General features: G+C 35.4%; 1 protein-coding gene and 1 non-coding gene across 3 annotated transcripts; one reads left to right on the plus strand and one right to left on the minus strand.

The window, feature by feature from the left end:
- Positions 1–335: 335 nt before the first annotated feature.
- Positions 336–407, minus strand: TRNAN-AUU (transfer RNA asparagine (anticodon AUU)). The gene has a single exon. It is a non-coding gene; the product is annotated as a tRNA-Asn (tRNA).
- A 13,720-nt stretch (positions 408–14,127) lies between these two features.
- On the plus strand, positions 14,128–115,593 carry Usp10 (ubiquitin specific protease 10). Of its 2 annotated transcripts, XM_069831953.1 has the most exons (12): positions 14,128–14,261; positions 26,084–26,246; positions 47,190–47,291; positions 67,095–69,101; positions 74,967–75,165; positions 77,790–78,036; positions 82,949–83,059; positions 86,297–86,461; positions 92,642–92,870; positions 100,051–100,113; positions 107,106–112,311; positions 114,039–115,593. In XM_069831953.1, exons 1-11 carry the CDS (start codon positions 14,244–14,246, stop codon positions 107,330–107,332), a joined length of 3,531 nt encoding a protein of 1,176 aa, XP_069688054.1. In that variant the 5' UTR covers positions 14,128–14,243; the 3' UTR covers positions 107,333–112,311; positions 114,039–115,593. The 2 variants fall into 2 exon arrangements, with proteins under 2 accessions (XP_069688054.1, XP_069688055.1); XM_069831954.1 differs by lacking the exon at positions 47,190–47,291.
- Positions 115,594–144,179: the final 28,586 nt, after the last annotated feature.

Genomic DNA, 144,179 nt, shown 5'->3' on the forward strand with positions numbered 1-144,179 from the left:
TTTGTGTTGTTTGTGTGTTCAGATGTCTTTGTAGTGTGTTTTCTGTTCTGTATGCTATGTTGTATTTCTGCTTTCTGAATGAAGATGCGATCTTATGTCTGCTTTTGTTTTCATATGTTAATGTGATGTATTTCTTGTGTTCTTGTGTTTGTGTTGTGTTTTGCGTGTTTGTAGAGTTATTTATTAGTGTTGTGATGAGTAGTATTAACACTGAACGAATGAGGTAATTAGGGGATAATGTTATTTTTGTATTTACTGTGTTTTTTATTTGTTTTTATCGCGTGTGTTTTTTTATGTATTACATTTATATTTGAATAATTTCGAGGGAAAAATTGTTCCGGAGCCGGGTATCGAACCCGGGACCTTTGGTTTAATGTACCAACGCTCTACCACTGAGCTACTCGGGAACTCTAACCGACACCGATCCAATTTTTCCCTCTATATCCACAGACCTCAAAGTGGGCTGACAACCGTCAAGCAACCAACTTCGAGTGCACACTAACTCCGTGTAGCTTAGATTGTGGTTTTCTGTTAACAAACAGTGACGTGTATTATGCAAATCAAGATTTCAGGTATAACTCCCTGTAAAGTTGATTTGAATAATTTCGAGGGAAAAATTGTTCCGGAGCCGGGTATCGAACCCGGGACCTTTGGTTTAACGTACCAACGCTCTACCAACTCAGCTACCCGGGAACTCTACCCGACACAGATCCAATTTTTCCCTCTATATCCACAGACCTCAAAGTGGGCTGACAACCGTCAAGCAACCAACTTCGATACCCGGCTCCGGAACAATTTTTCCCTCGAAATTATTCAAATCAACTTTACAGGGAGTTATACCTGAAATCTTGATTTGTACATTTATATTTATTACTAACCGTACCCGTGCGCTCCGCTGCACCCGTTAGAAATAAATATAAAGTAATTACATAATTAAAATAGAACATTTGATCCAGTGAACATTCGTGTTTGATAGAAGGACAAATCGTTTAATATGTTACTTAATTTAAATTGCATCCAAATAATTAAAATGCGATCATTTTGGTCCAGAGACATTCATTTGGTGCAATGACAATTCCTTTAACATGTTTCTTAATTTTTATTACATGCAACCATAGTTTAATGAACATTGACATCATTTAGATTTAATGTGTATACTTTATTTTACTTGTTATATGTTTCCATTTAATTATGATAATAACTTAATTTTAACCCTTGTTTTCTACGTATTCAGTAAATGGCGCTTGGCTCACTATGGTACTGAACCCTTCAAATAACTTAAATTATATTATATAATATTACATTACATTATAAATTATATTATATTATATTATATTATATTATATTATATTATATTATATTATATTATATTATATTATATTATATTATATTATATTATATCAGAAGTTACTGTAATAACATCATAGCATTATGTCCATCTAGAGAAACTACATTTTCCAATGGTGAAATAATAATTAATTATACAAATCAGTTAATTTAGCTTCCGATATTACTTCATACAAACACAGAAACATTCTCTGTAGGCTATCTTTCATAGCTTTCGATTGTTGCTGTTCAAGGCCCCTTATAGACGAAGTCATTTGTTTTTTAAATAATTATACGGCCTTAGATGGCAGTTATTTTAATTTTAAAACTCATTTATCTCATTAAATATCAGCCCTATCAACATTTTTCAAGGAATAAACCTTATCGCAAATTATTTTTAAAGAAAGTTTTGTTATGTAACATTTTTTACAAAAATCAATAATAAGCGAGATATTTCGATTTATTTAATTCAGGCCCCCTTATAACCCCCCTTTTAAATAATGTATTTTGAATGCCATATAGCCTATAATCTAAGTTACAACGAACTTAATTTATATTCCAATTTTCATCGAAATCCGTTCAGCCATTATCGCGTGAAAAGGTAACAAACATACAGACAGACAGACAGACAGACAAAAATTTCAAGAAACCGATTTTCGGTTTCAAGGTGGTTAATTATATATGTTAGGACCAATTATTTTTGGAAAATCGAAAATTACCAGAAAAATTTCGGCTACAGATTTATTATTAGTATAGATTTCGATTATTTGTTGCAGTTTCAATAAGGAATTAAATTGAATTGTATATATATATATATATATATATATATATATATATATATATATATATATATATATATATATATAAACACTCCTTAGGATCGGCCCACCTAACGAGTGAGGTCTACTTAGCCAAGCCCTGACAATCAGGAGACCCTTGCCCTTACGGGATCTAGCAAGCTAGATTTATTATTATTTATTATATATATGTTTAGTAGTATTATTTTTGTTTTCTTTGAAGTTTCAAACTGTGCATAGTTACAGCACGAATGACCGCACGGGCTCATGCGAAGGATCTTGTGTACATGAGTTTGTATAATTTATTGTGTATCAGTAAATGCACTTCATTCATCATTCATATACGGAAATAGTTTGTCAAATCAGTCGAAGGTGGCGAATAAACTAAAAATACATTTAGAACTGCCTCTTTCAACGTCATTCTTGTGTGAATCAGCATTTTCTACCTTACAAATAGTGAAATCTAAACAAAGGAGTCCACACCTGTGGAGTAACGGCTGCGTCTGGCTGCGAAACCAGGTGGCCCGGGTTCGAATCCCGGTCGGGGCAAGTTACCTGGTTGAGGTTTTTTCCGAGGTTTTCCCTCAACCCAATACGAGCAATTGCTGGGTAACTTTCGGTGCTGGACCCCGGACTCATTTCACCGGCATTATCACCTTCATTTCATTCAGACGCTAAATAACCTAGATGTTGATACAGCGTCGTAAAATAACCCAATAAAATAAACAAAGGAACAGACTGCTGCATCTTGAAGATCGTTTACGTGTTGGCCTGTCAACCATAAAGTCACGTATAGAGAAACTCTATGCAATCCACAAAGCGCAGACTTCTTATTAATTCAAATAGGCCTAGGTGAGTTTTCAAAAACGATAATAAAAATCTTTTATCGGACTTCCAGCATATATAGGTTGGGATTTTTGACACATACCTTTGGTTTTTTCTAATGCCAATAAGTTGCTGCTGTTTTCTTCTTCTTCTTTTTTTTTTAGATTGCATGTTAACATCGACCTATCTGCAACACTGGATGTCCAACACTATATAGAAGTTATCAGTGCCTTTTTTCTCGCGCTATAACGGCATTCCGGCACTTTTTGTTGCATTCTTCTTAATGGAACCGAAATATGTGTCAATATCTACATTTTTAATAACGGTATATTTGTTCTTCGAATTCCGCTTAGACTTTGAAAGTCTTAGTTGGACGAAAAGGAGGATAAAAGCGACAAAATTCCCGTGCAGTGAACAGCAATCATCTCCCCGTCCGCTATAAAATATTCTACACAGAGTTCCACTGTATTTGTCTCCAAAAGAAAAGCACTCGTTGTTATTATTATATTATTATTATTGATTATTATTATTTTTGATTTAGAGTTTATGGTCAAAAGATTAAACAAATTTTATGAATCCTGGGATATTTCTATAAATTAAAAGAATAAGTAATTGATTAATTAGCGGACTTACTCGTGTTAATTATGTAAGTCTGTGCGGCTTACAGCTGCTTCGGTGCTTCATCACACCATCCTCAGAGCCTACTAGACTTCGGCGTCATCTCGTACTTCTCTGCCTGTTGTGTGGGTGCGTTTGATTGTTGAAAAGTGAAGTCAAATAGTGTGTGTGTCTCAACACACAGATCAATTTCAGTACACACACACTATTTGACTCCACTTTTCAACACTTTTCAACAATCAAACGCACCCACACAACAGGCAGAGAAGTACGAGATGACGCCGAGATCTAGTAGGCTCTGAGTATGGTGTGAAGAAGCACCGAAACAGCTGTAAGCCGCACAGACTTACATAATTAACACGAGTAAGTCCGCTAGTTAATCAATTACTTATATTCAAGTGTTAAAAGTAGTGTACGCAAGATTCAAAATGGATTATAAGAAGAGAGGATATTTGGCCATTAATACTAAAAGTAGTGATAATATTGTTATAGATGATGAAATTGAAATTAAACAAGTTAACTAGGCAAAATATCTAGGTACAATTATAACTAAAGCAGAAGGTATTGGCGAAGAGGAAATAAAAAACCGAATTGAACAAAGTAAAAAAATTATAACATATTTAAATTATATATGATGGGATTTTTTATAGTAGGTTATTTTACGACGCTTTATCAACATCTAAGGTTATTTAGCGTCTGAATGTGATGAAGGTGATAATGCCGGTGAAATGAGTCCGGGGTCCAGCACCGAAAGTTATCCAGCATTTGCTCATATTGGGTTGAGGGAAAACCCCGGAAAAAACCTCAACCAGGTAACTTGTCCCGACCGCGAATCGAACCCGGGGTACCTGGTTTCGCGGTCAGACGTGCTGACCGTTACTCCACAGGTGTGGACCTATATGATGGGATAAACATCTTTGGAAAGATACCAAAAAAATATATTGGCAAAATGTTAGTTGAATCTGTATTAAACTAGGGAAGTGAAATGTGGGTAACGAATGCATATTATAGGAAAGGAATTTTGGCCGTACAAATGGATTATTTGAGACGAAGTGCTAGAGTCTCCCGCTTGGACCACATTAAAAATGAAGAAATTAGGCATCGAATGGATGCTGAAGAGACGGTGTTAAATAGAATAGAAAATAAGAGTTTGAAGTGGTTTGGTCATCTGATGAGAATGGGTGAAGATAGATGGCCTAAACAAATTTACCAGTGGAAACCTCCAGGAAGAAGAGGAAGAGGTAGACCAAAAAGAACTTGGGACAAGGAAGTAATGGAGGTCATGCATAAGAGGGGGTTGAGGACTGAAGACGCACAAGATGGAAGGCTTTGGGGGATTGTCACAAGGAAGACGGCAATAGCTGTAGAATCCTAAATATATATACATATATATATATATATATATATATATATATAAAATTATTATTATTATTATTATTATTATTATTATTATTATTATTATTATTATTATTATTTTATATACGAGTACGTTGGCTTTCTTAACTCTTAATAATAACTCTTTAATAATAATTTTTAATCACATACCTTAATGTTCGTCCTCAGCACAAGACATTGCAACCTCGGGTTTAGTCTACGTGGATTAGACAAGTAAGTGTCATTTAATAATAATTGAAGCAGCTTATTGGTTGCATTATTGAAATTGAGGTGAGTGATTGGAGCGGCGACACAAGAAATTGAAAACAATAATACGATTAAATTTCAAAGACCTGCCGAACGCATGAGGCCGCTCAAAGACCTGCCGAATGTTAACCATGAGAGCGCGGCGATAATGCCATCCCTGTTTAATTTTCCAAGCTATTTGCAAAAGGTACGATATAATATTATCTCTGTTGTTACAATATCAATATCATTAAAAATCAATCAGTAGTTTACGACAATAAAGAATACTTAATTGTTAGTACAGGTATATCAGACTGTAGAGAAATCCCACTGAGTGAATTATTTAGACTTATACATCAGATGTTAAAACATTAGTGGAAAGATAACTTTTTGTTTTTATTATGTAAATGAATTTATCTGCAAGATAATAAACTTTCATTCAAGATCCATATATGGATAAATAAATATACAGATAATAAATAAATAAATAGCTATAATAGCTAAGCCTCCTTTGTGAATTTATGATTCATAGTTCACCTATAAATAACTCTTTTACATTTTGCCGGATATATTTTATTAACAAAAGCAAGGAATGGCATCTTATTGATATTGCATATGTGCATAAAAATTATGTACCATCACTCCGCAAGCAATGATAATATATCTATTTTATCTATTTAAAATAAAAATACAATATGTAAAAAATCCAACATTATAAAGTATGTGTTTTTTTTATCTTGCATAAAGTAATTGTTTAGTTTTTAGGTCTTCACGTTACTATTGTTTGCAATGTATTAGGTACCGATACTTTTTATAATTGTTAGCATTCCCTTTATTAATTGAAGAATGAATTCAATGTAATTTGGCTACCTTCGCATATTATATTTTGCCAGATTACCTATGTCCTGTGGTCTAAAAGTACCGGTAATATAATTTATTTTTGATTCTCTAAAACTTAACAACAAGTCTATACTGATTATCGCATATTTATTTCACTTAGGAATTTGATTATAATAAGAACTTGTGTAATCAAGGTGCATATATTTATGTCTTGTGATCTAAGAGTTAATATGTTAATATAATTTTAGATTCTCTGAAACCTAACAATTTGCTGATTATCGTAAAATTATACAATCTATAATGTGTATTGTGTAGGCCTATTTATGGATGTATCAGTATGTTTTCTATAAATTGCTGCATACGTATTTTCTTTTCTTTAATGTTCTAACACATATCAATGAAACTTTGAATATGTTTATTTCGTCCTAATTTTACGTTAAACGTCGAAAATGGCCATAATATGTCAATTTTAGATCATCACAGCGTTAAATTGCGTGATTTACGCACTGCTATTATTGTCTGCTCTCCAACAATATGGCGGCAAGCGCAGCATTCAATTTGCCCCGGTTTGCTCGTTTCGCGCAGCCGAGACTGTAGGGGCTTGGTCTGTACTGTCACTTTTCATCTTTAACCTCAATGATGTGAACATCGACCATGTCTTTCTTCAGTATCCAGAAGACGTTGGTGAGCTTATGCGCATGCGCGTCTTGCGTACTCTTCCGTACATGCCTCAATCCACGGACTATTTTTGACCGTTCCGAACCCGTGTCAAAAGCTTGTTGGAACGCCCGACTGCAATACATGTTTCCGGTTCAGGACTGGTTCGGATTGTGTTGGAACGTTTTTTTTTTTTGTACTGCGCATGCTCACGATGGTTACGGACGGTTCCTGACTGCTGTTGGAACGAACCTATGAAAAACTAATCGCAAGATCTGTGTTAAAATCCTTAGGCCCGATTGTATAAACCATTTAATCTTAGATCAGAGGTTAAATTGATCCTTGTTTCAGCTGAACTTGGAATTTTGTGTTGTATAATGTCTAATCTGAGATTAATTTGTCTCAAACTAAAGTCAACTTTGACTGAAGAAATTTCTCCGATTAAGTTAGATGATCCAAGTTCAGTTATTTCTTTTCTGTTTGAAATATACGAGTGACAGATTGTGCAAATAAAATATCCATTATTATTAATATTAATAGATATGATAGGTACATTTATATATATTTCTTTCAATTTCTTGCCTTAATACACAAACAATCTTATATTTTATAAGGCTCTATCGTGTTCAGCAGTATCAAATAACATAACCTATAATTATATTATGTTTATAACAACCATTAATTATTAACGGATATGATAGGTACATTCATAAATTTTCAATTAACCGTATTACTAAACGAAAATTGTCGTTTTATAAAGCTTTATTATGTTTAGCAGTATCAAACACCATAACATGATAACAACTCGGAGAACAGTAACCTTCTTCTTATTGTCCGCCATTATTTACATTGCACAAAAAACCAGTGTCTCCAACAGAGTTTACGGAAAGTCGTCAAATAGTAGTTGTAAAGTCGCTAGATTTCTCATTATCGACAAAGAAAGATTAAATTTTGTCAGTATGGGGTGCTAAAAAGGTCGCTAAATTCCTATTTAAGCAATATAAAAGTTAAAAGAAATTGTTGTTGAAAAAGAGTTGAAGTCGCTAGATTGGCAACACTGAACAAACCTGTCCGCGCATCACGTTTTTCACCTGTTTATGCGATGTTGCCAAATCCTTTTCACGTGAACTTAGATTTCATTTGAACCAAGGTAATTTGATCGCAGGAAAGTTTTATACAATAGAAGAAGTGTCTGAACTCGGTTCACTTTTCGATCTTCGATCAAAGTTGATATTTAGTCAGGGAGATTTATACAATTGGGCCTTAAGCAGTTAAAACATGAAGAAGTAGGAGTGGAAGACAGCGAATATTTTTATATCAAGATGAAACATACACGACAAGCCTCCTTCTGCAGAGCGAACATCGGCGAATATTGAACTCGTCATAAGTAGAGCTAGGATTCGTATGTAGTAAAAGCTAATATTTTTAGTCGGTATAGTTTATAAACATGCAAGCCATGCCCCCCACTCCTTATACTTGCCATTCTTGTCATTCAGTGCTTCCATTAGTTAGCGCTAAGAGTCTTTAATCCTCTTGACCACCACTTACAAAACAGCGGGGGGTTTAAAAGTTGCATTGTCTAGTCCTTGTGACTTTTCTTGCATTTCGAGTCTTGTCAACCAGGTTTAAAATCTTCTTAACCGGCATCACATCAACGCAACTATACTCGGCGTCATTCTTAACTCTTACTACATATAAATCCTAGCTCTTGTCGTAAGGTTCGTACATATTTAACGAACGAACGAACGACAAACGAATGCATTCGCTGACTGAAATCGGAACGTGTGTACGTCGCAGCAAAGGCAAACCGATCGTTTGGTTTGCCTTCGGAAGTGATCCGTCGCTTGTCGGTACATCAAAGGAAGCTGGTATTCGTTGTGGACGGGATTTATCATTGGTTTGTAGTTTGTAGCAGAGCGCAGCGCTTAGTTCAATTTCACCAACAGGATTTCGAAAGTGGGGTGGACGGAAGGCGCTGTTAACTTATAAATCTTATTAATACATATAGGGAGCAGGAAACTTTATGGAATCCCAAGCATCCTACTTACCACAATAAAGTAAGAAAACATGATGTATGTATGTATGTATCTATGTATGTATGTATGTATGTATGTATGTATGTATGTATGTATGTATGTATGTATTTATTTACACTGCAATGGGTATATACCCGGTGGCAGTGGTAACTAATTACACTCAATAATGACAATAATAAACTTATTAATTAAACATACAATTAATAATAATACTAATAATTAATACTAACAATAATTAATAATAATAATAATAATAATAACAACAACAACAACAGGGAATATACTAAATTAAATGAAACGATCACTTAAAATAACATTTGAAATATTCTAATTTGTATCTTAAAACTAAGATCGAACTGAAACCCACGAGTATGATATGTTCATAACTGCACAAGTACCTTTCAACATTACACTCATTTCGCTGTCAACTCACTCACTGCACTAGAACTACGACACATTTCACTGATTCTATCCTGATTTCACTAACACTTCAAAAACATTTCACTGTTCAAATACTTTGCACTGCCACTATAAACTATAAAGCTTCACTGACAGGAACACGTTTCACTTACACAGCACACTTCACTCACATGACATACTTCTTCACTGATACAACACACTTCACTGACACAACATAATTCTTCACTGATACAACACTTCAATAACAACATATCATTTACACCCTTTAAATACTGTGTATAATTACCGTCTATTAGTAAGGTCCTTAAGCCTATTTTTAAATGCATTTTTGGTTGTTGGTAAAGCCTTTAGTAAGTCTGCAGGTAAAGCATTCTAGTCCCTGATAGTACGATTGAGAAAAGAAAACTTTCCAGTGTCCGTCCTCTGCCTTCTTTCCCTCAATTTATATGAGTGGTCGTTCCTTGAAGAGTACTTTGGCGGCTGCAACCTATTTTTTATTTCTCTCCAGGCAGGCTCACCTCTGTATGTTTTGAACAGTGCGCATAATCGAATTCGCGTTCTCCTGTCCTTGAGTGTGTCCCATTTTAATGGTGAATTTTTCCGACAACACTTAAGAGCCCGTTTTTTAATCTCTTCCAGTGTCTTAATATGTTCTAATCGGTAAGAATCCCAACATGCAGCACCATATTCCATTACTGGACGTACTAGTGATTTATATGCAATCTCTTTGGATTTATCAGAACCTTTTCTTAGTACCCTCATCACAAAGTGTAACGCTCTCCATGCTTTTCCCGCTGTGTCTGTAACGTGTTTCCCCCAGCCGAGATCGCTGCTAAATGTTATTCCGAGGTATTTACATTTGTTAACTTCCGGAATGGTTTCACTCCCTAACGTATACGATGCGACTATTTTATTTCTTTTCCTTGTAAAGCTGATGGCTTTGCTCTTTAGAGAATTTATTTTCATTTTGTTGGCTATTGCCCAATCGTTTATTCTATTGAGGTCATTCTGGAGAAGAGCAGTATCTTCATGACTTTTTATTTCCCTGTATACCATACAATCATCCGTGAATAAGCGAACCCTAGACAAGATATTAACTGGCAGATCATTTACAAAAGCCAAGAATAGAAGAGGCCCCAAGACACTCCCCTGCGGGACCCCGGAAGTAATTTCAATTGGGTTCGATAATTCCTCCCCTACCCGTACTCTCTGAGTGCGACAAGTTAAAAATTCCTTGATCCACTGGAGCACTCTGAAGTCAAACCCCGTTGATTGTAGTTTAACCAATAATATATCGTGTGGGACTACATCGATTGCGCGTGAAAAGTCAATAATCACTGCATCTACTTGGCTATTGGAATCTATTCCGTCTTCTAAATCCTGACATACCGTTACTAATTGACTCTCACATGAATAGCCCCCCTGAAATCCATGCTGACAGTTATGTAACCAATTTGAGTCATCCCAATGCTGCCTTAGATAAGCTGAAATCAAGATAAGCTGATGTTTGGGAAGCTATTGGAAAGATGTTCAGCTGCAAGGTAGGCGAGTCAAACACATACAAAATTTGAAAATTATCTTTGTTTATTTATTTTCAGTGGATACATAGACTATTTGTTGTTTATTGTAGGGAGCAGAAGTCAGAAAGAAAATTAAGTCCCTACTGACATCATTCCGGAGGGAAAAGCAGAAGTCCATAAAAAGATCTGAAATGGGGAGTGATGAAGTGTACGTTGCTCATTGTGCACCATGGGCGGTGATCTACATCGCAAGTGTGATGATTATGATGATTAATGGAGAAATAGTAGAATGCCGGTATGAGAAACGAGTGTACCCCGCAGAAAAACTACCACCTAATACCGTCTTTAACAACCACAAATTCCACATGGACTCACTGGGATTCGAACCCGAATTATCAACATGGAAAGCCACGCTCTAGTCGTTAGGCTAACGGTACGGCAGGGCGTCAGTGTAGTATACCTTATTTTATTTCAAGGAGTGCAGTTCGGTGTTCAAATAAGCCACCGAACTGCACTCCTTGAAATAAAATAAGGTATAGACAGAATTTATTGTTCCATAAAATCAACCCAAGCAAAACAATGAGACCCAATTGTATAAAACTCCCTGACTAAAGATCAACTTTGATCGAAGATAGAAAAGTGAACCGAGTTCAGACACTTATTCCATTGTATAAAACTTTTCTGCGATCAAATTACCTTGGTTCAAATGCAATCTAAGTTCACGTGAAAAGGATTTGGCAACATCGCTTAAACAGGTGAAATACGTGATGCGCGGACCATGTTATACAGGTTTGTTCAGTGTTGCCAATCTAGCGACTTTAACTCTTTTTCAACAACAATTTCTTTTAACTTTTATATTGCTTAAATAGGGATTTAGTGACCTTTTTAGCACCCCATAGTGACAAAATGTAAGCTTTCTTTGTTGATAATGAGAAATATAGCGACTTTACAACTACTTTTTGGCGACTTTCCGTACACTCTGTTGCAGACACTGTTTTTTTTTTGCAATGTAAATAATGGCGGACAATAAGAAGAAGGCTGACTGTTCTCCAAGTTGTTATCATGTTATGGTGTTTGATACTGCTAAACATAATAAAGCTTTATAAAACGACAATTTTCGTTTAGTAATATAGTTAATTGAACATTTATGAATGTACCTATTATATCCATTAATAATTAATGGTTGTTATAAACATAATATTAATATAATATTATGGCCCAATTGTATGAAACTCCCTGACTAAAGATCAACTTTGATCGAAGATCGAAAAGTGAACCGAGTTCAGACACTTCTTCTATTGTATAAAACTTTTCTGCGATCAAATTACCTTGGTTCAAATGCAATCTAAGTTCACGTGAAAAGGATTTGGCAATATCGCATAAACAGGTGAAATACGTGATGCGCGGACCATGTTACACAGGTTTGTTCAGTGTTGCCAATCTAGTGACTAACTCTTTTTCAACAACAATTTCTTTTAACTTTTATATTGCTTAAATAGGGATTTAGGGACCTTTTTAGCATCCCATAGTGACAAAATTGAATCTTTTTTTGTTGATAATGAGAAATCTAGCGACTTTACAACTACTTTTTGGCGACTTTCCGTATTACATTCTGTTGGAGACACTGGTTTTTTGTGCTATGTAAATAATGGCGGACAATAAGAAGAAGGTTGATTGTTCTCCAAGTTGTTATCATGTTATGGTGTTTGATACTGCTAAACATAATAAAGCTTTATAAAACGACAATTTTCGTTTAGTAATACAGTAAATTGAAAATTTATGAATGTACCTATCATAACCATTAATAATTAATGGTTGTTATAAACATAATATAATTATAGGTTATGTTATTTGATACTGCTGAACACGATAGAGCCTTATAAAATATAAGAATGTTTGTGTATTAAGGCAAGAAATTGAAAGAAATATATATAAATGTACCTAATATATCTATTAAAATTAATAATAATGGACATTTTATTTGCACAATCTGTCACTCGTATATTTCAAACAGAAAAGAAATAACTGAACTTGGATCATCTAACTTAATCGGAGAAATTTCTTCAGTCAAAGTTGACTTTAGTTTGAGACAAATTAATCTCAGATTAGACTTTATACAACACAAAATTCCAAGTTCAGCTGAAACACGAATTTAACCTCTGATCTAAGATTAAATGGTTTATACAATCGGGCCTGAAAGTGCCAGAATATCTGAAGGATTAGATTGCCGCATATGAATGAGTTTTACTTTTCTTCTTGAGGAGGAACTCTTTATGATACCACACCATGGATTACCGCTTTATTTCTTTTTCATTATAGTGTCCCCAGGATTCATCACTTGTGACTGTGACAAAAAAATCCCTTTGTTCGTCATTGCGCTATAGATGTTCCTCACAGTGTCTTCTGCTAGCCTTGTGATCTTCGGAAGGCAGGCAAATTTTATTCTAGCCGAAATCGGCAATAATCTCCTCAACAACGCGATTCAATTCATCCTGTGTGATTCGTCGATTCTCGCGTATCAAAATTAATCATCAACTCTGTTATTTCTGGCTGTTATTTACTCAATTGCATGGCGACCATTTTAAAAACTAATGCTACAAAGCCATCTGGTGTCTTATTGCTGAAAATGTTTTGAAAATGGCGGAAACTTCAGATTATAGGCTACTTGCCTTCGTGACTTTCATAGCATTGTTGTATATCATTAGTGAGAAAAAAATGGAGTCCAAATTTTTGGGTGACGTAGTAGTTCAATGAAATATTGTAATAAAATATAAAGTTCTTGCATCTTGCACCGGTAATGTGGATGAGTTTAAATTATGGAGAAAAGGTGAAAAGACATACATTTATTTTATTACAAAATGATGTGAAGATGAATGGGATTATAACAAGAAATCATGCTTTAATAATATCTTCGCTCATTTCATTTCTCATAATTTTACTCATAAAATTTAAAACTGAGTTTTCGAAGTGAAAATCCCATACCTAGTTACTGGTACGAACTAGTCTTCTGTCTATAATAAATTATTACAGTGTATGTTAATTTCGTGTATATGCTTCCGGTGTAAATTGAAGTAGAATAACTAGAATGTGATTAACATATATTAACATATTCTCATTATGATTAATAAATTATCCTTGAGAAATGTAGTATAGAAATTAAGTTGTTAATAATAATGAGTCGTCTATTGATTTTGTTTCAATAAATTTTACTGCAGCTTCAAATTATGGGAAGTATAGATTACATACTTTTTTATAAACCTTGCAGTTTTCGTATTACGAAGTCACTATTTACTTCGATAATCTTGAAATAATTTGTTTTCTGTAGTTTATGCAACTTCTTCATCGCTTGAGTGAGGCGGGTTATTAGGAAGGCCCCTGCAATGCCGGCGAACACGATGAAATCAAGCTTGTATTGGATCATATGATTGGTTGGAGAATAGCTGGACTCTGTACTTCCACCAACCAGTCTTCTGCTTATTGAGTTGATTGGCACGCATGCGTAGAGAAGCCGCAGGAAGTTTCTCTTCACGGTGAAAAACATGTCTTCAACAGTGTAGTTATGACTTAACTTAAAAATAAAGACCATGGATTATCCAGTTCAGGTAATATTGTACAAAATATACCTCGATAATGCCCTTAAGCGTCGTTTTGTATTATTTTTAATTTCTATTGAGGAAATATGTGTATTTAGTTGTATTTTAGACGAATCTAGAAGATGATTCGTCACCATGCATTCTTCAAAATGTCGCAGGGCATAATATGTCGGCGCACGTGGTGGCAATATATTTGTTACTTTATATGTGTAGTATGGCATTTCATGATATTCGAGAATGTGTGTATGACGTACAGATTTGCTGGAATTAGTACATCGCACAACAAGTGTTGCTTTATTTGTACAAATTCACGAACCTTTTAACCATGCTCGAAGTGCAAGGTCGCCGGAAAATTTTAGTAGGCCTAGTTTAATTGGTGAATATATAATAATTATATAAATCTATATGAGATTAAGTTATGTCGTTTAAATGCATAGTAATTTGGGCATACAAATTGAGTGTTTCTAACCTTTTGGTTGCAGTTCTGCGGAACAGTCAGTTTTAATCAAATCCATAGTTCATGGACGTGAAAGTTTTATTTTCATATTAATGAAGATGTAGTACAGAAATAAAACATAGATATAGGTTTAATCTTGCAGTAATGGACATAAAGTATTTTCCTATTGATTCAAATTATACCTCCGAGAGAGAAAATAATTGCGATGCTGTAAGTTACTAGGCTCTGATTTTTTTGAACATCGTGGTCATTCATACTTTAGGTCCAAACATGTGTGATTTAGACATAGGCTATATTCAGAAAAATCGAGAAAAGTGTTGGGCCATATGTATAAATAAATTCGCGTAACATACTAACTTGACCTTTCAAAATTCAGTGATTGGGATCAATGAAAAGCTAAATGTGTATAATACATTATGACCACGAGTGTAAACAATGTTGTGTACTTTTACGTCATTCGTATTTCTAGTCAGCCCCAAAGATGTGAGAAAATTCGAGGAAAGTATTATGTAAAAATGGGTTCGTGTAACATACTAACTTGACCTTTCAAAATCCAGTTATCACGATTGATGATAAGCGAAATGTAGAGAAAAATATATGACCACGAGTGTAAACAATGTTGTGTACTTCTCCGTCAGTATATAAAAGCTGCATATGACTATTAAAAAAAACATTTTTGAAATTATCGCAATGAGCAGTAGTTGCAACTCGAGTTTAAATGTTTGGTATCTATTTATGCTTCTAGAAAGTTGAACTAAGCTGTACAGTAAGTAAAGCGTAAACTTGCTAAAACTCAGTATCTGTTGCTGCTATTATAGCCATTAACTAGTAATGCTCATTCGAAACCTCGTAAAAGCAGCAGACACTAAGTTTTTAGCCTTAGATTATGTAGGATATAAATATACAGTGGATAACAGTTATATTTGTACAGCTGTATTTAATATTTAAAACAACGTTTTTTCTGCAGAAATAAATATTGTATTCTTCTGTTTTATGTTGCATTATAAATTATTTACATACTTAACAATAATAACATTATAAAAATAATTTTTCAAATACTTTAACATAACAACTTCCTCTGTTTAAACAAAAACACAGCCGTTTCCCTGCAACATTCTTATTTGTACAGTTACAAAAATAAATTATAAATGTTTCTTTGTTTTTACATTTATGGCACAGACGGGAAGTTCTAATACTTTGTTGAATAGCCCCTAGCCTTCAATACAGCTCTGCACCTTCTTTGCATTGACTGTACAAGCCTAAGACAAGTGGCAGGTTTAATTTCTTCCCACGTCTTCAAAATAACTACCTTTAGATCTTCTTTAGATGTTACTTTACATTTACGAACTCTTCTCTTGAGAATTGGCCATGGATGCTCAATCGGATTAAGGTCCGCGGATTGGGCAGGTGTTCTAAGCTGTTTAGGAACATTCCAGATGAGCCACAGTTTGTTAATTTCTGCTGTATGCTTGGGGTCGTTATCTTGCTGAAACATGTAAGAAGCTGATAGTCCCATTTTTTCCACACTTTGTTTGACATTATTTTTTAAAATGTTCAAATAACCCCATTTGTTTAAGTTGTCATCAATGAAATGAATCGTACCCACTCCTTTTGATGACATACACCCCCACAATTTAATTGATCCACCTCCGTGCTTGACTGTTGGTAAAGTATTCTCCACATTATCGGCCGTATTGGCTTTCCTCCATACTGTCTGTATTCCATCAGATCCAAATAGATTTATTTTAGTCTCATCAGACCAAATCACAGTATTCCAGAAGGTTTGAGGTTTGTCCTGGTGCTCTTTAGCAAATGCCAGTTTTGCTGCACGATTCTTTTTACTTACACATGGCCTTTTTCTTGAGATTCTGCCGCGATACCCATGCTGCCATAGTACTCGTCGAACGGTCTGACTGGATACCTTCTTACCCGATGCCTGTTGCAACATCTGCACAATTTCTGGTGCAGTTACACGTGGGTTCACTTTAACTTTGTTAACAATGAAACGTTTTTCTCTCTCATTCAGGAACGATTCTCTACTTCTTCTCGGAATATTCTTAATGAAACCATTATATTTGAACTTATTTACTATATAACTTACTTTTGAGTGAGGTTTTTTCACAATATTACCAATTTTCTTGAGTGAATAGCCCCTCAAAGCAAGACTGATTATCGTATGTTAAAGTTCTGTGCTTAGCTCCTTCCCTTTCTTCATGTTGGACACGACTGATATAATACATAACAGACAACATCGCTACTCCCCCACCCCAATAGGTACGGAAACGCAGTTAACCATCTATGCACACAGTAAATGTAAAGCAACTTTGTAAAGTGTATAAATAAGAGTGTTGCATGATACGTTGCCTTATTGTGATGCATTTACTTCCTACTGTTTATAAATAACACTGTCATCATTTTGTTACATTGTACCTGTTTAGTATAAGGATTTTAATAATATATTAAAGTATTTTAAAGTTTAAATCCATTTATAAGACAAACCAAGTTATTTCTTTACAAAATTTCAGCTTGTACAAATATAACTGTTATCCACTGTATCTACCTCGATGGGATGCTAAATAAGAATGAATAATTTTTCTTACTGTACTTCCCCGCCTTGCTATGAATTGTTAATTTATTTGTAGCTAAGGACTTACAGCTTGAGCTATTCTTATTATAGGCTTATGCTTTGGCCATGTTAATTTTCAATTTTGTGTAATCAAGTGCAAGATTTTGATAGAGGAAGCTGTATCATCTTCGTAAACTGTCGGACTGGATACAAACTGATATTGATCAGATTAACTTAGATTAAAGTGATGTTGGTATTTCACTTACTGTTAGTGAAGTGTGCTTTAAGTATGTTTTCATATAATCTACATTTATTTTTATACATTATATACTGACTGAACCAAACTTACTGACACTAGACTGTGTAATAGAATCTGAGTCAATGGGGGGTGACTGTTCCTTCACTTGAGAAATTTTAGTTTTAACTTTAAATAAGGACACACAGAGTAACTTTCTTGGGGGAAAATTTCAGTACCGGTATACGGATTACTCACTGACAATTATATCTTAAAATACTAAAAAGAACAGATTTGTAGATTTGTCTGCGTTTATCAAATGCTCATTATCATGCTTACGAAAAGGCACTTTTCAGTGCCAATAATTTATTTCGTGTGCACAAGGTTGGAATTTTGAAGTAAGGGGCAAAGGAAGGAATCCGTGTTGTGAAAGTTACCCATACCTGTACTCTATTCATTGTAAAAATAGATTACCAACATTGATTTAAACCAGAAAGTTGGTGTGTTTTATATTAAAATGCATTCTTTGCCGATAAACTAGTTCATAAGCTTAAAATGTTTTGTTAAGCTTCTCCTTCGAAATCTTGAACTCTTCTATTCCTTCATACCTGTCGTCTCGCTTCACTTACCTTTCTTCCCACCACAATCTGAACACATGCTCTCGCCATGAAACAATACTAACAATACCATCCCATAGCACCTCCTCATACTTATCCTCTTTCACAATAGCCCTGCCAAGACTCTGGAATTCGCTACCTGCTAGCATCAGGGACTGTCGAAATAAAATTGAATTCAAACGCAAACTTACTAGGCACTTTGTCAGTAATTGAGACTCGTTCAGACATGGTTTCTTGTAAATAGTTCTCTTAATATATCACAAAATATTTCAATATCCGGTAATTTCATCACTATAGAATTTTGTTATTGTAGGTTTAATTTGTAATTCAGTAAATACAAAAATATTCTTTGTTCTTAACTTCTATGATAAAATGTCTAGCTTTCATTAATCGGGTATTCTTGTCGTACTTTAATTTTTATTGTAATTGTAATTGTAAATTTAATATTAATTGTAATTTTATTGTTCATGTTATAGTTGTAATCCCCTGGTAGAGGGGCAGAGAAGGCCTGACGGCCTTATCTCTACCAGGGTAAATAAATAAATACTAAATACTAATACTAATATGGAATTTGTAAGCTTATATAATGTGCAATGTTTTCTAGTAAGCTACAGTGAGTCTCAGCGAACATTTCTGATATTTGAATAATTTCGAGGGAAAAATTGTTCCAGGTTCGATACCTGGCCCCGGAACAATTTTTCTCTCGAAATTATTCAAATCAACTTCACAGGGACCTGAAAGCTTGACTTGCATTTCTGATATTTGTCTCTGCCATCCAGTGGTAGGTTCCTTCTGATACTGCTGCTGCTGCTGCTTTCACCTGGGAACTCATGACGCTTCGCCGGATTAAAACTGATGTATTATCCCTGATTACTGATTACATATTTATAACAGATTGACCATCCCTATGTTAAAAATGGTAACATATGGAAGAGAACAACCACCAGGATTGCCACTGTCGATTGGTAACGACTGCTAGATGGAAATACAGTTGCTCCATGCAATTCAAATGAGAGTTATAACGTGACTTCTGTAGTCACTTGGCAGCATAGTCTTTTTTTTTGTGTATACTGTATATCTGTGTGCGTGTGTGTTTTTTTGAGCATTTATTTAAATCATGTTCCATTACAATTAAAGTAATAGTACAAGACTACAAAAATTTATGCATACAATTATTTTATATAACATAACTTCCTCTATATCCATAAGAGATTTGACATATTATAATAAATAGGCATATGCTAACTTATCTTATTCTACATTATTTCTTACTTTATACCAGTTCTATTCCTAATATTGTTCTAGTTTGTTATATTTATATTACATATATAGTCTATCTCCTAATTACTACATATATAAAAAGGTAAAGGTATCCCCGTAACATGCCATGAAGGCACTTGGGGGGGGGGGGCATGGAGGTAGAGCCCCATGCTTTACATGACCTCGGCACAGAATGAGGTGGTGTGGTCGGCACCACGCTATGACCGCCTTTTACCCCCGAGAAAGACCCGGTACTCAATTTTATAGGAGGCTGAGTGAACCTTGGGGCCATTCTGAAAGTTTTGGCAACGAGAAAAAAATCCTGTCACCATCTGGGATCGAACCCCGGACCATCCAGTCCGTAGCCAGCTGCTCTACCAACTGAGCTACCCGGCCGCCATTATTACATATATATTTGTTACAATTTTTACAATGATTAAAAGTCTATTGAATTTACAAATTGCATGAATTCTTTACTGTACAATTTTACTGGCTATTTCCCTTTCTTGAAATTTTGTTCCTCAATATGGCTCGTTGCGAGTTCAGTTTAGGACAGTCATATATTACATGTTCAATTATCTGTTCATTTAGGTTGCAGGGACACATTGGTGATTCCATAATTTTGAAGCGTTGAAAATAGGCTCTTAGATTACCGTGTTCTGTTACAAATGTGGTGAAATTGGGTGCTTGCAGTCTCGATTTTACTGTTGGAAAGAACGATTTTGTAATTTGCCCTTTCGACGGTGGGGGTGGGGTTTGTGTGTGTGCGTGCACGCGTCACTTTATTTTTCTTTATCTAGCCTACTCTTTCAAACTGTACACCAGTGACTGTGTGTTCATGTCGGCAGTGTTAGTTAGCAATGCAAACACTTGGAAAATTATTTTGTTGAATATTATTTTAGCTGAAATAAGTTATATTTTACAGTTACTTACTTACTGGCTTTTAAGGAACCCGGAGGTTCATTGCCGCCCTCACATAAGCCCGCCATTGGTCCCTATCCTGAGCAAGATTAATCCATTCTCTATCATATCCCAACTCCCTCAAATCCATTTTAACATTATCTTCCCATCTATGTTTCGGCCTCCCTAAAGGTCTTTTTCCCTCCAGCCTCCCAACTAACACTCTATATGCATTTCTGGACTCGCCCATATGTGCTACATGCCCTGCCAATCTCAATCGTCTCGATTTAATGTTCCTAATTATGTCAGGTGAAGAATACAATGCTTGCAGTTCTGTGTTTAACTTTCTCCATTCTCCTGTAACTTCATCCCTCTTAGCCCCAAATATTTTCCTAAGCACCTTATTCTCAAACACCCTTAATCTCTGTTCTTCTCTCAAAGTGAGAGTCCAAGTTTTATAACCATACAGAACAACTGGTAATATAACTGTTTTATAAATTCAACTTTCAGATTTTTTGACAGCAGACTGGATGATAAAAGCTTCTCAACTGAATAACAACACGCATTTCCCATATTTATTCTGTGTTTAATTTCCTCCCGAGTATCATTTATATTTGTTACTGTTGCTCCAAGATATTTGAACTTCACCATCTCTTCAAAAGATAAATTTTCAATTTTTATATTTCCATTTCGTATAATATTCTGGTCACGAGACATAACCATATACTTTGTCTTTTCGGGGTTTACTTCCAAACCTATCTCTTTACTTGCTTCCAGTAAAATTTCCGTGTTTTCCCTAATCGTTTGTGAATTTTCTCCTAACATATTCACGTCATCCGCATAGACAAGCAGCTGATGTAACTCATTCAATTCCAACCGTCTCTGTTATCCTGGACTTTCCTAATGGCATACTCTAGAGCAAAGTTAAAAAGTAAAGGTGATAGTGCATCTCCTTGCTTTAGCCCGCAGTGAATTGGAAAGTCATCTGACAGAAACAGATTTTACAATTACTTATGCATGTTAATTAAAATATAAACATTTTTTGGTCAGGCCGGAAGATATTCATTACAGTGATTGGTTTTTGTTATATATGAATAGTCCTTGTTAGTGATCTCTCTTACACTACTGCTGGACAAGCACATGCGCTTGGGGACACGTGCTCCCTCTCTGCTCTTCCCTTGACCATGAGGGAGAAGTGATTTTGGGAACACTTAGTGAGAATAAAAGTGGCATTTTTAATATAGTGAAATCGAAATGAGTGACTATGATTGTGTCATAGAACAGTTATTAAAACAATCATTTGGCAGTAGAAAAATTACAATTAAAAAAAAAGATATACAGTGAAACCTCTCATTTACGGACATCGAAGGGACGTAACAATCTGTCCGCATCTGGGAGCTGTCCTTTATTGGGAGGGAGGCTCCCCAATCTAACAGTAAATTTATAATATGCATCTCTTCACACTTTAAATGAAATGTATTACTGTAGTTTAATTCTAAATACAATCTACTGTACTACAGTAAATTCTTTTCAACTTTGAACTACAGTAGATAAGACCGATAAAGGAAAATACAGTACTGCGCCATGCAATTTTATTCTACATAGGTTGGATAAAAAGTAATGGCAACACTGCTGTCACGTGACGATGGTGCGTTCGAGAGTTGCCAGGTGTATGGACATGAACAAGGACTGTTAGATGAGTTAGTGCAGCCAGCGGCGACAGTACTCTGTCAATCTACTGCAGTGTGTAGAACGTTGACTTTCATAGGGATAGTCCGAGCGCCCTAAGACCATGTTTACAAAATTAGAGCAACATTCCTGGATCAAAATTGAAGTGGCACGAGGTCGTAGTGCACAAGAATGTTTTCAGGGACTGCGTGAAGCATGTGGCGATGCAGCATTGCCATATCGCACAGTGGCACGATGGGTTAAAGCGTTTCGGGAAGGCCTTGTTGGAAGTGCTGTGAAGGTGATGTTCATTGTGGCGTATGACATTGATGGGGTAATACTGCACCACGCTGTACCTCCAAGGCAGATGGTAAATGCAGACTACTACTGCAGGTTCCTGCAGCACCACCTTCATCCAGCCCTCAGGAGAAAACGACGACACTTGGGGGTACAGAACCCCATCATTCTTCATGATAATGCAAGGAGTCACACCGCTACTGCTGTCAAGGACCTCTTGCGCCGCTGGCAATGGGAGATTCTGGAACATCCTCCGTACTCACCCGATATGAGTCCATGCGATTATGATCTCTTCGCCAAAGTGAAAGAACCACTGCGAGGGACCCGGTACAATACCAGAGATGAACTTACCCGTGCTATAGGGCGGTATCAACAAAGATGGACGTGCTGATGGTGTACGACACCTTCCAAACATTTGGCAAAAGGTGATAAGTAAGTGGGGGGTGACTATATTTAAGATACGTAAATGTTGTACCCTTGTGAATAAAGCCATGTCAGAAATATCGAACTGTTTCCATTACTTTTTATCCAACCCATGTAGGTCTATAGTTATGCAGTACTGTAATTTACAGTTTTCAACTTAACCTTTACATTCAGGTGCCATGTCTCTTGAAACAGAACAACTGATTGAAGTGAAGAGAATAATCCTACTAACCCTATCATGTGTCGAATGCAATTTCATGATTGTGGGAACCTTGGACCTATGAGACAGGTCAAATTGTATGACTCTGTTTATCCACCCGCTTCCAGCTAACAAGGGATAGCCGGGTGAGCCTACGAGACCCGTATTGTCTTCTTTCATGTTAAGGAATTTCTGTACAGTTCTCAAAACTAAATTTTCCATTTTTGTAACACATTAGGTCCTGGAAACCAAGTTCTGTCAGCAGTCAGGAGGTAAAGCAAGCTTTAGGACTGTGAAACAGCTGTCCGTGTTTGAGAGTGTCCGTAAACGAGAGTTAAATTTATCATTATTTCTATATTATTTCAGTTGGGACATAAAAATCTGTCCGTATTTGAGGAGTGTCCGTATCTTGGGGGTGTCCGTAAGGAGAGGTTTCACTGTAATTGAAACAGAAAGACCACTTCACCTCTAAACAATTTCAATGCAGAACGATATTCAAGAGATTAACGTAGACTAAATTCATTTAACATTCTGATACTGATAACAGTCTTGGTTAGCCAGAGATAATGTGACTGCTAATACTTTTTCTACATTCACTCACCACTACCGCTGTAGGCTACACTTTTACACACTGAATAATATGTAACCATTGCAAAACACAACACAACATGATAAACCGCACATATTCTTAGCTGAGTCACTGCATTTATTGCCACCTCGTCGCTCGAGTTCTTAATGGTTCTAAGTCCAATTTTTTAAAAAATTGAGTTATTGTATCCGTGCAAGACTTGTGGAGATAAAGAATATAAATTTTTCATAAAAGCATGAAAATGTAGTAAAAAAAAAGTTTAAATTTACAGTTCGTTTTAGTTCTAACTCCCAAAGTAAGAGTAATTTGAATTCTTAATGGGTATATCTCCAAACGCCAATCATAGTACAGTATACAGTCATGTGATTACGTAAACAAAATGACTGCAGTGGAGTTGAACAAGAGTGTAACGCTGGAAGAACTTGTATTATTTTGAAGTTAACGATGAGTTACTGAGTGTGTGTAAAGAATATATCCTAAGTACCCTTATATTAGCCAGAAAAGGCTTTATCATAGTTTTGATAATGTAATAAATGCAGAAACTGGTGTACTCGTTCCCCCATCAAAGAAAAACACACTACAGAGGTATTCCTCAAGAACAATGAAGTTCGATAGCATATAAAGTCATTTCTAGTAATTGATTCTCATTACTGTCGAGCCTCATCAAGTCGTCATTATCTGGATTCAAATTTGAATATATCACGCATGTATTCATTTTACAAAGAGTATTCAAGCCAACCTGTTAAAGAGAATATTTATAGAAAGGTTTTTGTACAAAGTTTAACCTCAGTTTCTTCAAGCCTAAAAAAGATAGGAGTGATCATTGTGAGGCATTTAAATGTGATGTAAAACCTACTGATGATGACGCAAAATGTAACACATAAGTTAGCATGTTTTTAGAAAAAATGAAGGGAAGCAAGAAAAAAATAGGAATAAAGAGGATGTTACGACAGAAGAACAAACGACAGCATTAGTTTGTTATGACCTAGAAAATTCTTTTGCATTACCTAAAGCAAACGTATCAATTTTTTTCTATAAAAGAAAACTAAACTGTTATATTTTAACAGCTTTTTGTTTTGTGGAAAGAAAAACATACTGCCCAATTTGGAATGAATTTCAGTCCAGGAGAGCCGGGAATGATATTGCTAGTGCTCTGGTTTCAATTCTCAATAAAATCTGTGTATTTAATCCCAAGGTTACAAAATTTAAACTTTGGTCAGACTCATGTGTTCCGCAAAATAGAAACAGTATCATGTCAATAGCCCTCTTGCACTTTTTTAAGTACCAGTCACGTGAGTATTCCTTCTACAAAAGTGAAAGATCTTATGTCAGTGTGTCCCTATATGCCGACAACTGATGTACAATTTTACAAAAATGTGTTTAAAACATGTTAACAAGTAGACATTAGTAATGTTTTGGACATACACCATCTGGTAGTTAAAGGATTTTGACATTTATATTGTCATAGGTTCTATCGCCAATACATTTGTTTACAATACAGCCATTATGTACCAGTGAAAATACTTTTTTAAGTGCTCAATAAATATTTCGTAACTAATATCAAATTGTTGTGTATTTGAATTTTCTGTAACTCCACTATAAAAATTTTTATAGCATTCATTAACATACAATCGCTGTTTTCTCAGAATCAAGTTTTGTGGAGTTAGAACAGTTAAGAACTCGAGCAACGACCTGTTAAGGACAGACTTCAGACTGACACGGCTAATTTCGGATGATGGGGATTCATCAGAAACGCAGATACGAGATGAATTCATGTGAATAGTCGAATTTGGCGTCTTTAAGTGTTAGTTATAAAAGGATATTCAATTATGTAAGCTTGTTAAGTTTATTAATATAACATATGAAAGAATTTCTACCATTTAGTCTAAAAAAGAATCTTATTCAGATGCTTGTAATGCCCCATTTTGATTATTGCGATTCCTTGCTAACTAATGTAAGCTCACTCTTAGCTGAGAGACTACAACGTGTTCATAAAGTGTGCATACGATTCATCTGCAATACTCGTAAATTTGATCATGTAACACCTTCCCTCCAGTTACTTTCATGGGTGCGTCTGAAGGAACGAAGAACAATACATTCACTGTCTCTTCTATTTAGAATCATGCATACTTCTACTCCAAATTATCTGTTATCGCGCTTTCAATTTCTGACAACTCTTCGAAACCGGCATAGCTCAGTGGTTAGAGCACTCAGTATGTAGAATTAAGGATCCGGGTTCAATCCCCAGCGCCAGAACGAATTTTTCTCCTCTAATAATCATTGGTACCATAACGGATATATTCTGTAGGACCAAAAATTAATCTTTACTTAGACAAACTAAATAGTTTTGTCTTATAATGAATCCTGATTAGTTTTCAAAAGTATGTGAAAAAAAATACAGGTTTTTAACATATGTCATATCTCTTTACTCCCAAAGCTTTCTTTTCTCTATTGAAAACAGTGTTTTTTTAACAGAAGGTAGTAAATGTTGAAAATCTTATTTCATATCTTCGTTTTACAGTTTGATGATTACTTAAAAATTTACGGTTTGTGAACTCTAAAAGAAAACTATTAGCAGTAGTTAATTTATAAAAATCTATTGTCTTTTTATTTCATGTAGGACCTTCAATTCCTTGACCTGACGGATGCAGATGAAGAAGAACGTGATTTTCTCCATACTACACTTTTTAGAAGGAATCCAACTTTAAAATACCCAAAATTACCATGGGAGACACATTCAGATTTTCCATGCCCACCTGCGGAGTGGAGACCTGCACCTTACGGTAATTCTTTTGTACTTCTTTCTTCACTAAAGTACTTGAAATGTTCTCTAGGTTCATGACTTGTATTTGCATATACTTTGTTTCTAGTGCTGTGTTCTTGCTTTATTCAAATTATTACTGCTCCTTACAGCATGATCGTACACTTCAGTTATCATATAATTAATAGAAATGAAGCCCAACATATATACTACAATCTAATCCATTCACAATGTCTTTAGAGTGAGTCTGGAAAAATACCAACCAGCTGCAAATACCAGACTTTTTCTATTAGGTGACATCATTAGAATGCAGTATGTACAGCTCGATTCAACGTTATTGGTCCCTGTCCTTGCGTGTTTGGCTAGTGAGCGAGCTGTGTATTGTGTCTTAAGAAAGGAATTTAATCACAAATGTGCATAGGAGGGGAAGAGGGAAGAGAAAAAATGAAAATGTCTATGCTCGTAGCTGAGGGACACTACAAGTCATCGTGACATTGTTAATCAACATACGGGCTATTCCATATGAAATCGATCAGTAAAAAACCTCGCATTTTTTAATACCCTAATTTTTTCCCTATTTATACAAGGTGCTGAGGAGAGTGCATTTGCAAAAATATACTATCGAAAGTCAAACGGTTTTCGTATTGTTGAGCGACAAATTTAGCGTATTTTAGAAAAACAAGCCTCTTTCAGCACTCAGAACTCTGGAACCATTTACTGCAGAACATTGAACGAGAGCTCATTTTGAAGCTGACATTTGGTAGGTTATGTTAAGAAGTAATCCTTATTTTTATTGTATACAGAGAGACAGATAATCTGATTTTACTTACTTTTAGGCTTTCTGCCTATTTGTAAAAATGTAAAAAAGTATTGAGAAAAAACCTTGCATCATTATTAAGAGGGATTCGGCATTGTTTGCTTAGTGTCACGGCAATAAGTTTCGAGGGTATTAAATAAATTATATTCACACGCCTAGACTTGAACGGCTCAGTACCGCACGCACTGGCCGAGAGATGAAGATAAGCGAGCATTGGGCGTCATTTTACTCCTGTGTTTATGAAAACCTGTGATAAAGCTAGCCCAGCTATGCTCTACTAGACGAAACATCACGTCTTTATGTCTCCTGGCCTTGCTTGCCTAGGCTAGCTCCCACCTCACAGTCAGCTGGTTAGCTCACGAGCGTACTATTTATTTTCTTTATTTGATATTTTCAATACTTTCTTATCAACGGTGCACCAGTAAAAAATATATGTTTATTTGTACTTTCAATGCGGATTTTTACCATATATTTTTAAAATATTTTTTCGTGGTCAAAGGCGTCGTAGTGAGGAAAAATCTAAATTTCTCCATTTCCATAAAAAGTAAGAAAAACTGTTTACATATCAATATAAACTTTAATTTCTCAGAATCAAAATAAACCATGATTTTGATCATTGGGTGAAAGGGTTTCGGAGCCATAACAGTTTAAAGTTACAAATGTTATGAAAATACGATAAATTTAAATATTTTTAATTTGAACATTATGAAGTTCTGATGCCTCAAACTTTGCACAAAGCATTGTATCACAGTTGTCAACGGACAGAAAAAGTTTCATTGTATTTAAAAATTGCAAGGTTAATTTTCTCTATATTTCGGTCGATTTGAGATGGAATAGCCCTTACGTAGTGGTTAGTAATGGGACATGTGGAGGAATATTCTGTTTTAAGACAGTGTCCCTTACTGCAACATGATAAGAACTAAGTGTTCGATGTTATGATTACGACCCAGCCCACCAGTAGTCATGAGTAACTTGCTCTTAGTCTGTCTACTTACTTTTTGCAAGGGCCAAAATTCCTGAATTAAGCTGTATAGCGTGATTTTTTGCACAGTAGAGATGGGAAAAATGATCTACAACAGCTCTACTCCTTTTGTGCCAAAGAGCAGTTTCGAAAAATAGAGCCTGAACTGTCAATACTATGTCGTCTGAGATTAATGTTCTAGGAGAGTATAACATCAAGCAACTGGTTGTTTGATAGTATTTCAAATTCCATTTGAAATGGAAAACAGTTGTAGCTACAGTTTTGTTATAACCTAAGATGTAGAAATCTTTCCTTACTACAAAGTGGCAACTTGACTGCTCGGTGATGCGCTCCCATGTGCAGGTACACAGTATTACTGGTGCTTTGACAGTTGAAATGATTGAAACCTTATTTATGCACCCAAATAAGCAAGGAGATGCTAAAACTGTCCTCTTATTTAGGACATCTGCTTAGAGAATTTACACATCACTTACTGCACTCTTGAGAAATTAAGGCATTGTTTTCCTGAATGATGATTTTCAGTTCTTTCAGGGTGTGTGGCTTATTTTAATACACTTTGGACCAGTTTCATCAACACATGTTAGAAATGCACTAACACGTCATCCAAATGGCACCGTTTACACAGAACAGTGACACTTCAAACACAACTGATCATATCTGGAGCCAGTTATTCTGATGTTTTGTTACCAACATAGTTGGTAAATGTGTTATAGCAATGATATTGTACGGGTTCATTAAAAAAAGAAGAAACAGAATTCAGTGAATTCACCTATTAAATAAAAAAGAGAAGAGTTTGGGGTATTTTATGTACCAGTACTTTTTGTGGAATTGAGAATATGAAACAAGTTTTCAGTTGTAGGAAAACTTGTTTCCAAGCATTTTTCGTTTCATTTTTGTCTTTGTACATAACACTTCTTTTGTACCAAAATACTAGCCTCACTTCAATTAAAGTAGTAAGGATATGCCGAAAATGCCTTGCTGCCTGCGGTCAATACCTGAATGTCACCTTCATGTAACACATACAGGTTTAACTGAAACAGCACACGTCGAAAATTCTCGCGACAGTTCACCCTCGTGGTTTACATGGAAATCAGCACAATTACAAGGAAGTTAGTTTTCATCGCTGTAAAAAGAAAGGCATCGCTTTCTCATGATTGGTTTGTTTACGTCGCATCTCCCGCCATTCTACTGCATTCTTCATTATACTATCAAGACAATCTGTGAGCAGGAGCAGTGTGTGATTGTTTGCTTCTATTTCACTACCGAGATTTATAATAACAGTTTTACTTTGTTCCTGAAACTGTGAAAGACGAATTAAATATTTAGTGTTTAATATTGTACTGCCAAGAAATGGATTCGGAACACCTCAAAATCTGTGCTTCAGTGGCTGGTCATGATGATATCTTTGAAAAATATTGGAGTGCAAGAGGTCAAATGACTTTATTGTCAAACGCCTGGCATTAGAAAACAACAACATATTCTACTGCCATGGCATTGTCGTGGTCTAAGACATCCTGCTAGGGCTCGTGTTACGTAATGCGCGGTGGTTGGAGTCCTCATGGGGGAAGAAATTTTCTCATGAAATTTCGGCCAGTGTATGGGACCGGTGCCCACCCAGCATTGTGATGCACTTGGGGAGCTACGATGGGTAGCAAAAATCCGGTTTCGCAAATTAGCTATAATGGCTGGCGAGATCATCATGCTAACCACACGATACCTCCATTCTGGTTGGATGATCGTCCACCTCTGCTTCGGCATGTGAACGTGAGGCCAGCAGTGGCTGGTCGGTTTTGGCCCTTAAGGGCTGTAGTGCCATTGATTTACTTTACTTTTTACTCCACCTGTATGGGATAAAAGACATAAACAGCACCGCAACCGACATGTTTGGCTAAGGAATGGAAGAAAATAGCAACAAAATTAGAAGCAACAGGTATGTTTTGTAATCAAATTTTCTACATAATACCTTATTGAAGTAATAAATTTTATGCAGAAATGATAATGAAATTGACATATTGTATTATAGGAAAGAGAGAGGGAGGGAGAGAGAGTGTGTGTTTTTTTTATATAAATCTGATGATGTAGATTGTTTCATATGAATAAGTTGCAATGTTTCCCAAAAAACTGTACATACTTGCTTCATAACTTTTCCAACTGTAGAGCTTCTCATTCGAAATGAAAAGGCCAAGGTTTTGAAACTGTATTGAGTTGCGAAATATCTGTAAAAATTAAAGTATATTGAATTTCATCATAAAGACTTATGAAATTATTGAAAAGAAATTTAAAATTTAATTTTCAGAAACTGAGGTACGACAGTGTTGGAAGAATCTTAGGCAGGAGTTCGGTAAAGCTTTGTTCACACTTTTCAAATAACTTGAAGTCACGTGATTTAAAGTAACCTGAATTCAAGTCGCAGTTCAGACATATTCAAGCTATTTTGTTTTCAAGTAGGATAAAATGGCGTCGATGGATGTTGTGCAATTAGGAATTTCTGTAGTAGCAAGCCTCCATTCCAGGGAAATGATAAATATATTGTAGAAATGGAAGACGCGTTGTTCAGTATGGGTTAGGAATTAGATTAGTAAGAGAAATACACGACCATTGACTATTACAAATAGAATAAGTGAATAATTTCTAGGGAAAAATTGTTCTGGGGCCGGGAAGAGTTGAGACGGTGTCGGGTGGAGTTCCCGGGTAGCTCAGTTGGGAGAGCGCTGGTACGTTCAACCAGAGGTCCTGGGATCGATCCCCGGAACAATTTTTCCCTAGAAATTATTCAAATCTGCTTTACAGGGAGCTTCACCTGAAAGACTAGATTTCCATAATATATATATGTCACTGTGTACGTTAACAGAAAACCACAATTCCAAGTCACACACAGTTTGTGTGCACTCGATGTGGGTCTCTGGCATTTCGTCAGCCCACGCAAGTTATGTGGATATAAAGGGAAGAGTTGAGATGGTGTCGGGTGGAGTTCCCGGGTAGCTCAGTTGGTAGAGCGCTGGTACGTTGAACCAGAGGTCCTGGGATCGATACCCGGCCCCGGAACAATTTTTTCCTAGAAATTATTAAAATCTGCTTTACAGGGAGCTTCACCTGAAAGACTAGATTTGCATAATATATACGTCACTGTGTACGTTAACAGAAAACTACAATTCCAAGTCACACAGAGTTTGTGTGCACTCGATGTGGGTCTCTGGCATTTCGTCAGCCCACGTGAGTTGTGTGGATATAAAGGGAAGAGTTGAGACGATGTTGGGTGGAGTTCCTGGTTAGCTCAGTTGGGAGAGTGCTGGTACGTTCAACCAGAGGTCCCGGGATCGATACCCGGCCCGGAACAATTTTTCCCTAGAAATTATTCAAATCTGCTTTACAGGGAGCTTCACCTGAAAGACTAGATTTCCATAATATATACGTCACTGTGTACGTTGACAGAAAACCACAATTCCAAGTCACACAGAGTTTGTGTGCACTCGATGTGGGTCTCTGGCATTTCGTCAGCCCACGCGAGTTGTGTGGATATAAAGGGAAGAGTTGAGATGGTGTCGGGTGGAGTTCCCGGGTAGCTCAGTTGGTAGAGCGCTGGTACGTTGAACCAGAGGTCCTGGGATCGATACCCGGCCCCGGAACAATTTTTCCCTAGAAATTATTCAAATCTGCTTTACAGGGAGCTTCATCTCAAAGACTAGATTTGCATAATATATACATCACTGTGTACGTTAACAGAAAACCACAATTCCAAGTCACACACAGTTTGTGTGCACTCGATGTGGGTCTCTGGCATTTCGTCAGCCCACGCAAGTTATGTGGATATAAAGGGAAGAGTTGAGACGATGTCGGGTGGAGTTCCCGGGTAGCTCAGTTGGGAGAGCGCTGGTACGTTCAACCAGAGGTCCCGGGATCGATACCCAGCCCCGGAACAATTTTTCCCTTGAAATTATTCAAATCTGCTGTACAGGGAGCTTCACCTGAAAGACTAGATTTGCATAATATATACGTCACTGTGTACGTTAACAGAAAACCACAATTCCAAGTCACACAGAGTTTGTGTGCACTCGATGTGGGTCTCTGGCATTTTGTCAGCCCACGCAAGTTTTGTGGATATAAAGGGAAGAGTTGAGACGGTGTCGGGTGGAGTTCCCGGGTAGCTCAGTTGGTAGAGCGCTGGTACGTTGAACCAGAGGTCCCGGGATCGATACCCGGCCCCGGAACAATTTTTTCCCTAGAAATTATTCAAATCTGCTTTACAGGGAGCTTCACCTGAAAGACTAGATTTGCAGAATAAGTGAAGTCTTCAAGCAGATTTAATAATTCTTATCGCAAATGTAATAAAATATAAGCGAGTCTGATTTACCATAATTGAAAATGATTATCTTGAAGCTGTTAAAGTTCCCAAAAAAAAATCTATCAACCACATTGAACCATGCCAGTTTCGGCGATAAATGTCATCCCTTCAGGCAGCGCTCTTCTCTTCTCTTCTTAATCCCTCTTATCTTCCTCACTTCTTCTCTATCTACAGTTTAATGGTTTTAATTCTTTTTCATAGGCTATCTCATCTGTGTCTTCGTTAAAATCCCTGCTGTTCAGTGCTTCAATGAACTTTTCCTTCCTTGGCAGCTTCCTTTACATTTCTCTTACGAAACTTTGCAGTTTCTATAATCCACAGGCCTTCGTGAATTTTATACAACTTCAGAAACTCAAATATTTGGTCATTATTTCACTTACTGCTGTTTCCTATTATTTTTACGTTCCCAGTAGAATCAGCTGTTAATTTAACGCTCTTAAAACAGCTGTTAATTTAAATTCCCGCTCTTTTCTCCTTGAATTCAAGTTATCAAGTGACTTTCACACTTTTCAAGTGTCCTTTCAAGTCAAGTAAAAAGTAGGAAGGGATCTAACTTCACTTGAAACTTGAATTCAAGCCGTTAATTGATTTCAAGTCAACTTGAAACATAGTTCACATTTTTCAAGTTCGTCTTTCAAGTTACTTGAAAAGTGTGAACGAGGCTTAAGCAACTGAAAAAGAATGAGACTTGATGAGGAGATGCTGTACCCTAGGAGAGTGTTAGTTAGTGGCCCTATTTTCAAAAGTTGTTCTTTCTTCTGGATCAGTTCACCCCCGTGAATCGTCTAGTAATTTGACAGAGTTATACGATGAGACGTCATCTTTTTCAGAAGTTATCGCTGCTGACGGCGACTCAGAAAATTATACCCATTGTGATGACGAAAATTCAACACAAGACTTGACAAGCCCTTCTCATGATCTCGATCGTGCTGCAATACCAATGGATCCACCATCTTCATCACCATCATCATTCCATACTGCTTCAGGTTCGGGATATACTGTGACAGAAAGAAGCTATAAAAGACAATTAACTCCTCAAGTCCAGATTGGTACACAACTACTTGATTTGGGAAAAAAGAGGCTTGCACTGAAAAAAAATTCAATATCTCGCAACCGCAACGACGAGGATGTAGGATTCTTTAATTCCCTTCTCCCTCACGTGAAGAAATTATCACCAAAAGACAAATTTATTTTTCGAATGAAAATGCAACAAACACTCTTTGAACTTGTCTTTCATGAACAGCAATCATCTCAGCACAGGACCTCACCCACTACACTTCAACCAAATAGGAATGACTGTTATCCTGGATCATCCCATCATCATGAACCCCCAATGTTTGATTGGCACTAGTATACTAGTTTATAACAAACAGTATCTTGAAGCAAACTACCCGTAAAAGTGCAGTTCATAATTATGTTTTCTTAAATGTTTTCTTCCTGCAACTAGACCTACTATTAGAAACATGAATCTCATACTTTAAACATAGAGGCTACATTATTGCAGTATTAATATTCAACACAAAACATGAATTACAATAATCTCATTCTGAGGAACGTATTACAAACTTACTGAAACTGTATTTCCTTAGTCTGTGTTAAAACAACATTGTAAAAAAAACTGTACATTTATAGAATTATGTTCTGGTTTACAACATTATGTTTAATTGTTGGTGTTGTTGTTGCCAATGCTTGTGTTTAAATGTAATTACCAGGGAAAGGGATTTGGAGTATTATAAAGAATGGTGAAACGTAGTATAGATATTCGTAGCTCATTGACTGTCAAGCGAGCTGCGTCACAGAGCATGCACGAGTACAGTCCACTTCATACAAACTTACACGCAACGTGCTATAAACGTATTTCAGAATAAACAATTGTTATAGTTTAATGACATATAGTGGCCTACATACATAATCTGCATTTCATTTTGAACGACATGTGTTTTTCTTGGCAATGCACAAGACATCAGTAAACAACATTACAAATATACATCATTAAATATCAATCTCTGCATCCTCGCGTGTCAGTGGAAATATTGATGGTTGATAGACAGTTGTCTTCTGTATGGAACTCGCCTCTGAATATGTACAGTATGTTTTTCTGTCAGGAGTGTGTTAAATTAAAACCTTTATTTACAATATTATGAAATATGATAATATGTATATAACGTATACTACAGTATTTACAATATATACAATATTTACAACATAGCCTATTACAGTATCATTAAATGTTGATCAAAATGTAGAACCAAACGAAATGGCATTTTTAATTAATGCTGTGTTTTGTTGATGAAACAATTATTCCTGCTGTGCCTTGTTATAATAAATTGTAAATATAATTTCCAAATTTTCACAATACAACTTTGCTCTGTTGCAAGGAAGGAAATTTTTTAACATGGAAAAACTCCGCTCTACATCTACAGAGACAATTGGAGAGAACTTGAAACAAGATACGTCAATTAAATTTACATGTTGAATGACGTCATTGGGACACGTCTTTGTTAGTACATCTGAAATCCGACTAAGAATACTATACCTATCATTTTAATCAAACTATGTTCATTTTTTCACCAACATGTTTTCCTACTTCACATTCTACTGGACTCAGTTTATTTACAATAGTCCTCATAATATTTATTTGCTCAACTAGTTCTACTCCTGACTTTTCTAACCAAATAATGGCATCCGGTAAATATAAAAAAATTGACTTAATATCCATGACTTCTTTTTAGATTGTTCTATCATTTAGCAGTTCCTGGCGTATTTGAATCGCAGCCACGTCATCGGGAATTGTTTCCTGAATTTTGATACTCGATCTGGAGCTTTTACAAATATAGTCTTTCAATTTTGTATTGTTAATTGGTTTCACTTTCGGCATTGTACCTGCACTTCATTACTCTGAACTGCAAACCTGCATTTGACGTTCTTATGCGACAACTGTCCCGTTCACCTGTTGTTGACGTGCAGAGATCTGCGAGTATGTCATGGAGGGGAGGACTTGGTATAAAAGGTTGTAAACAAATGGCTGTGTAGATGCCAATACTAGCTTTTACTACTCCAAATTCCGTTCCCTAGTAATTACATATGTTTGCATTTTATGCAAGTTTTGTACCTTATGGTCACGACTAGTCTTTCTTCAGCTAGAATTGGTAGTTGTACTAATTTTTGATTCTACAAGATCATAAATATGCTTACTGGAATTTATCAAGAGACATTCTCATGTATGCATGGAATCTGCTTGTGTTTCAGTTCCTTAAATAACTTATGGTATTCTCCCAAATCCTGCCTTCCTTCATCTATAGGGTGAACAATCCACTGGTGGTTTGAACTACACGCCTCAACAAAAGTTTGGAATAACATAGATTTGACTATATTGACTTCTTATAGTCACCCTTTTGATGTTTTTACAATAGCTATTTGGCAAAATAATAGTTATTTATGATACTTGTGAGGTAAGTGCATCTTTATTGCGGGAGTGGAAAGATTTAAGCATGAGACGTCAGCCTCGTGCTTAAATTACACGAGCGCAATAAAGATCACGCTCACAAGTACCATATGTAATTTTATCCATGACCATAACGAAAAATTCTGTTTTATAAAAGAAAATATGTTGAAAATAAGTCCTCATATAATCACATATCATGGCATGGATTTTAAAATCGATACGTGTACTAGATAGGTCATGATGTAGGAGGCCATGATTAGTGAAGAATGGTATCTAAGGCATTGGATAAATAACAAATTATATCATTTTAATATATATTTTTTTCATTTTAAATGTGTATTTTCGTCTTTTTGAAGTTTTATGGATTATTTAGAAGTGTTCACGGGAATGTGATTAAAATAATTTCTCATTTTACTTCTGTAAACTTAAGAGGGATATTAAAGCATAATTTATCATCGTGTCTGTTTAGCTCAGTTGGCTAACGCGTGTTGTTTTAAAATCCTATAAACCCAACTTCGCAGGTTCAAGTCTCCACACATCCCAAAAGGTAAATAATTGCAAAATTAAAAAAAAAAATACATATTAGATATGGATGCAATGCACAAATTACGACGTAGTAGATAGAGAAAAGAGAAGGAGATTGAGTGTATGTATATTTAAGAAATGGTAATAAAGAAGTAGAGGTAGTGACATCTAGTGACTAATATATTAACTTCTTGAATGGAAAAGTATACGTGTGTGACCGGGTACTAGGAAAATACTAATGAACTGTGAGATAAAGTTCAAACTGTGAGGTAAAGTCTTTATCTCACTAGTGGAATAAAGTAATGTTGAATAAAAGCCTACTTTACAAACGCAAAAGTATTTAGTAAAGGCATGTTTTTCGTTATGGTCATGGATAAATGTAATTGACTCTGAAACAATTGAACATTTTGATTAATTACACACACAAATAAAACAAAACTTGCTCTCTTCTCAGCCTACATCTTAACAGAAAAATTTTGAAAATTCCTGTCTGATTATTATTACTCTTTAGTAATGAGTAGTCTTTCCTGCACATGGATGAGTTGTTCCATCCTGTGAGGTATGCTCTGAATGACGTCATCAAGTTCTTGGGGTAAACAATCCCACTCCTCTGTGACAGCTTGGTGAGGTCTTGCATTGTCATCTGCTAGGATGAAGTGGTTGCCTGTGTCAAGTCTATAGGGTCGCAAATGTTTGTAGAATCTCTTGAATGTATTGGTCGCCAGTCGAAATGACATGGATGGGATTTCGAGGGATCCACCATTACATTATTCCCACCAAGAACATGACAATTCCTCCATCAAACAGATGATCTTCCTGAACATGTCTGTATTTTTGGTTTCGTCCGGAGTTTCTCCATACCTAGTAATTGAGTCAGCTCTCAAACCAATCCTGGTCTCATCAGCAGACATCACATTACTCCATTTTGCAATGATCCAGTGTTGTCTTCGACAAACTCAGTTCTGTTGTATTAAATTATAGTTGTGTAGTTTGTCTACATCTTATCGACTTATTGATCTATATTGATAAAGAATTAATTTTCTGTTTTATTACATTGCAAAGTTATATTTCCACAAATATTTTCGACTTATTTAAAAGTCATCTTCAGGTGGAGAGACAGAAAATGGTGCCCTCCTGGAAATTGTCGCCCTAGGCAACTGCTTAGGCTGTCTAGGCCTAAATCCGGCACTGGCCAGTAGTAAACACTCCCTAATATATGGGCCCTGAGAGCACAAAGAATAAAGTGCCTAGGTAAATGAGGCATGTAATAATGTCAAAATACAGTTTATGACAAACTTTTGTTGAGGTGTATATTTGAAAGTGCATAAACACATGAAATCACTGTCTTCATTATCACTAGACTACGCTAAACTGGAGAATTAGCATGGTACGGCACTGTTATGACCAAATTTAACTAAATACACAATGTTGCCAACATAAGAACATGATTTTGGTCTGTGGTGTTGTTAGAAGGAGAAATTTGTTACTTTTTCTCTCTGCCTCCTTCGTTCTGAACATTACTGAGAGATAGCACCACTGTTACTCTCATCTATTGCAATGATTTTTCCCTGGACCACAAATTTGCTTGGACGACATTTCTACATAGAAGATTAAGACAGATCTTACAAGCGATCTCCAGTTACTAACAGTATGGTCATCAAAATTGTATGTCCATTTTATCTCGAACTAAAATTTCTCTCGCATTTTCTTTTGTTTCATCACGGCCAAATGGATTTATCTCTTCGGTATCGATGTTTCTAGTCGGTCATGGCCTTTATGACAGTTTTTGTTTCGTAATATTGATAGATGGTAATATAATTAAAGCGGTGAATAATTTCATGGCCCCCAAAGCTTTTTTTTTTTTCTTTTTCTTTTTCTTTTTTTTCGTAAAAGGCTAGGTATTTTGTCTAGGCCACAAATAAAACTGCAACAAGGTCATAATTATGTACTTAATGTTTTGGTGAACATTAACCGGAAATTTACTTTCCGTTATTTAAATGATATTCCGTGAACCACACCTTTTTCCCCTTTATTTCGTTGTCATAACCTACTTTAAGATCTTACTACATATGCATTTTCTTTTAGTGCATTCAAAACATCGTCGTTGTACGGCATAAATCTTGCACTTGACTAATAGAATGATTTATTTAAGAATATAGTCGCGAATTTTACTACCACCATTTCGATTGTCTTCTGTTTGACACGGCTTGGTACGGCCCAGTAACTAGTGGCCAGCGAGTAACATCGACTATCAATATTGGTCTGCCGTGGGTATTATCCAGTTAAATAGTAACTATAATCATACAAGAGTTACACAAAAAAAAAATAAGTAAAGTTGATAGATGATCCAGAAAAATACCTGAGCCCACTGAGAGTCAGCGCAGAATACTGAAAGGATAAATCTCTCCGATATGTTCATCAGTCATCAACTTTAGATTGAGACGTCAAACTCTACTTTGATATAAACTGCGACTGTGAGCAGCGAGGCATCTTCGGCATATCCGTATCCTAAGATTATCACATTTACACTTGCCATATTGGGTGATATAAATACGAGGGGGATCCAGGTAATAACGACCGTTCGCGTATACCTGCCACGCAGCTGACTTCCCTTCCTTGTTTGAAGGTCAGCTGGCTTCCTTAACATGTGTTCTCATAATGTTGTGAGTACTGGTTGCAACAAGTCGCCATTGTGCATTTTGTGTTACTTCAAAATGAACGACGTGATTGATAATCCCACCGACTGTGAGGTGAGGAGTGTGATTCGATTTTTGAATGCCCGACATTGGAAACCTGCAGAAATTTACCGGCAATTGAAAGAAGTGTATGGTGATACTGTAATGAATGAAAGAAATGTGAGAAAATGGTGCGAAATGTTCAACAATGGGCGAACAAATGTCCACGATGAAACTCGACCCAGATGCCCATCACTCATCAAAGAAGACCTGAAGACTAAAGTGAACGACAGAATGTTGCAAGACAGGCGCACATCACTCGACGAATTGCATATTGCCTTTCCTGACATTTCTCGTTCTTTGCTTGGTGAAATTGTGTCGCAACATCTTGGCTACCACAAAATCTGTGCACGATGGGTTCCATGGCAACTGAGTGACCAACACAAAACTCGGGGAATGGCCTCAGCATTGACATTCTTGATGCGATATCACACAGATGGAGACGCCTTTCTTAATCAAATTGTGCCTGGTGATGAGACCTGGGTGTCTCACAACACCCCAGAGACCAAGCGCCAATCACGTCAGTGGCATCATCCCTCATTACCCAAGAAACCGAGAAAATTCAAACAGACTCTCTCAACACAAAAAGTCATGGCTACTGTCTTTTGGGATCGCAAAGGTGTTCTTTTGCTGGATTTCATGCCAAAAGGCACTACGATCAATGCAAATTGTTATTGTGAGACTTTACGAAAACTACGGCAAGCCATCCAAAACAAGAGGCGAGGAACGCTTTCGAGAGGAGTTGTGCTTCTTCACGACAACGCCCGCCCGCACACTGCTGCTTCAACTCGAGAATTGCTGGATCAATTCGGTTGGGAAATCTTTGATCATCCGCCCTGTAGTCCAGACCTTGCTCCTAGCGATTTTCACCTTTTCACTAAGCTGAAAGACTTTCTGGGTGGTACGCGTTTTGGAAGTGATGAAGAGTTGAAGAAGACAATGAACACCTGGCTTAATGAACTGGCGGCAGAGGAGTGTAACACGGGAATTCTAAAGCTAGTGAACAGATACGACAAATGTTTAAATGTAAGTGGTGATTATGTAGAGAAGTAAAGGAAGCTTCAGTTATGTAACAGACTTTGTTTTTTCAAATAAATATATTTTTTTAATTATTACAACAAAACAGTCGTTATTTCCTGGATCCCCCTCGTATGAATAGGGAACACGATTCTTACCTCAGGGAAACTAATGGCTGTTTTTTGTCAATTTTCATAGGAAGGAAGTGAATATGTTCTTTAAATTACCCCATTAGGTTACAGTAAAACCCTGAATATCTGTTACCCTATTAACAGATTGTTGGATTATCTGACTTTTTCTAGCTCCTATTTTCTTTTTTGCTGCTGAAGTCCTGTACCTTATGTTTCTACATAATTTTTCTACAGAAAGTTATTACAAGTCTTCACTCTTAGAACAAACTATGTAGCAGAAATGCTTCCCTGTCAGCAGCAGAAATAGTACAGACGTGGACAAATTATTAACAAAATTGACGATTTTTATGCTAAGTCTGTTTACAAAATTTGACTTTTCAATTTAGACTACAGTTGACAATTTTGGATATTTCCATCATTACAGTAGACAGAAATATGCAAAAATGTCAACTGTAGTTTAAATTGAAGAGTCAAGTTTTGTAAAAATATATAATAAAAATCTTCAATTTTGCTAATAATTTGTAAATTAGCAAACATGTCAACTGCATTGAAGAGTCAAATTTTGTAAAAATATAAAACAAAAATCTTCAGTTTTGCTAATAATTTGGAAATATCCAAAATGTCAACTGTAGTCCAAATTGAAGAATCGAATTTTGTAAAAATATATAATAAAAACCTTCAGGTTTACTAATAATTTGTAAATATGCAAAAAAATCAAATGTAGTCCACATTGAGGAGTTAAATTTTGAAAAGTATACAATAAAAATTTTCAATTTTGCTAATAATTTGGAAATATACAAAAATGTCAACTGTAGTCTAAATTGAAGAAACATTTTGTAAAAATATATAATAAAATCTTCAATTTTGCTAATAATTTGTCCACGTCTGTAACTTGTAAAATAATAATCCTACTTGCTTCAAAAGAAATTACTCCAAGAATTTCCACAAACTGTGTACAATTCAGTCCTTATCCTTACTATTCCAGTGGCCATACTGTATTCTATGCAGATTAATATTAGAGAAGAAAAATTCGCTCCGGCACCAGGGATCAAACCAGGTCCTTGGTTCTACGTACCAAACACTCTCACCATTGAGCTATGCCGAAGTCCAATCCACAGCACGGGATCGAACTCCCCTCCTCCAGTGTTTTTCCCTTTGTGGCCTGACCTCAAGTTGGGCATGTATGTTGGCATTTTATTAAGTCAACTGCCATTATACAAGGAATGCACTCTGTTGAGTGACTTGATGGCTGGGATTCCACAGTAATGTGTACAGAAATATGCACTGTTGCTAGAAGAATTTACTAAAGATTATTATTTTTTTGGTCCTACAGAATATATCTGTTATGGTAACAATTCTCATCTAATATTAATTGTTACCATAACAGATACATTCTGTAGGACCAAAAAAATAATAACCTTTAGTAAATTCTATGCAGATTGTTTTCCACTTACTTACTTACTGGCTTTTAAGGAACCCGAAGGTTCATTGCCGCCCTCACATAAGCCCGCCATTGCTCCCTATCCTGAGCAAGATTAATCCAGTCTCTACATGATATCCCACCTCTCTCAAATCCATTTTAATATTATTTTCCCACCTACGTTTCGGGTCCACACCTGTGGAGTAACGGTTAGCGCGTCTGGCTACGAAACCAGGTGGCCCGGGTTCGATTCCCGGTCGAGGCAAGTTACTGGTTGAGGTTTTTTCTGGAGTTTTCCCTCAACCCAATATGAGCAAATGCTGGGTAACTTTCGATGCTGGACCCCGGACTCATTTCGCTGGCATTATCACCTTCATCTCATTCAGACGCTAAATAACTTTAGATGTTGATAAAGTGTCGTAAAATAACCTACTAAAATAAAAAAAAATTAATCTACGTCTCGGCCTCCTCAAAGGTTCTTTTCCCTCCAGCCTCCCAACTAACACTCTTTATGCATTTCTGGATTCGCCCATACGTGCTACATGCCCTGTCCATCTCAAACGTCTGGATTTAATGTTCCTAATTATGTCAGGTGAAGAATACAATGCGTGCAGTTCTGTGTTGTGTAACTTTCTCCATTCTCCTGTAACTTCATCCCTCTTAGCCCCAAATATTTTCCTAAGCACCTTATTCTCAAACACCTTTAACCTCTGTTCCTCTCTCAAAGTGAGAATCCAAGTTTCACAACCATAGAGAACAACCGGTAATAACAACCGGTAATATAACTGTTTTATAAATTCTAACTTTCAGATTTTCCGACAGCAGACTGGATGATTAAAGCTTCTGAACCGATTAATAATAGGCAGTTGTGTTAATTATCGAAAAATATTATAAGTAATTGAGAGGTTTGGGAAAGAAGAAACTGTGGTTAATGCTTCAGAGTAGGATATTGGCGTTACAACTGTGTGTGATTTAACAAAAAATACAACTGTGTGTGATTTAACAAAAAATGAAGGAAAAAAAACAAGGATGAAGTGTTTGTAAATCTACAACATGAGACTTAAAGTATTTCTATCTTTCCGCACACAATCATCAACCCTTGGTCCTTAAGAAACCATCGTTGACAACCAAACTTTTAATGAACTCCCAGTTCATAGCACATTAAATACAAGACTACAAAGGAAAATACGAAATTGTGTATTATGCACTTAATTTATAAACATTTTATGGTATGGATTATCCGATTTTTTCGATTAACCGTTCAGTCCATCCCCTTCATTATCACATATAATAGAGGTTCTGCTGTATTTATATTCGATTCCTGGTTATGGTAAAATTAATATCATGTACAGTAAATACTAAGACTTTGCTATTTACATTTTGTAGAATGAATATTAAAAATCGTGATAACTTACAGAGTTTAAATTATGTATTACATTTAATAATGTTTGTATGTGGTGGGTTCTCCAATCCCTAAACGTATTTTGTGTGTGTCATGTTCAAGACAGGTAGAACCTTACTACCGAATGTCCCTTGCCTGGGATGGGAACATCAGACCAGAAGAATTGTTTTGTATTGGAAAGAAGTATTAACTTAAAATATAAATAAACTAATGTTATTGCCTCTTTTAAAATATTTTTCTGGATGAAACTTTCGTTAAGACATTTGATTTGATGAATTAGTCTAGTTTTATTGTTTTTTTGAAGCAAGATTCAGGGGCGAATGCTAGTCACGAAAGTTAGGCTTGCTCTTTTATTCATATGGGAAGATGAGAGGATATAATAATTCATAATTAATAAAAATAATCAGACCCACATAAATAATTTATTTTATAATTATGAAATCATTATGAGTCATGGATCATATTCGCTTATCAGATGTAGAAGTTCGATATAATATAACAAACATGGCCAACAAAACAGTTTATTTAGTTTTTTCGACCCTGCCAACCAATGCACATTGTTGTATTGACCTGCACTGAACAAGCGCACATATTCTCTATAATGTCTGTCTTCTCTTGAATAGTCCTTCGGGAAAATGGATTTAATAATGTTCCAATGACACACAATTCCGAACTCATTGCAATACTTCAAATTAATGTTTAAGAATTAATAATACATGCAGCAGCTAACACACGCATTCCGCTCATACAATTACATTGCACTCGCAAATCACAGCACATTCCCGCTGTCAATACTGGTCTGTGTAACGTTAAATAGTCGTTAGTGTAGCTCTCGGACCAGAGCTTCAAACAACACATAACAGAAGCATGTGCGTCTAGGACGGACGAAGGAGGAAGGCACTCGCGCGCATCATATTCTCGTTGTTTCTACGTCTTTCCTATAGCTCCGAGAAACAAGCAAGCGTTGCGATACTTGCGGTGTGCAACCTGCGGATGGTATTATGCCTTTACAGTATTCCAAAAATCAAAATAAATTTTAATGTATGTAACGCCATTTTGAGAAATACACATTCTACGAAAATATTGGACTTGCGCAGCAAGCATAGCATGCCCTGAGAAATCGCCCCTGGCTTATTTATTGTTAGTCAGTACAGTGATTATATTTCTGTGTTCAGAATTGCATAGTTTTATTTTATTTTTCTTGGATATCTTATGAATTAAGCCGGACAGGAAAAATTGAAAGGCATTTTCGGAATCAGCACATGAATTTCCATAAGAATCATCTATTTACACTCTGGAGGTATGACAAGAAAATTTTTTTGTTCCTTAGTTCACTGAATATAATGCACAATGTTGGTAGATAAATTGAGAAACCGGGTAATAGACATGGCATGTATGAAGGAAGCCATTCAACTATTTCCCTCCACTACCACATGTTGTGCTGTTAAGAGGATGGCTGTCGCCAAATTTGTAGTGGTAGGCACAGCGACATCATGGTGATTATACACTTATTTAAAACGGTTTAATTATGAATTATTACAGTTGTATTAGGTATTTATTTTACCGCTCTGCAAGCTTACGAATACATAGAAGCACCATTCACCATTGCTGATTCAGTTTATGGTTCTACTTTCTTTATTGCAACAGGCTTCCACGGATTACTGCATGTGAAAGCTTTCGTATAATCTTCATCCTTTAACCGTGTAAATGGTGCCATTTGGACAGTCGCTATATATGTGTGGAATGGGCCTAAATCTGTTACGTTAATTGTCTGCAAGTAATTAGGAATTATTCTGGTTCAACTTGTGTTTCTTCATAATGCAAAAGAAATTCCAGCAATTTTTTTCTAATGCTATTACAGGGAAGTGAAATTCTTTACATACCGTAGCTTAATATTTTTCGGTCTGTGTTAACAGCAACAAAGTGCATTTCATAAAATGTACTTCGTAAAAACATAACTCCTTGGAAGAACAGGCCTATCTTACTTTGGGATGAATTGTTTCCATTTTAAAATTTTCCTTTCCTTCCATGGTTTTATTTCAATAGCAACACATCTCTGTGTAAGCTCTGTTATGAATAATTAATTATTTATGTGATATGTAATGAGTGATTAAATGAGAACAGCTAGGAAAAGTTTTTGAACAGTAAAAGTAGAATCTTAAATTAAATTAATGAAGATGGAGAATAGCTGATAATATGAAGAATTGAGATTTCAAGTTAATGGCATGTTCAGACAAAGATTTATTAGTGGACATGAAATGCTAACATGAATTGATGTGGTACATTTATAATATTAATAAATCATATTGTACGATTTGAATGTAATACTGTAACTTCTGAAATGATGTATCTGTGTAGAATTGGATGGAACATAATTTTGTAGTCTTATGTCTATTTGTTTTGAGTGATGGCAGAGCTGGATTGGATAACCATTTCATTTTAATATACATTACGATAATTCCTGATTTTTCTTAATGCTTTTCTATGAAGTTACAAACTTGATACAAGATCAGTAAAGCAGTTCAAGCTGATTTTAAATTGAACATTTCATATACATTTAGGATAATAAATTTCATCTTGTTTCTTTGCATAGGTTATGTTGAATGCTGGCACGTAATTGTCTTCAGTTTTCATTTTTATTGTGGGGATTCAGCTGTGCAATTAACTTATTTATCACCATTTGCAAAAAAAAATTGTTCGAAACTAGATAAATAATATGAACTGTTTGCAATACAGTGAAACCTGTTCAAATCGGAATCTGAATAATCCGGAATCTTGTCTATTTCGGAACAATTTATTGGTCCCAGCGAAATTGATATGTATTATGTGTTATGTGTAATTTTTCCTGAATAAAACTGACACTGTCCAACGTGGAAACGGAAACTGTCCAACGCGGAAACGGAAACTGTCTGCTACTGTTCAAAACAGAAATAATATTTTAGACACACTACTTTAATGTAAACTGTATTTTGAAACAGTATGTGCTTTCAAGGAATGTAGGAAATACTAGTAGGTCACTAAAATAAAAACATGTTTTCTTTGTAACATTTTTTAGGGTGCGAGGGTGTGTTGGCCTGATGGTCATAACTTTTATAACCCTATTGACTAGGCAGACGAGTCCCTTCAAAGATGTTCAATGCTTCACTCCTGTATGCTGTCGTAGCTGGGTAGAACGCAAGTGTATTAGTGATTTCGTGATAAAAAAAAAGTTGCGTAAAAATGTTGCACTATCATTAATTGATGAAGTAAAAGTTATCGAGGAAAATGAGAAACGAAGAGTATGGAAAATAATGTTAAAATTTATGAATGGAAAACTCAGATGTAACTTTACACTTTAAAAAATAAAGGCCGTATCATGAGTGAGTGGCTTGTGGTCAATAATGGTGATATAGAAGGAAAGAGAAAACAACTGGTTACATAGAAATAAATGAACTGTTGTGGGAGTGGATTGTTCTTGCCCTTTCATAGATCATGCAAATTTCTGGACCTATTCTGCAAAGAAAACCATTGAACTGGCAAAGAAATTAAATAATCCAGAATTCAAGTCTTCTAGGCTCCTAGTCAAATTAAATAATGTGCTGTGATATATAGTACAGTATTATATGTAGTATTAGATATTAAATTTAGTGTAATTAATAAACTTTACAGTGTTTAATGAGTGAGTTACGATACAATTTATACAGGAAATGAGATTTTCATCAAGATCATTCACCAATTAAATAAGTGTCAGGAAGCTGATTTAATGTCAGTAGTGTTAAGTGGAATATTTTGTAATTCCTACAATTTGTGCTATGCCATTTTGTTTTTAATTTATGCAAATGATAAAATATTCCATTTTAACTTCACACCTGAATAACACGGAAACCTGTCCACAACGGAAAAAAAAAATTAGGATCATGTCACTTCCGTCTTGAACAGGATTCACTGTATTATCCTCATAATTATGCAGTCTTATAAATGTGCATAAGTTTTTCAATATAAAATTGCAATTACTGCTGCAGTATGCAAAGAAATGTTACAACTAACATCCAGAGAATATCTTGAGTAATGACAAGTATGAGTGTGCTCTTATCACATATTAGAAATTTTGTAAAACGAGTATTCATTGAACAGATCTCTGAGCAGAGGGTTTTTCTTGATTCTCACTAGCTGTGGCCCCCATCCCCCACCCCACTCTGAGGGGTGTCTTCCTCCCCCCACCAATGTACGCCCCAGCACCTCCAGCTCTGGGGCTTGTGCCTACAGTTGCAGGTAAAGACACACTATTGTGATTTAAATGTAACATTGTAGTGTTGAGTGTATCAGTTGTAGGCAGACTATTACAGGAGGAGGTTCACATCTCGGGAATTTGACAAAGTTGTATTTGTGTATTATACAAACTACATTAGTTTTATTTGTATGACTTCGATAATTAACTTTTCAAATTGCGTAAAATCTTAATTTCATTCATTTTGTGTGACATAGGAATTAAATGAACTCTGATTAATGATATCCAATATTTGTCCTGTACAAGTCATGTTATTTTGTTTGATAATATATTAGGCAGCACTCCACAATATTAAACCTATTTTATATATTTGGGGTAACTTTATACCACTTCTATCATATTTTTATATTTACCTAAAATAATATGTATTGAAATTGATGTTAAAAAGTAAATTATTTAAGAAAACTACTTATTTTATGAGTTGAGACATAATAAACATAAAAAATCAATTTAAATAGGTGAAATTTGACATTTAATGATGGTACAAAGTTACACGGCTGATTGAGTAAACTTTGTACCACATACATGTTTTCCTATTAAATTCAAAGTAACTGTTGACTATACAGTAAAACCTCGATAAGACCCGCCCGCATATTACGCTATTCCGTGTATTACGCTTTTTTTTTTTTGCCTGGTCCCTGCACATTTCATATATAACGCATTTATAAAATACCCCGTTTGTTGTGCTCAAGTCCCGCATAATACGCTGTTTTTGTGGAATATTTTCGATGTAATTTTCAGCAATGTACTGTAAACAGCAATGAAACATCTTGGTCATTGAACTCACTGGTGCCATTAACCTGAAAGTATTGGTATTCGACCCTTTACCTGCGCATTTAAACCTTCATACTTCATACCTTAGTATACCCCACCCTCTTGTTACACTCTCTTATTCGACTCCTTATCTGCGTGGTTAAAGCCTACCTACAGTTACAATACCTCACCCTCTTGCTAACCCTCTCTCTCAAACAGCATTCCTCACTCGGCCGTAATAAAATTCTGGAAATTTTTGCTGGGCAGTTTGTTGTCCTTTTGTGTATTGAAGTGTCTGTGAATGTGATTACAATGAGTGTTAAACGAAAAACCGGGAAAATTGGAAATCTTATGAAAGTACGATGAGTACAGTACTCTTACTCAGAAACAACTCTCTGACGCATTAGGAATCCCATCATCGACATTAAGGACGATAATAAAAAAATCGCGACTCAATCACTACAGCTGCGACATCGGGAGGATGTAATCGCAGAAACTGAAGTGTGGTAAACATGAGGACTTGGAGGGCATGCACACAGCAAACAACTATGAATGGCTTTTTTTTTTTTCCGAAAGAATTAAGTACAGTACATATTGTAAATGTCTTTGACGTACAGTACAGTAATTACATAATGGAGTAATACTGTATTACCTTTCATGAATCATGTATTTCAATAAAGAAAAATGCTAATAGATACTGTATATAAGTCAAAATTACAGACGTGGACAAATTATTAGACTAAAACGTTTTCTTGGAAACATAATATAATTCGTCATATCAACTATCAGTATAATTCTCAGAGTCTGTATTGTTGTAAATATGATTGTTTACATCTTCTGGTATATTTTTCCAATGATTAAGTACATTTTTTCTGGCTATGTTGGTACTACTGGCAGTTTTAATTATATACTGCAGAAGATATTCTCCCATGGCCTGCAAGAAGACCGGACATGAACGAAATTGAAAATCTGTGATCTATACTGAAGAAAAAAGTGAACAAAAAGAGGCTTACAACAAAACATGGACTCATTTAAGCACTGTCTGATATCTGGCTACATGATGCTGATATTCAAAGAAAGTGTCAAACTTTGGTTTCCAGCATCCCTGACAAAATCAGCGTGTTAATAAAGAATAAGAGAATGTTCACAAAATATTAGTAACCTAAAGACTCAATTTTCTGTTCATTATTTCTGTACAAAATACATTTTTGTCCATCATTTCTACCGATAAATACAGCTTCGTTGCACATATAATTAACTTAGTCTAATAATTTGTCCACGTCTGTAGTATACCCGCCTAATACGCGGTCCCGGTTAATATGCATTTTACACCCGGTCCCTTGAACAGTGTCTTATCGGCGTTTTACTGTATATGAAGTTTTATATCATATGAAGTCACAGTAAAAAGTTTATTGAAAACTTAGAACATTGACTATAACAATAAAATATACTAGCACTACAAAAGAAAATATAAACACAAATTTTACTTGTTTATTACTTACATACACGTTTGTTATAAGTTATTTTTAATTTATTAAACAAATTCTTCACAGTCTTAACATAATCAGTTCATACGTGCCTCTTTTATTTACCAACTTATTAACTTTCTTTATTACTTAAAACTGTTGTGACCACATCCAATGCATTCCTTTCTTGACCTTACAACTGCTTCTGCACTAAACTGAAAAAAAGAAGAAATACCAATCTATATCACAGACACACTCATTGCTAAAACTCCAGCTATGAACGAAATTCCTCCATAGAAATGGGTGATTCCAGAACATAGCATACAAATTCCAGGAAATCATTCCAAAAATGATCCTCCGTATATTCTTAAGTTAGATTCCATGGAACTACTCTGCAGTACATATAAGGATCACCTTCAAATTTATACAGATGGATCTCTAAATCCTAATAATGGGACATGAGGAGCAGGGTATTATATTCCAAAATATCAAGAAAGTTATTTCATACCATGTTCATCCTCCTCCAGTCTTGACACTGAATTGCTAGCTATTGATGCTGCTCTTCAGTGTGTTACTCAAATTTCTGAAAAATCTATTTGCATACGTACCAACACCAAGGGGGCTATATTTAATATAATTAAATATGTACCAAACCTATACGCACATAGAATTATTCCACTTCAGAAACAACTAAGTAAACTAAAAGAACTCCAAAAGGAAATAACATTTCAATGGATACCTAGTCATTGTGGTATACCTGGAAACGAGAAAGTCGATAATACTGCAAAACAGGCAACATATTTGCAACCAAGACCTCTTGAAGTGATATCTCTATCCAGTGCTTTTGCTTCAGTAAAGTCTCATTTTACAAACCTATGGATCAACAATTGGCTCTCTTCTGACAAAGGAAAAATTTTACAGCCTGTACAAAAGAAACCAAATGACCTGGAAATGTACAAAAACTTGCCCAGACACGTTCAAACATTTTTAACAAGAGCCAGAACAGGTCACATTGTCACTCAATTGTACCTATACTGATTTCACCTTTCTGATAATCCTACTTGTCTGTGGTGTAATAATCATGATGAAGATCTGGAACACATTCTTCTATACTGTCCATCCATAAACCACAAAAGAAGTAAATTAAAATCATCAGTACAGTTGCAGAAGACACAGCCCTGCAGTATATATTGACTACACCCCACCTCTGGCTACTAGCAACAGGCATCTATAATGAACACTGATCAAAATACCCCTCATTTATCGTGAAAAACAACAACTGAATAGACTACAGTGGACTATAGTGGACTTTATGTTGCCAGCAAACAGCTGGATACATTAAGGAGATTGATTGACCTTACAACTGACTTTGTATCTGAAGATGGGACCATGCAATTCAGTGCTGTTGACTGTAGGCCTACCAGGGAACAGTAATCCTTTATATGAGACTTATTACAAAGTCGTCAAAGCATAGAGCGCCAACATTCTCGGTGAAAACATATTTGGCGTCTCAAAATTATTTCTGTATCTCTTTTTTCAATTTATTCACTAGTGTTTGCCTTGGGTTGGAAAATACAAACGTGCAGTTTCTCGTTGACCAAGTTTTGCAGTGTTTATATCATCTAGTGGCTGCTGTAGTGTTTCACTGGGATACCTTGCCCTTATTGCGTACCAGTGCTGTCTTCTGGAGAATCCTTCCGACCTCTTTCCATCTAAAAATTTCAATGCATTATGGAAATCAAAGACAAGTGTAACAATTAGAATTAGATAGAATAAACAAGGTCAAAGAAATTTCATTAATAGGGCTAGGATTTTGATGACCTATAAATCATGAAAAAATGTCCTAAAAACAATGCATTTATGAACTAAAAATCTTTCAAAAATGCCCTTAAATATGCCCTAAAATTGATCTTGCATAATTGGCTTAGTAGGAATATTAATATTTAGACTAGTAATTAAATTAAATTCTAGTACAAACATTCAAATTTATTTAATTTTACATAATTTTTCTAAGAAGTACACTTTAATTAATTATTTTACTTGATGTAGTTTACATGTAGTCCATCACAAGGCCACTCTTATCCAGAACTAGCAGGTATAGAGGAGTCTATATTGAAGGGGTGGTTGGACTGATCCATTACAGGGGGGGTGCTACGTTAAAATGATAATATTTGTGCAGAAAAACGATTAAAATAATATACAAAATAATGGGTATTAATTGAAAAAATATGTAGAGAAAATATCAAAGGAAATAAATAATATTTTACATTAATAATGGGGATTTACAATGAAAATACTCCAAAAATGACCAAATAAAACAAAAAATGCTCTTATGAGTTGCAAGAAGTAAAAAATGCAAAAAAAAAATGCCCTAACAAATATATTTTAAAACGCTCAGTTTATCACATAACATAAAAATACTAAAGCAGCAATGTTTCTGGCTTACTAGAAAAAAGATGCAATTTCATCAGAATCCTAGTCCTATTTATTAATAAACCAACTATGCGGGACTTGGTAAAAAAATAATTCAATATAAACTTAAATTGTGTCGTAGTAGATCTAGTAGTTACATTTTATATTAATTTTATGTAATAAACAAATTAATTATGTTCATTTATAATCAAATCTTGAATCAATCTTATCATGCAAACTTTATAGCGATACAGAGTAACCCTGAATCGGATTAATTTTATAATTTACAAGACATAAGATTATATATGCTACGAGGTTATTACTGTATTCTAAAGAAGAGAGGATAAGTATTAACATTTAGCTACAATAATTGTAATGCTCAGATAAAATTATATACATACTTACAATATGAAGTTGAAAACCGTTCATAAACCAGCTACTATAAACAGAATTCAATATTTAACCACGTGGAGTCTTAAATGTTGTTCAGGGACTGGACATAATAGATAGAAAGCGGTCAGCGCATCTGGTTGCGAAACCAGGTGGCCCGGGTTCGATTCCCGGTCGGGGCAAGTTACCTGGTTGAGGTTTTTTCCGGGGTTTTCCCTCAACACAATACGAGCAAATGCTGGGTAACTTTCGGTGCTGGACCCCGGACTCATTTCACCGGCATTATCACCATATCATTCAGACGCTAAATAACCTAGATGTTGATACAGCGTCGTAAAATAACCCAATTAAAAATAATAGATAGAAAGCAAAACATATTGTAAATCACACTTAGGAAATGTGAAATTAAATCTTCTAGTGAAATTGGGAACTGGTACAAAGTTACCCCAAATGATTGTAAACAGGATAATACGAACAACTTTCAAGCATATACATGAAGTACACAGTTTTGAACTCGAAATCTGGTCTTGCACTATAATTGCATTTTATGCTACTGTACAAGTTCTAGCCACATCAGAGAAGTTTCTTAAGGAATCATTATCAACAAAGGTATATTGCTAAGAAACTTCTAACGTAGGAAAAATGTAGGGTCAAAAGTTACATTACAATAAATCTTTTCGAGTTTCTATCATCATATTCCACAAAAATATTATGGCTGAAATATGCAAGTTTGTACTTTGTTTCTTGTAAGCAGTTTGCCTACTGCTGATATATTTCAGTGCATGAAAAACAGCTGTCTTGGTACACAGCTTGAATGTTTTCACTATTAAAGCTAATCCTGTAAAACAGTTTATTATTCATAGCTTCTATTTTGACTTTGTATAGTATTTCTTTCTCTCAATATTTATAAAAGTAAATAGATCCCCAGTTATTGTGATTCAAGCACGCAAATAACTCGTAGACTATATGAGTTCAGTAGATAAGCTTACTATCTACCAGTTTAGAGTTAGAACTTGGCAGTAAATTTTAGTGAATGTACATTCCTTATTCATATTGTATACAGGGTTAGTTAAAAGTCCCGCACCACCTAAATAACTTTTGAAGCATGTGGTTCAATGTCATGAAACTTGGTACGTGAGGATAACCATATAGGCTACTAAGAACTCAAAAAAAGGTATTACCGACTTTTCTACTTCAGGTTTAACTGGAAGTAACTCCAACTCTCTTATTTTAAATGGAACACCCAATATATTTTTTTTATTTTTGAATAAAGCTCATTAAGAGCTTTTCAAAAAGTACCCACACTTGATACTTCTGTACAAATTCAGTGTTGCTAAATAAAAATGGAAGTGGTGCAAGATATTCCCAAAGCCTGGTTAAATTATTCCTTAAATGGTTTCTATGATCGAGTGACACATTGTACAGCAGCTGAGGGCTACCAATTTGGACACACAATTTATAAGGTGAGCTAGCTTTGTTTTGTTTTTGTTAAGGAAGGAGTATTTAATTATTTTAATATTGGATACACTTTTCTGTTTTCTTGACTTAGCAACATTGAATTTGTACAGAATTATCAAGTGTGGGTACTTTTTGAAAAGCTCTTAATGAGCACTATTCAAAAATAAAACAAATATATTGGGTTTCTTAGTATATGGTTATTCTCACCATACCAAGTTTCATATCACTGAAGTTATTTAGGTGGTGTGTTTATTATTTTAATATTCGATACACTTTTCTATTTCGTTGACTTAGTAACACTGAATTTGTACAGACATATCAAGTGTGGATAATTTTTGAAAAACTCTTAATGAGTACTATTCAAAAATAAAATAATATATTGGGTGTTCCATTTAAAATAAGAGAGTTGGAGTTACTTCCGGTTAAATCGGAAGTAGAAAAAACTCGGTAATACCATTATTGAGTTCTTAGTATAAGGTTATAAGGTTATCCTTACATACAAAGTTTCATGTCATTGAACCATATGCTTCAAAAGTTATTTAAATGGTGCGGGATTTTTAACTAACCCTCTATACTCTTCACACAGTCAAGTTTAATGGATTTTATCCACACACCAATATGCTGTCATTTGATCAATCTTTGGTCATGCATGGAATAAAAAAAAATACGAGTGTCAAACTTAAAAAAAAAAAAGTTTTAAGTCAGACATTTGTGTCCTCTTTCATGTTACCAACTAAACCTTGCATTGCCATCTGAATTTGGACACAACGAATCAAGAATCCAATTTTACTACATACATATTAAAAACTGTCCTGGATTCCCTTGGAAGAGAACGAGGTATCGCTATTAAAGCTAATCCTGTAATACAGTTTATTATTCATAGCTTCTATTTTGACTTTGCATAGTATTTCTTTCTCTGAACATTTATAAAAGTAAATAGATCCCCAGTTATTGTGATTCAAGCACACAAATAACTCATAGACTACCGTATTGGCCCGAGTGTAAGCCGCACCCGAGTATAAGCCGCACCCTTAATTTTAGGGGGAAAGGAGAAAAAAAAAGAAAAATTGAGTGCAGAATGAGAAAAAAAGGAAAATTGAGTGCAGTGAAATTTACCTGTCACATTATCCAGTTACAAAACTGTTTACACTATTTAAACACTTTTTCTTCAATTACGGCATTACGTGGGTAAATCACCAAAAATACCGGTACAACTAATCACCGTCTTCTCCAATGTCACTGCTGACTTCACTACTACCGGTACCGGTATTTGTTTCATCACTGTCACTTTGTTCATCACTCTCCGCTCAAAGTACGTCGTCCTCACTGCCATCCAGCGCACATTAGACTCATCCACACTAAACTTTTTGCCGGCTTCTCTATTAGACGTACTCCTAGCATGACGAATAACTGCAAGTTTGAAACTAGCGTCATAACTGCGCCGAATTCCCAAGCTTGTTGAAGCTTTTCTTTCTACGTTTCCGCTCATGGCTGAACCCGTAGCTACGTACAAACTGTTTTAATCTGTCCTATCATACAAAAGAGTACGATCACTGTAATATGAAGACTGGTACATTGTTGCGTCATATAACATACGACTGCTGACAATTTCAAACACGAGCGCGTGGCATTGTTGCTCCATTTCAAAATGATAAAATTACCGGTAGCAACATGCGCCACATTTCAAGTTTAAATTTATCGGCCGCGCAAATAAGCCGCACCCCAACTTTTCGAGTTTGAAATTTGAATAAAAAGTGCGGCTTATATTCGGACCAATACGGTATATGAGTTCAGTAGATAAGCTTACTATCTACCAGTTTAGTGTTAGACACCTTGACAGTAAATTTTAGTGAATATACATTCCTTATTCATATTGTATATATTCTTTACACAGTCAAGTTTAATGGATTTTATCCACACACCAATATGTTGTCAATTGATCAATCTTTGGTCATGCATGGAAGAAAAAAAATACCAGTGTCAAACTTAACAAAAAAAAAAGTTTTGAGTAAGACATTTATGTCCTCTTTCATGTTGTCAGACCGTCGGATCTGTGCCCTCGTAAGATATGCGAACTGAACCCTAATTCCTTCTCAGCCTCGGTAATTCATTTCTCTCCTTGCATTCATATCTCTCTCTTTTCTATCTCTCTCCCTTTCTCTCCCACCACTATTCACAATTTTTAACCTTCTTGTGGGACAGTTTATTTGCACTTGCAGTCCAGTGTTGTCAACTCAACATGAATACTGTAGCACGGAGTGGCGAAAAAAATATTATTAAGCAAGTAATAGCATTTTGCGATTAAGAGAAACAAACAGTCAGTATCTCTTAACTATAAATAAGGCAACGATAAAAGCAGCTGCGATCACTGGTGAGACATTTTATTTCATTTGATTACGTGTTAAAATTACTTACTTAACAAATACTAATACAATATGTTATGTAATTTATATAGACAGGTCATAGTGCCCTAATAAAGAAAATCAGGAGAGAGGGAGTCTGTGCAGGAGATGAAAAGTTAGAATCACCAGGGAAGAACAGACCAAGGGAACCTTTAATTCTTGTAGATCATATGAACCGATATATATTTTAAGAAAAAAAATACAAGAATTTTATACCTTGCAGAAAGAAGTTTCGACATTGAAGAAATTACTGAAGGTTGCGAGAGAAGCAATAATTTCCAAGGTTGGAGAGAAACACTACGGAAAGTGATTCGAGACATGGGATTTAGGTTTAAAAATGGTAGAAATACAAGATTTATTTTGATTGAAAGAAATGATACTGTAGCATGGAGGATCAGTTATTTATGACGTTTGATGGAAGTTTGGCATCATCCCTATTCGGCAAGGTTCATGGCCTGCTGTTTGACGTGGTGGGAGGAAAGTGGGTGGAATGGAGTGAGTACAGGCTTTAACTTTTTCAAGAACAACGACAGCGCTGAAGGGGCACAGATCCGATGGTCCGACAATACCAACTAAACCATGCATTGCCATCTGAATTCGGACACAATGAATCAAGAATTCAATTTTACTACATATTAAAAACTGTCCTGGATTCCCTTGGAAAAGAACGAGGTAGTTGTTATTGCAATTAAAGGAGATGCTCCAGCTAGCATAAATGTATTTAATTTGAAGCATTGACTTTGAAAAGGAGTTAGGTGACAAAAACTAAATTTTACAGGCGGAGCAAAAAACGATTGGGAGTCATTAAAAAAAACTGCTGAAACCATGCTATTCAGTCTATAATCGTTGGCCTCTTCTCGTAGATTCATTTCGATGTAAAAACGAATTTTTCGATTTTTTGTCACATATTGTCGGACCCTCACTTTGAGAGAGGAACAGAGATTAAGGGTGTTTGAGAATAAGGTTCTTAGGAAAATATTTGGGGCTAAGAGGGATGAAGTTACAGGAGAATGGAGAAAGTTACACAACGCAGAGTTGCACGCATTGTATACTTCACCTGACATAATTAGGAACATAAAATCCATACGTTTGAGATGGGCAGGACATGTAGCATGTATGGGCGAATCCAGAAATGCATATAGAGTGTTAGTTGGGAGGCCGGAGTGAAAAAGACCTTTGGGGAGGCCGAGATGTAGATGGGAAGATAATATTAAAATGGATTTGAGGGAGGTAGGATATGATGGTAGAGACTGGATTAATCTTGCTCAGGATATGGACCAATGGCGGGCTTATGTGAGGGCAGCAATGAACCTACGGGTTCCTTAAAAGCCAGTAAGTAAGTATTGTCGGACCATTGGAACTGTGCCCCTTCAGCGCTGTCGTCGTTCTTAGAAAAGTTAATGCCTGTACTCACTCCATTCCATCTGCTTTCCTCCCACCACTTCAAACAGCAGGCCACAAACTTTGCCGAATAGGGATGTTGCCAAACTTCCGTCAAACAGTGTCATAGATAACTGGTCCTCGATGCTACAGTATCATTTCTTTCAATCAAAATACATCTTGTATTTCTACATTTTTTAAAGCTAAATCCCACGTCTCGAATCACTTTCCATAGCTTTTCTCTCCAACCTTGGAAATTATTGCTTCTCTTGGAACCTTCAGTAATTTCTTCAATGTTGGGACATTTTTCTGCACGGTATAAAATTCTTGTATCTTTCTTCTTAAAATAGATTGGTTCATATGATCTACAAGAATTAAAAGTTCCCTTGGTCTGTTCTTCCCTGGTGATTCTAGCTTTTCATTACCTGCACAGACTCCCTCTCTCCTGATTTTCTTTATTAGGAGCTCTGACCTGCCTATATAAATTACATGAAAATGTTGTATTATTAGTATTAGTTAAGTAATCTTAATACGTAGTCATTTGAAACAAAATAATCCTCACCTGTGATCGCAGCCTCTTTTCGTTGCCTGATTTATAGGAAACAGATATTGATCTGTTTCTCTTCATCGCAAAATGCTTATTACGTACTTGCTTAATAATATTTCTTTTGCCACTCCTTGCTACAGTATTCATGTTGAGTTGACAACACTGGACTGCAAGTGCAAATAAACTGTCCCGCAAGAATGCTAAAATTGTGAGTAGTGGGGAAGAGAAAGGGAGAGAGATAGGAATGCAAGGAGAGAAATAAATTACCGAGGCTGACAAGGAATTAGGGTTCAGTTCGCATATCTTACAGGGGCACAGATCCGACGGCCCGACAATAACTCCTTTTCAATGTCAGCGCCTCAAACTTTCTAAAGCTGACTACAGTGAATGTACAGAAGAGAACATACGGAACAATCTTATGTGACTTACATACAAATTAACATAAATTGTTGCCTATAAATTTGAATACGAAATTTGTCACCTTGCTTTCATTGCCAATAGCAATGAAAAATGTAGGGAATCAAGTTTTCTTTCTATCACGTAATCTTAATCAGTAATTCTTTGGCCTAAATCTGGCAAATCAGACTTGTTATTAATTACAATCAGTCCAGCACATCTGTGTGACTTTTGTGTAGATTTACAGGCTATCTAATACCCAACAGGATTCTCATAAGAATCACCTTCCATTGGATACTCATATTGAAATTTGTTTGAATCTTCCAAAAGTTCTTCTGTCCCAGAGAACTTCTTCACAGAATAATGGTCCTCACAATTAATTAATTTCTATGTCCGACTTCACGTGGAAAAAGCAAAAATATTATCTTTTCCAACATTTTAGTTATTTGTCTTTTTAAGTCCTTAGCCATGACGAAATTCTAAAAATAGTCATATATCGTCAGCTTAGAGTATAAACCTGCTAACTGCCAAAAAGAAAATTTTACAAGCAAAGCAAAAAAAAAAAAACTAAGTTTAAATTAACTCTGAACCTTCAGGACCCAATCCAAAGTATAGGTGGCATTTGTACTGTACTTTGGATTTGATCCTAAAATTTCAGAGTTTTTTGCTTCCCTTGTAAAAGTTTTTTGCACTTTAAGCCGACAATATTCTTTAATGCAATACTTATCTTCGAATGCAGAAACTGCTTATAAAACTTGGACAAATATAGTTCTCAAAATATATTCTTTATTATTTTATTATGTTCTAAAATCACACATTTAAATTTACTGCTATACCTGAAAGTTATAGTAAGTTTATGGTGAATTGTAGTTCTTCCTGTAACACTATGTTATTCTTTGACATCTGTGGCAAGGTTTGCAATATGTTCAACATCAGAGTCCTATCAACTCCACGCCGATTGTATCAATACACCACATTAACAAAAATGCAAATAAAACTTTTTACATTATTCAAAATCATTTTCTGGCAATGGATTTCGAAACGAAAAAGTAGTTCATCTCTGTGAAATGTGATTTTAACAATTTAATTTCAAAACCCATTTTCCTAGAGTGTTTCGAAATGTTATACCTATTTGTGTGCTTCTTTCACCATTTTGTTGAACTATGAGGCACGTCCATAAAGTAACTTTCCCACTCATCCCACAGCTAGTAAACCATATGTTGCGCAAAGCGACTGCGTGTATGTGATAGGGTAATGTCCTGCTCAGTGTTGCCATACCTACTGATTAAGCAGGAGATTTCCTGTTTTTCAATTGAATCTACTGCTCTACGTATTTTATTGTCAAAAGTCCGAATTTCTCCTTCGTTTTTGGCATGCTGCAGTCGCCTGGTTCTATGCCCGGATTTTCAGTTTATTACATATTATACTGTGTCACCATGTCTTATTTTTTAATCTTATAGACAAGTCAAACAAACAATGTTTTCGTCTCCCCAACGAGCTAGAAGTAAGAATATTCTTCTAGCTCGTTGTGTCTCCCTCCTCATAACGCGTCCCCACAATGATGCTTAAAGAGCAAGAACATGCGAAACAGTGAGAGAGTGAAGTGTAGGTAATGGTATTTTTATGTTGCATATCGTGCTCAGTGATCTTTTAAAATGAGTGAAAGCATCCCAGCAAGAAAGAAAAGTAAATACTCCTTCCCAGAATTATAAATCAGGGTGCGAAAATTATGAATAGTTTAAAGGGTAGTTATGCAAAAACAGGAAAAGGGATAATTTTTCGACTGTTATAATCGCAGCTACTGCCTTTAATATTATCTTTAAAATAAATCTCGTTCTGTCGAAAATCGTTTGTCAATATACGAAAATCTCCTCATTAATACATTTTGATGCGAAACATTGTCAATGAGACATTACTGTGTAAAAACAAAAATTGCATGACTTATTTACATACGCTGAGTAAAGTAATATTTAGCAAAATTGTTCCATTTCATTGGTTAGGGATGTGCTAGATATAGTAATGCAACAATATCATCTTTTTTACAATATACACTGTTTTGTAATTAATATTATAATACGAAGAGAAAATTCATATTTAATTAAACTACTGTATTCTCCTGTTTTTTTCGATGGTTTTCTCCTGATTTTCGTGAGTAGGTCGTGGCAACACTGGTCCTGCTACGTTGCTGCTGTAGACAATTTTCAGCAGGACGCCAAAATGTGCATGACGAGGAGTGCAGTAGGAGGCCGACCATCATCACAGACGACCTTGTGGAGCAACGCACCATCTGCTTGCTCATGACGTTAGGCCCATAGACCTGGCACAGCTTACGATCAATTTCAATCGGCGCTATGCCCTGTGCATTCAAAAATTTTATCACTAATCGCACTTTACACGCTGTGGTAGCTGGAATAGGAACGTCCATCTTCAACCAATGCAACGAAGCTACTGAGAGCACTCGGAAAGTTCTGCTAGCGCATGTGCCATGCCAGGACATTACTGTATCACGCACACGCAGTCGCTTTGCGCAACATATGGTTTACTAGCTGTGGGATGAGTAGGAAAGTTACTTTATGGACGCGTCTCGTATTTTGCTCAATTTAATTCTGGTATTAAGTTTAAATTTTCATTGTTTCTTTTACTCTGATGAATTTCACATTTTGTACTCCTTTAATAACTGTCTAATCGCTTACATAGGCTTTAATCAGTGAAAGATGTAAGAAAATATGCTAATAACACAAATGTAGCATTTGTACTAAAATTGTGGTTGCAATGTTTTAATTAACCAAATTTAACATTTCTTCTGATCACACAAATTACACAGGTCTCTGCTGTAATGTAATTTAAACAGTTATGCATGTTTTATCAATCCTTTCTACATCTATATTCCCTTTTGGGCTCTGAATAATACACTGTGTCCGAGACAAAATTTACCAATAAGAAAGTTTAATAACTCGCGTAATAATGGAGATAGGAAAATGAAATTTGCGGCAAATGAAAGACGGACATTTTAAGTTTTGGGTGTGATGTTGGCAACATTTGGTCATTGTTGTTGACATAGCTGTAATTAAAATGGCGTTCACAGTGCAACAAAAAGTTCAATGCTACTATTGGCTTGCTGAATTCAAGTATCCGAAGATAGTGGAGAGAAGATTTAGACAACAGTGGCATAGAAAGCATACAAGATTCAATTGGTTCAAAAGTTGAAACCAAACGACTTGCCTGCACGATATGATTTCGCTAGTGACATGTTGTTGAATATTGATATTGAAAATGGATATCTGCAGAAGATCGTGTTTAGTGATGAGTCCACCTTCCACGTCTGTGGGATCGTCAACAGGCATAATTGGGGATACATAAAAGACATTGTGTACAAGACTGTAGTGGCAGATTTGGAGGATCTGCATCGGAGAATTGTCGCTGCTTGTGCAACTGTCGCTCCAGAGATGTTACGAAACACATGGCAAGAACTTGAATATCGCCTGGACATCTGTCGTGCTACAAGAGGTGCACACATAGAAATTTATTAGTGGTCATTCGAAACTTTGGAAGTCCCTTTGTCAATTCCTGCAAACAGCATTTTCATCCATCCATTATTTGGTGAGTTATTAAACTTTCTTATTGGTAAATTTTGTCCCGGACACCCTGTATGTAGAAAATTGGCAAGTCCATTAAATATTTACTTATTTATTTATTTTAATTTTTACTTATTTTAGTGCTAGTACATTTCAAATGAACACAAGTTAATATAATATAAACTAGTCCCCACCTGAATGAGTAAGACTCATGCTCAGGAGGGGATTCCAATACAAACAAAAATAAAATTGAGAGTGAATAAATTACAGATTAAAAAGTGTTAAATATCTTTAAACTCAAACTATAAAGCCAATACTATTTAAAAAATTTTTTTTTTTGTTAATTAGGAGAGGATTGATTAGTGGTTAAAATAACATTAGAGTAAAATTTGTTTAATAATCTAGGACCTTGACTCATGCTATGATAAAAGCTGCATTGATTTTACAGACAATTCATATTTTTAGTTCTATATTTATTCCTGCTTTTGTTGTATTGATGGTAGTTCTATATCAGTGTGAATTGTTCAACATACTGAGAATCAACTACTAGATCATATTTATTTTTTATGTAAACCTTCTTTCAAACTCTTGTAAAGTAATGTATTAAGAAATGTTGGCATAATTCCATGAATCAAATGATCCATGTGTAAGAATATCACAACTATGGAAGAATAATTCATGAGAAAATATGTTGTCAAATTAATTTCTGCTCTAATAATCTACAGTAGAACTTGGGTTATAGCGACCTCGTTTTGTGCGACACCTCGTCTATAACGCCAGATATTCTGTGGTCCCAACTAATTCACCATAAGACACATGCTTTCCTACCTTGCTTAATACGACAAACACATATGCGTCTACCTCGCATATAACGTCATTTTCAACCTCAGTTTGGAATAAGATTTTCTAAGAACCAAAGTATCTTAAGAAATATTTTGTTGAAATCTGACCCTGACAAATTCTTTACATCTCCTTCTGTCATAGACCTCTGGAATGCAGGCGGATTCCCCACCCCATTGTAACCTGCCCGAATTCATGTGGTATTAGATCAGTTTCGGCAGGAAGTTTTCACTAAGTGCACGCATTTTAATGCAGAATGTCAACTAAAAGAAGTGAGTAATGCTTTAGAAGTCATTAGAATTATGAACATGTTCTATAAAGCTAGGGAAGGGAGCAGTGAAATTGCAACTGAAATTATGAACATAGAACGTAATTTAGCCCTAGAAAGTGTGTATTGGGCAAGTAGAAGACAGAGTAAAATGACTGATTACTTCACTTCGAAGTAAAGTAGTTTGGTGAGCACTGAACAAACTGTTTTAATACAGAATACTGTATTTATAATTGTAGGCCTACGTGTATTTTATTATGTTCATTGTAGGCTTAAAAGTCAATACATAAATCTAAAATAAGTCTAATTAAGTTTGTTATTTTTCATTTTCACCTCATTAGATTGCTAATGTGAATCTCGATTACTACGACACTCGTTTATAACAACATTATTTTTGAGGTCCCTTGGATGTCGTTATAACCAAGTTCTACTGTATATGTTATTAGCACACGAAATTTGAAAGTACCTTATATGTTCGTATATTATATAAGTAATGCTAGTGCATTAGATATTTTTCAAATTATTACTTCATAATGTTATCAATACTTCCATGAGAGTAGCTATTATACACTAAATTTACAGTAATGTAATATTTTTTTGTCGAATAACTTTTGTAAGAGACAACTTGGAAAGTAAAATATGAAAAATTGCCACCAATAAATATTGAACACTTGTTTCAAGTGTTTTTTATAATTTTAAAAATGCATGTATCAAGTTGAAGTTATGTTATATAAACAAAAGAACAAGTCATACTTTTACTAAAAATAATTGACATTTATTATTATTATTATTATTATTATTATTATTATTATTATTGTCAAACTCAAAGAACATACAATTAACCTAACCTATCTTTGTATATGTAACACTTGAAACACAATTACACACTGTAAAGTAAAAAAATTCTTCTTTCAACCTGTATGCATGGGAGGAATATGCTCTGATAACAGCACACACTACAGTTGAATCCAGAAACAAATTGCAAATATTTAAATATTACCACAGACATATTAGGTAACACCAAGGACTTCAATATTCTATGACATATTTGAACATTACTTTCTAAGTTTGTTTCATAGAGTTAACATGTAAAGTGCCTAGGTTTGGTATTAATTTAGTACGAGTTGGTTTTCAAGCAAGAGCATCTGAATCTTCCCATCATCTGTGAAGTTGTAAAGCGATATTATTTCAGTTTTGTGGTTGTGGACAATTTATATTTACAACTACTTCAGTTAGCTTATGGATATCGTTTAAATATATAATACTTGGAAGCACAATTAAAATGTCCGAATTGTTCTTTGTGTTCTACTGATTATTTTAAAATTTATTTAATATAAATATAAAACAGTAGTGATATTTGTCATGGACAGAAATCGCTGCAAAACTGGAGAGTGACTCCTATACGGTAAATATTAATTTCCTATGAGTGCTTGTAGGGGAGACTGGGTATGGTAGTCACACTTTTTTTTTTTTTTTTTTTTTTTTTTACGCAGTCACCAAAAGCAATATCCACATTTTCATTTCATTAATTTGTAGTCCACATGTTTCTGAATGTTTGGAAAAATAATTATTGGCTTCATTGTTATTGCAGAGGATTAATACACAAAAATTAATGAACATATACGGAATAAAAGAACATAAACACTACACAAACATATTATTGAAAATTGTTCATTGATGAAACTTCAAAATTATAGCCTAACAATGTGCTATACAAAATTAATCTGAAAAATCGGTATCACAATTTTGACAAAAGAAATGGGCACTTCCTGTCGTGCATTTTTCATGAGCACATTTCTTGCATTCTATACATTGTACCCACATTTGTTCAATCTGCTATTGATAAATAAATCAAGATATACTATACAAAAACTACCATCGTCTTCGCTATCACTACTTTCAGTTTTCTTATTTCGCTTTTTTTTTTTTGGATTTTGTTATTCTTTTCAGCTGGGAAAAGACGCTTCTTAACATCTGTAGAACATTGTTTCATTTTCTTCTTTTCAAGGTCCTCTTTTACAGGTGTGTCCGTGAGAATAGCCGAACATCTCTTTCGGTGGTCGTTGCCCCTTTGTTTTTTCCTTTCACCAGCTTTAGGGAAAGGTCTGATATCTTTTGGGGAAACAATAGGCTTAGTAGTCTCAACTTTCTGCAAGCCGCTGGAAGAAGGCTAAGGCTCAGGTAGTTTTCCTGCATCATTAATGTTTGAATTTGATTGTCTTCTACTCCTATACAGTCAGCATTTGCAATCTGTGACTACCAACCCCGTTCCTTGTGTGACAACCAACCCTGAAACGCTATATTGAAAATTTTAGCTAGTATGGAGGATTGTGAGTTTCATAACGATTTAGAAAGATCATCATATAATACATTGAATTACATGCTACAAGACGCTGAAAACATAACTTCACTGCAGTAAAAACTTCTAGAGGGAAATAAAACTGCAACAATCTGTAAATTTCATTCACGAGCACCAGTAACACAAAAATGTGGACAGCTGCTCACTCACTTGCCGGTAACAGTTGAAAGTTCACACAAATAGTCGAAGTAACGCTGCCATTCCCACAATGCCATATCAATACACAGAGTCATCTGGTAACAGAGTTATTAACTTTGTGACAACCAAACCCGGTCTCCCCTATTTTATTTGGCAAAATGATGTTTTTGTATTGGAGCTTAATGTCGAATTATTTTGAAGAACTTCATTCGAGTTATAATGTATTTTGTGATTTCATAAGTAAATGCTTGTTTTGAAATGAAATGAGTAAAACGCAACTAGAGTTTGCCGTATACAGTAAAACCCCGATAAGACGTTGTTCAAGGAACCGGGTGTAAACCGTGTATTAACCGGGACTGCGTATTAGGCGGGTATACTAATTTTGACTTATATACAGTATGTATTAGCATTTTTCTTTATTGAAATGCATGATTCATGAAAGGTAATACAGTATTACTCCATTATGTAATTACTGTACTGTACGTCAAACACATTTTACAATATGTACTGTACTTAATTCTTTCGGAAAAAAAGTAATGTGCATGTTCTCCAAGTCCTCATGTTTACCACACTTCAGTTTCCTGCGATTATATCTTCCCGATGACGTCGCAACTGTAGTGATTGAGTCGCGATTTTTTATTATCAATCTTAATGTCTATGATAGGATTCCTAATGAATCAGTTGTTTCTGAGTAAGAGTACTGTTCTCATTGTACTTCCGTAAGATTTCTAATTTTTCTGACACACAAAGCGCTTTTCGTTTAACACTCATTGTAATCACATTCACAGACACTTCAATAAAGGACAACAAATTGCCCAGCAAAAATTTCCAGAATTTTATTACGGCCGAGTGAGGAATGCTGTTTGAGAGAGAGGGTTAGCAAGAGGGTGAGGTATTGTAACTGTATGTAGGCTTTAACCACGCAGATAAGGTGTCGAATAAGAGAGCGTAACAAGAGGACGGGGTATACAAAGGTATGAAGTATGAAGGTTTAAATGCTCAGGTGAAGGGTCGAATACCAATACTTTCAGGTTAATGACACCAGTGAGTTCACTGACCAAGATGTTTCATTGCTGTTACAATACATTGCTGAAAATTACATAGAAAATATTCCACAAAAACAGCGTATTATGCGGGACTTGAGCACAACAAATGGGATATTTTATAAAGGCGTTATATATGAAATGTGCAGGGACCGGACAAAGAAAGCGTATTACACGGGATAGCATAATAATCGAGGTTTTACTGTATATTATAATATTGTCTTGACTTTTATAATTTTTTTTTACCATTTGTCTTTACTTTTACAGTTCATTCTTACTCTTTTTCTTACAGATGTTGTAATAAAGGAGCTAGATAAGTCTTTGATTTGTGTTGGGAATTGTAAGATTATTTGTTTACAGCATCGGGGGAATCTGCAGAAGGGTCTTCCAGTGCAGTTGGAGCAGCGCTGGATGGTGGCGACTGTGATACATCTGCTCCGCAAAATGCTTCATCCCCTGCTGCCCGTCAGATTCCAGGAGATGTTCCTGAAGAATCTCAACCTCTTGTGGGATCGGGTTCCCATACAAACTCGGTGTATCCCGATGCGGCAGTGATGTCAGTGCCACCGCAGGTACCAACATCAGTACCAGCAGCAGCCCAACCACCGGTGATCACAACAATGTACCATCAGATTGTGCCTGGTTTACCTCTCTCTAATGTGTATGTAGGCAATGTGACAGCCAATGTGAATGTGCACGGCTTTATGAGTGCCCCGATGGGACCGTACCCGCACCTGTCTCCACAGCAGGTTTATACTGGAGAAGTTCCCCACGAATCCAGTACTCCGCCTGTAAGGAACGGACGAGAAGCACGACGTGGACGTTCAAATAAAATGAATAACAAGCGTGTGGAGGGACAATACGTGGACAGGAACTCTGCAGGTAGGCATACTCAGGACGTCATACCGACGCAGCCACCTCCTTTAGTCGATTCACCTCCAGGAAACTCTAATATTGCACCACAGGGTTTTCCTCCGTTCATCCCCATGCATCATCCGCATTATCAAACACAGTACTACCCGCCTCCGGCGCCCGCACATCTTTCGCATCACCCTTCTGCTCAACATGCAACTGGGACACCCATTTATCTGCCCAGCCCCCACCCGATATACTCTCCGGCGCCCATGTATGGAGGATATACACCCCATCACCAACCCCCTGGTGCTCCCCCCATAATGCCCTTTCCAGCCATGCAGAATACTCCTGTGCCAACCACAGAGAACTCTGTATTGGGGAACTACCAGGTGGAAAGCAGTGGAGCAGAGGAACGGGTTGCAGCACCTCCAGTAGTGGTCAACAAGGAAACAGACGAGCACCAGCAGAAGCAGTCACCATCACCTTTGCAACCGTCATATCAGCCTGAACCGGTACCCGAAGCACCGGTAGTGTGTCAGCAGACTCTGAATACAAACAGTGAACCAGTTGCTAGTGGACATAATGTGAAACCTCCGAGTTACCAACAGCAACAGAGTGAGGAGGACGAATATAATCAGACAAACTTGATGAAAACTGTAGTTGTAAATAATAGGAACGTGACCGAACCTCTTCCGTTCACTGAAAATAAACAAAGTGTTGTGGGTGATGCAGTAAACAGAAGCATGCAGCAATCGGCAGGACATCAGAATTTTATTAATGATCCTTCGTCTAAGTTTTTATCAGAAAAGGTCAAAGTTCCCACTAAGGAGGTTGATAGTATAGCTTTAAACCAAGCATCTCGAGTGAATATAAGTGAAGCAAGTGCATTAGGAAGTGAATCAGACATGAAAATAATCGTCAGTGGCAACACACACTCTTCAGCAGTAGTTGACCAGGATAAGTGTCAAGTTGTGGACGTTAAAACACCTTTACCTCGTGTTGATGTTCCTGCATCTTCAAAGCCAACAGTTGGACACCATGTAGATAGTGTATCCCCATTTCCTGGTAATGCCCAACAACCTGTAAATACTCCAACTGCTGTGCAGCATCAGCCAAGTGGACAAAATGTTACGGTACTGCCTACACCTAGTCATTCAGTGGAGGTGCCAAGCACTCCGGTGGCTGCTGCGCCTAGTACCCAAAAGTCATGGGCTAGCCTGTTTCGAACTGATTCTATGTCGAGTTCTCCCATGGATTCAGGAATGATGATGGCAACTGGCGCCCAGGCCAGTGGTGCTTCATCTAACAAGCCCCTAGCATGTGTGAAGCCATTCCAGAATGCTGTTACTGTTGCATCTGACACTTCCCGCAGAGTTTCAGACGGATCGTCTGCAACCCAAAATGTGTCGCCTGTTTCAAGTCCTGGAGACAGCAGTACAACAGGGGACAGAGACAACTTTCCTCAGTTAGCATCACCTTCAACTGATGATCCACATCTTTACAGACTTGGAGGTAAAATTCAATCTTTCTTTTGCCTATGTTACAGTAGCAAATTTATTGACATAAGTACGAGACAAATTGTGGAAGTTCCAAAATAATATATATTTTTTTCAGGAAGTAGAAAACTGGGACATGCAAATCACAGAAACCTGCAGAAAAGTATATTCTATTATCCATGTGCTAAAAAGGATAAATGTTCATCTCCCCTCTTGCTTAAAAAAATCCCTTGTGCAGACGCTTGTATTTCCCTATTTTGACTATGCTGACATTTTACTGACTGACCTCTCCAGCGACAAGAAAACGAAACTTCAACGTGCTCATAATTTGTGTATACGTTTTGTAAGCAATGTTCGTAAGTATGATCATATTACCCCATCCCTGGAAACAATAGGTTGGCTTAAACTAGATAAGAAAAGAAATTTACATTCACTTCTCTTTCTCTTTGAAATCTTGAACTCTTCTATTCCTTCGTACCTGTCGTCTCGCTTCACTTACCTTTCTTCCCACCACAATCTGAACACACGCTCTCGCCATGAAACAATACCAACGATACCATCCCATCGCACCTCCTCATACTCATCCTCTTTCATAATAGCCCTGCAAAGACTCTGGAATTCGCTACCTGCTAGCATCAGGGACTGTGGAAATTGAATTCAAACGCAAACTAACTAGGCACTTGGTCAGTAATTGATTTCTTGTAAATAGTTTCCTTATCTATCACAAAATATTTCAATATCCGATAATTTCATCACTATACAATTCTGTTATTCTAGGTTTAATTTGTAATTCAGTAAATATAAAATATTCTTTGTTTTTCTATGATAAATTATCTAGCTTTCATTAGTCAGGTAATCTTTTCGTACTTTGATTTTTATTGTAATTGTAAATTTAATATTGTAATTTTATTTGAAGAGTCCACTGCAAGAATGATGGATGTCACTTTTTTGTCGAAAATGAACCAAGACCGTCATTGCATAGCTTAAGACATATAGAATGTACATAGAGAGTTACATGGCATTAACACCGATAGTCATTGTCCAGTAATGATCGGAAAATCACAGTTAAGCTTTCAGCGATAAGCATTTCAAACTTTCAATCACTTCTCCTGTAAAATGTATTCCAAATGACATCCATCATTCTTGCAGTGGACTCTTCATTTGTAATTGTAACTGTAAATCTAATACTAATTGTAATTTTATTGTTCATATTATAGTTGTAATCCCCTGGTAGAGGGGCAGAGAAGGCGTGACGGCCTTATCTCTACCAGGTTAAATAAATAAATACTAATACTAGAAAAAACTGTAAGAAGCTTTCACTTTACCCCAAAGTGAACGATAATTTTATGTCATGCATGTTACGTCCGTTCTAAAGGTGTCAATAATAATGATTTTATTTATTTTCTGTGCATTTTACAGACAATCTTTTGGAAATGTCTGGTTTTGTTTGGAAATATGAGGGAAATGTTCACTTTGTTCGAAAAAAAAAAAGCTATTTGATATTTATAACAGTAAAACATACTAGCATATTGTGAGCTCTTTTACACCCTAATGGGAAAATATGTGCCCAGAACCTCTATTGTGGGATGATGGCAACCTCCCTGTGCCTACTACATAATCAACTGTACCGTAACACTTTTACAATATTTTCAGTTAAAATACATTTAGCTCAACTATGTGAATGCACAAGTCTCGCGCCGTGGCGTCGCAGTCTAAGGCATCCTGCGTAGGACTCGCGTTACGGAATGCGCACTGGTTCGAGTCCTCATGGGGGAAGAAATTTTCGAAATTTTCTCATGAAATTTCGACCATTGTATGGGACCGGTGTCCACCCAGCATCGTGATGCACTTGGGGAGCTACGATAGGTAGCGAAAATCCGGTTCAGCAAACCAGCTATAACGGCTGGGGGGGATCATCGTGTTAACGACACGATACTTCCATTCTGGTTGGATGATCGTCCACCTCTGCTTCGGCATGTGGGCATGAGGCCAGCAGGCGGCTGGTCGGACTTGGCCCTTCAGGGCTGTAGCGCCACAGATTTACTTATGTGAATGCACATTATATGAAAATAGAAATATGGATTGAAAGCTTATCTCCCTCGATATCTTTCACTTTCATTCTATTGTATCATGAAAAAATGAGTATATTATAATCAGAGACCGGATTGTAAAGGGAAAATTTTTCATCAAAAAAGACATAACCGGAAAAAAAGGACTATATTACTCCCAGAAAAGGATGCTATTTTAATTGAAAACATACTTCAGCACATTCATGGATGCTCATAGTACAGACAAGCATTTATTTATCGCTTCACAACATAAGGAAAGTGTTGTATTTGATCACATTCAACATTTCAATATGTTTCATCATGATTATGCCTCTTTGAATGCAGAATGTCTTTATAAACAGAAAATGACTGCTCAACATCAACTGAACCAGAGGTGAAAATTTTCTTTTTATCCTGAACTCTAAATCGGCACATTTTATTAGTTTTTCAATGTCTGGAATCAGAAGAGCGATATTTATTTTCGCTTTCTCAGGAAGTTATAGGCCTATCGGACAAAATATAGAAAAATTATCTAAATGTTTGCGATATTCTGTCAAAAAGGACCAAAATAAGATATATTTAAAAGGGGGGGGGGGGAGGGAATATGGACTAAAAAGGGGGGGGGGGAAAGGGAAATCAAAACTATATTCATTTGGCCGATGGAAGATAGTTTTGAACATGGTAATTAATTATTTCATGTTTTTGTGTTGAAATAAAAAAAAAGGGATTCCCTTTAAAGTCCGGTCTCTAATTATAACACTTTTACAATAATTTCAATTAGCAATAAGATGTCATCACTCTTGTACATAGAAGTGGAAATGACCGATTTTGGATGGATTGGTAACTGCAACACACAGAATTATTAATTGTTATAACTGGTTTTTGATGCAACATCCAGCTTGTAGAGTTCATGCATAGTGGTGACTTCAAGAAGAAAAACAGCTGATGCAACATCTCTAAACGCCAATCCAATCTGGGGTTCACCTGTTATATATCAGAAATGAAATTGATACTCTCAAACTAAATGTTGGATGTACTGTAGGTATCTGTATGAAGAATTATATATCATCTCCATTTTCCACTACCATGTGTTTCCTCTTGTAGAATTGTATTGTATTGTATTTATTAACATTCCATGATATTCATGCATTGCTTCACAGCTAGAATATGGAACAAGTCAAAAACTTAATACTATTATAAAGTCCTAATTTATAGTCACAGTCTAGATGAAATATATACAGACGAGATTTACAATATAGTCTACTAGTACAACACAAAGTTTTAGTATCAATTTTGTGAAGCGTTATTGAATGTCATGAATTCACCTACAGAATAGAAGGTGTGAGAAATTAGGTACTTATTTAATTTGGCCCTAAATAATCTTATGTTTTGAGTTTCATTTTTTATATCGTTAGGGAGGCTATTAAAAATTTTTACTGCCATATAACAGACTCCTTTTTGATAGCATGATAGACTTGCCGATGGAGTATGAAAGTCATTTTTTTGACGTGTATTTATGCTATGAACTGTTGAATTAGTTACAAAGTTTTCACGATTACATAAGAGGAAGATTATTAATGAAAAGATATATTGACAAGCCATGGGCATTATTTGTAGTTTTTTTTTAAATAGTCCTACACGATTCCCTAGATTTGACACCTACTATTATTCTAATTACTCTTTTTTGTAATAGGAATATACTGTTACTATCTATAGAATTTCCCCAGAATATTATTCCAGAACTCATTACCAAGTGAAAGTATGCAAAGTATATTGTTTTTAAGGTATTGATATTTACTATCTTTTGCATAGATCTAATAGCAAAACATGCTGAATTTAGTTTGGGAGTAATTTCTTTAATATGATTTTTCCAATTTAACACATTATCGATTTTTAAGCCAAGAAATTTGGTTGTTGTTGTTTCTAATAGGGATATATTATTAATTATTGCGCTAGAAATTTGCGAGGTTGAATTTGGACAGGATTTAAATTGAATTATGCTAGTTTTGTTACAATGTAATACTAATTTATTGAAGAGAATTTCCTCTGTTGAAGATTGGAATGTATTGGAGTTATTGGCTGTAATTACTATACTTGTGTCATCTGCAAATAATATGGGATGACCTACATCTTTTATTAGGGGGGCAAGATCATTTATGAACACTAGAAAAAGTAGGGGATCTAATATTGATCGTTGAGGAATTCCATTATTAATAGTTCCCCATGCTGAGGCAGATTTCATAGTTGTATTTATTTCGACTTTCTGTTTCCTGTCTATGAGATATGAGTAAAACCATTGGTATACAACACCTTTAATTCCATAATAATCTAATTTATCTAGCAGCATTTTATGATTTATACAGTCAAAAGCTTTGGACAAACCACAGAAAATCCCTCCAACTTGTAATTTTTTATTAACTGCCTCCAGAATTTTGTCAGTTAAACTAAATGATTTTCTTCAGCCTACTTCACTTGTTAAAGATGCAATGAAAGATCTTACGGAATGATATTAATACATTTTACTAGGGAACAGGATTGGTTCTGCCGGTGACATGTTGCTGTGCTGTAACTAGTTAGGCAGCCTTCGCACACAATCATGTATTCCTTAATAAATTCTGGCTCATGAGAAAGAAGAATGTGTGTGTAGGGGAGTAGTGGGTACAGTGAGACACAAAATATTAAGACATATATCTGCAAGTGATAATTCAAGTATTTTTAAAATAAAATGCAATAGAGAGAGACTTTAAAACATGGAGTATAATAATACATAAACAAAAATGTTAATAGATAAAGGACATAATATACAATACGTGTTTGTAAAAAAAATGCAAATGTCTCACTGTTCCCATTCAGGAGGGTACAATGAGACATCACAGTGTCTATTAACGGACATTGAAATGATTTACATTTATTTCAAAAGAAAGGAAAGCTTTCTGTCTCTTTATCTTGCCATGTTCTGTAGGCTTATTTAGAATCATTTTGATGTCTGACTTCGAAACCATTGAAACATCTGGAACATTTGGAAAAGTGAATTTTCCATGACATTTCAAATTTTTGCGAAAAAATTAAATGAATTTTTGGTGACAACAAAGCTTATAATTATAAGAATTTAATGTAATTCTTTATTGTTTTTTAACATTTCTTAAATTTTGTGAATAATTTTTTTATTTATGAAACCATAAAAACGTAATGTATCCATTATTTTAAGCTACAGTTCCTAAATTGGTTACTAGTATGTTTATTTTTAGTGCTAGTTACTGGTAAATGTAATATAATTACAGTTTGTTTTTGCAAATCATTGGTACATGGGGACAGTGAGATGTCTCAGTGTACCCTTCAATGGCATGTCTCACTGTTCCCTTTACGCATAGTTCATTTAAAAATGACGCCATCACTTCAAAATTAAAACAAGAAAGACGACATTTTGCCAAACCTAATCTCAAATGCCATAGTATTAGGTAACAAACATTCATATTTATATCTCATTTGTATATCCAATATAACCTTCATTAAACACAAGCCAAAATTTTATTTCTAGAATGAAAAATTACGAATTATTTTTTCATCACTCACCTTTATAACTAGAATCAAATCGAGAATGAAAATACTGTTATTTTACTCATGCAACATACAACTCCACTGTTACCAACATCTCAACATAAAAATTTACCATCTAATAAAATATGTCTCACTTTTCTCCCTGTCTTACTGTACCCACTTCTCCCCTACGCTGTGAATTTCATCCCCTAGTAGTGTGTGTAAAGATAATGTTTCTAATGTCTTGTAGAGTAAAATAGTACTCCAGGAATTGTTTTTTGTATCTCTTGAACTAGAATTTCTGTCGAAGTACCAACTTGATCACAAGGCTCTAAGCCTCCAGCCTCGAGGTCTGACAAACAGAAGCAATTGGTGCTACATCAACTCGACATTACAGGCTTTATTGGCTTGCCCACCATTCTACAATCTAATGAAGGCTTTGTCATTACCACCGAAGCGCTCTGGCAAGTCTACTACTCCTGTTATTGACAGCATGTAAGTATTAACCGCTACTACTACTACTACTACTACTACTACTACTATTATTATTATTATTATTATTATTATTATTATTATTATTATTATTATTACTTTCGTTATTACCATTACAGAGCAATGAACTTACAAAAGAATATGTTGTTGTTGTTTTGTAATGCCAGGTGTTTGACAAAGTCATTTGACCTCTTGCACTCCAATATTTTTCAAAGATATTATTATGATCAGCCACTGAAGCACAGATTTTGAGGTGTTCCGAATCCATTTCTTGGTTTGAGTTGCACAATGGGCAGTTAGGGGACTGATATATTCCAATTCTATGCAGGTGTTTGGCCAAACAGTCATGGCCTGTTGCCAATCTAAATGCAGCTACAGACGATTTTCGTGGTAAATTGGGAATTAATTGTGGATTATGATGCAGAGAGTTCCATTTTTTCCCTTGAGACTGTGTTATCAAATTTTGTTTGTTGAAGTCTATGTAAAAAGGTAAAGGTATCCCCGTAACATGCCATGAAGGCATTTGGGGGGCATGGAGGTAGAGCCCCATGCTTTCCATGACCTCGGCACTAGAATGAGGTGGTGTGGTCGGCACCACGCTCTGACCGCCTTTTACCCCCGGGAAAGACCCGGTACTCAATTTTATAGGAGGCTGAGTGAACCTCGGGGCCGTTCTGAAAGTTTGGCAACGAGAAAAAATCCTGTCACCACGTGGGATCGAACCCCGGACCTTCCAGTCCGTAGCCAGCTGCTCTACCAACTGAGCTACCCGGCCGCCCGTTGAAGTCTATGTAGATTTACTAAATCTTTTCACAGAGTAATACGTAGATACGGAGTGGTTAAATGGCAAGTTGTAGCCGATTTAAGTGAACACCATATTTTAACGTTTTGGTGGCTACTTCATCCACACACAACCCCCAGAATGTCTGGAGGACCACACCTGCTGTTGGTCAACGGGTCCATTGGACCTAGCTGGGAGATCTTGTTGATCACCAGCTTTCCCTCCTGGAGGACGATTTTAGTGCCATAACAGGTCAGCACTAGGAACAGAAAAGTAGAAAGAGGAGGAAGGAAAGTGAAATGAACCCCTAGGCCTCGAATGCTCTAATGCCGTTGGGGTCGAAGAAAGTAAGAGTTCAGTCTGAGGACTAGATAGGAAAGGGTAAAGAGAGAATTAGGTATTGGATAGAGGAAAATTATACCAAATTCAGTCATTAACTCATCAAGCTGACCAGTGCTAATTGATGAGTAGTCCCTCCCTTTAGTTCAGCTTGTAAAATTATTCTTACTAACAGCTGCACCACGGGAAGGTAGGGATGGGACATTGGGTATTTGTCCAGGTTGGTTCTTTAAAGCCTTCAATGGGAAGGATTAATGGCTCTCCCCCCTGTATCTGACAGATACTCTTTTGCAGCCACAAATAATATATGTCAGTACTACGAACCTCCTGGCTAACCCATACAGTCTGCAGTTAATATTAACCGCCAATACAGAAAGGATTAATGTTCCTGTACATATGGAATTTGGAGCATTATTTGTTATTAGTACTTCAATATTGTGAGGTAAAATCTTTACTCATTAGCTTGTTTTTGTTAGTCTTGTTTCTATGGCTCCTTTTTCTTCATCTCTTCTGACTTCGTGTCATTTAATAATGATGAAAATACTTTGGCAAGTTCTGTTTTCTTATCCTGACTAAAACCTCTAGAATTCCATTGTAGTAACTTCACGTTTTCATCGTTCTTCCCTCCCAAGGCAGTCCCCACCCGGAGATCCGACCGGGGGACTATTACTCCGGAATATTTTACTTTGGGATGCAACATTTTAATGAGCTGATTTGAACCATTTTCTTGAAGGACACCATGTTTTTAAGAGTTGGTGGTTGTACTGTCCTTTCTCAACCCCCTATATGAAAGGAGGACCACACCTGTCTTTGGTCAGCGGGTCCTTCGGACCTAGCCGGGAGGGCTTACTTGAGTCCACCGACTGTTCCCCCTCTGCCTCCTGTGGGACGCATCTCTATGCCATGACAGGCTAGCATAGATAATTACCTGTTGGTCTGCGGGAGATATTTCATTTCTCTCCTACCACTCATTTCTGAGAGGCATTCCCCGATCCGCCACCTGGGGACGCGCCCTCTAGGGGTTACAGGTTCCCCCGAACAGGCAAAACATCAAAATTCAAAATGGAAAGAATCATTCAAAGATCCAAAACTAATTCCTGATCTACCTCGAAAATCTGCCGTGGCCATGTTTAGATTGATTACTGGTCATGATTGCCTCAGTAAACACCTCCATCGTATTGGAGTACTGAATTCACCTAAATGCTTACTGTGCACCAGAGAAGGGGACATGGAGATGGAGCACCTGGCTAATTGTGAAACTCTTAGGACATTTGTGGACCTTCCATCAAAATATTGGGAAGCAAGAAGGATGATGACCTCATTGTTAAATCCAGAGCATTAGATACACACATATTGATGAAAATTTAATATTTTAACAAATATAGACATGCAGTTATAAAATATAGGCGTGAGTTGGATTAAAAGTTGTACATGTTAATGATACTTGCCTTGTATTTCTTGTGCACAATTTCTGTTTTCGAATTGGTTATATTTCTCTTGACTTCAGGGTCCAGTTTGTTAACGAGTTTTTGCCACTATCTGCGGCAAATCGCCTCAGGGATCGAAAGGAGAAAGCCTTGCGTAAGGATGACGGTAGTATTGATGTCCAGTGTGGAACACCATTTGAGCCCAGTTACATCTACAAGATGCTGAATTCCATTCGAAGTGACACCTTCAAGGTAGAAGGAAGACAAGAAGATGCTGAGGAGTTTCTTGGATGCCTTCTCAATGCACTTAATGATGAAATGCTTGAGGTAATGTACCGTATATTTACAATTTAATATTATACATTGTGTTAATGAAGTATGGGATATTGCTAATAACTAAACTGCGGGAGTGCGGGCCCTTTACCGTCAAGTTAAGTATGACTGGAGCGTTCCGTGGTGAGTGTAATGAACTCTCAGGTAAGCAACTCACTGTGCGTGCTTCAGACGTACAGTCTTGAGTATATGAATTGCATACATACAATAATCATACATTTCGTACTTATCTAATTGATGTGATGTCGACGGAATCTTTTTCTTTACAAGAAGGAATTACAATATACTCCTACAGCTGTACATACGTAGATTGTCAAAGGAGAAATTTCTGCGTTTATCAGTTAGAATATGTTTGTACTGCGAAAATCTTCTTCTGACATCACATGAGGTTAATGGAAAGTACGTGAAAAGATTTACATTGTCATTTAAGTTTTTGTCCTGTTTTTTTCCCACCAAACTGTTCAACACTGTATAGCCATTATTTTTATTACACTATGTAATTTGTTGTTTACGTTATCAGGATACAGTCCTTGGTGTACCTTGTTAATTGTTTCCGATACTTTCTCAATTAATTTAATATTTTGGCAATCATATTCTGGTACGAAATTGGTAAATATTCTTTACATATTGTTGCTTCTCCTGGAATATGTTGATTTGTGTATTTTTCCAGAAATGATATAAAGTGGAGGTTGTCCAAAATTCTGAATGGAATGTTTGTGTGTACCAACATGTCACTAAGTCTATATTGAATTGTGACCGACTGTTTGAATGAACTCGATTGGTTCTTGTTTGAATTGCGTTCAACATTTTCCTTGTGTGCTTTACTATTACAGTGTCTTTCAAAATAGTACTTCTTAGTTCGTAATAATCTGAAATTATACACGACACATACAACACTTTCTCCTTAGGTTAAATATATCACTTCCGAATTGTTGCACCAAATTATTTAGTATTGCATTTCGTGAGGAGTTGTTTTATGCATTGTAATGTTGATGGCTGAGAACCAGTCTGTTCTAAGTCTAACTTTTTATAAGAAAGAAATCTGTGTTCCATTGTGTTCCAGTTCTTGTCTGCATATATGAATCGAACAAAATTGTAAATATTCCTCTCCATAAGGTTGCTATGAAGCTATTCCAAAAGTGTGTTACGAAGCTTTGAATGTCAGGAGCTTAAAATATCTCTTCTGAAAAAAAAAATAGTAAAATGGACTTGGAACAGTCTGGTTCTGAGCTATCAATATGTATCATTTCATACACGCAATTCTTCAGTATGACAGCTAAGCACACTCCGAATGTTTCGGATTCGACGCATGGAACATTATGACGAAAGGCAAGAGAGACTTACGTCATACTCTATACCCGTCTGCATGGTCAACTGCAATCGCTGTATTAGGGCCCACACTCCCGCGGTCTACTAATAACTCATTCATTTTAATGAAAAAATACCAAAAACAAAAGTTGTTGGAGATATCTAACTAAAACTTACGGCTGTGGATTCACAGATGTGGCAAAGAAATGACACTTTTTTTTTTTAAATGGCACTCTATATTAAATTTTACATATTTGAAATCTCCATTCAATTTTACATACAAATAGAAGTTTGACTTAGCATAAATGATGCTCTCTTGTAAATGTTATGGTTCTTTCAAATGCTTTGATAATGTAACACAAAATAAATGTGTGTATTCATATGTAGTAGGCCATGAAACGAACAAAACAATAACATAACTGTTTCAGAGAAGGCATCGCTCATGAGGCAACTAAGTCAGGAAGTAATTGGGTAGGATGGCCAGTTCTTTTCCCCCCCTCCATTGCATACATCCCTGAATACATACATATTACACTAATCAGACTTCAGGTGCATACAAACGATTGTTCTTCCTCTTACACACACAGTCAAGTGAGATGTACTGCCTGATAATAGATGTACATATCAGCCAGAGGCCTGTTAATAGTATTTATGTTTATTTATAATTTGGTAAATTCCTGAAGGCAACTTCTTGATCACATGAATGTGTTTTCTGTTGGCATATTACTTACATCATTAAGGCCCAATTGTATAAAACTCCCTGACTAAAGATCAAATTTGATCGAAGATCGAAAAGTGAACCGAGTTCAGACACTTCTTCTATTGTATAAAACTTCTCTGCGATCAAATTACCTAGGTTCAAATGCAATCTAAGTTCACATGAAAAGGATTTGGCAACATCGCAATACGTGATGCGCGGACCATGTTATAGAGGTTTGTTCAGTGTAGCCAATCTAGCGACTTCAACTCTTTTTCAACAACAATTTCTTTTAACTTTTATATTGCTTAAATAGGGATTTAGTGACCATTTTAGCACCCCATAGTGACAAAATTTAATCTTTCTTTGTTGATAATGAGAAATCTAGCGACTTTACATTTACAACTACTTTTTGGCGACTTTCCGTACACTCTGTTGGAGACACTGGTTTTTTTTTTTTTTTTTTTTTGCAATGTAAATAATGGCGGACAATAAGAAGAAGGTTGACTGTTCTCCAAGTTGTTATCATGTTATGGTGTTTGATACTGCTAAACATAATAAAGCTTTATAAAACTACAATTTTCGTTTAGTAATACAGTTAATTGAACATTTATGAATGTACCTATCATATCCATTAATAATTAATGGTTGTTATAAACATAATATAATTATAGGTTATGTTATTTGATACTGCTGAACACAATAGAGCCTTATAAAATATAAGATTGTTTGTGTATTAAGGCAAGAAATTGAAAGAAATATATATAAATGTACCTATCATATCTATTAATATTAATAATAATGGATATTTTATTTGCACAATCTGTCACTCGTATATTTCAAACAGAAAAGAAAAAACTGAACTTGGATCATCTAACTTAAATGGGAGAAATTTCTTCAGTCAAAGTTGACTTTAGTTTGAGACAAATTGATCTCAGATTAGACTTTATACAACACAAAATTCCAAGTTCAGCTGAAACAAGGATCAATTTAACCTCTGATCTAAGAATAATTGGTTTATACAATCGGGCTTAAGCGTTATAAATTCTTCAAATTTTGATACTTGATATTGAATGAATTTTAATAATTTTGGATGGTCATAGACAAGCTGATTATAGAATAATTCCTTTCGGGTTCTCAGCCAGGTGAGTTGGAGATTTGCTTCCAAGTTTCGACGGCTAGCTCTGCCATCTTCTTCAGGGAATGAAGTGATGTGGGACCATGATGCTGATTATAAGTAATATCAACCCCTTAAGATGGAATAACTCATGTGGCCTAAATATACATAGAGAAATAAGGTCTTACTTAAATTTGTACATTAAATAACACACACCTTAATTAAGAGAATAAAATAAGAATGGCTGTTTGGATGATTGTCTGCTCATCTGCTTGTAATAACTAGAAATGATGATGATTAAGGCTTTCATGACTCATACTTTGTAAATTTTCAATCTGGCATTTGCCTTTGTGACTGAGGGATAACATGAAAAACCTGAGTAATATTGACTGGCCACGTGGTTTGAACCCTGGACCTCCTGAATGCAAGATTAATGCATTATCACTGAGCCACTTATTAAGTGAATTCGATTTTGTGTATTAGTAGTGATTGTAAAATTATGTTCCATAGTGTTTCAGTGCAGTGTTTCTCAAACTTTTTTGAAGTGGGGATCACTTTTTTAAGTCAGAACAGTTCCGTGGACCACCTTACTCTTGTTCCCTTCGAAAATAAATGTATCATTTTTGTAGCATATTATAATACTAGTATATTTATATTTTAAAATAGAATTAATTAATTAATTATAATAATTTGGTAATTATATTTTTGTAGCCAATCACAAGTAACTTATAACAAATTCTGTGCATTGTTAATTCATCGCTTGCATGTTAGCAGTTAGTTGTTTGAAATCCTTCTTATGTGGTACACGCTAGTAGCTGTCCATGTCTCTGTTAAATAGTGCCCATTATAAATAATGCAAAACTGGCTTCGATCCGGATCTTTGAAAAGAAAGAAATATGATGATACACTTCATTTAAGCAGTGCTAATAGTTCAGAAGCTGTGTGTGAAGAAATATATTACTTATAGTGCCATTAAAGAAATATCTAGTCCTACTAGTAACTATTCAAAGAAAAAATACTTTCGTAAATATAATAAGAGTTATTTGGAACTTGGATTTGCTTGGTGTGGCAATGAGAGTGAACCAAAACCTCGGTGCGTTGTTTGTTACGAAGTGCTTTCAAACAAGTGTATGAAACCCGTGAAATTGAAACGGCACTTCGAGACAAAACACGCAAGTGTAAAAAGTAAACCTGTCTGATTTTGAAATAGCCGGAGTCTAAAATTTTTTATATCGTCATCTGGAAAAACAAATAAAAAATTAATGCAGAAACATGCCCGATTTTCAACAAGTAAAGGTGCAATTTGGCACGTTCTATTATTGGTGTACGACGTACAGTACGTGCCCATTTCATGGGTGTCGGCAAAACTATTAAGAAAGTCATAAATACATGAAAAGGTTCGGTACTTTGGTCCTCTGTTATGAATTCGGGTGGTCCCTGGCTGGGTTACAGCCTCGGCACCAGATACGCAGGGAAAAGATGGCGAGAAACGCCATGTTCATAGTGCTTTAAATCCCTTGTTGAGAGTAGAGTGGGAAGTGGGTAGACTGGTAGCGTAAGAAATTTCATAACATATAAGTAGAAAAAGTGAAACGCGATTGCCATGTGTAATTTCCAAAGTCTGAGATTTTCAGCTATAGTGTGATACACAATTCGTTTGAACTTTATTTTTTCTGTATTTTGAAGGACCGCAAGGACAGAACTTGAGGACCATAGTTTCAGAAACGCTGTTTCAGTGTACTACTATAATTTTACATTCTCGCCCAACTTGCTTGTGTTTACAGCTCATCAAACTTGTTGAAGAACCAGCAACAAAATCAACTCTTAGTAACGGTGATATTACTGCCAATGGTGAAACATCTGCGCAGAGTCAGGACGAGGATGAGGAGTGGAAGGTAAGATGGATCTCGGTGATTATTCTTACCCCACCCAAATAAGCCGGCCGTGATCAACGTCCAGTGTTGCCATGGTGTGCTCGTGGTGGGAACAGCAAGCCTGAACATGTGTATGGCTATTGTGTCGCTACACATTAGCCAAAGGAAATTCAGGAACAATCCTTTAGTAAATTTTGTCATTTTAAAGGCCCACTCCAATGGAAAATGTCTGTTCTCTCCCCTCCCCCAAATGATAGGTACTTCACTGATAATCATTTACCCATATTAAGTCAGTTGTTTAGAGCAATTTACCAGGGTGCGCCATCGGAGGCTGGTCTATTCCACAACAATATTGAGATGAAACGATGATGGAGATTTATTGGGATATTACAGGGGAACAGGAGCTCTCGAAGAAAACCTCTATGTTACCTGGACCACTCTTGCTTGCCCAACACAAGTCGTAAGTCAGGAATACATCAGGGATCGAACCATGAGTCCAGCGCTTTAGCCACTTGACTGCCATAGCAGCATATTCAGAATATCGTTTATTCTAATAGCCTCCATTTTCCTATGACTGATGGTCAAACCCGCAGATCACTGTGATAATTAGAGACGAAGTTCCATCTGTGTTGGCAGCATATTATGTCTTTGAAACACGTAACAGTAAGCTTGCCAGGTTAAATTTAAAAGTCATATTGAGTTCAGATAAGTTTGTGAAATATCATATAAATCAGTTTTTTATTTTTAGTCAATCACTTATCTTATTAAGATGGCAGAAATGGATTATGTTACATCAGGATACAATATTAATATACATCACGAATATTTTCGACTTACTTTCAAGTCATCTTCAGGTGATAGTTTACTAACAAACAAACATTTGAACATGGTGAAAAATATTTAAACACATCTATAAAACACTAATAAATAGTCTAACCATGCATACTTTTTCTTAAAATGGTTAAATGGCGTACATAGTATTAAATTAACATTCAAATAGAAAACCTTCCAGTGGATATAATTATAATTTATACAATATATTAAAAAGGCAGGCAATTTGCCTGAGTTGTAAAATTAAAAACGTTTAAAATTATTATTATTATGTAAAACTGAAGACTAGGCTTGTTCAATATATGGGAAGACTGTATGAAGTGGATTTAAAAGAAAATCTCGGTCTATTCGCCGTGGTGAGAGGCATAATATCTGAAAAAATTAATCAAAAAGATGTCTTAAGAATTTTGAAGAGAAAATAAGTGATAAAAGCCTGAAAGGAGCTTTAATCACTAGAGCTAGACCGCACAGAGTATTCGGATTTTTTCCTCGTTCCTTAATTTGATACACTCTTTCTTTTACACTCCCCATTAAAATATGCTGGTGAGGGCCTTTAAATAAACATTTAAAATTATTTGTATGGAAACTTTTTTTGGACTTGTGCATTCAATTCCATGCCTATTGCGTAGAGTTTATTGTAATTTGTTCTTGCTGTTTTGCAAAAGTTTTTACTGACCAAAATTTCAAGTTTAGTTGGAATAGGTAAGGAATTTCAGAATGTACAGTAGAACACTGCTTATCTGAAACAATGGGGGACAACTGATTTCAGATTAGCATTTTTTCGAATAAATCATACATTCCAGAAATCCCACTTCTCTGTGAAGGGGGACAAAATATTGTTAAAAAAATCTGTTGTTATCCTGGTACTCTAAAATTGTATTAATTCGACTATACAGTAACAAGAGCTACTTAAAGTAATAACAATAAGATATTTTCGCAGTTTCTTTGCTGGTGATGACAAAACATAAAGCAATCTATATCGAAGGATTTCACCATTTTTTATTCTCCTCACAGCCTTTAGTTTTTCTTCAATTGTAATCAGTATATATTTGTTTCCACGACATTTCAATAAAATATGTACTGTACACTGTAATATTCGCGCATACTACTGGAATATACTGTATCTAATGCTTCCAACTGCAGGTTAAGAATTCACGCTGTTATTTTATTGATTTATGTTTGCTGTGAGGCTACTAATCCTACACAATTGAAGCAGGTGCAAGCATTTCATGGGTGACAATATCACCTCTGGGACATTGTCAGATGTTAGTCACCTAATGAGCAACCCTCTTTAAGGGGAGAGGATGGTATTTTTTGGTGAAAAATGAATAAATTAAAAAGAGAATTCTTCAAAGTACTCTGTGATATGTATGAAATATATAGCATTTTGTGCACTTGTCGAGTGTTGAGACGCCATTTTTAAACTTCCTGCGTTATGGATTTTTAAATCACTCTCCCCCTTTTTTTGTTGTTTCAGGTAAACTAAATTTTCAAAAAATAATTTTATTTTAAAATACTCTTTGATATGTGTGGAATGCATTGCATAACATTTTGTGGGTATTTGTGCCTCTACAAGTTGTTGAGACTCGATTTTTAAACTTCTTGCGCTATGAATTTTTAAATCATCCGCCCTCTTTCATCGGTTTCCGGTAACTTCATTTTTTTGCTACATTGCCAAACAAAAATGGATATAATTTCTGAACTATTAAAGATACATGCATGAAATTTAGAACACACATTCTTTAGACTATCAGAGAACTTTTCTCTCTGACAGAATATTGTTACTTGATTTCATTTTTAAAATACGTCCGTTTGTTTGCAAGAAAGGAAATAAAAAATATGTTATAATATTTTAATTGTTTATTTTACAAACGTAGGGACTAATATCAAAATTCTGTTACAGACAGTTTGCAGAGCATGCTTTTGCAAATACATTGCACAAAACTGTTTGAATCTATCTTTAAAAATGGTTAAGATATATAGGTTTTAGTAAAATCCTGCATTGTTTTTTTTTTTTTTTTTTTTTTTTTTTTCCAAATATGGGCCCCCAAATAATTTTTTTCAAAATATTTATATTTGGTTGAGTTGCTACAGCTATGAGCTCTCTACATACAAACAATTAATATTTTAAACCAAATAGGAAAGAAGTTTTAAAAAATACCATCCTCTCCCCTTAAGGGAGAGCGAGGAGGAAAAGTGTTTCTTAGTCCTGACAGTTACTGGCAAGCACACATTGAATTGAACAAGTAAAGGAATCAATCTGTAATAAAGTATAGATATTATAGTCTCCTCAAACCTTTCGAAATTAAAGAATGAGTACATTGTGTATCATGTGACAAAAAATAAATGTTTCAGTTGACCTGTGTTTCAGGGGCTCTACTGTAGTTACAATTCAGAGTTTTCATTATTGTCTATTGATGAATTTAGGTAATGGGACCAAAGAATAAAGGATCAATCACACGTCGTGCAGATTTTGGTCGAACACCTATTTCTGACATATTCAGAGGACAGTTGCGATCAAGAGTTCAGCGAGCGGGTGACCAGTCCACAGACAATGTTCAGCCATTCTTTACTCTGCAACTTGACATTGAGGTTAGTGGCATCTCTTTGTAGTTCTTGGACATTACATTTTTGTGAGTGAATACTGTAATAATTGTGTACACTTGTATGTTCTATTTATTTAAAAACAAATTCATTTAACAATACAGACTCTTAATTAGAGTCATGTCCTAAAAGCTCCTTTAATATGCATGCAAGATGCCATTAAATGTGCAAAGTATGTCCAAAAATACTAATTAAAATTCGTAAAATATGCATTGGATCTATGTATTTTTTGTTTTTTTTTTTTTTTTTTCCTCGCGTTTCCATTTTTAATTTGTAATTAATTACACTTGTATCTGTTTTACCTCTTTTTTTCGTGTTATATGCAATTCTATGTTTTTTTTTTTTATCTGTAGGGCCTACTGTCTATTGTAAATGGGTTTTGCCCTGTTATGGACATAAATAAATTACATTTTCAGATGTGGACAAATTATTAGAAAATTTATTAGCAGATCAGCTGAGCAGCAAAGAGCAAAATAGCATTTGAAGACTTTACGGGAAGCAGTAGTAAAGCCAATTAATTAGTAGAATTTTTATAACAGAAATTTAGAACTTAATAGTTAAGCCATCTTTGAGCTTAATGATCATGTATTAGAATCATTCACATTCTTTGTTTTTTTTTTTTTTTTTTTTTTTTCATCTGAGGATATGTAGAAAGCATTGTTTATGTGAAGAAAATATGTTACCTGTATCACCTGAAAAACAAAAGATCATAAAAGTCGCGCATATTAACTTATTTTGTTAATTATTTGGGTATGAAATTCTGAACATTTTAATCGTATGCGATGGTCATGTAGCTTCAAACATATTCACTGGAAATTCTTCATGTTATTGTTCTGATGAAGTGTCACATCTGTGGTTTCTTTTTCCTAACTAAGGTATTGGAATTTGGAATAATTAATCATTGTATTGTTTATCTGTATGTATTTGTTTATAGAACATGACATATTTTCCTTAATAATGTGAACCATTTAGAAAAGATTATTTGTATATCACTGCCAGGTGTGACTTAAAAAATTCTGTGTAACTTTTTTAATTGACTGTATTTGATACGGGCTATTCCATATGAAATCGATCAGTAAAAAACCTCGCATTTTTTTATACTCTAATTTTTTCCCTACTTATACAAGATGCTGAGGGAAGTGCATTTTCAAAAATATACTATCGAAAGCCAAATGGTTTTCGTATTGTTGAGTGAAAAATTTAGCGTATTTTAGAAAAACAAGTCTCTTTCAGCGCTCAGAACTCTGGAACCATTTACTGCAGAACATTGAACGAGAGCTTATTTTGAAGCTGACATTTGGTAGGTTATGTTAAGAAGTAATCCTTATTTTTATTGTACACAGAGAGACAGATAATCTGATTTTACTTGATTTTAGGCTTTTTGGCCATTTGTAAAAATGTAAAAAAATATTGAGAAAAAACCTTGCATTATTAAGAGGGATTCGGCATTGTTTGCTTAGTGGTACGGCAATAAGTTTCGAGGGTATTAAATAAATTATTTTCACACACCTAGACTTGAGAGCTGAAGATAAGCGAGCGTTGGGTGTCATTTTACTCCTGTGTTTATGAAAACCTGTGATTAAAGCTAGCACAGCCATGACTGCTAGACGACACATCACATGTTTGTCTCCTGGCCTTGCTTGTCTCGGCTAAGCTCCCGTCTCACAGTCAGCTGGTTAGTTCACGCACGTACTATTTATTTTCTTTATTTGACATTTTCAATACTTTCTTATCAATGTACCATCAGTAAAAAATATGTGTTTATTTGTACTTTCAATGCGGAATCAAACTATATATTTTTAAAATATTTTTTCCTAGCCAAAGGCATCTTAATGAGAAAAAATCTAAATTTCTCTATTTCCATAAAAGTAAGAAAATCTGTTTATATGTCAATATAAACTTTAATTTCTCAGCATCAAAGTAAACCATGATTTTGATCATTGGGTGAAAGAGTTTCGGGGCTACAACAGTTTAATGTTGCAAATTTTTTGAAAATACGATAAATTTAAATATTTTTAATTTAAACACTATGAAGTTCTGATGCCTCAAACTTTGCACAAAGTATTGTATCACAGTTCTCTACATACAAAAAAAGTTTCATTGTATTTAGAAATTGTAAGGTCAATTTTCCCTGTATTTCGGTCGGTTTGAGATGGAATAGCTCATATACATTACACCCCACCCAAATAAGCCGGCCGTGACCAACGTCCAGTGTTGCCATGGTGTGCTCGTGGTGGGAACAGCAAGCCTGAACATGTGTATGGCTATTGTGTCGCTACACTTTAGCCAAAGGAAATTCAGAGACAGTTTATTGTAAGCAAATTTCATGCTCATTTTGCGAGCATTTAGCAAACCACATGATTGAAAGTTTGTAATCCAGCATAAGTATTGCTTATCAATAAGATCCAAAATCTAGTGCACTATTAATGACATCTTTCTTTGATGTACAGGGTGTTCTAAGAGAAATTAAATGAAAAATACATGGGAATAGTAAGAAAGGCTTCGATTGAGACACTTTCAGGCCATTTAAAGTTTCATAGAAATGCATTAAAAGTCTCTCAGGCTAGTGGAGATGAGGTCTTTCGTATATATTTCATATTTTTTATTACATTTTATTTGTGTTGGTTTTATAATAACTATCAATTTAAGTTTAACATTTTATTTCACTTAAATTTAAGTATTGTTATTTCTACTTATTGAACTTCACATGAAGAGTGGAAATGCCAAACTTTCTAAGTGGCATTTTTTTTTTTTTTTTTTTTTCAGTTTTTGGTCTAGAATTGTTCTATGTACCAAGGTCCATCGACCTAAAATGTTTCAAGTGTCAAAGCATAACAATAGTGTTTTCAATGATCACAGAGAAATGGCAGATAGTTTATGTCCAGATGCAATAAACCTTAGAATCGTTCTATGTGAAATGCTTGCTTTTGTGTATTAAACATGTTATAATATTGTCATAGTTAAAACAATGTTAATGTTAATAATAAATATGGGGCAGATGTTGATGAAAAGTAATCTTCTGATTTTTCAAATTAGGACAATGCCTATTAATATAGAGATTCTTTCTATGTTAATATCAATGTAAAAAAATTCTTATATTGGATTTTTTTTTACGTTTTTGAACTAATAGGTCATTTTTATATTTGTTTCGGCATTTCTTGGTCATTTTTAATACTTTCAAGAACTTTTAGATCATTTGAAATTTTTTAGTTTTTTATTTACTGATAAGCCGTTAAATCGTTTCCTAACCAAATAGGTCAGTAGTAATTACCTACTGAATAAGTGAATAACAGTGAAGTTTGGGTTTTATAGTTCGGAACAGACTCTAAAGTCCATCCCTCATTCCACTGAAGGCTTCACCTCACACAACGGAAGTAATATAAAATACTTGACAGCAGCTTAGTTTTAAGTGAAGGCTTTGACCGCTGCTGTTCTTTTGTCAGTACCAAGATGTTTTTAGAATTTATGTTTGGAAGGCGAGAAACTTTCACATTGTTCTGGACAGAATGTTGTGTCTTCAGCATGGTTCGGAAGGGATGTCTACTGTAGTAGATAGTATTTTTAACACAAAGATTGCAAGAATGCACGCTGCACCCACAATTTGTTTTGTCATTCACACTCCCTCCATCTCGAAGATCTGATAACAAAGTGAAGCGTGGAAGGAGGAGGAGACAGAGAATGAAGACACTGACATGGACCACCCCTGATTGAAACACATTGTAAACCCTCATTAAAATCTATAGTTTTCCCTTAAAGCCTTCATTTTGTTGCATGTTCTTTTCCTTTATCTTAGCCAAATTCCAGGAAGTTGCCTCCTCTGTCCGAAATTTGCAGGTCAGTCATTGAAAGAAGTTTTGGTGCGAGTATGGTGAATAATATTAAATGTCATTTTCTTTTAATTTAAAGTCATTTTTTTCCATTAGTTTAAGGGCATTTTAATGATAGTTTTAAGTAGATCATCAACATCCGCCCCCTAGTAATAAAGAAGTTTCTAAATTAAGTGGTGTGGTGTGTGATAGAAAAACCAACATTTAGCAAGAATTCAAAGTGAAGAATATGTTTGGAGGAAAAGTAAACCTGTTGCAGATTAATTTTACATTATTTGTAATTACAGTTTTCTTCAACCTTTTTATTAAAGTAACATTAAGTTTAGATTGAGGTTCACAATAATTACCATCGGATGCAAATGTCAGCATTAATCACATGACTGGGTCTTAAACCTTTTACTGATCTCTGCTGTGGTAAAGTTTCATAGGTTTTTGTTTAATTGTTCAGTTGTATTTCAGTTTTGTTCTGTATTTCCTGCATTGTTCTGAAAATGACAAAAAGAGAAAAGAATGTCCATATACAAAAAATTTGAAACTACAGTATCGTGCAAATAACACGACATATTTTTACATTTTCTGTCATTTTTGGCCTCACAGCTGCTCATACCATTTTAATTGACATCTGTAGTAGCCTACGTGTAATTCCATTGTTGGTCTGTCATTTTTTTTATAATATGTGACATTTTGCCTATCGTTTTGTACTTATAAGCATTTCAGTTGTGTTGAAGACTTAATACTGCAATCCTGTGTACATTCTGTCGTCTTCACAAATGGATACAACTCCACGAAAACGGTCTAAAATTATAACATTAGCAGAGCATTCTTCTATGACACAGGGCAAATTGCTGCAGAATATCGCATCTGTTTGGCTACTGTTAATTCGATCATAAAACGATACAGGGAGACTGGATCCATCACACCCCAGAAAAAAAGGAAACTGTGGCTGGAAAAGAAAGACTTCACCTGCAGATGATCGTTTAATTGTCAGGAAAAGTAAATTAAATCCTAGACTAACTGCTGTCGACTTAACCCGCGAGTTAATGGCTACCACTGGGGCGAATATTCACGTCACAACAGTGCGGCGTAGGCTTTTGGAAGCTGGACAAAGGGCTCGTAAGCCTATTAAGAAGCAACTGCTAACCCCTGTTATGTGCAAAAAACGCTTAATGTGGGCAAAATTACATCAACACTGGACAGTGAATGACTGGAAAAATGTACTTTTTTCCGGTGAGTCTCATTTCGAGGTCCACGGCCACCGTGTTTCTTACGTACAGAAAGGATCCGAAAAAGTAACAGCAGCTCATCTCCAACAAGCACCCAAATACCCCCCTAAAGTAATGTTTAGGGGTTGTTTTACACATGAAGGGCCTGGAGCATTAATACCTATCAAGGGAATGATGAATTCTGACAAATATATTCACTTATTGGAAACCAGAATCATACCCCAGCTGCAAAAATCATTTCCGGATGGCAGAGGTGTGTTCCAACAAGACCTGGCACCATGCCATACATCTCGAAAAAATTCAGAATTCTTCAACAAGAAGAATATTAGGTACTCCCCTGGCCAGGCAACTCACCCGACATCAACCCCATTGAGAACTTGTGGTCAGTTTGCAAAAGAAGAATGCAAAAAATGGATTGTTCTACAAAGGAGATGATGATTTCTGCCCTCATTGGTATATGGTTTCGCGATGAAGAAATGAATATTTGTGGGAAATTAGTGGAATTCATGCCAAATCGTCTCAGAGCTGTTATTAGGAACAAGGGAGGCCACATAGATTACTGAGGTATGTCTTAGATCCTTTTTTTTATCCCGTTTGAGTGTTTTTGCATAAGTAATTACGTTGTTCGCATTAATTTGCACGCTACTGTATGTGATGTAGCAACAGGTTTGATAGTACAAAAGAAAATGTCTATAAATTGTTGTTTCCAATTTGATTCACTCTAGTATTCAGTGACAATAAGTGATAGCACAAAGCTTCTGCTTAGTCTTATTACTTAGATCAATAAGTGATAGCACAAAGCTTCTGCTTAGTCTTATTACTTAGATCGTTACTGTATTTAAATAGTTTTATAAAGGTAACGTGAATCTATAGAATTGTGGGAATGGATTCTGGTTGATCACCTTAAACTAAGGTATGTGTAATAAAAGTTACATTCTTATTGGCCAAATATTTCCTAAGATAAACAGTTTTTAGTCTCTCCTGATATTTTTGTCACTTAGAATGTTTGGAATTTCCACGCTTCACATAACCAAGTAGTGTGATATGTGCATTGGTTATTTATTTGATATCTTCTATCGATTTCATACTTGAATATTTGAGTTACATTTTTCCAACAGAAAGCCCAGTCAGTGAAGGATGCACTGGAGATCCTTGTTGGACGAGATCAACTGGAAGGTGTAACCTGCTCACGCACTAATCAGGAAGTAGAAGCATGGCAGCAGGTGACACTCGAAGAGCTACCTCTGGTACTTCTGCTTCACTTGAAATGGTTTGACTACAAGTTAGATGGAGCTTCCAAGATTGTTAAGTGTGTGGAGTTTCCAATTGACCTTAAAGTGGATCCTAGTAAGTGTGTAATAATTGTAAATTCAATAGAAATTAGATTTTAGGAGAGAGACAAAGTTTTACCTTAATTTTAATGATTGGAAGATCTCAAAGTTGACATAATTGTTACAGAGATTGCTTTATTTTGTGTTTAATAATACGATAGAAGTTTCTTGAATTAACTTACACTGCTTGAGCTAATTCTTAAACTAGTAAGAGTATGAACATCAGCTGCTTGTCTATGCGGATGACGTGAATATGTTAGGAGAAAATCCACAAACGATTAGGGAAAACATGGGAATTTTACTGGAAGCAAGTAAAGAGATAGGTTTGGAAGTAAATCCCGAAAAGACTAAGTATATGATTATGTCTCGTGACGAGAATATTGTACGAAATGGAAATATAAAAATTGGAATTTATCTTTTCAAGAGGTGGAGAAGTTGAAATATCTTGGAGCAACAGTAACAAATATAAATGATACTCGGGAGGAAATTAAACGCAGAATAAATATGGGAAATGCTTGTTATAATTCGGTTGAGAAGCTTTTATCATCTAGTCTGCTGTCAAAAAATCTGAAAGTTAGAATTTATAAAACAGTTATATTACCGGTTGTTCTTTATGGTTGTGAAACTTGGACTCTCACTTTGAGAGAGGAACATAGGTTAAGGGTGTTTGAGAATTAGGTGCTTAGGAAAATATTTGGGGCTAAGAGGGATGAAGTTACAGGAGAATGGAGAAAGTTACACAACACAGAACTGCACGCATTATATTCTTCACCTGACATAATTAGGAACATTAAATCCAGACGTTTGAGATGGGCAGGGCATGTAGCACGTTTGGGCGAATCCAGAAATGCATATAGAGTGTTAGTTGGGAGGCCGGAGGGAATGAGACCTTTAGGGAGGCCGAGAGTAGATGGGAAGATAATATTAAAATGGATTTGAGGGAGGTGGGATATGATGATAGAGACTGGATTAATGTTGCTTAGGATAGGGACCAATGGCGGGCTTATGTGAGGGCGGCAATGAACCTCCGGGTTCCTTAAAAGCCAGTAAGTAAGTAAGAGTACGAAACTGTCAAAGCCTCTTGGGAATTTCTGTCCAAAATATGAATAAGAATTGATTTGGTTATGGATATGAAGTATGAAAGATTTCCAATGGCAGCAAATGTTGAAATTGGAAGCTTTATACGAGACATAGAATTCAAATGTTGAGAACCCATATGAAATATTCCCATCCCATCTAATTGAAATATTTAACTACACATTTCTCCTGACGGAGCAAAGGCTAATTTGGATTTCCCAGTCTCAGATTGGGTCAAAAACCCTGATAGAACAGATATTTAACTCTTGCGATGAATTTTGGTGAAGTCCGGAGGGCCCAGTTAGTCAAATCCACTATTCTCACCTCCACGCTGGGGCCTCCTGGGATCTTGTAAGATGCGAAAGAGAGAGTGGTGTGCAGAAAGCAATGGAAAGCTACCACATTTATCCTTCCCAAGAAAAACTGCAAACAATGCAGAGTCTAAGAGGAAAGCAGAAAATAGGAAAGATTGGATAATGCTGGGTTTGCAGTGAAAGACCTGCCCATGGGCAGAACACGTATTTCTGTACGTACATTTTCCCTTTTGCATGGAATAAAAACTCTTTAGAAAATTCAGGCTAGTGTGTTTGTATAATTATTTCATACATAATTTATTTATAGTTTATTGAAGACATACGTGAACAAGCTGAATGATGTAATGATAACAGAGCAATAATAGTGTTTATATGCAATTGTTTTTGTGTATCTCTATTTCTATTGCTTCCTAAATAAAGTCCTCGGAACATGATATTTCAAATCGATAGTGACTTTGACTAGGCATTTCTTTTGGAGTCTAGTGTACTACTCCATTTTTGAAGATATCTCAAAGATTTTAGCGATTAAATTAGATCATTTTGGAAGGCAAAGCAGAGCATGGTTAAGTGATTCCAAATGTGAGTCATTGGAAACAAACCAGCCAACTTTCTATCATTTATATTAATGTAAATTGTAGAAAATAATATTTTGTACAGTTTTGCAATAGTGAGGAAGCATATGATAATAATTTATTAATGTATTGTATGTAAAAAAAATGTGTTTTATATCCACATGGAGTCAGCAGATACATTTATGTTGAGTGTATCAGCGTTACACCTGTGGTAGAGCAATTTCCAAAGAGGTCACTTCTTTCCTTTCAGCCGTTTTGGTTGTTAAGGTCAGAAGCCCCTTTGGATTGTTTCAGAGAGTAGACCTCGTACCTATGTCTTGGTCTTAGTGACGAAACAGACATTTATTGAAAATTACAGTAAAACCCCTTTTTAACAAATGTCTTTGGAAGGAAGAATTTTATTTTTCTCTCACCCTTTAAATGCAAATTTTTCTTAACGATGAACTTTGTTTTGTCATTTTTGGTAAAAAAAAAAATTGATTGTTTTTTTTTATCTTTAAAAAATTGTTTATGATCTAAAGATGCCCTCTGCCAATTTTCATGGCCATACGACTTGTCTATCAGCTGTTTAGGGCCACTTTTCTAAAACGTTGTGCGCTCTAACTGGTAATTTAAATGCCTCGTCCATGCCCTCCACTCTGAATTCTGCGACCATTTTGGAAATTACGCTGTAATTCATACATTATTTATTATATTACATTTCCGATTGAGCCAATGTAGCTTCTCGAGTTCTCGAAATAGTTCTTCATAGAATCCAACAGATGTCACCTTTAAGGCTGCTTTCCTTTGTAAGATATTCAGTTACAAAGGAGAGCACAACTTTTGTCTAAAGGAAAATTCCACTTGCTTGATAGTAGCCATAACAACGTGTTTTCCATGCTTGGTTTTTGTTTTGTGATACAAGAAATATTTGCAAGTTTCTAACAGTTTTATTGTTAGTGTTATAGTCTATAGTGATTTGTGAATAATAGTTATCTAGCATAGTGTTTTCATAAGTTTACATATTTTTTTTTTTTTTCAGTCATCTTTATTTACTAGTGTAGGTTAGATGTGCACTGCGTGGTAGTACATATAAGGGTAAGCTCTGCATATAGTAAGCTAGGCCTATATATTTCAAAATGCCTAGAAAATAAAAAAAAATAGAGATCTGGTTCATTTTGCCACGTTCGTTCTTTGTTTTTTGCATTTAAACTTCCTAATATGCTCAGCCCTGCTTAAGTGTGATGGTGTCACTAATCTAGTATTGATGTCAGTCTATGCTTTGTGTCCCAATTGTGCCTTAAACAAATGCAGTCAGTCTAGTTTTTCGTCACCTTGATTCGAGAAATTCCCACACTAAATCTTCACCATGTCCCTTTTCCATTTTTACGTATTTTGCTGCTCCACATTGGATCTTTTCTATTGAATCGATTTGATTTTGTTCGTACAGATTCCAACTTACTGCTTTGTACGCTATTTCGTTTGACCTTCGGTTAGATATCTTAAGAATATGCATAGAGAAATGTAGTGCTTTACAGGCTTTCCTTGTGGTATTAGTGACTTTTCCTCCCAACCCAGTTTGTTACTTAAATATATACCTAGGTATTTACAAGTATTCACTTGTGGCTCCGATGTACCATTCAGCTGATATTTGAGACTAATTTCTTTATGCTTTCTACGGAAGGATACTGACTTACTTTTACTCACATTAATTCTCATTTTATTTTCTGTCTACAGAAGGATACTGACTTACTTTTACTCACATTAATTCTGATTTTATTTTCTGTCGTCTACAGAAGGATACTGACTTACTTTTACTCATTAATTCTGATTTTATTTTCTGTCGTCTACAGAAGGATACTGACTTACTTTTACTCACATTAATTCTCATTTTATTTTCTGTCTACAGAAGGATACGACTTACTTTTACTCACATTAATTCTGATTTTATTTTCTGTCGTCTACAGAAGGATACTGACTTACTTTTACTCACATTAATTCTCTCATTTTATTTTCTGTCTACAGAAGGATACTGACTTACTTTTACTCACATTAATTCTCATTTTATTTTCTGTCTATAGAAGGATACTGACTTACTTTTACTCACATTAATTCTCATTTTATTTTCTGTCGTCTACAGAAGGATACTGACTTACTTTTACTCACATTAATTCTCATTTTATTTTCTGTCTACAGAAGGATACGACTTACTTTTCCTCACATTAATTCTCATTTTATTTCCTGTCGTCTACAGAAGGATACTGACTTACTTTTACTCACATTAATTCTCATTTTATTTTCTGTCTACAGAAGGATACGACTTACTTTTACTCACATTAATTCTCATTTTATTTTCTGTCGTCTACAGAAGGATACTGACTTACTTTTACTCACATTAATTCTCATTTTATTTTCTGTCTACAGAAGGATACTGACTTACTTTTACTCACATTAATTCTCATTTTATTTTCTGTCTACAGAAGGATACTGACTTACTTTTACTCACATTAATTCTCATTTTATTTTCTGTCTACAGAAGGATACTGACTTACTTTTACTCACATTAATTCTCATTTTATTTTCTGTCGTCTATAGAAGGATACTGACTTACTTTTACTCACATTAATTCTCATTTTATTTTCTGTCTACAGAAGGATACTGACTTACTTTTACTCACATTAATTCTCATTTTATTTTCTGTCGTCTACAGAAGGATACTGACTTACTTTTACTCACATTAATTCTGATTTTATTTTCTGTCGTCTACAGAAGGATACTGACTTACTTTTACTCACATTAATTCTCATTTTATTTTCTGTCTACAGAAGGATACGACTTACTTTTACTCACATTAATTCTCATTTTATTTTCTGTCGTCTACAGAAGGATACTGACTTACTTTTACTCACATTAATTCTCTCATTTTATTTTCTGTCTACAGAAGGATACTGACTTACTTTTACTCACATTAATTCTCATTTTATTTTCTGTCGTCTACAGAAGGATACTGACTTACTTTTACTCACATTAATTCTCATTTTATTTTCTGTCTACAGAAGGATACGACTTACTTTTACTCACATTAATTCTCATTTTATTTTCTGTCGTCTACAGAAGGATACTGACTTACTTTTACTCACATTAATTCTCATTTTATTTTCTGTCTACAGAAGGATACTGACTTACTTTTACTCACATTAATTCTCATTTTATTTTCTGTCGTCCAGGTTTCAGTAATGTTAAGATCATTTTGTAAGGCAGCGATATCATAGTTGTCATTAATTTGTTTGTATATTACATAGTCCGCAAATAACCTTATCTGAGAAGTAGTAATGAAGTAGTTGGCAAACTGTGCTTTTTTGCCATTTGTGATAGTGATTCAAGGATTCTGTCCTATAGTTAATTTCTTCCATTTAATCACCATTATAACAATGCATAAACAACATAAATTAACAAAAATAAAACTTGGATACAGGATCCACACATCTCAAGAAAACAAAACAAGCAAAACACCGGCTCTGTGAAAACAACGCAAAGTTAGACTATGAAAAATGATAAATAATGCCTTCGCTTGACGCCACAATACTATCAATTGAGATGCGCTATTGAATATTCCATTACTATAGATTATTGAAAATAGAGTCGACATTTCGAGCTACATTATTAGGGAGCGGATTTTTATGTGCTAAAAATTTAAATATATTTATATTTTATGTGCTAAAAAGTACGAAAATATTTGCTGAAAATAAAAAATATTTTTTTTTTAATATGACAAAAATACCTTGCTTAGCTTGAAAAAAAATGTTATTAGTACTCACCAATCACATTTGAGTATCAGTTGCTAGTAGTTGTCTGGGAATTGCAGTGAACAACAAAGGTCATTTCCAAATTCTCCATCACAAATGCATGCCGATTATCTCTGAACAACGACTTATACTTTGAAAATGATCTTTCCACATCACAGGACGTCAGATGTGCATATTTAACACCTACACCGTCAATTTCACCTACAGGCACACCCTCCAATACTTGAGCAACTTTACACATTTTTTATATCCACTGTTTTGCCATGAATGCACACGTGAAGCAGTGGCAATGTGCTTGTTTCCAGACAAATGTAGGGTTACCTGAGAGCTCTGATCTGCACTTACTGATTTACCACATGGTTGGCAAAATAACACTTTTCCGTCGGTAGTAAAAATGTTTTTAAATTCATCTACATATTGCTGTATACGCGATCTTAAACTCGATTTGATTTTAGGCATCTTAAGAGGCTAATATACACACGTCTTAACGTAAAAAAATGTTTCTAGCTACTGACTGACAATGCCTGAGAAAAGCTTCCTATAGCGACTCCACCACGTCTACACTGCGCAGCTTATGCTTATGGTCCGATAACGGGGAATCACAACAAGATGTATTTCCTCACTTCATAGGCATGAACGTGAGGCGAGAGATTTGTTTAAATTAAATAATGTTTATATCCGAGCTCTTATCCATTGTGTTTCACAAACAAAGCGCAGAATGTAATCATCTTCAGCAACAATAAACATTTCTAATTATGTGTTGCAAGATCTCTAATAATAACACTGATATGCTGCCTAGCCGTTCTCAGAACTTGAGGCGAAACTATTATAAAAATGGATCACGGATACACCACACAGCCCATAGAAACACGAAGCAACCAAGAATTCTTAAAAAGATAATGTATTTCTGAGTGATGTAATTGATTTAGTTTTAAAATATTTAAAAGTTGTTGTAAAAAAAATTATTTAAGTAAAAAAATTTAAAGATTTATGTGTTTATAATAGATTTCCTGAAAATATGTATTTACATAAATTTTTTGTGAAAATATATGTTTTTATGTGAAATAAAATTCTGGTTTTAAACTTGAAACTTGACATTCGGAATTTTTAACTTTTTTAATTGTGTTTTATCACACGCAAGAAAAATATTTAATTACATAGGAATCTACTCCTTATTCATTATCACAAAATCACTTGATAAATATTACTTAAAAGCAGGATTTTCTTTAAACCGGGTTTCCTTAGAAGTGGAAATTAATTACATTATTTTTATGGCAATTTTACTGGGGACTTAACAGATTATCTCTTAAAAACGGGAATGTTAAAAATCCCTTTGAAATGGGGTTTTACTGTAATAGTGTTCTGCATCTTGTACAATAATTTATTCCAAAGTGTCTTAAGATGTTACAAACTACAGATCATGATATGCTTTTGTTTTTTATTTACAGAACTCATGTCATCATCAAGTAGGAAATATGGACCAAAACAAAAGCAATACAAATTATTTGCTGGTAAGTTTTTCTTTAATTGAACATGAAGAGGTGGAGAGAGGAGAGGGAGGCGAGAGACTGAGTGTTCACGTGTATAGGATAAATTGTAAAACAGCGAACACCAGTAGGGGAAGTTATCCCCACCCTTGCCACTCGGAACCTGCTCTCTCTCTCTACTATCTGCCCCGCTTCGGTGGATCACTGCCTACCGCCTCGCATGTATTTGACATTTTACAACACAACATAATACAACCAAATTAATGTCCATTAGACAACAACCATGGGCAATCCACAACCACATGTAATGTGCATTCGACACATGTTTTTTTCCTCGAACTAACTCATACTTTGAATAAAACAACACTAGTGGATCACTGCCTACCACCTAGCACGTATTTCGTATTTTACAACAAGACCTATCCAATGACACACATTGCATTTCTGCAATACATTATGGCAGTTCCCTTGAACATAAGTAGATTCATTTTCCCTTCTACCACCAACTCGTCTCGGTAGCTGAGAGGTCTAAAGCGTGTGTTTCGTTAGGAAGATCGACGGATCGTATACTAGCCTCCACAAAGTCATAATAAAAAAAAAAAAGAGAGAGACGTGAAGCAAGGAAGAGAGACTAGAGAGAGAGTCAGAGGTAAACAGGACAAAGTTTCCCTTTTGCTTCATAGATGCCGCATTCAATCTTTTTGTTCTACTTTCCTCCACTAGATGTCACCACACCCTAAACCCCTATTTCCACTCTTTTCTGCTAGAGTGTGTGGTGAGCTTGTAGAGGAAAAGTGGAAAGGGGTCGTGGGCAGAGCTTAGCGTTCTCTGTTTTACGATTTGCCCCATGTATATTACGTAATTGCTATGGTGTCTTCATTTTCGATGTGCATGATAGTGTTAGTCTAAATTTATCATGTATTCTCAGTCATTGCGTCCATTTGGTCTCTTGTATTCAAACATTTCGACGCAGATAGTTGTCCACACCTGTGGAGTAACGGTCAGCGCATCTGGCTGCGAAACCAGGTGGCCCGGATTCGAATCCTGGTCGGGGCAAGTTACCTGGTTGAGGTTTTATCCAGGGTTTTCCCTCAACCCAATACGAGCAAATGCTGGGTAACTTTCGGTGATGGACCCCGGACTCATTTCACCAGCATTATCACCTTCATTTCATTCAGACGCTAAATAACCTAGATGTTGAAAAAGCGTCGTAAAATAACCCATTAAAAAAAAAAGATACAGATTGTATCAGAATACAACACAATACAGTACGAGATTCTTAGGCTTGCGATAACTATGACAAAGGTCACAAAGTCAAAGTATGTACAGGAGATAGTATAGAAAGTGGGAACTTCCATTTTAAATTTTTTATGTATCAAACTGATACTCTGAACAGTCCAAATGCTATAACAGATTTTATATTTGGCGTACAGGGAAGGACCGTGCTAGAGTCAAACTAAATTGTTTTCCTGAAAAATTTGCTAAAGTGGAACATAGCACGTCCTTCTCCTATGCTCTTCATTTGCTCTTACTATGCATTTATGGCAAAACTTCAGTATGCAAAATAAACCTGACGGTATTTGAACTTGTAAGACATGATCAGCAAAGAAATACGAAGTTTTTAGGTAATATGTACAGTCAATAAAAATACATATTTGTGTGAAGTTCTGCAGTCGACTGTTTACAGAGTTGTTGTTTTCTAATGCCAGGCGTTTGACAGTAAAGTCATTTGACCTCTCGCACTCCAATATTTTTCAAAGATATTATCATGGTCAGCCACTGAAGCACAGATTTTGAGGTGTTCCAAATCCATTTCTTGGTTTGAGTTGCACAATGGGCAGTTAGGGGACTGATATATTCCAATTCTATGCAGGTCTGTTTACAGAGTTGTGAGTGCAATAAGTATAATTGAGGACCGTTTTTGCAAAACTTGCTAACTGGAAAATTTGCAAAATTGAGATTTTGATGGATTCATTAACATAAGGCAGCCCTCTACATGATGTTCAAGGTGTCTTAGTAAAAATGAATTATTTCTCTTCATTGTAGTGCGTCAAAGTGTGATCGTTTTTTCAAAACTTGCTTTCTGCTATAAGTAAGAGTTACAGCAAAACTTGCTTACTGTAGTGTTTTCTCTCTCTTGTAAAATTTAGTTTTTTTCAGTTAGCAAGTTTTGCAAAAACGGTCCTCAATTGTTAAATTAAAATACTTCCATTACTCTGTCTGCTGTATATGTCAACAATATTAGGTTATTGTGGATAAGTGTTATCGTAAGGAATGCCCTGTCCCTGTGAAACAGCATGTGTAGATGTTTTATTTTGTAATTAATTCTTCGAGATCAAGAAGTTAAGGGGAATCTGTACACACAAAAAAAATGAAATTTTGGTTTTTATCGTTTTTTGGGAGTTTAATATGTGTAAAAGATACAATTTTATTTCTTCTAATTGTGAGCTTTTAGCCCTATCTTCAGCAAAAAAAAAAAAATAAATAAATAATAATAATAATAATTTGTAGTAATTCTTAATGCAAAAAATGTTATCAATGGAAAAAAATTTTTTTGCTAATCGCTCAGTGGAATTTTAAATTTATTTAGTCGGCTGCATACATAAAAGTGTGTTACATATGCCCTATTTTGTCTACATTTGTATCTTTTATAACTTCTGAAAAAAGTGCATCCAAAATTTAGGAATTTAACATTGTAAGATATGGAAACTTTTGACACATTTTTTCTGTACTTATTTTGTGTGACATTTGTGCACTTTTCTCAGAAAGTATTGTACCCAGAAGGCTGAAATTCATATACAATATCAATATCATGGCATTTTACACATTAGGCTAAAAATATTAAGATTATTTTCATCTCAAGCAAAAATAAAAAAAAAAAATGTTATATTGATTCTTAATGCAGAAAATGTTTTCAATGAAAAAAAAAATATTTTGTCAACCATTCAGGGAAATTTTAAATTTATTTAACTGCTTGTATACATAACAATATGTTACATTATATGCCCTATTTTTTTTCCATATTTGTACCTTTTGTAACTTCTGAGAAAAGTGCACCCAAATTTAACATTGTAAGATATGGAAGTACAGACTCCAAATTTTTAATGCCTCGTTATCGAAGCTTGTAACTGGCTGGTATTGACCAATGATTTATTTCATTTTGAGTCAGTTTGAAGAGTGTAGACGTAAATTATTCATGAAATTGGTTTCATTGTATTATTTTTAAAAATCTCGATTGTTAGGTGAAGGGATGTGGGAAGCAGAGTAAGGTTTTTTGTTTCTTAAGCAGGAGTAAATTCCAGTAAATTAAGTTGGGAATTGGTGCTTGAACATAATTTTATATCTTCGCCTTTCTTGCCACTCATTTTCAATCGTATTAAAAACACTGTGAATCTAAATATTTACCCTTTGTTTGTCAGGTGTTCATTAAATTTCTTTCGAAAATTGATTGTAGTGCGGAAATTTATTCATTATCCACATGGAGTCAGCAGGTACATTTTATGTTTAATGTATCAGCGTTACACCTGTGGTAGAGCATTTGCCAAAGAAATCTCTTCTGTACTCTCTGTCGTTCTGATGGTTGAGATGGGGAGATTCTTTGATGTGTTCCAAGTTTCTGAACCTGACATCTGAATGTTGGGCTTTACGGCGGAACAGACAAGGAAAAATAAGTGTGTAATCTGTGTGGGTGTGCATGTGCGCTTCTGTGTGTGCACACTTTTTTCTCGGAAGAGCAATTCTTTTGTGAAACTTTCCTTTCTCTCTTGACCCTTCAAAGCTCTGAGATAATTAGGCAGTGCATTGAAGATTTATAACAGCTGAACTTGAGAGAGTAGATAGAGATCTGATTTGTGTCTTAGATATATTAAAATTATGAATATTTTGATTAGTATTAAACATTCTGGTGACGGCCAGGTAGCTCAGTTGGTAGAGCAGCTGGCTACGGACTGGAAGGTCTGGGGTTCGATCCCAGGTGGTGACAGGATTTTTTCTCGTTGCCAAACTTTCAGAACGGCCCCGAGGTTCACTCAGCCTCCTATAAAAATTGAGTACCGGGTCTTTCCTGGGGGTAAAAGGCTGTCAGAACGTAGTGCCAACCACACCACCTCATTCTAGTGCCGAGGTCATGGAAAGCATGGGGCTCTACCTCCATGTCCCCCAAGTGCCTTCATGGCATGTTACGGGGATACCTTTTTTTACTAAACATTCTGGTTTTTAATATAAATCATCATCGGGAAAAGAATGTACTCACAAGGTAATGTCAGTACAGTAGAACTTGGTTATAGAGTCCTCGTTTTGTGCGACACCTCGCCTATAACGTCACATATTGCTTAATACGACAAACGTATACACGTCTACCTCGCATATAACGTCATTTTCAACTTCAGTTTAGAATACGATTTTCTAAGAACCAAAATATTTTAAGAAATATTTTGTTGAAAACTAGTAACCTGGCATATTCTTTACTCTCACCTCCTGTCATAGATTTCTGGAAGACAGGCAGGTTCCCCATCCCATTGTAATCTGTCCAAATTCATGCGGTATTAACGGTATCTGTGTGCGGTCAGTTTCAACAGGAAGTTTTCACTAAGTGCACGCATTTTAACGCAGTATGGCACTAAAAGAAAAGTTTTAACATTGGAAGAAAAAGTTGTTTTCTAATGCCAGGCGTTTGACAATAAAGTCATTTGACCTCTTGCACTCCAATATTTTTCAAAGATATTATCATGACCAGCCACTGAAGCACAGATTTTGAGGTGTTCCGAATCCATTTCTTGGTTTTGGAAGAAAAAGTTGAAGTAATTCATCAAATTGAGAATGGAATTAAAAAAGCTTACGTCTATCGTGGGTTTGGCCTAATTAATTCCACAGTCCAAATGATTTGGAAGAGCAAGGGTAAAATTGTTGCTGCATTTGAACAAATGGATCGAAGGTAGGGGAGGGAGCAGTGAAATTGTAACTGAAATAATGAACATACTCGAACGTAATTTGGAGAGTGTGTATGGGGCAAGTAGGAGACAACAGAGTAAAATGACTGATTACTTCACTCCTAAGTAAAAAAGAAGTTTGGTGAGTACTGAACAAACTATTTTAATACAGAATACCGTATTTATAATTGTACGCGTATTTTATTAAGTTCATGGTAGGCTAAAAAGTGAATACATAAATCTGAAATAAGCCTATTTAAATTTGTAATTTTTCATTTTTCACCTCACTAGATTGATAATATTAATCTCGCTTACTACGACACTCGTTTATAACAACATAATTTTTAAGGTGCCTTGGATGACGTTATAACCAAGTTCTACTGTATTTCTAATTGCGTGAAATAGCAAACTGTTATGACCATAGCATCTGTAAGCAATAGGAACTACAGAAGCATCAGAGCCTTTTATTGCAACCTCTCCCCCCATACCTGCATCACAAATAGTATTATGCAGGTTTTCCAGGATCAAGTAGCCTCAATGCTATTGGGATCAACCCTCTCTATTCATGAAAGTCACTCTATTATCACCAGTTTTATCGATGCTAAATAACTGAGTAAAAATATTCATATCCGATCACTCAAGTGCTTTGTAGGTAGGTAGGTAGGTAGGTAGATAGATAGATAGATAGATAGATAGATAGATAGATAGATAGATAGATAGATAGATAGATAGATAGATAGATAGATAGATTAGGATAGATTAGATTAGTATAGATAAGATTAGATTAGATAGACAGATAGATAGGATAGATTAGATTAGATAGGTAGATAGATAGATAGAACTTTATTGTCGAAGGCATACTTTATGCATAGACATTTTCAAATACATACAATTACATTAAATTTAAAATAAGTCAAATAAGAAATACATTATTCATTTCAAGGGCCCATGCATGCATCCTCTAGATTGTAGGGACACAATTTTATTAATTTCGTTTTTATATAGTTCCTAAATTTGAAAGAATTTTTTGTATATTTGATGTCATCAGGCAAACTATTGTAGATTTTGATCCCAAAAACCATATAGGTTCTGCTAATGTTAGTAAGATGATGTGCTGGAATAGTTAAACTATTTTTGTTACGAGTATCGTAAGTATGGAAGTCACAATTTTGATGAAAATCAGACAGATTTTTATAATTGTAAAACATTTAAAATATATAAACCATAAACAGTGAGAATGTTATACTGTATAAAATGTTCCCTACAAAAAGTCCTGTCAACGCCCGCTATGCACATGACAATGTGCTTTTGAGCAATAAATATATCATTCAGCATGGTTCCAGATCCCCAAAAACAAATACCATATGAAAGCCTTGACTCAACGTGTGTGAAATAAAAAGACAATACATCGTGATTTATTATCGTCCTCAAAATTCTGATTTGATAACAAATGCTATTGAGTTTAGAAATTAAACTTGTGCAATGGGATCTCCAAGACAAACATTCATCAAATGTAACGCCCAAGAATTTAGTAGTTTCCCTTTTACGTAGGTATTGATCTTGAATAGAAATATTAATGTCCTTCAAATTTTTCTTTTTGAGAATTATGAAAGTGAATATATCCGGTCTTGTTAACATTTAAGTGAAGCAGATTGCTATCAAACCATGTTTTGAGATCTTTTAACAGGTCACAACGGGTTGTCTCTAAATCCAGTTCATTTCCATCTTTAACAATAACAGAAGTATCATCAGGATACATACACATAAAATAATTTCTTACATACATGGGTAAATCATTAACATATAAAAGAAGCAATACAGGGCCCAGGACAGAGCCGTGAGGAACACCCACATCAATATGAACATTCTTGGATCTATATTTATGTGTATAATTATTTATTTTATGCTCTTTGTGTAGTATTTCCACATATTGATATCTGTTTTGAAGATAAGAGGCAAACCATTGTAATACTATCCCACGAATACTGTATCTTTCAAGCTTAGCCAGCTTTCAAGCTTCGAGATTGTACTGATTACAAGTATTGACACCAGTATGTAATTACTAATACTATTTTCTTATACTTACAGTTGTGTATCATGATGGGAAAGAAGCAACGAAGGGCCATTACATCACAGATGTGTTTCACGTTGGATACGGAGGCTGGGTGCGGTATGACGACAGCGTAGTGAAGGCAGTGCAAGAAAGCAATGTTCTTCGTCCTCGAGGGCCGCGTGTCCCATACTTACTTTATTACCGACGTTTTGACACGATTGGAAATACACAGACCACCCCCACCTCTGATAAAACAAGATAAGTTCTGTCATTACACTGTGTTAAGCAAGGCCAATCGTGCCGAGTGGCAGACATAACCTCATTGCGTTCAAGTCCTGGTTCACATTGAACATCTGAAACTTGAGCAAGAACAGTTTGCAACATTTTTTTTAACGTTTATTTTTTTGCTTTATTAACGTGTATACTCCACTAACATTGAAAGACAACAGTGAGTTAAGCCAAAGGGCTTAAGATTTCATTATTAATAATTAAAAATTTAACCTCTTGTAGATATATAATGTACAGTAGCATTTATAATAATAATTATGTTTTCATTGTAAACGGACGAAACTGACTGAGAGGTAAATAAGTAATATATCCATCACATTGAGGCTTTTAAAGGTTAAGGCTTTGTGGATGTGTCATTTATTTTGATGAATGTTTGAAAGGGTAGTTATAGTATTTTCAGTTTTGTTGTCGACGGAAAGAATTTGTTTGATGTGAACCGTACTTGCAGTTCCAGTGGCTGTTGGAAAGCTTTGTGGAAGACTTAGACGTTCAGCTAGTTCATTTGCAAAGACTGAGTTTTTGTCCTTTGTTAATCATTGTTAGTACAATGCTTTGTGCCTTAGATGAGGAGTAATAGCATTGCACTCAACCACGTAGGTGTCAGCAGCAACAGTCACTGACATCACCCAGTCTAGTGCTCCTGCGTTTGTGTAAGGAATCGTGGTTTATTATTTCGTTCTTTTAAGTGAAATCCATTTTTAGACCTGCAAAGTGTGGCCACTGAACTGTGTGTGAATTAAACAGTAGTAATAATTATAATAATATGAAGGAGGAGATGTAAGTGAGGTGGTTGGTTCCTTAACAATCAATACTTGGTCACATTGAAATAACTATGTATTAAAAAACTTACATTTAACTGAAGAGTTGACTTACTCTCATTGATATTTCAGGTATGGAATTAGAGAGGAATTGAGACAGCAAAGTAAGGATTTTCAGAGAGGATCAAATTTATGATAATGTGTACAGTAATAATATAGTTTATTTAAGTAGATCACTGATTCTGTTGTGTGTGTATCTATTTGCTAAAGCAAATGGTGTCTGTCAATGAAAATACACGTAACAAGAATAGAATACATTTGGTTCATAGGAATTCAACAGCAAAACCATACATGGTCTGTTGTCAGTGTAATATGTGAAGTTTTACTTTCTAAGAACTGCTTCTGTACTGTGAAAATATTATTTTAGTTTTGTAAACTTGTTGAGCATAATTATTGCTTTTGACAAATGCTCAAGGTACTTGTATTAACGTGTACTTACATGACATCAGAATTCGTTCCTGCTACATATAATGTAGGGACGTAGGGTATATTTAACGGTTTGCTTATGTTTCTAGAAATTACTGTATTCACGACATAAAGCTATCTTACTCATGCTGCTTTCAACCTCTTTAATTGTCTTGTAGATAAAGTGCGAGCTAGCAGGGTTTCTTGAATCATTGTGAATATCTTCGATGTTGTATATTAGTTGTGTATAGTTCCCTTCGTGACGGTGGTGCAGGCAACTGAGAAGTGTTCAGGTGATGCGTGGTACTTGTTCAATATCTACTTGGCCTTATATACTAATGAGAAAGTGGAAGCAGATACTAAATTCCTTCTGCGTGTGAATGGAAGTTAGTGTGGTGGTCATTGTGTATCATAGACCCGCAATCCAGGTGAACAGAAAACAAGTGTTGAGTTTTCCAGCCTTCCTCTGCAGTCTTCTAATTTTTACTACTACTACTACTACTATTACTGAATGGAGAACCATTCAGTGCAGTTGTACATCGGCAGCGTAGGAACAATTGTAGCATAACTGTGTAGAAGTATATTATTGTGTTAATACGAACAATAGCAGGAGAAAAAAAAAAGAGCATTGTGAGTTATCCGTTATCTAATTGTTCAAAAGGAACACCGGATTTTCGAGTCTGTTTGCCAAGGATGTAAAAGGGAAAAAGTGCACTTAAAATAGATTCCTAACTTAAAAGTTGTAATATGGACATTGTATTTAAAACATTCGTTAAAATGATAACAGATTTGCCATAGGTGTGCTTGTTCAAGTCTCTTAATATATTTCCTATTGATCCACAATCCAAACATCTTTGTTGGTATAATTGGAGAAAACGAAATTATGTCCTATTATTATGGCAGTTACTATTTTAAAATAATAAAAAAATGCTGCCAGTTTTATTTAACTACTGAGGTAATATAAAGTGATATTTCATTATCCAAGATGCTTCAAAAGTAATATAATATACCCTTCTAAGGCCCGGTTTCTTCAACCTTTGTTAAATTATAACAGTGTTATTCCATTTTAACTGTAAACTTAACAGTTGAAGCATTTCTTCAAACCTATGTTAATTTAACTGTCCAATTTCATGTAGTTAAATCATTTTAACTCTCTGTTAGCATAGAAGTATCCAATATGGCTGGTGCGTTAGATGCTGAACTTATATATCTGCATTATTAAGAAAATGATATCCATGAATACATAAACAGAGCGGATGATTTCTGTGATTTGACAGACCAGAAGTTTATACAAAGGTATAGGCTATTTTCTGCCAAGTCTCACTTTTCGCTTTCAACTCAGATATGTTTGTTTGTTTATTCTCATTAATTGGTTTATACTGCGAAATAATTTCCAGCAGAAGGTTTCTTTCTAACGGAGAGAAATTAGTCCCACGATTTCTTTTTGTTCCAGTGTTTTCCATTTCATAACAGCAATACCAATACGCCGCTCCATGCTATTGTGATACAGACAAGGAAAGAAGCAGAAATCAAACCTGAGAGAATAGAAAGACTTCTATCCTCTCTGAATCAAACAATGGAAGCAAGTGAGAATCGCAATTGTCAGAGTTCAGAAAACAGAAGTGAGCCTATACTTGGTTATAGGTTATGCTTAAACTCCAGAATCTCTACTGGGTGTTCAGTTCAAAGTGTGTCATGGCTCGCTGTATGCCGTCATGTGGCTAGCCAATGAGCCTAGAAAATTCAATCTTCCTACACTTCCGCAAAGGTGTATTACCTAGGAGGCAGAGAAGTTGCCTAGCAAGTACAGCGTTCGTTCTGAAGAGTACGTACCGATGCATACGATAACGCCGGTAGTGGCAGGAATGTGAACTGTTTGGAAATACGTACTGTCGGGATATGGGGAGAGGGTTAAGACGATTACGTACGTATTTGTTGACATTAACTTCGACGGTCAACATGGACATGAAGCATTTGATTTGTGTTGTGGAATGTTACCGTACGCAATCAATGATAACAAATACCCTGCGTACGACTTGCCGGCGCAAAACACAGTTCGAAAGAGTTATGGTAGCGCACAGACCGCCATCTGTTGCTACGACGTTCAAGTTATACCATACACGTTCTCAAGTTCAGATTGAAGAACGCCTTGAATAATAGGCAACTTCTCTGACATATAAGCTGAAACTCGCTTCAAATCGGTGACTCAACAACAGTGATGTCATGACACACTTTGAAATGAACACCCAGTAGTCCCAAAAGAGAGTTAACAAACAGAATGTTAAAATGTGAAATGTAAAGTTGAAGAAACGCAATATTTTTAACGACAATTCATACTTTTAACTTACAGTTAATTAACAGTATGTTAGATGCATTTTAACAAAGGTTGAAGAAACCGGGCCTTAGATTTTAAAAATAAATTCCAGTATTGCTAGAGATATTAGACAGTCTTTGATTAAAATTATTCTGGAAATGTTCTGTCAATTTGAATTTTTTTTTTAGTTTCACAAATAACCGAGGATGTGTCGTTTTAATTTTTGTAATGAAGTGGGGTTAGAATATGGATTAGGAAATTGCAAGATAGCGGCCTTTTTGTCATTCCGACTGGATGTGGAGGATGGAATGCCTTTTTGTCTGGTATGTATGATCCTCCTAAATATAGGGTATGCTGTTTTATTTACGTTTCCACATTCTTCCCGATTACTTGAATCTTGAATATTTAGCTTCAGGAATATTAAAAAGGACAATGATAGTACTATTCTTGTTTATTTTACTGTAATATAATTGTAACAGAGTAATCGGATCCTAGAGAATTCGGTAACTCGCTGTTAGCTGTTGAGGAAAGTGGCTGATTTATTCTGCGTCTGTGATAATTGTGGGACAAACGAGAATTTGCTCCAGTGAGGAAAGATGTTGTATGTTCTCCTGGCAAGAGACTGGTGGTTCCCAACTGCTTTCCACTAATAATTAATTTTAATGCTGTATAATATTGGCCTGTTGCCCGTTGTGTTATGTTAAATTGTACTTACAGGTTTGTAATTTTAGGCAGTTTCATATTTATATTATTTGTTAATATACCAGTCTACATTGACAAGCGTGTAATACTTCCCCTTTGTGAGAGTTTTGTTATTGTGATTTTTTTTAAGTGGAACAGTGTGTATGTTTTGAAATTAAGTTGTGATGTATTCTTCCCTTAAACTGAAAACTTAGGAAATGTAGTATGGAGCACAGAAAAATATATATAACACCAGTGCCAAAGTGTAATATTACCCTTATTTGTGTTTATTTTGCTTAGACTTTGAGTGATTTTTAAGTTTACAATCTATCCCTTCAAAATATTAAATTAACGAATAGGGAGCGGATTTTTATGTGCTAAAAAATTTAAATATATTTATTTTTTATGTGCTAAAAAGTACGAAAATATTTGCTAAAAATAAAAAAACATTTTTTAATGACAAAAATATCTTACTTAGCTTGAAAAAAAAAATGTTACTAGGTACTTATCTTAGGAAAATATTTGGGGCTAAGAGGGATGAAGTTACAAGAGAATGGAGAAAGTTACACAACGCAGAGCTGCACGCATTGTATACTTCACCTGACATAATTAGGAACATAAAATCCAGACATTTGAGATGGGCAGGACATGTAGCACGTATGGGCGAATCCAGAAATGCATATAGAGTGTTAGTTGGCAGGCCGGAGGGAAAAAGACCTTTGGGGAGGCCGAGATGTATGTATGTATTTATTCACACTTCAATGGGTATATACCCGGTGGCAGTGGTAACTAATTACACTCAATAATGACAATAATAAACTTATTAATTAAAAATACAATTAATGATAATACTAATAATTAATACTACTAATAATAATAATAATAATAACAACAACAACAACAGGGAATATACTAAATTAAATGAAACGATCACTTAAAATAACATTTGAAATATTCTAATTTGTATCTTAAAACTAAGATCGAACTAAAACCCATGAGTATATGTTCATATCTGCACAAGTACCTTTCAACATTACACTCATTTCGCTGTCAACTCACTCACTGCACTGGAACTACGACACATTTCACTGATTCTACCCTGATTTCACTAACACTTCAAAAACATTTCACTGTTCAAATACTATGCACTGACACGACATACTTCTTCACTGATACAACACACTTCACTGACACAACATAATTCTTCACTGATACAACACTTCAATAACAACATATCATTTACACCCTTTAAGTACTGTGTATAATTACCGTCTATTAGTAAGGTCCTTAAGCCTATTTTTAAATACATTTTTGGTTGTTGGTAAAGCCTTTAGTAAGTCTGCAGGTAAAGCATTCCAGTCCCAGATAGTACGATTGAGAAAAGAAAACTTTCCAGTGTCCGTCCTCTGCCTTCTTTCCCTCAATTTATATGAGTGGTCGTTCCTTGAAGAGTAATTTGGCGGCTGCAACCTATTTTTTATTTCTTTCTAGGCAGGCTCACCTCTGTATGTTTTGAACAGTGCGCATAATCGAATTCGCGTTCTCCTGTCCGTGAGTGTGTCCCATTTTAATGGTGAATTTTTCTGACAACACTTAAGAGCCCATTTTTTAATCTTTTCCAGTGTCTTAATATGTTCTAATCTGTAAGGATCCCAACATGCAGCACCATATTCCATTACTGGACGTACTAGTGATTTATATGCAATCTCTTTGGATTTATCAGAACCTTTTCTTAGTACCCTCATCACAAAGTGTAACGCTCTCCATGCTTTTCCCGCTGTGTCTGTAACGTGTTCTCCCCAGCCGAGATCGCTGCTAAATGTTATTCCGAGGTATTTACATTTGTTAACTTCCGGAATGGTTTCACCCCCTAACGTATACGATGCGACTATTTTATTTCTTTTCCTTGTAAAGCTGATGGCTTTGCTCTTTAGAGAATTTATTTTCATTTTGTTGGCTATTGCCCAATCATTTATTCTATTGAGGTCATTCTGGAGAAGAGTAGTATCTTCATGACTTTTTATTTCCCTGTATAACATACAATCATCCGCGAATAAGCGAACCCTAGACAAGATATTAACTGGCAGATCATTTACAAAAGTCAAGAATAGAAGAGGCCCCAAGACACTCCCCTGCGGGACCCCGGAAGTAATTTCAATTGGGTTCGATAATTCCTCCCCTACCCGTACTCTCTGAGTGCGACAAGTTAAAAATTCCTTGATCCACTGGAGCACTCTGAAGTCAATCCCCGTTGATTGTAGTTTAACCAACAATATATCGTGTGGGACTACATCGAATGCGCATCAAAAGTCAATAATCACTGCATCTACTTGGCTACTGGAATCTATTCCATCTTCTAAATCCTGACATACCGTTACTAATTGACTCTCACATGAATAGCCCCCCCGAAATCCATGCTGACAGTTATGTAACCAATTTGAGTCATCCCAATGCTGCCTTAGATAGATGGGAAGATAATATTAAAATGGATTTGAGGGAGGTAGGATATGATGGTAGGGACTGGGTTAATCTTGCTCAGGATAGGGACCAATGGCGGGCTTATGTGAGGGCGGCAATGAACCTACGGGTTCCTTAAAAGCCAGTAAGTAAGTAAGGTACTCATCAACCACACTTGAGTGCTAGTAGTTGGCCGAGAATTGCAGTGAACAACAAAGATCATCTCCAAATTCTCCATCATAAATTCATGCCGATTATCTCTGAACAATGACTTATACTGTGAAAACGATCTTTCCACATCACAGGACGTCAGACGTGCCTATTTAAAGAGAGGAATGTCACAAACACATACACCGTCAATTTCACCTACAGGCACACCCTCCAATACTTGATCAACTTTACACATTTTTTTATATCTACTGTTTTTCTCAAAAACATTCTGGAATTTGTCCCTTAGTAATTGTGCTTCTGAACCTGGTAGCAAGTCTAGTTTAATTTCCACGGCACGCACCTCCCTGTTTCAGATAACAGGTTTTTGGATGTTTCGAGTTTTTTTTTATGGTGTCACACAAAAAGCTTAAATTTGCTAATAGGAAAGCCAAATCGTTTTTTAAACAACCATCTTTCAATATATCTTTAAGGATATCGTTTGACGAAGCCCGATAACAGGGAATCACAACAATATATGTTGCCTTACTTGATAGACATGAGCGAGAGGCGAGAGATTTGTTTAAATCAAATAATGTTCATACCCGATCTCTTATCTGTTGTTTCACAAACAAAGAATGAAATGAAATCATCTTCAGCAACAATAAACATTCCTAATTATGTATTGCAAGACCTCTCCTCCTCATCGATGTTAATTTATTCTCAAATAATAACACTGATATGCTGTCTAGCAGTTCTCAGAACTTGAGGCAATACTATTACGAAAATGGATCACGGATACACCACACAGTGCTTAGAAACACGAAGCAAACCAAGAATTCTTAAAAAAGATAATGTACTTCTGAGTGATATAATTGATTTAGTTTTAAAATATTTAAAAGTTCTTGTAAAAAACAATTATTTAAGTAAAAAAAAAACTCCAAGATTTATGTGTTTATAACAGATTTCCTGAAAATATGTATTTACATTTTTTTTTTTTTTTTTTTTTTGTGAAAATATGTGTTTTTATGTGAAATAAAATTCGGGTTTTAAACTTGAAACTTCATGTTCGGAATTTTTAACTTTGTTAACTGTGTTTTATCTCACGCAAAAAGAATATTTAATTACATAGAAATCCGCTCCTTATTAATGACCCTAAAAATTTAATATATGTACAAAACCCCAGTATTTTCTGCTGCTTTTGATGAAGACAGGTATGAGTGATTACCAATGCTGCAGTTCTATTTTGTAAATGACTGAAAGTATTGTGTCAATATTGTGTTGTAGGTGTCTTTCCCTCCAGCAGAAATGTATATCTCTGACGAAAATGCTTTATTGTATGTAATCAAGAACAATCCATTACAACTGTTAGATGACATTAAAGAGAGATGTCTTCCAGTCCATGCTTCTTCATCTTCTGCACGTACTGTAACTTTTTTTTTTTTTTTTTCCAAGTTGTATGCAAACGTAAGATACTAGTACCATTTTTAATAAAATCTGGAGAATCTTTCCTGTCAACTGAAATATTTTTGAATAACAACATACAATTGTTTAATCATTTCTGTTTTTCCTGTTCTGTAAAGGCGAAGTGGTTTTTAAAACATTTTTCCTTAAATTTATTTTCAGCATGCATTGTCGTGTAAGAAAGCTAGCACGGCGCAGCCATCAAATGTTTTATGTGGTCTTATCATTTTTAAATATTATTTTATTTAATAAAGTAAGTTTTCTTTCGTAGGTCTGACTGTAATAATGGTCCATGCTGAATCTTTCGTACACTACTTTTAACACTTGAATATAAATAATTGATTAAATGGCGATCTTACTTGTGTTAATTGTGTAAGCATGTGCGGCTTACAGCTGTTTCAGTGCTTCTTCACACCATCCTCAGAGTCTACTACTCTCTTTCCAGCTAAAGATTGAAGTAAATGTAAATAAATGCACGTGGGATAATTGTTCCTGATTGGCTATTGGACACACGTCTCCAAACTCATTCTCGTCATCTTCCTCACATTAAAATAGTTCCTTCTAAAACAATAAAATGTATAATATACATGGAATACGAGTGAATTAAACATGCTTATAAGAACACTTTCTTACGATTTAAACAACATGTTTATATTAGTAGTTTCAGACATTGCGTGTTAAATCATTGTAACATGTATTATGGCAATGCACATGCATAATAGGTATTAAATCCCTCCCAAGGTGACTTGCAGCTTCACAGAGCACATCAGCACAGCTGGTATAACACAGTGGGGGATTCAGTGTTGCCAACCTCAAATAAATTTCTGTAGAATTAAAGAAATTCTCCACTCTTCAAAGAATAACATTCAATCACGAATCTACAAAAAAGGAAAATCCAGTAGAGAAATAATAAATATTAACCCTCTGTGAGCATTTTACAGGTTAGTTCAATGAATGTGTTGAAATGTCTGCAATATATCAGACGGTGGCTGTCCTGCGTGCTCACGTGCTGAAAATAATGCGCCCAGGTGGCTGCTTTGGTAGCTAGCTTGCATTTGCGGAGTAATACATTTCGGTTTTGTTTACGTCTACTTCAATCTTTAGTTGGAAGTACTGTAGATGTTGGTGTCATCTCGAACTTCTCGACACAACAGGCAGCGAAGTTCGAGATGATGCCGAGATCTAGTTCTGAGGATGATGTGAAGAAGCACTGAAACAGCTGTAAGCCGCACATGGTTACACAATTAACACGAGTAAGATCGCCATTTAATCAATTATTTATAATAATGGAGTTTGGCCTTTGAATTAATGATACATTGACAAAAGAACTTATTCAAAGTGATTGACTTCTTGCATGTCAGTTCTTTTTCCAGAATACTGAAAGATTATACCATATGTATTTCTATACTTGACATTTTTTTAAAGCTCGGTACCAAGGGAGAAATCCATAAAATATTGTGGTATTGCTCAATAAATTTGTATACATTCACGTTTTCATTTCTTAAATTAATACAGTCTCAGTAGATATATGATTTTCTTGTCTTCCCGAAAGATAAAAATCTCCATAGGTACACAGCATATATAACTGATGTGATACAGCTTTGTAGAAAGATTTTTTTTAAGTATGCCATTCGTAAGTGGCTTTATGCACTGTATAGATTTTGTTTTATAGTATCCCAGTTAACACCGATTTTTACACATTTAAAATATTGTGCTCAATTTGAACTTAATAAAATGATGTAACAAACTTCGTAATGCCTATATTACACTATCAAATTTCTGTATCACAGAATATGTTAAAATTTTTTATCAAATATATATGATCAAATGTAAGATTTTGACTGTATTACACTATGTCAAATCTTTTATCACATTTTTCATCACAGTTCTAATAATGGATCCACAACAGTTCTATCTTGTTGTAACTGTAAAATATGCAGTAATGGTTATTGCATTAATACTAAAGAAGAAATCAAAGAAAAAATATATTTTTTGTCGGCTTAGAGTGTAAACCTGCTAACCAACAAAATGAATATTTTACAGGGGAAACAAAAAACTGAGTATAAATTGTCTGAAACTTTAGGATCAAATATAAAGTACAGGTGGGGAAGTTTCAGAGTTAATATACACTCAGTTCTTTGTTTCCCCTGTAAAATTTATTTTTTGTTAGCAGGTTTACAAGTCTTTAAGCCGACGATTTAGGTTAGAGATTGGAGGAGGGAGAAAAATACAAAAGGAATCCATCAAACTCTACTGAGAGAGCTTCAGTGTGAAGATGTGAAATTATATATATATACTAAGGCCTGGTTGCAGAAACACCGATCAAAATATGATTGGCAATCAAGGAGGGTTTGATTGGCCATCAGTTCTATTTCTGTTGCAGAAAGAACAATCAGTGTTTGATCGGAGATCAGTCTTCCATCAGATTTGATCAACAGATTTTTGCTGGTTAAGTCACTGATCATCGATCAAGTAGGCTATTTATGTTGTTCTGTTTATAATGCAGTTACTGTAATGTATATAGTAAATAGTTATAGTGTAACAATATTGTTTTCGACATAATGGATTTTTCTGATGAAGAAATTTTAGAATGAAAAAAAATATTATTAAGAAGAAAGCGTTTCCGTGATAGACATGAATTGTTTTTATGTATAATGACAGAAAATTTGAGCAAAGATTTAGGTTAAGTAAGGATTCGTGTGTTTTGTTACTTTCAAAAATTGAAACAAATATATGCAGACAGACAAATCGAAACCTTCCACTTTCTCCTATGAACCAAGTTCTAATAATGCTGAGATTTTATGCTGTTTGAATTTTTCAGGCGGTCTTGGGTTATCTTGTTAGGGTCCACAAATCAACTATTTGCCGAGTAGTTAGGAATGTTACGTATGAAATTGCTTTGTTATGGCAGGCTCTCATAAATCCCCAAACTTCAAACAGGGAACGATTTGAAATCCAGAGAGAATTTTCAGCCATGTCAGGATTTCCAAGAGTAGCCTAATATTGGTTGTATATACTGCTCACATCCCCATCCAATCACGTGGTTGAAATGATGCCGAACTTTATCGAAATAGAAAAGGTTTCTTTTCTGTGAATATACAGGCAATATGTAGTCTACACCATCATTGAAATTCTGGAATGTTGTAGCCCGTTGGCAGGGTTCTACACATGACAACACAATATTTTAATGAGTAGGTTACGAGCTCCATTTGTAAACAGAGAGATGGGAAATGGATTTATTTTGGGTTATGGAGGTTATGCATATTCCAATTTCTTGTCTACTCCCCTAGCAAATTCCACAACAGAAGCCCCTCAGGTTTCCCCCCCCCCCACTATATTGTAGCCTATATACAAATAGAATCCGCCTGTTTACTTTCTACAAAAAGCAACAAAACAGCAAAACATTCACTTGAACATTCACTTGTTTTCCTAGTCACCGCACACTTGATGCATTCGTTTCGCGACTTTTAAAGAGCATCAAATTGGCTATGGTTGCTAAATAGCGCTGTTGTCAAATGTATTTCTTTCTCAAATCAGCAATTAGTAAATTGAGACAAATTGATTGGAGATTCACGTTTGTGCAACGCAATGAACAATCAAATAAATCAGACATCAACTGATTGGCGGTCAGGCACTGATTTGATTTGCATTTCTGCAACCGGGCCTAAGTATTTAATAATGGATGATATTAAAAGTTTTGTGGTTTTCACGGACTATGTGTACTTAATGGCCGCCATTTTCTTTCTTCTCAGTCACAGATTTTATCAAAGGTATGATGATGATGATGATCATAACTTTTATCACAGAACTTTGTCACAGCTAGATGTGATCATATATGCTATATTACACTGTAAAAGATTTTATCATATACTGGGTGTTCAGTTCAAAGTGTGTCATGGCTCACTGTATGCCGTCATGTGGCTAGCCGATGAGCCTAGAGAATTCAATCTTCCTACACTTCAGCAAAAGCGAATTACCTATGAGGCAGAGAAGTTGCCTAGCAAGTACGGCGTTCATTCTGAAGAATACGTACTGATACGTACGGTAACGCCTGTAGTGGCAGGAATGTGAACTGTTTAGAAACATGTAGTCTACTGAGGTGAGTTTTTTTCTTACTGTCGGGATATGGGGAGAGAGTCAAGACGATTACTTATGTATTCATTGACATTAATTTCGAGTGTCAACATGGACACGGAGCATTTGATTTGTGTTGTGGAATGTTGCTGTACACAACCAATGATAACAAATAGCCTGCGTACGACTTGCCCGTGCAAAACACAGTTCGAAAGAGGTTATGGTAGCACACAGACCATACAGACCACAATCTGTTGCTACGACGTTGAAGTTATACCGTACACGTTCTGAAGTTCAGATTGAACGCCTTGAATATAGGCAACTTCTCTGACATAAAAGCTGAAACTCGCTTCAAATCGCTGACTCACAACAGTGACGTCATGACACACTTTGAAATGAACACCCAGTATATTTTATCAAATTTCTGTGACACAAATTTGATAGTGTAATATAGGCCTAAGAAAATTGGAATGGTAACTTCGCAACTTCCCCTCCCCCCCAGCAGGTACATGAATGCATTATTTTGTTTTCAGTTTCGTCTTAAAAGATTGCATTAAAAATAATTCGTGATGTGAGAATGAAAAGGTTATATCTGCATTTTCTATATTTTTTTAGCAGAGAGGCTTGAAGTTCGAAATAAAAAAATTGCCATTTTTAATTAAATTCTTCTGAAATTTTGTGGTGTGCTTTGACTAAGGAAGGTCAGTGATAAGATTTTCATAGTCAGAGTCTCCCGTAGTCCCCCTTTTGGAATAATCAGTTTTCAACTTTTTATGCTAAAAAGTCTTTTTCAATGAGGAGTTGTCAGATAGAACTTGTGACAATTGTAACTTAGGAAGAGAACACGAAAACAAGAGTGAACGTTAACATCAATTCGTCGCCTGAATGCAAGAACTAGGTAACTTGAAATTTGCGTTTTTTAGTTACCTCTTTTATAGCATAGCAAAAATCGTACAAAATGTAATCCAGGATCTAGGTAACTGATCGAACGATACCAGCGACATCTATTTTCCAATATAACAAATAGGTAAAAGAAAACGAGGCATATTCCTTAGTGCAATAAATAAGTAGATAGGCGATGTCACAAAATATGAAAAATCAGGTTACCTAGTTGTTGCATTCAGGCAATAAATTATGATATCAAATATTATTATTAACAATATTTGAGGTGAATTAAAAATTAATACTTTAAAGTAAATGTTGGTATTATGACACCAGATGAATTGAAGTAGGTTGTAAAAATGCTGTGACAAATTTGTGAAAAGATTTCAATGTAAAAAGCACCAGCTTCTATTTAATTATGGATTTATTAATTTGTCCTACAGAATAATCTCTGTAATGTTTACAATTCTCACAGCTAGCAGTGCATCATAACTGCGGAATCCCGGCCAAATAAGTCACTCAATTGAGTGCGCTCCTAGTATAATGGCAGTTGACACTAGACATATACGTCAACATATATGCCTAACTTGGAGTCAGGCCACAAAGGGAAACATTGAAGGAGGAAAGTTCGATCCGGTGCTGTGGATTGAATTCGGCGTAGCTCAGTGGTCAGAGCGCTTGGTATGTAGAACCAAGGACCCGGGTTTGATCCCTGGCGCCGGAGCGAATTTTTCTCCTCAAATATTAATTCTTCTATTTAGTTTTTCATTGTTTTTGTAAACCATTCAAAAATTCTACTTACAATGTTCTTACAGGACCAGCTTCATGGTCTAGTGGTCAGAGCTTCTGGCTATAGTTCATGAGGCCCCGGGTTCGATTCCCAGTTAGAGCATAGGAATTTTTCCTAAAAAGAGGATTATTCCTGTGTTCGTTCATGGTCTGGAATGTAGGTTAAGTTTAGATTTAAGACTTCTCCTGGCACCACATAATTATAATCATCCTATCATATCATTGCGGTGATGTAACTATACCTTCCAGGCGTCCCAACCTCAGAAGTGGGTTACAACTAAGCCAATGCCAGGAGAGAAGACCAGAAATGTCGAAAAGACAACCTGGTGGCATTGGATAAAAAAAATATTCTTATGGTCCACTTCAGCTATCAACAATCATTCAGAACTGAAATTACAAAAATAAATAGAAACTAAGTACATGTATTATCACATAGGAAGTCTTAATTACTAACAATACTTCAAAAATAAATTTCCATATTAGCAGGCTTCGTAACAAAGAGACTATAACTCAAAAATCCCCATAAAAAGTAATCAAATGGAGAGAGGTCTGGTGATCTTGCAGGCCACTCTATAAATCCTCTTCTTCCAATCCGTCTGTTTGGAAAAACATCTTCCAGATATTCTCGAACATGGACAGCATAATGAGGGGGAGCACCATCTTGTTGATACCAGATAGAATCATTAGGAACAACTGTTCCCATAGCAACCAAATGTTTTGTATGAAACTAAATAAAATACTAACCTCTCAGAAAAAATAAATAAATAAAAAATATGTTGTCAATGATGTCACACTCTGTACAATAATAACTGAAAATGTTGTTTCCTTTTTGTAAAATTTTCCTTTCGAATATTAAATTTGACGTATGCAAGCATTTTAAAGAAAATGAGTTAATTTTAGTTTTATTTGCATTATTCCTTATGAAAAACCTGTATAAGCTATCAATGGAACTTCCTGCTGTGGGCCAATCAGGAGCTAGTTTTTTTTTTTATGGAAAGATGGGACATGACAGGAGCGTTGCGATCGGAAAAACAACTGAATGTCACATAGCGTGGTAGGCCTGTTGCTATGGTAACAACGGTTGAGTTGCCAGACTTACCGTTCCCACGTGGCAAGTGCTTAATAGCTCTCTTGGCGACATTTATTGTGCACACAGTGTTGGCATTGGTACGTTTCTTCTTTGATTCTCTGTCGATTTTTGTATTGTTTTCTTACCTTTGCGTCAATTGTCAATGAATTTTTTTACGTCAGCCATCTTAACATCAATTGCTAGCTTCCATCAGCTGGCAGCGTGGTAGTCCATATTGGCAACATTGCAAGCTTGGCCGCTTAACTGTCATGTCCCATCTTTCAAAAAAAGGTATAGCCCTACATTTAAGAATAAATCGAAAAAAACCTGATTATTTTTTTAACTATACAGAATCAGAAAATTGAACTTCAGGCAACTATATAAATTTAAACAACTTCAATAATATTCTGCCTTAAAAAAAAAAAAAAAAAAAAGGTAAATGTATCCCCATAACATGCCATGAAGGCACTTGGGGAGGGGCATGGAGGTAGAGCCCCATGCTTTCCATGACCTCGGCACTAGAATGATGTGGTGTGGTCGGCACCATGCTCTGACCGCCTTTTACCCCCCCCCCTCCAGAAAGACCCGGTACTCAATTTTATAGGAGGCTGAGTGAACCTCGGGGGGCCGTTCTGAAAGTTTGGCAACGAGAAAAATCCTGTGACCACCTGGGATTGAACCCCGGACCTTCCAGTCCATAGCCAGCTGCTCTACCAACTGAGCCACCCGGCAGCCCCAATATTCTGCCTATCTATATCGAAAAGGAAAAATGCCAGTGCTGAATATATTTTGAAACAAAAATGGTGGTCCATTTCAGAATAGTTAATTCCCCCTTCCTCTCCCAAAAAAAAAATAAATAAAATAATTTTGGGCAAATAAACAAGTAAGGCTCGAATAAAAAAAAAAAGTCACCAAACTAGCTCTTGCTATTATCGAAATGCTGATGTTAAATTTGCTCATGATCAAGTTTGTAGGGAATTGTGTGTTGTCAGCTCTGAAGACAGGTCTGAACCTCACAAGTGATACCAACATGGCACCACTTACAAGTAACTAGGCCAGGAGATAATGGGGTAGGGTGGCCAGTTCTTTTCCCCCCTCCATTGCATACATCGGCAATTAGCTACATATTACATTAATCATACTTCAGATGCATACAAATAATTGTTTTTCCTCTGACATCACCAAGTGAGATGTAGTTCCTGACAATACATATACATATCATCCAGAATCTCAATCAGAGGTTGAATTATGATTGTAACATTACAATTTCTTCAGACATTTCAGTGTATCTTGTTTCGTTTCTTTGGTCCAAATAAAATTCTGTAGTAAGTGACAATTGTATTATTTTATTATAGACTTTACATTGGAATGTGTTTTTTTTAAGTTGGTTATTTAACGACGTATCAACTACGAGATTATTTAGCATCAATGAGATTGGTGATAACAAGAGGTATCTAGCGAGATGAGGCCGAGGATTCGCCATAGATTACCTGGCATTCACCTTACGGTTGGGGAAACCTCGGAAAAAAACCCAACCAAGTAATCAGCCCAAGAGGGGATCGAACCAGTGTCCGAGCGCAACTTCAGACTGGTAGACAAGCGCCTTAACCGACTGAGTCACGCCAGTGGTTGGATGAGTGGAATGGAGAAAAATTCTCTCTGGCACCAGGTTTTCAGCTCTACGTGCTGATGCTCTATTCACTAAGCCACACCGGATTCCCATCCTGATGTCGGATTGAATCCTGTCAGTTTAAGTTCCACCTCTTGGGTTCCCTCTAGTGGCCTACCCTCATGCACTACGTTATAGATGTATGACAGTGGCACAATGTCCACACATGTGCAGAGGTGCACTCGTTAAGAGTGACTAAGTGGCTGGGATCCGACAGAATAAGAGCAGTCTTAAATCACAAAGTGATTATTTTTCGCATATCACATATTATTACAGTGTACCGAAGTACATATGATATTTCCATGCAGAAATTGTGCGTCGTCATATGATGAAGGATGAATGGAACGGATAGTGGATAGAGTGTCAGCGCGTAGAGCTGAAAACCTGGGTTCAAATCCCGGTGCTGGAAAGAATTTTTCTCTGTTTCACTTATTCTTCATCATATGAATTATGCTAGTTTTGTTACAATTTAATACTAATTTTTTGACTTAGAACCAGTCACATATTTTAAAGAGAATTTCCTCTGTTGAAGATTGGAATGTGTTGGAGTTATTGGCTGTAATTACTATATTTGTGTCATCTGCAAATAATACGGGATGACACTATATATTTTATTAGGTGTGCAAGATCATTTATGAACACTAGAAAAAGTAGGGGACCAAATATTGATCCTTGAGGAATTCCATTATTAATAGTTCCCCATGTTGAGGTAGATTTCATAGTTGTATTGATTTCGACTTTCTGTTTCCTATCTATGAGATATGAGTGAAACCATTGGTGGGCAATGCTTTTAATTCCATAATAATCTAATTTGTTTAGCAGCATTTTATGATTTATACAGTCAAATGCTTTGGATAAATCTCACAAAATCCCTCCAACTTGGAATTTTGTATTAACTGCCTCCAGAATTTTGTCAGTTAAACTAAATGTTGTATTTTCTGTGTCTTTATATCAGTTTACCCAGCATTATTCAGAATATAAGCATCAAAATCTCTTTCTCAGGCACCCAAAGATCTTAATAGTGAACATACTCAACCTTACCTTTCTGCCTGTCCAATCATGTCTCAGCAGGCCATGGCTGGATGGGCTTTTCAGTACTCTTGGTGTGAGACATGGGACTGGCTTGAGTATTCTACATAGGCGGAGAGAGAACCATTTCTTTGGGGGGGGTGGGAGTAAAGAAAACCATAGAATCCCGATAGAACGAGATTATGGGGACATTATCTCCTCCCCCATTATAGCTTGACCTTGGTACAGTATATTGTAATATGATCATTCATTAAAGGTATTGTAAATAAAGTAAAATTGTAACAAAATATACAGACCATTTTATTATTTTTTTTCCTATACAGAGAAGAGACTCTAAGGCATACATGGGCACAATTTTCGGTTACGTGAGGCACTCGATTTGAAATAGTTTGTTTACTAGGAGAGGAGACTGCAGAGTAGGATGGGAAATATAAACTGCTGTGACCTGCGTCACCTTATTGTAATCGCTAAGGCGGTCAGTGGCGAATTATTAGGAAAGCGCTTGGTTAACGTGAAACTCTCGAAAACTTTTATTCAATTTGGCAAATTAATTCGGCAGCTTTAATCATAAACCTCTTTACTGTTTCTCCGTCGCTGAATTGATTTAAATTCACAGGAAAGAAATTGCGTAACTAGCCAATAATATTCCATCACATTATCTATGTTTAGTTTCTTGAATATTCTGGCGTTTATCAAGATTTGCATGTTCTCAACCTAAAATAATTTCAGAAAATCATATTTCGTTTTCTACGCACATTTGATATATATTTATTATAAATTTCTTTTGGAAATAATACGTACAAACAACATTTAATTCCTCGTACCTTTTATGCAGCGTGTTTAAGGTATATGTCGTATTTAGTATACTATGCAAATGTTAAGATCGTAAATTTTCTTCGGAATAGTACGAAATAGTAATATACGTTACAAGAGCGGTATGTTGACGTTTTCATGGTCGAGGAAAAGATTGAAAAAGCGAAACGTAGTTGAGCTTTTTTAATTCCCGAGAACATGAAAACAAACATACCGCTCGTGTATCATACATTATTTTGTGCGAAGATCGTTTATTACATACCTGAAAGACGAATTTCTAATTAGTTGCAATGAAATCTCCATCTTGGTTTCTGTTTAATGACGGCAACTTCGGAAAACCAAAATATCTTTCTTCAACATTGTTGCTATAAAATGTTTTCTATGTTTACTATACTCCAGCAGGCCGTGATATACGTCTGTCTTTTTTTCCCCCCCAGTCTATAAATGCGAACTTAAAACAAACGGTAAGATTATATAATGATTTATTTTTCATTTTAATATTTTAACAATATTATTTATATAACATATTGCAGTAATAACATAGGCATCTGGAATCTTGTTTATTTTTTCACGGCTTCCTTAATGTTACTTGTATCAGGAATGCAATAAGTTTCGTGGAGTAGTAGACTTTACTTAATTTTTGCAAATAAAAACAATAATTAACATTGCGATTTAGGTGAAATTGCAGTGGTAAGTTTCCAATTTATAATTATTAGTATGTTAAACATCTCTAAAAATAATATGTTAAAAGCCTAAAGCAGTAAAATGAATGTCGCGCTTAAGCGGTAAGAAGAGGGAAATTGTTATGTGTGTTAGGTTGGGAATACTGAATGTGGTATTTCACACTTACCGCATATTGGTTCTGTGCGGAAAACAAGCAAATACGCACGATCTCGCACAAAATAACATTTAATTTGTCCTACCTTCTAATTCAGCATGTTCTTTATGACATAAGGAGTAATGTCGTTGTATGTTAAATTTATTAATGTCTAATAGGATTTTCGAGCATAACATACATCGTATGTTCTCCCCTTCTAAACAGCAAAAAAACTCTTCCTCCCATTTCTCATGAAATAATCGTTTTCTAACGCGTACACACTGCTTTGATAATGCCATTATGCTACCACTTATATTACTTAGGAAACTGATTTAGAACCTGCCCACACCTTTGAGCTACATTAGGGAGGAACGGGGACTGTGAAGATGATGTCACTCAGAGCGATAAGCTCTGTGAAGGTCAGTGAGGCACAATGCCCAAATATGCTCTAATGCTTACACTGCAGCCTGAGGCTTATTGTGCTTACCACTACTGTTCTGTGAATGACTGGGAAGCCGAACGACTGCGCTCTTGTACAAGTACAGCATGCCGCTCCACGGACTTAACATGGGCTATGGTATGGAGGATGATGACATGTGGATTAATGATGGCGAAATGAATCCGAGGTCCTGCACAGAAAATTACCCAGCAATTCTGCTTCAAATGGTTGAGGGAAAACCCCAACCAAGTAACTTGTCCCAACCAGGATTTGAACCTGGGCCCGCTCGTTTCATGGCCAGACGTGCTAACCATTATTCCACAGCCGTGGACTAATTTTACATTTACTTTATCTGTTTATTTAAAAAGCAAGATGTCATATGAAATATAAATTCTAATTATTTTATTTAATCTCTTCTTTAAGTTTACAAATTACGCAGGGATCACTTTTCTTTTTCTCTGCATTGTTGTCCAGTATGTTATTCATATTTCTCCAAGTTGCAGCCTGAACACCTGCAGAGTTCTAACACATCAATGTAGGCTGTTACAAAAGGAACATTGCAGTGCTTCTATTCCTCAAATGAGGTACAGAAATTCTTATACATTCAGAAATTTAAAATAAATATTATAGTCCAGACACATGATCTGAAGACATTAATTCGTCAATTTAAGCACAGAAACTTAATCATAAACAAAAGCAATAAAAATCTTTTGAATTCAATATTTTCTAACATTAATAGAAAAAAAAAAAGAGTTCGGCCAAGTTTGGGGGGGGCCTCCGCCTATGGTACTCTATTATATATAATGCTGCATATTACTTTGCATGTACAAAATTCCCTCTGGACATACTCGCTTAGCATTTATCAAAACAAGAGTTTAGGAATTGGAAGCTTGCAGCAGAGGAAAGAAAAGGATTGTCCAAACATGCAATGTCAGAAACCCATAATGCTGTAAGTAAACTTCCAGAGCAAGTGAAGAGAGAAAGCAGGGGGAACTATTTAAAAGCAGATGTTTGATAACTAGGGACCGGATTTTTATGTAATATCAAGGTGTGAAATATGTACATATTTATGTAAGATAAATAAGCTGAATATGTACCAAAATATGTAAAATCATGAAAATATTTAACATCAATATCTGGTAGATATAGGATACGTAAGACTCCCCAGTTGTGATTTCATGGAGCACCCGACTTTTTTACCGCACACTTGACACATTACTATTTTTCCATCTGTAGTGAAAGCTTCGTTCATTGCAATCCATGATTTTATTTTTGTCGTTAGGGTTGAAGATACAGGGGCCAATTTAGTTAGTTAAAAGCAGTAGATAAACTCACTTGCACTTTATATTGTAATTACTAAAACTAGAGAACTGAGTGAAATGAATGACACAACAGTACTGCAAGCACTGTTTCGCTTTACTGGATTAGGAGAAAATAAGAGGAGATGTGGGACACATGCAATTTAGCTGCTCCCTGTAAGAAACAAATACCTACTAAAACCTCAAACTATAGGCATTTACAAACTGTTGTATGAAAAGTGACATTCCTGTCTCATTCAGAAGGGTAGGATTATTCCAGCCGAGAACCATACTTAATAATTGTTCAGAAAATCCCATTTCCATATAGGTCTACTAAATTTAAAGTAAAGAGGTCAAGCAATAACCTGAAAAGCTATTTATTTTAATCTTTCAACATCTTTCCAGTTTTTCCTTTACTCCAGCTTCTTTTCAAAAGTCGGCTACTTTATTGCATCTCATGTCAGACTTGACACAGGTTTTCCCTGGAAGGATTAGGAAGAGGGTGGGTAAGGTTGCAAACTGCATGGGGATGGCTTGTTAAGATGTATGCAGAACAATTATAGTTCGAGACAAATCATGTCATCCTCGTCCCACTCCACTGCATGAAGGCAACACTACTTTCTGAGGGATTTTTAAAATACAAGGTAGTTGTATGAGAAAGGTTGCCTTTTGTTCACTCATATTTACAAGGGTGGTATAGGGTGAGTGCCTTTATTACTTTCTGGAACTAAGGACGTTATGTTTCGTCCCGAAATATATCCTTTCTTGGGTAGGTAAAAAGGCTTTTTAAATCTGTGTATTTTTAATTGTAAACTTCCCCAGCAGAAGTTTTTTTTTTTTTTTTTTTTTTCCTTTTAGAGAAGTAAAATTGAACAAAACCACTAAATGTGTAGATTTATGTAATACCAAGCCATAATATGTTAATGTGGGGCAAATATGTAAAAATATGTAGTATCAAATTTTAATATATTAACGGTAATTACAAGATTCGCAAAGATTTGCTATTTATATACGGTTAGGTGGAAAGGAATATAATATGTAATTACATAAAAATCTGGTCCCTATTGATAACACTGTAGAGAAGAACAGATTATATTCCTTCTATTGCTGTAGTTGTTCAGTTTCTGGTGTCTAAACTGCTGTAATTAAGAGGTGATAAAGGATATGAAATGTTAGGCAACGATTCCAGTGGCCTCTTTTTATATTTTTCGGAATTTTTTTGTAGTAGGTTATTTTACGACGTATCAAAATCTCAGGTTATTTAGTGTTTGGATGAAATGAAGGTGATAATGCCGGTGAAATGAATCCAGAGTCCAGCACTATAAGTTACCTAGCATTTGCTTAAATTGGGTTGGGGAAAAATTCCGGAAAAAAACCTCAACAAGGTAACTTGCTCCGATCAGGTTTCGAACCCAGGCCACCTGGTTTCGCGGCCAGACGTACCAACCGTTACTCCACAGGTGTGGACTCTGAATTTTCAATGAAAAAAGATAAACTTTCTGAAATAGCAACAAATATCTCTCAAAATGCCAAATATATTAGCCCAGACATTCAGAATGAAATAATTTATATAAAAGCTGACACAGCTGTCGAAATAAAAATGGACGAAATTAAAAATAGTGTCTTTGTTCCATTACTGGCAGATGAAACGAGAGACAAAATGTTGACGATCTGGCAGTTGCTCTTCGATTTAATTATGTATAACATGAAGCCTGCAGAAAGGTGTCTTGCTGTTTTAGGGTCTCAAAGCTCAAGATGAAGAGAATACAGTTGCAAATATTTTGGAGACATTAAATGAAATAGGATTGAGTTTGTATAAAATAATTGCACATTCGAATGATGTTGCATCAGTGTTGAAAAGTAGGTCTGGGGGTGTGCAGATTTTAATTTCAAGAGATCTCTATCACCACATCCTATTTCTTCAGTCAGCAGTTTCATTTAATTTTATTGTTCATACATTGGAGCAATTCCTGAAGTATAACTCTTCCATATACATCTTGATTACACAACTTTTAACACTATATCACTTCTGAAAACATATTATAGAACAAGTGCTCAAAAACTAAGAACAGATTAAAGAAATCGTCCACATCACAGATATTATCACAAAACAAAACTACTTCACATACAATAACAAATATTACACTGAAACCGAAGGCCTACCCATGGGATCACCCATTTCCAGCATACTAGCACAAATATTCTTACACCACACAGAACAGACATACATACTAAACAAAGACAACAACAAACACGCAGACAACATCATATATTGGCACAGATACGTAATGACATACTAATACTATACAAAGGAAACAAAAGACAGATCCAAAACCTGCATCAACGCATAAACAAAATACACCCAAAGCTACACTACACATTAGAAATTGAAAACAAATCCAGACATTTTCTAGACATCACAATAACAAAAGTAGACAACAAACACACATTCAAAGTCTACAGAAAACCCACAACAAAAACAAGAACACACATACACAACACATCCAACCACCCAACACAACACAAACAAGCTGCATTCCGAACAATGGTACACAGACTACTCAACATACCAATGAACCATCATGATTACAAAGAAGAGCTAAACACAATCAAATACATAGCACAAGAAAAAGGATACAACCCCAACATAATACAAAAGACAAAACATAATCACAAAAAATACATCACACTAACATACGAAAACAAGAAAACACATAAGATTGCAACCTCATTCAAGAAATTAAATTACAACATCGCATACAGAACAAATAATACTCTACAAAAACATCTCAACACACAAACAAACAAATACAACCACACAGATGTATACAAACTCAAATGTAACTTCTACATAGGATAGACAGGCAGATCATTTCAAACACGTTACAAAGAACACATCACAGCCATAACAAAACTACAAAACACTTCCACATATGCAGAACACATCAAAAATGCTAACCACGCCTACAGAGACGTCAACACAGACATGGAAATCCTACACATCCAATCAAAAAGCCAGAAATTAAACACACTAGAACAATACGAAATATACAGACACACAAAAACACATCCAAATGAAATTCTCAACACACAACTCAATTTCAGAACACACACACTCTTTGACTCCACATTATACTACACAAACACACCCCTACAGGAAACAAAACAAAAGGCGCCAAGACCAGCAACAACCAGTTCTGAAGAAGGCCAATAGCAGGCCGAAACATGTTAACAAGATAATAAAATTTAACACGTGAAAGACACATAATACGTTTTCCGAATATAGCCTAACTCTTCATTGATATTATTTTGTGAGTAACTGCGTTCAAGAAAAACCTTTCTCAAATTTAGGAACGCCAATATTTTAAAAGGTTAATGGCACAATGATAGGTCATCTCCAATCAATTCGAGTTATGAACTCTGAGAAATGCTTTTTCTCTACCCTTCTCAGTTTCTTATTCACCAGCAGGGTGTGATTTGGGATTCAGAAAATAGAAGCACTTGGATTGCTTAATGAGAGCTGTAGTCTCAGCTTTTTTTTTTTTTTCACTGAAGCCATGCCATGTGTAAAGTGCTGGGATATTTCCAGCCTGTACTTTTGACTGCAAGGAAAAAACACTTACTTGGCATAACCACACATCAGCTATTGTTAAAAGAATTAGACACAGAATCTACCTGCTAAAACACATTATTCAAGACAAATCTCCATTGCCTCTACACTACAAGAGACTTATCTATATTTCAATCGTGAGCCCTGTGTGGCAATATGGATGTTCAATTTGGGGATCTGCTTTTGCATCACAAATAAGAAGAATATAGGTCATGCAAAATCGCTATTTGAGGCTGATGTCTTGTGCATCTTGGTATATTAGCAACAAGAACCTGCACGATGATCTCTGTATTCCTGAGGTGATGGAGGTCCTAAGACAGAGCAACTCCTTCCTAAACCACCTGAATCTGCTACTTCAAGTAATTATCACTAATCCACCACAAGATCCAGCCCATAATAATAATAATCCGTGGTGCTACAGCCCGTGAAGGGCCTAGACCGACCAGCCGGCTGCTGGCCTCACGCCCACATGCCGAAGCAGAGGTGGACGATCATCCAACCAGAATGGAGGTATCGTGTGGTTAGCACGATGATCCCCCCAGCCGTTATAGCTGGTATTCGCAACCGGATTTTGCTACCTATCGTAGCTCCCCAAGTGCATCACGATGCTGGGTTGGCACTGGTCCCATACACTGGCCGAAATTTCATGAGAAAATTTCTTCCCCCATCAAGACTCGAACCAGCGCGCATTCCGTAACGCGAGTCCTAGGCGGGATGCCTTAGACTGCGACGCCACGGCGTGGGACAGATCCAGCCCATAGAAGATTAAAAAGAAAACGTCATAGTGATACGAGGCTATAGGGTACTTTTAGGATTGCCAGTGGGCAGTACCTATAAACAAGTGTGAAGTTATTTTATTTTTTTCTTTTGTTTTCTTTTCTCTGTTTGTTATTCCCAACTATACTGTATTTATTTATGTACAATAAAGTTTACTTCAATTTAAAAAAAAAAAAAAAAAGAAAAAAGGAAAAAAAAAATTTTTTTGAACACCTCTCAGACTAGTTAGGCAGTTACAGGAAATAAGAAATTACTCCAGTTCACGAACTTGTTATAGGCTCTCTCTCCCTAAAAAATTCTTAAAAATGAAACTAGCCATACTACAATCAAGGAAACAGTCATACGCAGCTCCAAAAATATATGATATTAAGTTATACCCCTCTGAGGTTCTGGCTGATGTGTACTGTACATCTATTATCAGGCAGTGCATCTCACTTGGTAAGTGCCAGAGGAGGAACAATTGTTAGTATGCATCTGAAGTATAGGCGGAGAGAGAGAGAGAGAGAGAGAGAGAGAGAGAGAGAGAGAGAGAGAGAGAGAGAGAGAGAGAACTGTTTCCTTGGAGGCAAAGCAAAACCATAGAATCTCCATATAACGGAGTTATGGGGGACATCATTTACTCATTTACCTCTTCCCCCCGCCCCCATTATAGCTTGACCGTGGTACAGTATATCGAAATATGCAGTGTTACATCCAGGGCTGGGCAGTATTTAAAATACGTATTTAAAATACATTTGTATTTTGTAATTTGTAAGGATTTTAGAAAGTATTTTGTATTTAAATACATAAAATTGATGTATTTTGTATTTCAAATGCCATACTCAAAATACTTTCTTCTTCTTCGTGTCCTTCAAGTTTTGGATTTGGATTTGAAGAATGAACTTTGTTTTATTTGCCTACCCATTTCAGATGTGCTAGCCATGGGTACACTTAGCTTTCTTGCCACAACTGATTTCCTTAATTCCATAAAGAAATCTCCAACACCAGCCACACCAGGGAAGTGGTTAAGGGACACTATATTTATATTTAGATTTTTTATATGTTGTTATAAAAAGTATGATGTAAGCCACACAAATCTTACATAATTATCACGAGTAAGTGCACTAGTTAATCAATTAATTATAATTAATTTTAAAATATTAATGGCTGGTAATGAGAACTTAAGTCATTCCTTCACTGCCAATTGAATCTTGCTTCTGTGGAAATCACGCACCAAGCAACAGGAATTTACAGCAAACGACTAGTAATTTACTAAAATAATGGCGGGATTTTATAATCAGTGACTGAGATTCCTTTATGAAAAGGTTTTTTCGCTCTCCACCTGGCTAGAGATGTCAAAATCTAGTTCAATTTCACAACAAAGGTATAAATAATTATGTGTACTATTTTCTATCCAAAGGAAACGGATGACTGCACATATATTCTTCGCACTCCACTTGCATTTTCTTATCTTGAGAAGGTCCTTGCACCTTGCACCTTGCACCTTGCACCTTGCACCTTGCACAATGCACCACATGACCAGGAAATCCGCTAGATTTAAATATCTAGTAATGATTAATAATTCATTTGAAGTAACATACTAAGGCTGCAAATATAATATTCAATAAAGGTTTATAGTAAAATAATACTTACAAATTACTTTTAAGAAACCTGTAGATTCATTGCCGCCCTCACATAAGCTCGCCATCGGTCCCTATCCTGAGCAAGATTAATCCAGTCCCTACCATCATATCCTACCTCCCTCAAATCCATTTTAATATTATTTTCCCATCTACGTCTCGGCCTCCCCAAAAGTCTTTTTCCCTCCGGCCTCCCAATAAACACTCTATATGCATGTCTGGATTTAATGTTCCTAATTATGTCAGGTGAAGAATACAATGCATGCAGTTCTGCGTTGTGTAACTTTCTCCATTCTCCTGCAACTTCATCCCTTTTAGCGCCAAATATTTTCCTAACAACCTTATTCTCAAACACCCTTAATCTCTGTTCCTCTTTCAAAGTGAGAGTCCAAGTTTCGCAACCATACAGAACAACCGGTAATATAACTGTTTTATAAATTCTAACTTTCAGATTTTTTGACAGCAGACTAGATGACAAAAACTTCTCAACCGAATAACAACACGCATTTCCCATATTTATTCTGCGTGTAATTTCCTCCCGAGTGTAATTTATATTTGTTACTGTTGCACCAAGATATTTGAATTTTTCTACCTCTTGACCTCTTGGAAGGATAAATTTCCAATTTTTATATTTCCATTTCGTAGAATATTCTGGTCACGAGACATAATCATACACTTCATCTTTTCGGAGTTTACTTCCAAACCTGTCGCCTTACTTGCTTCAAGTAAAATTTCCGTGTTTTCCCTAATCGTTTGTTGATTTTCTCCTAACATAATCACGTCATCGGCATAGACAAGAAGCTGATGTAACCCGTTCAATTCCAAACCCTCTGTGTTATCCTGAACTTTCATAATAGCATATTCTAGAGCAAAGTTAAAAAGTAAAGGTGATAGTGCATTTCCTTGGTTTAGCCCGCATGAATTGGAAAAGCATCAGACATAAGCTGGCCTATACGGACTCTGCTGTACGTTTCACTGAGACACATTTTAATTAATCGAACTAGTTTCTTGGGAATACCAAATTCAATAAGAATGTTATATAAAACTTCTCTCTGAACCGAGTCATATGCCTTTTTGAAATCTATGAATAACTGATGTACTGTACCCCTATAATAATAATAATAATAATAATAAAAATAATAATACATTTTATTATTTAATACTTACATAAAAGGAATTCTGTAGTATTGGAAACAAAATGATCAAGGTGTGAAAGTACAGTATTAGTAGGAATTCAATATCTGTTTAACCTTAATTTCGCATACAACCAGGTAATAATAATAATTGTACAAGGTCCTTTGGTTTAAAATTCATGGTAAAGAGATTGAAACACTTATACGAATCATAGTGCCTCTCAGTTAATTTCCAAAATCATAATATTTGGCAATTGATAACATTAAGAAATTAAATCTTATTATTGGTGCAGGAAAAGTAAAGCTGGTTGAGAATTCTACATATATAGAAGCAGTGATAAACAAAACTGTGTCTGGGGAAAACAAGAAGTGAAGAACAGAGTGAAAAAAAGCAAACAAAATTACATTTTGCTTAATTTCAATTTGGTGGAACAAACATTTATAAAGAAAGACACAAAAATATTAATATTGAAAAAATACTGTCGGAATCTGTTTCGGAATAAGAAAGTGAAATTTGAGTAATAAATGCAGATTTAAGAAGGAAAGTCATGGCAGTCCAAATGGATTACTTGCGAAGAAGTGCAAGAATATGTATATTGAAACAGGTCAAGAATGAAGATATTAGGGAAAAATTTAATGCCAAGGAAAATGTAGTAATTAATTGTTTAACTAGTGAACTTACTCGTGTTAATTATGTAAGATTTGTCCGGCCTACAGCTGTTTCAGAGCTTCACGCACCATCCTCAGAGCCTACTAGTGTGTGTACTGAAATTTGACACTAATAGACTCCACTCTTCAACACCTTTCAACAATCGAACACACCCACATAAGAGGCAGAGAAGTTCGAGATGACGCCGCGATCTAGTAGGCTCTGAGGATGGTGCGTGAAGCACTGAAACAGCTGTAAGCCGGACAAATCTTACATAATTAACACGAGTAAGTCCACTAGTTAAACAATTAATTATATTCAAGTGTTAAAAGTGTTGTACGCAAGATTCAAAATGGAAAATGTAGTAGATAAAATTGAAAGAAAACAGTTAAATTGGTTGGACTTTTTTGAGAATATCGGAGCAGAGATGGCAAAATAATTATATTATGAATGGAAGTACCACAAAGGAAAAAGAAGATAAAAACAAACATGGAGGGAAGACATGATAAACAATATGGAAACTGAGTGACTGAAAATTCAAGATGCACAAGACAGAAGGCTTTGGAAGATAGGAACGAAAAGGCGGCAGTTCGCTGTTTAATCCGATTTACATGCTGGAAATAACTCTGCAGATTTTTAGAGCAAATAGCTCATCTTGTACATATATGCAAGAAAAAAGTGTTATACCATATTGGTGGAAGGTTCACAGTTTTCTCAGAAAAAAAATAATTTTTTCAAATGTTTAACACCCTCTTATTCGGTAACTACTGCGAGTAGGCTCGTGATTTTCGTCTATATCGATAGAAAACATAATAAAAAATAATTTACTCTCTAGCGTTTTCAATAGCGTGGACGATTTTCGTGTAAATCTATATATATATATATATATATATATATATATAATTTGAACTGGTAATGGAAATTACGGGAAAACGGCTGAACGGATTTTAATGAGAGACCCCTCATTTTCATGCCTGGCATCCAAAGTTTTTCGGAAAAGTAGTAGTTATCAGTGAAATGTCAATTTTCCTACATAATTTTCCTATTTTCCAAAATCCATCTGTTGTCAGTTTCGAGAACTAAGTTTATTCAATCACGGCCGACTTGATTGAATTTCAGAACAAAACACACACTACAATAAACAATAGGCTATTACACGAAGGCCATGACCTGCGGGATTGCCGACATATTTAGAGCTCAATTCAATTTGTTATTAAAAACTGATTCTGCAGTGTATAATTTTCTGAGTACAGCTGTGTATTGGATATTCAAATGTACGAAACTTGAGGTCGTTTGATGACATTATTACCGTTAGAAATTAAATATTATTGTAGTTAATATCATGATGCATCTATTTTTCATTAATTGTACATAATACTGATGCTATATTCATGACATGAAAGTGAAACGTTTTGTGGTTATGTAAGTAAATGTAGAGAATATCTTAATTTAGATCTTCATTTCTATAATTTACTGAGTGGCTGCTATATATAGCTACAAAACTTAAGTAAGATAATAATATTGTTATTAAAAATCAAATATTTTTATACTTATTAACCCAGTTGGGTTGGGTCTTTTTCATACACTTAATGGCGGTGTAGTGTAGATATTGATATGTGTCATTGTCTTCAGTATTGGCTCGAGAGAGCGCAAAAATTACAGTTCCTAAGGAAAGATCAAAAGGTATTACTTACTGATAAAATAAGAGGCCTAGAAAATTTTGTTGTCTCCAGATCATTTCAGCAAGATCTCTTAGTAGGATAAAATGATTTTACGCTCTAGATTTCAAGTTCTACATGCATCAGCTATACGAAAATGCTATTGTTCGAAAGCTTAGCAAACCTGACATTTTTTTAACTTTTGCCTACAATCCACAATGACCTGAAATAGCTACTGCTATCGTCCTGACATTGATACTTGCGTTTTGGCGTTGAAACTCAAAAACTGAAGTTGGATAGGTTCAAGAAAAAGCATTTGGCCTAAAAAATCCATTCAGAGGGAGTATGTTTCATTATTATGGAAGCAAATAACTATCAAAAAGACAAGTATTCTTCATTGAAAATAAATCTGAAAAATTTTTATTTTAACGTCTAACGAACTTAGTTTGCAGCAGTATTTGCTGCACAAGCCACTAGTGTAACTATAAAACCGCTAATTTGAAGCCAATGACCGATGTGATGAGCTTGCAACGTTAGGTTTGTTTCCTGCAAGCAATTAAGAATACGTTACGAATTATAATACCGAACATCTTTCCACGCATGCGCTAGTGGAGTACTTTCTCAGAACTAGTTCGAGATTTTACGATGTTGGAACGTTTCTTGAACTGTTCTTTCACAGCCTTCGGAGTTTCTTCTCATATTAAAATTGTATTCATGTTCAGAACTTAATTCGTCATATATTATATCACTACCACATTCCAAATCACTCATGATGGATTCTTTCTTTTTTTCAATAAACTAAATTAAATCAGTTAAAGTACAATAGCCTTCATGTACCAATTTCCACTAATGTCTATGTACAAAAGTAATATTTATATTTTAAAAGTAAATATTCCATTGTGTTTACAACTTTTTTCAATAAACTAAATTAAATCAGTTAAAGTACGGCAGCTTTCACGTACCAAATTGCACTACTGTTTGTGTACAAAATGTATTATTTATATTTTAAAAGTAAATATTCCACTTTGATTACACATTTTTCAATAAACTAAATTAAATAAATCAGTTAAACTACAGTAGCTTTTATGTAATCAAATTGCACTAATGTTTATGCACAAAAGTATTATTTACATTTTAAAAGTAAATATTGCGTTGTGTTTATAAATTTTTGCAATAAACTAAATTATTATTTTTTTAATCAAGTATTAACCTTTAACCTCTTCTCTTACTATATATTTTACCAGTTTTATGAAAAAAAAAAGTGTCATATTTTTTTTATTTTCGTAAAGAGGTCATTTAATATTACAGAATCACTGTACATCACTAATTTTCTTACATACTTAAAAATCACCATGAAATAGACATACATTCATACCTGAATTATTATCCCGAGTTATCTCATGCACCTTGATTCCAGCTCTGGTAGTTGTCCCACTTTGATTTTCTCCTGAACTATTTACCAACTTATGTTTTTTTTTTATGAGGTACAATACCAGTGCTGTTATCAAGGCGTTAAATATTGCTTGTCGTGTGATAGACTCGAAAGCAGGGTATTACGCACAGTGGCACATTGCATTCCGGACAGTAGTATCTGCTCTCCTATATGAGAGCGTTTTGGGAAGAATGGTGTAGCAGTCATTGAATATTTGTACCAGTACATCTGTTCTTCAGGTTTGTGAATAATGTTCTGCAGTATCACTATGCCCAAAAGTACACGTATTTCAGAGTCTGTAGTAGGCCGCCACGAATTATTTTCAGCATTCTGTGAACACTTATTAGCATGCCGAATCGTCTCCTCGAATATAATGTTGATGAGGTCATTATTAAAGAATAATTAAAAAAATTGAGAATTATCGTTATCAGAAACAATGTTAAAATTTCAGGGAATGGGGACCTCGGAGGTGCAGAAGAAATGGTGCCAGATGTCTTCTATTCAAACCACTGTCGAAAAGACGCGACATCAACTGATCTGAATTTGTTTGTTGGTCTATAACTTCGTCTTCTGATACCAATGTTTCATTTCCTAATCTTTTACAGGAATATATTCCTGATCAAAAGTTTCGGAATCACTAACTTGATCCATCTTTACACAAAACAGCATAAAAAACACTAAACACAAACAGAAACCTCCAAAACTAACTAGCATCTACTCACTACTAGAGTTGGGTCGATTCGTGAACGAATCGTTCATTCGAACGGCTAATAATAAAGAATCGTAAGAATCGATTCGTGGTATCAACGAATCGTCGTTCAAAAGAATCGTAACGAATCGTCGTTCAAAAGAATCGTAACGAATCGTCATTCAAAAGAATATTAAGGAATCGGCATGGTATCGTAACCCACGATTCTATTCGTTGTTTGATGTAACCTGTCAACGAAATTTCCGAACCGTGTCAAATGCTCCCGAGCGAGAGTGAAATCAAAATATGTACTGCATTTGTTAAGTATGGAAAATAATGAACACAAACCTGAAATTTGCATAGTAAAATAGAGATGTAATGCAAAAAATGTACTTCATAATAAGATTCAGTTGATAAATTATAATTTAGAGACATTATCTTGGGTAATTTTGTAGACTAATGGAGGTCATACTGAATGGTTCCAGCCAATGAGAAAGAGACAATCCAATGTCTCGCCTCTTATGCCATCTATGAGAGAGATGTAGAACGTTTTTGTTCTACGCGTGGTTTGCAAAGGAAAGTGTCTTGCGACGATTCAAAAGAATAGTTGGAATCGCAGACTGGGAAGAATCGTGAACTCGTTGACGATTCAAAAGAATAGTTGGAATCGCAGCCTGAGAAGACTCGTGAACGAATCGTTAGAATCGATTCGTAATGTGTGATTGAATCGTTGGAATCGACTTCTGAAAAAGAATCGTGTTGCCCAACTCTACTCACTACTGTGTGTGAATGCTATATGAGCATAGAATTCCACTCGCAAGGAAAAAGTACAAAAAACACCACCAGATATAGCAATATCACTAACTTCTGTAGCCATCTAGTGAGGAAAAGGTTAATGAAAGAATGGAAACGTATATATTCGGGATATAATCCTTAGCAGTGAAAAAAGGGACTCAAACGAGTTAACTCGGGTTAATAAATTTTGACACAAGTTAGCAACCCGAGTTAACTCGGGTTAATCAGGGAAGTGGTTAAGGCACACTATATTTATATTTATATTTTTTATATGTTGTTATAAAAAGAATGATGTTCTTCTGTCCATGGGCTAAGCATTTTCTTCTTTCTTCTTCATAATTTTTTTTTTTTTGCAGAATTTAACATCAGTTGAAACCCTGATAATGTGGGCTATTGTGTAGTTGTGACATAGTTCAGGTAACCCACTCATTCACAATGAAAATTAAACATAACGTAAGCGTCAACTTAAGAATATAAACGTTACGGTAAAATCAAGAAGTCATACCATCATTCACGATGGGAACATAAACATAACCGCATACATACTTGGTAACCATGGAAACATAACAACGACGCCATTTCCTCATATTCTGTAGTATACTTCAACGCTCCACGATTGTGTTCTGTTTGCAAATCACGTAAGCATAAGCATGAAAGTTTGGAGTTTGCAAACTTTCATGTTAAATGGCAAAAAACTGTGGTCCATTCAACCTGAAATAACGCCTAAACGTATCATCGTTCAAATCGAAACCAGTGTCCAAAACTCGCCCTTATTTTCGTAAGATACAATGTGATTTTCAGATATTTCTGGCTTTAATTTCAGGCCTACTTTTTCTTTTCATTAACAAAATATGTTCATGTAACTCCATTTCCTCATCATCTGAATACTCAGATTCAACATAGCGTTCATACGTAATTTGTAAAGTATACTTACAGGTTACATATTTAAGTACTACAATACATAACCTAAAATATTTACTCTAACGAGTGATTACTATAATCAGAAAAATGCTTTCTGCATGAAGGCAGTGCATTGATGATCATAGCGAGGTGTGATCTGTGATAGCGAGAACTCGCCAAGTGTGTGGAGGAAGGCTCTTCGCCTCTTTCTCGTAACACATTTCTCGCTAGCGAAAACTCTTCAAGTGTGTTACGGGCCTTATCTGGGGTCTTTTCGACCCCAATAATATTTGTTGTTAATAATTAGGGCATTTTATAGCTTAATGCATTTTTGTTATACAGTATAAACTCATGAAAGTTTTTATTGCAGCTAGATTTGCTCATTATGTTTAAACAATAAATTAATTATTTTATTTTATTAGTTTAATGGCCGACTATTTATTCTGTGATTTTATTTTTTCAATTATCATAGAACACATTTACTTTCCTTGAAGTATAGCACAAGAAGGAAATTGTTACTACATCAAGTTTAATTATTATATTTAAACAATTAATTAATTTAATCTCGTCACCTACTTCAGTAGAAAAAACAAGAAGCTAATTTTACAAATACAAATAATTACTCTTGAATCCACAACATTTTATTCACAGCCATTTATTATTATGTACTAGCCGTACCCGTGCGCTCCGCTGCACCTGTTAGAAATAAATATTAAATGTTATGTTTTATTTAACGACGCTCGCAACTGCAGAGGTTATATCAGCGTCGCCGGATGTGCCGGAATTTTGTCCCGCAGGAGTTCTTTTACATGCCAGTAAATCTACTGACATGAGCCTGTCGCATTTAAGCACACTTAAATGCCATCGACCTGGCCCGGGATCGAACCCGCAACCTTGGGCATAGAAGGCCAGCGCTATACCAACTCGCCAACCAGGTCGACTGTTAGAAATAAATATAAAGTAATTACATAATTAAAATAGGACGTTTGATCCAGGGAACAACTTTTACAACAGCGCAAGATAATCTGCTTCGCTCATTACCCATTTTTTTGCATTGCATACTACATTTTATGTATTTTAACACGATTCAATTGAGCATAGTTAAAATTTGAATTATAAAATAATGTATTGCTAAGCTAACGTACTATTACTGCATACTAAATCAATACACTCTCGTTGTTCGTTAATTCTCTGAGATTAAAATGAGTGTACATAAATATTATTTTAAGAAATACAGAAAACTAATGTACAAAATAGCCTATCAAATTTTCTGTGCATAAGAAGCTATTTTAATCTTACCTGTCCTCGATTTACTCAGACGTTACTGTAAAAATATTATAGCATTATGTCCATCTAGAGAAGCTACACTTTCCAATGGTGAAATAATAATTATACAAATCGGTTAATTTAGCTTCTGATATTACTTCATACAAACACAGAAACATTCTCTGTAGGCTATGTTTAATAGCTTTCGATTGTTGATGTCCAAAGCCCCTGTTTCAATTGTTGTTGTCCAAGGCCCCTTATAGACGAAGTCATTTGTTCTTAATTCATTGCACCATCTTGGAGTTATTTTAATTTTAAAACTCATTTATATCATTAAATATCAGTCCTATGAAAATATTGTAAAGAATAAAACTTATCGGAAATCATTTTTAAAGAAACTTTTGTTATGTAACATTTTTCACAAAAATCAATAATAAGCGAGATATTTCGATTTATTTAATTCAGGCCCCCTTATAACCCCCCTTTTAAATAAAGTATTTTGAATGCCATATAGCCTAAAACCTAAGTTACAACGAACTTAATTTATATTCCAATTTTCATATAAATCGGTTCAGCCATTATCGCGTGAAAAGGTAACAAACATACAGACAGACATACAAACAAAAATTTAAAAAATGCGATTTTCGATTTCAGGGTGGTTAATTATATATGTTAGGACCAGTTATTTTTGGAAAATCGAAAATTACCAGAACAATTTCGGCTACAGATTTATTATTAGTATAGATTTGCTTCATTTGTTCACTTTTCAAAGTATATGTTCACTTTGCTTATAACAAAACACTATCACTGCAAAATAATTCTAACAAGACGTGCTCTATAGCTGGGGCCATCACGAACCAAGCAATAAACGTGAAAAAATATGAATTTGTAATAATTATGAAATAATAATTTTAATTCTAAAGGAAGTTAAAATAACCAAGGAGAGCATATATATGCTACTGAAACGGTTCGGAGTATATGGATGTCGATATTAACAATAAAATATGGTGTGTGGTCAGAAAAGATATTTATCTTTTTTTTTTTCAGTGGTGGACACAAGATAACGCCGTGGCAGCTGTTTCACGAAAAACTACCGCTAGTTCCTCTTACATAGACGTAGTCAGTGTTT

Source organism: Periplaneta americana, chromosome 7 (assembly GCF_040183065.1).
Source record: "Periplaneta americana isolate PAMFEO1 chromosome 7, P.americana_PAMFEO1_priV1, whole genome shotgun sequence".
Lineage (NCBI taxonomy): Eukaryota > Metazoa > Arthropoda > Insecta > Blattodea > Blattidae > Periplaneta > Periplaneta americana.

Bases quoted from the DNA above. Each gene is read 5' to 3' on its own strand.
- Usp10 (XM_069831953.1), top strand. The intron at 26,247-47,189 runs GTAATTCTTTTG...GATTCTCACTAG, and splicing joins GTGGAGACCTGCACCTTACG to CTGTGGCCCCCATCCCCCAC. The intron at 100,114-107,105 runs GTAAGTTTTTCT...TTATACTTACAG, and splicing joins GCAATACAAATTATTTGCTG to TTGTGTATCATGATGGGAAA.